This window comes from Mustela putorius, unplaced genomic scaffold, assembly GCF_011764305.1.
Source record: "Mustela putorius furo isolate JIRA1106 unplaced genomic scaffold, ASM1176430v1.1 tig00003853_pilon_pilon_pilon, whole genome shotgun sequence".
Lineage (NCBI taxonomy): Eukaryota > Metazoa > Chordata > Mammalia > Carnivora > Mustelidae > Mustela > Mustela putorius.
In genome coordinates, this window is record NW_025422005.1 from 81,088,078 (window position 1) to 81,232,256 (window position 144,179).

General features: G+C 37.4%; 1 long non-coding RNA gene across 4 annotated transcripts; it reads left to right on the forward strand.

The window, feature by feature from the left end:
• Positions 1-20,722: 20,722 nt before the first annotated feature.
• LOC101670521 lies at positions 20,723-97,822 on the forward strand. Of its 4 annotated transcripts, XR_001179394.2 has the most exons (7): positions 20,726-20,790; positions 29,413-29,542; positions 30,396-30,523; positions 45,681-45,732; positions 90,590-90,676; positions 95,354-95,400; positions 96,893-97,822. It is a non-coding gene; the product is annotated as an uncharacterized LOC101670521 (long non-coding RNA). The 4 variants fall into 4 exon arrangements; XR_001179396.2 differs by lacking the exon at positions 45,681-45,732; XR_001179393.2 differs by lacking the exons at positions 45,681-45,732; positions 90,590-90,676; positions 95,354-95,400; positions 96,893-97,822 and adding an exon at positions 38,816-39,462.
• The last annotated feature ends 46,357 nt before the right edge of the window (positions 97,823-144,179 follow it).

Below are 144,179 nucleotides of genomic sequence, written 5' to 3' on the forward strand. Positions count from 1 at the left end.
GTGAATATGCAATTTGACTTGGCTTGTCAGGTGGACCGATTCTGTGGCTCCACGGGAGGTACCCTTAGGGTCCCCAGAAGCCTATGGAGTCCGAGTGGGCCCTAACCTGTTTCCATGGTGACCTCATAAGGTCTAAGGCGAGCGCCTTTGGGGCACCAGTCCAGGGTTTATACAGACTTGCTATGGCTAAGAGGTAACCACGTGTCCTATGGGAGACTGGACAGGCGGGCATCTGACTGGTCTCTCCTCAGGAGGGACACGCACCCTTTGTCTGTCTCTATGCCACCGAACATGGGAAACACCACCTGGGATCAGGACAGAGCAAACCTACAGCCCTGGAGACCATGATCAAGAATGTCAAAAAGGTTTCTCAGGAGATTACAGAGTTAAGATGCACCCCACGAAGTCGAGAACCCTATGTGAGTTAGAGTGGCCGACTTTTGAGGTCAGATGGCCATCAGAAGGGACATTAGACGTCCCAACTATCCATTGTGTATGGCAAGTCGCCACAGGGGGTCCATGACACCCCGACCAATTCCCATACACCGATTCCTGGCTGGAAATTGCTCAGACTCTTCCCCCATGGTTGTGGTTCATTTGCAACAGGCAGGGACAAACTAGAGTCTTAGTCGTCTCATCTAAGGGGCCCAAAGGGAACCGACAGAAGTCCCAGCCTCCAAAGATCCTGGCCAGAGATCCTGAGGACAATCCAGTCCTGCCCCTCACCATATGTATCCTCAAGACTGTCTGCACCTGGCCCTCCAGTTTCAGACACTCCACCGCCATCAGTCTCTCCAAAGCCCTTGGATCCAGAGAATGCACTGACGCCCCAGGCCCAAGAGATCCACTTTCCCTGGGACCTGCAGCCAGACTGCACCCTAGGGCAGGCATTAAGCACCTTCCAGATGCCAGTGCAGGAAACACGGGAACCTGGAAGGCGCGATGAAGATGGAATGGTCCAACCCAGTTGGACCTATGATGTATTATCTATGATGTATTATCAGCCTTTCTCCACCACTGACCTCCTCAACTGGAAGCACAACACCCCATCTTACTCTGAAAAGCCACAAGCTATGGTAGACCTCATGGAGTCCCTTTTCCAAACCAACCAGCCAACCTGGGAGGACTGCCAGCAACTACTCCACACCCTGTTCAACACAGAGGAAAGAAGAAGAAGAAGAGGAGCAAGCCAGTATCTAGAAGAACACATGCCAGTGGGAGTTATCGATCCTGTTGCCTGGACTAGCACTGCAGCACCCGAGGAGTATCCCACATGGGACTTCACCACAGAGGAAGGACAGGCTCGCATCCACCAATACCAAGGGGCCCTCCTCCAGAGAATCCGAGCAGAAGTGAAGAAACCCATGAACATGACCAGTGTCCACAGTCACTCAACAGCCAGAGGAATCCCCCGGGGACTACTACCAAAGACTGTGCGAAGCCTATCAGGTGGATACTCCGTTTGACCCTGAGGCACAGAATAGCCAACAAATGGTAAATACCTCCTTTGTGGCTCAAGCCTCCCCAGACATCAGGAAGAAACTCAAGAAACTGGAGGGATTTGTAGAGATGAACATCACCCCTCTAATAGAGGTTGCTAATAAGGTCTACATGAATAGGGAGGTCACAGCCGAGGAAGGAAGGTGAAAAAAAAGGTCAGCCTCCTCACTGCCACACTGAGGGAAAGGATGATGCAAAGGCAGGAAAACCCCAACCACCAAAAGGGGGGAAGCCCAGAACTCCCTTGACAAGAGACCAAAGTGCCTACTGTAAGGAGAAAGGACACTGGAAAAATGAATGTCCCAACTGGGGAAAGGCTTCAAAGCCCAGTCGTTACAAGGAAGAACCACAAGGAAGGGACCTCATAGGCCTGGCAGAAGTAGATTCTGACGGAGGGGGACAGGGCTCACTCCTCCTTGGCCCCCATGAGCCCCTGTCAGAATGAAAGTAGGGGGCCAATCAATGACTTTTATGGTTGACACTGGACATCCAGATACAGAAAAATCCTTCAATCTCTTTGTACATGAGAAAGAAGATAGCACTCGGGGTACTCACCCAGACTGTTGAGCCCTGGCAACGGCCAGTGGCATATCTCTCAAAGAAAGAGGACCCGTGGCAGCAGGATGGCTACCATGTCTCAGGGCGCTAGCAGCCACAGTCCAAACAATCAAGGAAGCAGACAAGCTCCCTGGGACACGAACTTAATGTCAAAGTCCCTCATGCAGTTGCATCCCTCATGAACACACAGAGGCACCGCTTCCTTTCCAACTCCTGGTTAGCACAATACCAAGGGCTCCTCTGTAAAAACCCACGGGTCACCTTGAGACAGTAAGGACATTAAACCCAGCAACATTTTTCCCCACAGAAGAAGGGGAGACCATGACTGCTCCAAGGTAACTGATGAAGTTTATGCCAGCTGTCCAGATCCATGGGATCAAGCCATAAGGAATCCAGAGCTCATACTGTTCAGTGATGGGAACAGTTACCTATAAGAAAGTGCTTGGAGAGCAGGTTATGCAGTGACCACAACCACTGAAGTCCTAGAAGCGAAGGCATTACTAGCTGGATGGTCAGCACAACGGGGTGAACTATATGCCTTAGACCAAGCCCTCACCCTCAGTGAAGGCAAGCGAGTCAACATTTACACTGACTCTCAGTATGCTTTTGCTACTGTGCATGTACATGGGGCCATCTATATGGAAAGGGGCCTCCATACTGCCACAGGGAAAGCTATCAAAAACAAGGAGGAGATACTAAAACTGCTCAAAGCTGTCTGGCTTCCAAAGGAAGTAGCAGTCCTGCACTGTAAGGGACACTAGAAAGGAGATGACCCTATGGTGTAAGGAAATCATCTAGCAGATAAGGCAGCTAAGACTGTAGCCAGTAAGGACATGAACAAAGTCCTTTCCCTCAACATGGCCCTGACGCCTCTGGAAAAAGCCCCTCCTCCCACTTACACTGAAAAAGAAAGAAAATGGGCTATGGCTGACGGGGCCGCCCTGACTAAAAAGGGATGGTGGGTGATGCCAAATGGAGGGCATCTGGTTAAGGAGTACCACCAACTCACTCGTCTAGGAAAAACTGCAATAGATGCCCTCCAGCACTATGCCAAGCAACCAGTGAATGGTGCATAACATGGACTAAGAATAATGCTTGACCTGTACCACAGCCCCCACCAGGTGTCCAGAGGATAGAAGAAACTCCCTTTGAAGACCAAGAAATAGACTTCACAGATGTACAGCCAAGTAGGGGCTACAAATATCTCTCAGCGTGTACATACTCTGGTTCGGTTGAGGCCTTCCCAACCAGAACGGAAAGGAGCCGGGAAGTAACCAGAGCCTTCCTGTGAGAGACTGTGCCCTGGTTCAGTCTGCCATTAATAATCCACAGTGACAATGGACTTGCATTCATAGCAGATATTGTACAGGCCTTAGCCAAATCTCTCAACATCACCTAGAAGCTTCACACTGCCTACTGGCCTCAAAGCTCAGGGAAGGTAGAACGAATGAATCACACCCTCAAGGGAACCTTAGAAAAGTTTTGCCAGGAAACTAACCTTCCATGGCCAGTTCTGTTACCCCTAGCCCTCCTGCATGCTGATTGCATGCCTGGAGCTCTAGGCTTCTCCCCTTTTGAATTGGTATATGGACAGCCTCCCCCATGCTTAGGGAGCCTTCCAGGGAACTTACATCAGATTGGAGATAAGGACATAAGGGAACAGGTTCAGGCACTGGTTCAGGCACTGTCCTAAATAAGCTGAAGAAATTTACCTTCGAGAGAACTCTGATCTAGGATTGCAGGCACACTCATTCCAACCAGGGGACTCCATTTGGATCAAGGATTGGAAAAAGGATCCCCTCAAACTACAGTGGATGGGGCCTCACTTGGTTGTTTTAACCACCCCTACTGCCCTCAGAGTCACAGGTGTCACTCCGTGGGTCCATCACTCCAGAGTGAAGACAGCGTATCATTTGGATGAGAAGACGCACCAGTGGAAAGACCAGCCAGACCCCACAAACAGCTCCAGCTTCGCCTTTGACTGGACCCCTAATGGACATCTGCTCACTGTGGTCCCTAGCTCTCATCAGCGTGATATCCTTCATCTTAGGAGCTGGACTCTACACTGTTGCCCCTTCTGACTGGACTTTCCCCCAGACACTTGCTATTGTTACTGCTTATTGGGCCACCTTGGGAATCTTAGGATGAACTGCTATATGTACCTAATTATGGGTTTCCTCAACCTTGTCTCCCTCCCTGAATAGTTCCAGAGAGCCCCAATGTCCCTATGTAAAAACAAGCCAATGGACATCAGGTTCAGTGTCTATACTTACATGCCAGCCAAATACTATCAAAGGTCCACCATATATATATATATATATGTATATATATATATGAAAAAAATATTGGACTGGGCAAATAACTAATATCCAATGGGACTGCCAAACTAGGGGTAAACAAGGGCACCACTGTCTGCTGGGTGTATCTCATCTACTTTGGAATGTGAGATGGAGGAGGGGCCCAGGATCAGGCACTAAAAGAACAAAAAAAGGGGTGGGGGCAAGGGGGCCCTCTAGGCACTGGAAAGCCCCAAACCTGACTATTGTGGGATCAACCTCACCGGGCCCCAACAGTTAACCCAGGTCCTGGACCCCTCCCACCAGGCTGGCCAGGTCCTTACAGCAGCCTATGCACTAATCTGAAACTCGAGCATAAACATGCAAGCCTGCTGGTTATGTCTACCTCTAGTATGCAGAGCCTATATAGGGACCTCTGTAACTGCCTCTATTGGGAGCTGGACCTCTTTAACAAGACCCAGAACTCCACAATATTAATTGGTCCAGTGGCTTTCAATGTCCAGCTCCAGCCGAGCAGAGATAACATTACCTGTTTCATCTCTCCCGGAACAGGAAATACTAGCTATGGTTCAGTCCCAGCTCACCTATGTGCCAGGAATTGCACTACAAATCATTCAGAGATTTATTGTGCCCCTTCTGGAGTTTTTCTCTCATGTGGAAATTCATCTTATAGGCACCTCCAGGAAAACGGGATAGGTCATGTATGCCTGTTCTCCTTACCCCTCACATCTCTGTCCAATCTGATCAAGAGGTCGAGCAAGCTCTCGGCCCCTACCCAAGCAGACCAAAAAGGGCATCACAAGTCATGACACCGTTAGGTGCAGGGGTACTTTCAGGCTTGGGAACAGGCACGGCAGGCCTAGGTACATCATTCCAGTTCTATTACAAACTTTCCCAGGAACTAAATGAGGATATGGACAGGGTTGCAGACTCTCTACCCTCATTACAGAGCCAAATAAATTCCCTAGCTGCAGTGACCATGCAAAACTGACGGGCCCTAGATCTATTCACAGCTGAAAGAGGTGGGACATGTGTATTCCTAGGAGAAGGATGTTGGTATTATGTAAATGAGTCAGGAGTGGTGACCACAAAAATCAAAGAATTAAAGGAAAGAATATTAACCTGAAAAAAAGAATCAGAAACATGGGGAATCAACAGGCTCAGCCAATGGACTACCTGGTTGCTCTCTTTGGCTGGACCCCTGATCTCCATCCTCCGGCTCATCTCAGTTGGCCCCTGTGTAATAAACCCTCTCACTAGGTTTATAGAGAACACTGTTGCCAGGTGCACCACTGCCCAGATACTGGCCTTGCAAAACTACCAACTCATAGTAGATAATGATGATGACGCCCTCTACACCAGGTGTTTAAAGGGGCATCAAAGGCCGGGGGATGATATGGGAGAAACTGTACTCTAAGATGGCCAATCAAATCAAGGGAATTCCAGTCCCTGTCTCAAGGCCCTTCCGGGTTCTTCTTTCCCTACCCCGTTTCCCCACATGCGCCAAAAGTACCAAGTATGCGGAAGTGCAAGGGTATAAATTACCCTCCCTGCTTGTGCTCGCGGCCTCAGACCCTTGGAGAACGGTCTCCTCTGAGCCCACCAGTGTTACATAAACCTCTGATCCTCCAAAGTCTCTGTGTCCCGCTTGGTTCTTCCACCGGGATCCAGTCCAGGTTCGGTAACACATCCTCTAAAAAATCTCCTGACTCAGACACCTTGAAAAATAAGTTGTAAAGAAATTTACGCAGAACAAATAATGTTTTCTTCCACATTTTTTTCCAAAATGTAGTAAACTAATGCTGTCTAATTCATCTTATGAGATTAGTATAACACTGATTACACAGCAATGTGGAATAATTCAAACAGAGAAGAGTTCCATTTCACAGAAAAGCCACTGATGTAAAAATCCTAAACAAAACATTGGCTAACCAAATACAGTCATGCATTACCTAAGATCACATCAGACAGCCATGCAGTCCTGATGGAATAAGTGGTACCTAAATTACAAGCTCATCATAGCCAAGAAAGCCAGAAAAAGAAAAAAAAAAAATGAAACGTGGCCCTCTTTTCTGATTTAGCAACAGACAGCACAGCATACTCTCCCAGAAAGAAGATAAAGAAATGAAGCAAACCTTACTATTTCCTCTTCTTTCTTCCTGGGGGCACTTTCGAAACTATGATACAGGGAGAGGAAACCCAAGCAGAAAACACAGAAGAAAGATCAAAGTTAGAGGAGACTGAGGCAACTGGAAAAGGTATGTGTCTATATATCTCTAGGATTTCTACTTCTCTTAATGATGGAGGCACAAGGACTGAATTTATATGGCATCCTAAACAATGAAAACACTGAACAAACAATATGAAAAAAATATTCAGAGTTTCACAGAGAACTTATGAGATCTGCAGAGAAGTCCCTTCAAGTCTTGGACTGAGTACTCATGACTGTGTGGGATGAGCTCCACGATGCTGGGGAAAGAAACTCTGGAAAGCAAACCATCAGAGTTCACACAGTGCTGACAATGTTTGTGCTCCCATAGGCACAGTGAAGTTGTCTCAGGAAACATGGAGAATTATGCAGTTTTTGTTTTTAAAAATGGAGTGAAATTAGCCCTACAGCTCTGTTGGACTGATCCAGACTAACTTGAAAAAAAGGACTGCAAAGATTAAACTAATTCACACCAAACTAAATGCATCCAGAACACTTTCTAACATTTGTTTTAAAAAATCCAAATAAAATTAGCCATGTTTAGCATTTAAAATGCTATCAGGAATGCAAAAAGGCAAGAAAACTATGACCCACAAGGAGAAACACCCAACTGATGACAGAAATAATACAATTAGCAGGAAAAGATGCTAAAGCAGCTATCTTCATATGTACCATATAACAAAAATGTAATGAAAACATAACAAAGAGAGAAATAGAAGATATTAAAAAGACCTAATAGAATTTCTAAAGATGAAAAATACATTTTAAATGAAACATACATGTACAAATTTTGCTGGATTCTTAAGATTAAATAGTATTCAAAAATAAAAAAGAATGAATTACTTATATTCTCAAATCAAACTAAAAACATATTCATCAAAAGAAGGCATATACAAAAGTGAATGTAGTGTATGAACTAATTTATATGAAACTCTAAAAAGGCAAAACTAATCTATGGTAGCACAAGGCAGATTATTTACTTCTTGATTTTAAGGATTGGGATAAAATGAATGCAAAGGTATATATAAATAAAAATATAAATTTTTATTGGAGATGGAAATGATCCATGTCTTAACTGGGATGATAGTTTCAAGGTTATATATGTTTGCCAGAACTCATTGCACTATACACTTAAAATGAACTTACTTCATGGTATGTAATCTTCATACCAAAAAAAACTGATTTAAAGAGAAAAATACATCATATTCTAATGAAGTTTATTTTAAGAATGAAATGGTGGTAAATTTTAGATAATACATCCATTTCTGATTAAACTGATAAAACATTATTAAACCAGAAACAGAAGAGAATGTCCTTAACTTCATCGACTGATAAAGATGAATAAAACCCAAACTTGTGTGAAACTTGAAAGGTATTCCCACAAAGGCTAAGATCAAGACAAGGATGCCTACCATCATTGTTATTATTTAATACAATGATAAAGATCCTAGCCAATTTCCTAATTAGAAAAAAAAATTTAATAATTGGAAAGAGATAAACTGCCTTTATTTACAGATAATATATTTATCAATATTTTTAAAAAAACCCTCCACATACAATCAATATGCCAATTATTCTAACTAGAGAGTTCAGCAAATTTGCTATATAAACAAATTAATACTATTCCTCTATAGCATGGGTACAACAAAGTATTGCCTGCTGGACAAATCTGGCTATCACCTGTTCTGTAAATAATCCTTTATTGGAACATAACCACGCCCATTTGTTTCTACGTTATCTAGGGTTTTGTTCTTGCTACTATGGCAGAGCTGAATGTTACAATAGGGACTATCTGGCCCACAAAGCCAAAATTATTTACTATCTGGTATTCTACAGAAAAAGTTTACCAATCCCTGCTCTAAAACAGCAATAGTCAAATAGAAAATATAATAGAAAAATAAGATGCAATTTATAAAAACAACAAAAATGTATAAATTAACAATAATAATTAATGCATTTATTAAAGGACTTAAAAACAGATCTACCTAAGTGTGAATAGGTTCTGTATTTATGGATGGGGCAACTTATCATCATAAGAGATAAATTTCCCTTCAACTGATCTATAAACTCAAGGCAACCCCAGGAAAAATTGCATATGAATCTTAGGAACTTGGCAAACTCCTTTTAAATTTCATATGGAGAATAAAGATCCATAAAGAAGAGTATAGAGGGATAGTTTCCCTTCCACATATTTAGATGAACCTCAAAGCCATTTAGTGAAAATAATACAGTGTTCACAAAGAAATGAGAATTTCTAAGGAAAGTAACTCAGAGAGAGATCTATTTATATAAATTGTATTTATATAAATACAACACTACAAATGGATGTATGCAGTAGTTAGAAAAGTGTGTTTTGAAACTGCTTACTACTTATCAAAAAATAAATAAACCTGGATCACTAATTTGCCCTGCATACAAGAGTGCAGTTCTGATGCAACATATGGAAATGTAAAAGGTAAACTATAAAGCTATTGGAAGAAAAGAAGGAAGCATGGGTGGTGACAGTCTTCAGTAAAATTCCTCAAAGCATAATTCATGGTACCCCCCCCCAAAAAAACAAAACCTTGAAGGGATTTTGCTATATGTAATTTGCTATTGTTACATAATGGAGGATGCTGTAGCCTATAGTACATGGTACATACTATTCAATTATATAATATATATAATATACTGATACATAATGTATAATAATATGTATGTGACAGGAATTCTTACAAACACAACAAAAAATGATAAAAAAATAAATTCAGAACATGCAAAGGTTCTATATTTATGATTCATGGGAAAATAAGCTCAAACTGATCATAAGCATCCTAAAACTCATTAGTAATAGGGTAAATACCACAAAAATGAAATAATAATTTGCACCCATGAGATAAGCAAAAATTACAAACAAAACAAAATCTGTAGGGAATACGAGGGGATGGGGACACAGGCACTGCTGGCAAATTGAGGGTTATTTTAAACAACAGTCTGCAGCAATTATGAAATTAAGCACTTCCTCAAACAAACACTCTGTGCTGAGTGTATGTACCTCCTGAGTGTATACTCTAATGTATGTGGGTATCTTGACTATGCAGTTTCTGTTTATTCCCACCCACTCTGAACCCACCCTTAATGAGTATGTCCTCCTCCTTCCTAAGAATGTGCTCACCTCTAGATCCTTGCTGTGTATGGAAAGAGTATGGATTCATCCTAGTGCCGTGGGTTCATCCTTGCCAAGTATGTGTGCATACTCTCTGAGTGAGACTCAGGAAGCCCACTTTGGTAATATGTCCTAGAAAAATTCTTTCACAGATTCATAAGAGGACATACGAGAGTCTCCATCATGTTGCATAGCAGAGAACTGGAAGAAGTGCTCTAGTTGGGGACAATTAAGTAAATGGGAAAGATGTACACTTTAGAGAACGTGGCTGCAGTGAGAAGCTACAAACTAATGGTATCATAGATAAAGGGATGCATATAAAATTGTATTAAAGGATTAACATAGGAGGGGCACCTGGGTGGCTCAGTGGGTTAAAGCCTCTGCCTTGGGCTCAGGTCATTATCCCTGGGATCAAGCCCTGCATCAGGCTCTCAGCTCAGCAGGGAGCCTGCTTCCTCCCCTCTCTCTGCCGGCCTCTCTGCCTACTTGTGATCTCTGTCTGTCAAATAAATAAACACATAAAATCTTAAAAAAAAAAAAAAAGGATTAACATAGGAGAAAGCAATATTATTTATATTAGCTTAAAATATATACATAGGAAGCACTATTTTAAAAGGATACATGCACAAAGATGCAACTGAATATGATAAAATGGATACTTAGTGGGGTACAGGAAGAAAAATGGGGATCAGGATCTAGGAGGAAGGAGGAAGCGGATAAAAGCAGAGAGGGGCCTCACATCAGTACAATGGCTTGTGCTGGTATCTGCAAGTGTTCTGCATAGGCAGTAAGTTTATGAAGTGGTGTAGCCCTGATGATGAGGAGTACAACTAGCTCAACTTTTTGTAATTTACCCAAAGAGAGAATTGAAATCAAAGATGAATGAGAGAACTGAATTTATAACACATGGACATTCGCAAGTAGCACATATTTGGCATATTATAAAGCTTTCTGAAGGTATTTCAGCACATCTTCACCAAAAATTGTCTGAGATAATTCAGTCTATCCTGACTAAGTACTTTATTTTGTTTGTATTTAGTTAGAATGATCTCATCATAATTTTAATCCAATTTTAAATATATTTTTTCCAAATTGCAGTGAATACACTTTACAAAGTCATTGTTCCTAGATGGAATTAAATTACTTACCTTGGTAATGGAGAGTTACCAGAAGGATGTAAATGAGTTGTTAACATGGCACTTCATTGCCACAATAATTTAGAGCCACTAGCTAGCTTGATGTGTCTGCAATAAATGTTTTATTATTTAGGAAAAATACACTATACAAGTTGCAATGTGCCATGCTCATTCATGCTGTAAATCAACAAAGATCAGCAGACTGAATAGAAAAATGAAAAGCTTATTTAGAAACTGACATAAGCTTTCAGATGAGCAGGGATGGTTGAAGTTAACTGCATTCATTTTTCTTTGCTTGTCATAGTTGCCACTTGAATTTCACTGCTAAAGATAGAAGATAGTTTTGCTTTATGAAATTATATCCACAGAAACAGTGTTTGCATTTATATAGATATAGTCATAATAAAGTAGAATATAAAGAAGCCACACTAAAGTAATAGTAGCCCCAAATTTATGAAGTGTGGGATGGAATTTGCTACCTCACATCTCTAGACTCAGTGAAATCATTCTGTGGAGATCAAAGCTCATGTTAGAAGCCATGGCATGACTTTATGCCCTGGGACTGTATAGTAATGGCCAGACAATACAGAATAAAACACCACACATGTAGCATTGGTAAAGCACCTGGCTATTTTTTTCCTTATTTGCTTTATTATTATTTCGACAAGCTTGAAATCCCAGAAAAATTATCTCTCTGCTCACAAACCACATAGTGCCAGCCACAGTGGCAGGAGATCAGCATCAATTTCTGAAGCACGGTCCTCACCCTGACAACCCTCCCTGAAGTAACCTAGAAATTACCACAACTGACTGCAGGTGATGTCCTCTGTATCGAAACAGTGAAGAGCCAGCTTCTAGCTGTTGTCTCCCTTTCTGCCATGAGGAGACGGTGTCCCAGACTACCAAATGTTAAATTCTTTTGTGTGAAAGAGTCACATATCAATGACATCCACCTGTCTCAGAGTTACCTTCATAATATCATTAGTCATCGGTTAAGTTCATCAGCCTCACATGTTACTTATTAATACAATGGGGACCTTTCTCTATATAAAATTTGTAGGGTGACTGGTAACTTGCTGATTACCATATTAAAATGAACTCTTTTGGAGACAGGCTTGCCACAGATTTCAGGACCTGAAGCCTAAGTTAAAAAAAAAAAAATCTGTTATTTACTTATGATGGTGAATAGTAATGAGAATTCTAGAAGGAAATCATTTAAGTAATAAGGAAAATGTAGCTAGATGAGAAAGACCTCTTAGCAGTAAACAGCTGTGTGGTGAGTTCAGATGAGGCTCATCTTGTGGAAACCCAGGGAAAGGCCCCAAAGCTCATGAAAGGCATAGAGGCTATCAGGGAAATTCAAAAAGTGACAAGAGAATGCAGAAGCAGACTAAAGCTATATTTCTGGGAGAAGGTGGGTGTAATTTACACGTGGTAAGATACACAGTTCTTAAAAAGTATATACACTTGGGGTGCCTGAGTGGCCCAGTCAGTTAAGTGTTCCACTCCTAATATCAGCTCTGAGATTGATCTCAGGATCATGAGTTCAAGCCCCCTTTGGGCTCTGTGCCAGGCCTGGTGACTACTATAAAACAAAACAAAGCAAACAAACAAACAAAAAAAACAAACAGAAAGACAACCAGTATATGCCCTAGTCCCCCTTATCCTCAGGAGATACGTTCCAGGACTGCTAGTGGTGCCTGAAGCCATGGATAGTACCAAGCCTTATTTATACTATGTTTTCTTCTATACACATATACCTATGAAAAGTTTAATTTATACATTAGGCAAAAAAAAAAAATTATACATTAGGCACAGTAAGCAATCAATAATAACTAATAATAAAATAGAACAATTATAACAAATACTGTAATAAATCTTATATAAATATGATCTCTCTTTCAAAGTGTCTTGTACTCTATTCACCCTTCTTCTAGTGATGATGTGAGATGATAAAATGCCTACATGATGAGATGAAGTGAGGTGAATGGTGCAAGCACTGGGAGAGAGTGTTAGGCTGCTATGGACCTCCGACGATTCAATAGAAGAGACTGCAGTTGACTGATGGAAACTCAAGCTGTGGAAAGCAAAACTGCAGATAAGGGCAGACTACTATAGTTCAATGAATGTAGGCAGATATATATATATATATATATATATATATCCATCCAACTCATATCCCTAACAAAATCTAGAACGTGGCGATTACTGTGGGAAGTTCTTTGTATCTCTTTCCAAATAAAATCACTCCTTTCCATAGGCAACCAATAATTTTACTTTCTTTTTTTTTTTTTAAGATTTTATTTATTTATTTGATAGACAGAGATTACAAGTAGGCAGAGAGGCAGGCAGAGAGAGAGGAGGAAGCAGGCTCCCCTCTGAGCAGAGAGCCCGATGCGGAGTTGCATTCCAGGACCCTGAGACCATGACCTGAGCCAAAGGCAGAGCCTTTAACCCACTGAGCCACCCAGATGCCCCAATATTTTACTTTCTATCACCAAAGATTCCTTCTGTATGTTTTTAAACTTTATATCAATAGAAACATAGATTATGCATGCTCATAGTTTCTTTCATTCAAGTTAATCCATTTAAGATTCATCCCAGCTATTGGCAGTTTAACTGATCCATTCCTTTATATTCTGGGAAAGTACTGTATTGTGTATAGACACCAAAATTAGTTTACTCTTTCTCCAAAAGTTAATGAATTCTTAAATTGATTCAATTTTTTTGGCTATTATGAATAAAGTTACAGCAAACATTCTTAACACAGTTCTTTAGGGGGACATATGTTTTCTTTCTTTTGGGTTAAATACCTGAGTGGAATCGATGTACATGTACAAGTTTACTGCCAAACTATATTCCTAAATGTCCCCACCCGCAATGCATGAGAGTTCTGGTTGCTTCACATCCTCACCAATACTTGGTATTGTCAGTTAAAAACATAGAATTTAACCTAAAAACAACTAAGACAGAAGTAATTCAAAATTTAAAATTATTTATATTATTCACATCATATGGGTGGGCCTCAAAACATTTATTATAAGCTGTAAGTATAGAGTTATGCTTTACAAAATTAGTATTCATCCTACAATGAAATTTATTTCTGTGGCACTTATCCTTACCTTCCTTTGATAAGTCAGTGTATATATTCCCATTACCTCAATGAAATATCATGAACTGATATTAGCTTGCGAAGATGAATACCAACATCTTTAGGATGCTGAACTGTAAGTGTATTTAGAATTAATATAGAGCCTGGAAAAAAACCATCTTTGTCTAATATTTTTCTGTACTCAATGTCTTAGATCTTGCAAGAACTCTGGAGACATGGAACACTAAGAGGTAAGAATCTCTTTGATGTGGAATAATTGTGAAAGAATTTATCCTTACTGGATTCTAGTTTTCCTTTTTGAAACTAGAAATGATGTTTTTGTTTGTTGTTTGGTTGGTTTTAAGATTTTATGTATTTATTTGACAGACAAAGATCACAAGTAAGCAGAGAGGCAGGCAGAGAGAGAGGGAGGAAGCAGGCTTCCTGCTGAGCAGAGAGCCAGATGCGGGGCTCAATCCCAGGACCCTGAGATCATGACCTGAACCGAAGGCAGAGGCTTTAACCCACTGAGCCACCCAGATACCCCGAAACTAGAAATGATATTAAAGAGAGGATGAGAGAGAAGATGAGGGAGACATGCAGTGGGAGAGGAGATTCATGTGCCTGGGATGCATGGCACTTTAGGAAGTCTGTGTAGGGTGTCATAAAGTCTGTGGTCATTCTAAAATATTATGCAATATTTAGGGAGTTTAGTGCATCAGAATTTGTAAGGTGGGGGAAGGAGTGTGTGTTTGAAAAAGTTTATGAGCCAATGACTTAAAAGAGCTTTCTTCCATCTTGATACTTTCTAGATGGTTCTGCTATGAGAGGCTTCACATGCCCTCTGCAATTAACTCCTTTAACTGAGGGAGGCCAGCTGCTGTGAACCTCTGCTCCTAGAAATAGCTCTTGAACATGTAACCAGCAGGCTTCATTACTTCATATGATTTCCGTCAAAAGTTTTTGAAAATCTTTCCTTATGAACAGAGTAGACTTGAGTCTGGCAGTCTGAAGTGGATGAAGCTGTTGATATTTATTAGGAAGAAGAAAAATCATTGGGTTCTATTTCTACTTTGATAATAAAAGACAGTCTTCCTGCCACAACTATTTTGTGAAAATAAAGTTGAATGCCTAAACACATCAGAGAACACTCTCAGGTAAGGTTTATGAACCATGACTAACCTTGTCTCTGTATTTTAGTACATCTTCCCAAGATGACCCAATGTGCATGCTGCCCCAGTTTAATCTGAAATTAACCTTCACGATGCCATTTGCTGTGTGGCACCTGCCTTTGAGTGGTGTCGTTGTCACACAGTGATTTGGTTCACTAGTTCATGGTGTTCATTTGGACAAGTTACCACTAATGTGTCTATGCTTCAGTATACTCAACTGTGAAGGAGAAATGACCCTGTTAACTGCGTGCTTCCCTGAGGTGCTGTGATGGACAGCCAATACAATTATTGTGGAACATTTTACCTGATGCAAAAAAAAGGAGTTTTTATGGGAAAGTTATATGACCTTCTCCCTGCCATTACATAATGGTTCAGAGAGCTTGGTTATTGCTTTATGAAAACATTTATTTAGAAAATGCCTTGACAACCTTCAACAACCAGTGTTTTATAGTATAAAATATTAAGACTACTTTTATTACTTTTGCTGCCATCAATTATTATCGTTCTTATTACCACTGGAAAAATGTGAAAGAAGACCCACACTTGTGGACAGAGTAGAATGTTCGAAAGTATAATGAACCAGATGAGCCATAATACATTATTACAGCCCTCGCATTAGCTCAACCATCCTGAAATCTCCACAGGTCCTTATGATAGATGTGGGGATAATATCTAAGAATCTTCTTAACCACATAAGAATAAAAGACAATTAAATGAAAGTTATGATTTGATTTCAGCCTAAGATACATTAGATAGCTGGATTAGAGTCCGATACCCTATTGATAGAGTAATGTGATGCTACTGTCCAAAGTATAATGACTTTGATTAATTAGAAAACAACTGAAACTAGAACTTCAGTTAACTAGACTTCCCCAACCCCCTTTTAGAGCAGAAGTTCATTTAAAAAGTGATATCTATTATTTAGGGGAAAATTAAATAAATAAGTAAATCCAAGCTCTAGAGGTCCTAGAAAGAAAGCTTCATAATGATCATGATCGTGGTGGTAGTGGTGATAAACCGAGAGCACTTACCTTCCTTAGACATTGTGTTAGATCCTTTGTAGACATGATCTCTGATTTTTTTTTTAAGATTATTTATTTATGTATTTATTTGAGAGAGACTGAATGAGAACATGGGCAGGGGGTTGGATAAGACGGAGAGGGAGAAGCAGACTTCCCACTGAGCAGGGAACCTGATGTGGGACTCTATCCAAGGTTCCCAGGATCATGACCTGAGTCAAAGGCAGACACTTAACTGACTGAGCCACCCAGGTACCCTGTGATCTCTCATTCTTAAAAGAACACTTTTATGTTATAATGCTGACTCTATAGGGGAAAATACTGAAAATCAAGGAGATTAAAACTTATATATGGTCATTGTTAAGTCACCAAGTCAGGATTCAAATCTAATTCTGTCAGCCCCTTTGTGTGTGGGCCTTTCCACAACAGCAGCAGCATGCCCCGCTGGAATTCTAGTTTAGGAAGTTGACATAAATAAATTACAAAAACAACAACTTCTCTACTCAGGTATTTAAACAGGATCAATGATTTTTTGTGTGTGTGGTGGTTCTTTTTGGTACGATACTTCAGAATTTTAATAATATGCTTTATGACATTGTAGAGGTGGCTATAATAGGCAATATTATTCAAACATGATTATGGAACACTTATTTAGAGAAAAGAGAGGGACGTGATTACACAGGATCAGCATTCTATGGAACTCAACTAAGAAATATTTCACTACATCCTTCTCTACCTGCGTCTATAGATATGCTCAAAGTACTGAATCTCAGCATTGGAAGATTCAGTATTAATAAAAACAAAATTTAAATACACTCATTATGTTGTACTGAGTAAAGAAGGAATGACTCCTAGGTGTCTAAGAAAGATTTTTGATAAAACTCTAAATACTTTTTAGCTAATCAGAAAATACAGTTAACTAGAATGTATCATGCTTTGACTTACACTAATTTACATTGCTCTGAGCAAACTTGAGAGGCCCATTATATTAAGAATTATTCTGTTTTCTACTCAAAATTTAGTGTGAGATGGTGACAGTCACTCTTGATTGGACAACTCAGTAGCCATTCCCCATTGTCTCTGGCCTCGCCCCTTCCTACCACCATTCCTATTCACTTTCCCAGTCTCCCTTGAAACTGAAGATGGCTACACAGTGCACTCTGGACACTGAAGCATAACTTAAAACTTGAAAATGGATTCTGTGGAGGACTAACGGCATAAATAATAGCCTAAAGAATGCTTTTTTAAAAGACATGTGGTCAGTTTTTTAAAATTAAACTTATTAGGATATTATTTGTATACAATACATGTCATCAATTTAGGTGCACAATTTGATGAATTTTGAAAAAAATGTACATATTCACATGACCACTACCACACATGAGATAGAACCTTTACACCATTCCAAAAAACTCCCTTATGCTGAAATACCTCTTTCCTCATCTTTTGTTGTTACCAAAAACTGAGTTTTCTTTCATTGTACTTTGGCCTTTTCTAGAATTTCATGCAAATGGAATCATATAGTATATAGTATTTGGTCTAGCTTCTTATTTTTAGCATAATGCTTTTGAGATTCATCCATGTTTTATTGTGTACCCATAGTTCCTTTGTTTTCTTTCTTTCTCTGTGTGGACATACCACAATTATTTCATCCATTCACCAGTTGATGGACAGCAGATTGTTTGATTATTAAGAATAATGTGCTGTGACCATTCAAGAGTGCATCTTTGTGTAGATGTATATTTTTATTTCTTTTCAGTGAAATACCTAGTACTTGGATTATCTGGATCATTTTGATACTTTAAACAATACATTCAAACCCATATCACACTGAGGACTCTACACGGTGCCCTCAGGTTCACCAGTCTCTCTATTCTGGCTGGTAGGACTACAAATTATTTCCAGCTTTCTGTGAACTCTAGATGTATCTTGGTGTACTAGCTTCTGGTGGTTCTTTTCTCAGCTTGTATATTTTTCCACCTAAAGCACAGATCCTTATTCAGCAAAAGGTTGAAGGGATTTCTATGTGGTTCTCCAGAATAAACCTCAATGGACAGCTCCCTCCTTGCTAATATTCTGACCTGCCAATCTAAATGACCCAATCTAAGCATTCATGAATTCTGTATTCTCAATTCACCAAGACTGCCAGGTTGTGTGTGGGTCCACTCACTCTGTACTGTGGCCTACAGACTGCTTCTGGGCAGTCAACTGGTGTAGTTATGGAGCTCACTTTCTTTACTTTCTCTCAGGATCAAAGTCCTGTATTTCCTGCTGTCTGATGCCTTCCTGGTTACAATGAGTATATTTCTCTTGACAGTTAAGTCTTTATCACAGAAGTGTAAGTTCACATGTCGGTTTTTAATTAACTGTGATAATGGGGTAGAGAAATGACTCAGCATCGTATTTACTTCCTGATAATAATGTGGAATGCTGAGCGATTTTTAGGGAGAACAGTTTCCAAAGCATTTGGGGTAAGAGCTAAATCAAAGTGTCACAATTTAAAAATTGGTGATTTATACACACTAGTAATAGTCCATAATGTATATATCATAATAGTACCATATATTTTATATGCATTATCTTGACCAAGCCTCCTCACAATCTTAGCCTCCTCCCAATCTGGATCTTCACTTTGCAGATGTGGAGAGTGAGATTCAATGATATATACTGACCCAGGATCACAAAAGAGAAGACTGTGGAAACCGTTTACTTAATCAATTAACTCAACCCACAAATATTTGCTAAGCATCTAATCTGTGCTAAGCACTGGGTTGAGTTGAATATGTAAAGATTTATAAAATAATTTCTACTCTCAAGAAATCAAAATTTTGCAAAGAAACACTCAAAACAGCACACGGTGTTTATTAGTTCTTAGAGGACAGATACCTTAGAGGACAGACCTAGAGAGGAGGGTAAGAGAAAGTAATATCTACATAATTTAGGGGAATGAGATGAATCAGATTTTTTAAAAAAGAGAGAAAAGAGAAAAAGTGCTCCAATCTAAAGAAGTCCCATGCCATGGCTCCTTCTTAGCACTTTCCAATGTAGCTTCAAATTTGTCTCTCTCTTTGTTGCCATATTATTAAGAACAAGAAATTCTCCAGATTCTAATGACTTCCAACACTGAGCTAGTAATGCAAAAATTTGGTTCCTTATCCCTCCCCCCTGCCATCTTCTTAAAAATGAATAGTGTTCATTTTATTTGAATTTTAATACTTAAATGATGGTATGTCATTGTACTTTGCTAATAATTCTTCTTTCCCAGAAATAATGTTATGCTTTTTTCCAAGTCCCTGTCCAGGTTTAACAATTTTTATGATCCAATTTCATAAACATTCTTGAGTTCTCTTTTGATACCAGACATTGTGCTAAGTGCTTCAGGGGATACAAACATGATTAAAATACATTTCCTTTCCATAAAGTACTGAAAATCCAGAGGGTGACTTAAATAAGTACATGACTGGTTATACTACAAGTGCAGGCGAGTCTGTTAAGAAAAACACAGTGTTCAAAGGCAGTTCAAAGGAAGAAGATACTAAAACTGCTTGGGAAAGATCTGAAAAATCTTTACAGAGGAAGAGGCTTCATGAGCTTTGAAGAATGGGCAATCTTGATAGGGAGAAAGGGGGAGAATATTCTAAGCATGATAAAGTATGTAAATGGGGCACATATTATGAACTGAATGTGTCCCCCTTAAATTCATATATTGAAGCCCTAAGCCCCAATGTGATGATACTTGACAGGTGGGGCTTTGGGTAGATAATTTAGTTTAGATGACGTCATAAGGGTCAGGCTCCCCTCCTGGTGTCCTTATAAGAAGACTAAAAGAGCAATGTGGTAGACATAAGACCCTGAAACCTGGATGAAGAACTTAGCATGTATTTTGGTAGACAGTAGAAAAACACAAAGGATTTCTCAGAAGTGATGTGAAGAGAGTGGATCTCAGAAGGATCATTTTGGCTACAGGATGTATGATATATTGTAATTGGGAGATAATTAGAATATGAAGAAAGCTGGAAGGCTAAAGGGGAGTTAATACAGGGTCCTAAATGAAAAGTTAGTGTACAAGGATTGTGGTTGTAGGGATGAGAAGGAGGGCCAGGCAGCTATGAGGCATTTCCAACCAAGGGGATGTTTGACAACCAAGTGGTAACTACAGATTGTAATGCATAAGGAGAAGGAAGAAAAGAATAAAATGGTGATAGGTATATTGAATGAATGATGTTTCCATTCATGGGAACAAGAAAGTCTAGAGAAACTAGCCATTTGGGGCATAAAGTGTTGATAAGGCATCCAGGCGGAGAGGTATAACAAGTGCTTGGACATGTGGCACTGGAACCTCAGAGAAACACTGGGCATTGTGAAGAAAATATATAAAATATAAGATATGTATTATATATAATATGCATATATAAATATATATTTATATATATGTAATGGAGACCTTAATATATATATATTATATATATATATATATATATATATATATATAAAGTTCTTAGACACAAGGATTGAGAGAAATGAAAAGGCCAAAAAGCATTATGACTGTTTCACTGACAATGCCTAATGTTCTAGAATTTCTCAGCTTTCTGTAATCTAAAGCAACCATTTTCCCTACGTGACAAAAAATGCAAATGTAGGGGTGCCTGGGTGACTCATTAGGGTAAGTGTCTGACTCTTGATTTTGGCTCAGGTCAGGGTCTTAGGGTCATGACCTGGAGCCCCATGGGGGGTGTGGAGCCTGTTTAAGATTCTGTCCTCCCTCTGCCCCTCCCCCATCCTCTCTCTTACACTTTCTCTCCCTCTCTTAAAAAAAAGAAAAAAGATGTATGTATATGTAAACTCTCAGTCATTTATTTTAACTGATTGTTAGACCTTCCACATTAAAACTATTATTTGATATAGCCTACTGGGAAAAGTTAAAAAGGCTCTGACTCAGTCTTTATAAGTTGTAAAGGTTCTGAGCCTTCTAAGCCTGGCTTTTCATCTATCAAATGGAGTACTATACCTAGGATTTTGGGAATGACTGAATGAGCTAATGGTTGTAAAGGACGTAGCACATTGCCTGTAGCATGCAAGAGTTAGATAATTATAGTATTATCGGCAGTTGTATAGTAGTATGTGTTGAAAGATGGTAAACAAATATCCTTGATTCCCTGAGGCTGAGAAAAATAAGAAAATGCCTTAAATTCACTTGCTCTTAGATAAAGCAAATATGAAAAACCAGTCTAAACACCACAAAACAGCACACTCACAATAACCCAACAAATCTTAGTTGAGAGTAATATGAATTTTCTATTTTTTTAGAGTAGTATGAATTATTAACAAAAAATACTGCACAGTTTCCTTTCTAAATCTTTTTAAGGAATAGCATTGATAAGCAGCTGCTTGTATTATGTGTTAGACTTCCCAGGGGTTTCAGATACCCTATGCTTTCTATAAGTTTCATTTTTGTGGGTATTGTAATGACTTACTGACTTAGAATAATGAGATGATTTGGAACCTTTAGGTGATTATACCACAAATGAAGGTTAAATGTTTTACTACAATATTCCATCCATTTGGAAGATAAACCATTTGGAGAAATGATTTTAAAATGTAGGAGTGACTCCTTCATAACTGTTATGTCTTTAATTATGTGCTATTTATAAGACACTGCATATCTTGAGTAATAAGGTAAGTGTAAATGTATTTAAGAAGGTAGATAGGGAAGTACGTGTGTGTGTGTGTGTGTATTGGAGAGTGTGTAAATGTGTATACATGTATAAATGGGAAACCAAGCCTTAACTCACATACACAAAGCAATGCAAATGGCATTTTTCTGGAAGAAAATATCTTATCATACATTGTACTCTTGAGTGCTGCTATTGTTGTCACAGAAAATTACTGAACAAATATTAGTGCAGTCTGTGCTTGGGAGAATAAACATTAAATGTTCCTCCAAAGTATTTCTCAATTATCAATCAGTATATTTAAAACAAGGACATCATCTTTTATGCACACACACCCAGACACACACACACAAGTTCTGCTCAGAGGTTAAAAAAAATGACATATGTAACAACCAAAAGACAGGTTGCCTTCAAAAAGTGATTCATGACATTGGAGAATGTATAATTGATGTGTGTGGTTGTGTGGATGGTGAAATAACAATGCCATCCATTAGAGATGAGAGCTCTAACAACTCAGGCAGGGAGGCAGTATGTATTTTATAGGTCATCTGGGTTCCATTTGGATCTACAGGTTGCTATTCCTTCTCCATACTTGAAAGCATTTAATGGATTATTATAAAAAGAAAAAGATGGTATGCAATAATGGTTTAAATTGAAGCTCTGTGTGTATATCACCACTGTGTGACTCCTAAATGAGAGCTTCATTTTTAAAATTCTCATATGGCATGCTTGAAAGTTTGCCAGCGCATGAAGGAATCAAAACAATGAATTCAGCAGCAGGAAAGAAGGACATAGAAGTCTGGGGAGAAGTGGGGTTTCTTTCTTCCTGTCTTTCTCTCTTTTGGCATCCATGACTATAAATAGTGAAAGTTCATCAGAAAAGGAAATTGCAGAGATTTCTGAACTTCAGAGGAGCAGTAATTGGGCAGTGTTTTTAGAAAACACATTGATTCAGAAAATGGGGGATAAGGACAACGCTTTAAACCAGCACAAAACAGGCTGGGGGAAAAGATCTTGATAGTAATTGCGGGTGAAAATCAAATCAAACAGCAGCTCATCTGGAAAATACCTCCTCCTTTCTGAAATTGAGATAAGCTGCAGGGTGGAGACTCTTTTCTGCATTGTTAGCCATGAGTATAAAAGTTTATTTCTGCTTTTAATGAGTAGTATTTTAGAAATGTAATGGAAGATAATTTTACTGGATTTCCCCGAGGAAAAGCCTTCGCCCAATTACATAGGCAGTCCTACCCATTCTAGTGTAATGCACACGATATACATGCATAGAAACGAGTATTTCCCGTTAAAATCAAATGGAATGGAATCTGAATACTCCAAAGCCATGAAAGCACAGAAGGTGGGTCGGGAGTGATGAAGTATTATGAAGGTACTATCAGCTTACGATGATGTATGTTCTGAAATGAGGCTCTCTTCACGAGTCCAGAGGGACTGGCATTTCCAAGAACAAACTCAGCTCTCTGTGATTTGGAAGTGGACACTGGGGTGTAGGAAGGAGAGTGTAGTGTAATTAGCTATTTCTTTAGTTCATGTATCAAGCAGGCTCCCTGCAAAAGACCTTCTGTTAAACTATGGTGTTGGCACATGCTGCCTCTAGCAATTACAGACAGACTGGTAACTCAGGGCTTAACACCCAAACACGAAGGCCTGATTCTCAGTCTTTTAGGTAAGTGTGTGCCTTTCGTAGGTACAGTTAGTAGTTCTTGGATGATTTTTGGTAGAAAAGCTTATTAGTTTTTTCCTTGAGCGTGATATTCATGAATGATATTTTTTTCGAAAAGTACTTAATGATCTGGCATTCGGAACCAAGCTCTGTACCTGACACTGAGAATACAAAGATCACTGAAATCAGATTCCTGTCTTATCCTCAAGTTGTACAGAGCTAATGGAAGATAGACATGCTAAGTACAACATTCTGGGATAAATGATCTTGTGTCTAGGATGTTGTAGGGCAGAAAAGAGTGGCTCAGTCACTGTGCCGGTATCTTCTACAAAGGATGGGGAGTTTGGGGAGCTGAGTCTCGAAGGATGAGTAGGGAGTCACCAAGTGAAGTCATCTCAAGGATGAGTAGTGAACTCACCAAGTGAAGTCACCAAGTGAAGTCATCTTTCTCAGGATGGAGAAAGCCTAGGACACTCAAACATACCCAGTGTGAGAGAGCATGGGGTACACACGGAAAGGCAAGCCATTTAGAGTGTGGGGCCCGCAGACTGCTTTCGGGAGTGACAGCAAAGCAAGGGGCTTGAGAAGGACAGGGAGCTTGAGTGCTGAGGAGCTACGTGACTTGCTGAAACATCTGTCGGCAATGTAGATGCTGGTGAGGGGTCTAGGGAAATGATTCCGTTTTGTTTTACAGAAGTAACTTTTATATAGAGGTTTGCTATCAGAGGAATGCTGAAGAAGAAAACGGCAGGAATAGAGCAGGAAGAGGGAATGTATTGAAAAATATTAACTGAGTACTGAAGGGGAGAAAGGAATATCAGATGATTCACAGGTTTTTAGTTTTTGTTTTGCAGATTTTCCTGTGAAGTTCTGTTTGTAAAGGGTGGGTCAGCTCCAACTGGTAATTCTTAGCATGATAATGGTGTATAGAAATGCAACAGACAGCTCTGGAAAAAGAGCCCTGTCAACACCCCTCCCCAAGGACTTGCTTCTGGCCCTCCCTTCTGATGGGGGTGTACATTTACAGTTTTGTCATCTTGGTGGCCGCCTCACCATCCCTCTTGCCGAAACATCTGTAGCACCTCTGTTAAGTGTGATGATCAAGTAGTCTCCACAGCTCAAAGACAGAACTCTCCCATCCCACAGCACATCACGGCCAACCAACTCTCAGCTTAAATGAGGAGAAATCTGACATACACTACATGAGAGAGATGAGTTCTGAGGGGTGGATGAATCAGTGGCTCTTTCATGATTGCTTTGTCTTTGTGTGTTATTTTTATAACACACTCACTGGGGGGAAGTATTGCAGTTTAGAGGAAGTTGTCTAATTTCTTTATGTGGAATTTCTGTTTAAAGTAGGTACAGATTCACAGCCCCTTCTTTGAAATGTGTGGGACCAGATGCGTCTGGGATTTAATGGTTTTTTTTCCCCATGTTATGTTATATTACATCATACCCTGCACTAAGTTATGTAATATCCCAGCAGATTCTGAGATAGCATCTATTACTAAATGCATTAATATCTCTGGGGAGAAGCATATGAATATTTATGCTAAGAGGTATAGACAAAAACTATGAAAATCCTTTTGTCAATTAAGATCAGGCTTCAGTGATAAGATGTGAATCAAACTTAATTTAAGATCTTAGTTTTTAAGAATTTTGCAAGATTCAGGAATTACAGAAGAATTGTGGACTCTATTTCACTCTCCTATCTGGTTAGCCCGACAATTTTCTTTTTTTTTTTTTTTTCTTTTTTCAAGATTTTATTTATTTGACAGAGAGATAGTGAGAGAGGGAACACAAGTAGGGGGAGTGAGAGAGGGAGAAGCAGGCTTCCTGCCAAGCAGGAAGCCCGATGCAGGGCTCGATTCCAGGACTCTGGGATCATAACCAGAGCTGAAGGCAGAGGCTTAAAAACTGAGCCACCCAGACGCCCCTAGCCTGACAATTTTCGACTGGTGGAACAGAAAGATGTCAAAATCAGCCTAATTTCTGGAAACTCCTCTGAGTTGGAAATGTTGATGGAGGTATTAGAACTAAATAATCTGTGCAAAAGGTCTCATTACCAATGCCAAAAGTTTAGAGGTACATATACTGAAACCTGGGTGTGAATTCTATGTCTATAATCTTACCTAAGGAGTTATAACCAACTGCATATATAGGACATTTTGCTCTGTACTCAAATTTTCTGAAACGTTCCAGATCAGAGGGAAAATTATGGTGAAGTCACCCAAGCTTCTGGGTAAAACTGTCATGCAAGCTAAAGCAAGGTCAATGTTTATACAGGGAACAATTCAATGGAAAGAAAAGAGCAATGAGTATTGAAGAGATGCAAATAATAGCAATAAATAACTAAGGATAGAAATATTGGTATGAAATAAATTGATGACTCAAATAAGAATAAATCAAGGATCACATTAACTATATCTAATTTAATTTGGCGTTTGACATATTTGAGTGTATATGTTATGTGTGCAAGTGTGCGTGTGTGTGTGTGTGTGTGTGTGTGCATGCTCGCACAATTTTCCCAATTGCTACATATCAGAGTTGCTGGTTCTTAAATTAACTCAGTGCTCTTGAACTCCAGATTCCAAAGGGAATAACGAACGATATTCAGGATGAACTCAAGCTTCCTTGAAATACAATGTACACTGGCTGGTCACACTCTTTCTTTTCATGTATATGTAGACTTTGAGTCTACTCCTCTCAGGTTTCCTTTGAAATGAATGGGTGTACTGGGAACAAGACAGGCACTTACTAGATTATTCCATAAGATGGCATCCAATTGTCTCATTTTTTATTAGTCTAGCCTTACAGAAAACCATTTCTACAGAGGATTCTCTTCAGATCTGATACCAGTGGAATGTACTTTAACATAAATCTCTAAGACTTAGGGTTCCCCCACCACTATGATGCATTTGAAAGTAATACAGAGAAGGTTGAAATATGGCATCTCCCTTCAGAATACTCATGTGATCCTATCACTCCCCTCGCACAGGCTGGTGTCTATGTTCAGCAGGCACTGGTTAAAAGAAAACTGAGTTCTGTGTAATTTTAAAATATTCTTATCTCTAGATATTCCTGGAGATAGGTTGAACTGCAGAAAAGCTTTCACATTCTTCTTTCTCTGCAGTATTGAATGGATGGCAAGCAAAATGGAAATTTCCTCTTCATTTTTGGTTCAGTCCCCGCAATGAATTTAAACCAGGGATTCTTCTTATTCATCTGATTCTCAAAGCCAGCTTTAGCGTGGAAACCAGAACTCATGGAATTGTGGCAGTTGAAAGGGCAAAAGGGAGTTGTTTCCAGAACGTTCAGGAGAAAGCCTTTGCTGAGGAGGGGGCTCTTCCTTCTTGTTCCCTGTGCTCAGAATAGCTGCCTTATCAGACATCTGCTTTACTGATGATGCAGATGGCACTAAAGAACACGGGGACAGGATCTCCTTCTTTAAGGAGGCTGGCTATTAATTTCTGTTCTCCTGCAAGGTAGGAGAACAATGGATGGAATGACAGGAATAATTAAGAGATAGAGCATAAATTCAAATACTGCATAATGCAATCACTTAACATTGTTCAGCTAGCGATGGCTCCTTCCCTTGTTGCCTCTCCTATTTCCCAATATTATTCACTCCCATCATTTACTATGGTTGGACCTCCAGAATTATCAGTTTTCTCCATTATAATTTACAGAAGTTTTAGGTGCTTGTCTATTCTGTTTTTTGCTTGAACAAAATTGAGTAAAGTTACTGAGACTAATAATGGCATATAATTAGACCTTTTGCCCGAGACTTTCAGTGAGATTGCACATGTATTTTGATTACACATATATGTAACATACAACCAAATAACCACACAGTTTCTTTTCTGCTAGAAGAGTGTTTTTCAGATATGCCTACTTTAGTGTCTAAATGCTGTTTAATATATTTGAAAGTCATTCATATAAACATGGATTAATAACTGTATGTCTCATTATCACCCATAAAATGGAACATTTAGAAAACCTGCAGATAATCCCCAGTGATAGTTCATGCAATTTCAGGTTTCTCTTCCGCCAAGGCAAGCTGAGGTCAGAGTTTTTATTTTACCCCTTCCACATTCCCAGTGCCAGAAAAAGATTGGGTATGAATTTACTAAAAGAAAGTACTATTAATTTGGACCTTGGAAGATAAAAATCACAAAATCTTCCTGAACAGGCTTTGCGTGAAGAAGATACATAACAAATAAGGAGATAGCAATGCATTTAGCGGTAGAGATCAGTATTTTGACTCTGGGAAATTATTTTATGCGATTTCTTTGCCCAGGTATTTTCAGGCCAGTACATTATAAGGAATCCATACCAGGTGACTTCCTTTCCTCTGCACAGTGATAACTGAAAGTGGAATGGCTGGATTATATACAGACTCAATAGCAACAATGTCCACACTGAGGTATAGGAATTCTTTTCTGAGAGGTCTACATTTGTAGCTGCCTGAATTTTGTGTCAGAATATCGAATTTTTTTCACCTGTAAGGGTTAATACAGTGCTCAAAAAATGTGTACTGATTTGCACACATCAGGCAGAGCTACAGTTAGATCCCAAGACACATTTAAAATAATGATTCACAAACTTTAATGTACCTAAGAATAAGCTGGTTTGCTTGCTAAAAATGCCCCTCAGGCCCCACCTAGGCACAAACTAGGACCCCTGGCAGAAATTCTGATTCACTGGGTCTGCTGCCACTTAAAAATTTGCATTTTAATAGACATCTCCAGGTAATTCTCATGTAGCTTGTCCCTGGATAATATTCTGTGAAACACTGCTTTAGAGCTCACAGGCTACAAATAATCATTTGTTTCTTTATCCTTTCAAAAGAGTTTTTCATATTTGTATTTGAATGTCTATGCACATATGTGTATATAACAATTATAAACACATCCCCATACAATGGAGGTATGAGAGGGCTCTGGAACTGAAAGAAATAAATCAGTGTGACCCAAATGAGCATGTGCTACATCCAAGCCTAACGTGTTTTATGTGGGTTGCTTTTTTAAATTTTTGCTTTTTAAATGAATGACTATTCACCCTACCCTAGGGACGTTTAACTAATGTCACCACTTAGAGCAGGAGTCAGTGACCACTAAAAAGAGATACTGCATTGGTTTTGCATTACTTGGGGGACAAGCACTCCTCTTTCTTACTCTTTGCTTGGGGATGGGCAATAATTTCATCTGTGATTTAATAAGAACTGCCCTCAAATGAAAGCATTAGAGGATGTAATCATGCATTTTGTTTGATTCACTCATTAGTTTTTCGCCTGGGAGCCTCAGGTTCTGTCATTCCCAAGGTGAAAGAGCCATGTTTCTTTCTGCCTCTTCTGCCCTCCCTCAGCCCAGACAACTTGCAGTTTTATCAGTTCGGTGTGACTCACAAGGAAGATTTCCTGTAAGGTGTACTGCAAGAGTATCTTTCTAGCTTTGATATGTTCCTTAACCCTTACTCCCCTTCGCTATGCCTTTCTCTAACTACCCCCTTCCTTTCTTCCACCATCCTCACTATAGAAGCTGTATTTGAAAGAAATACAGAAAGAAAGATCAAAACAAAAGGTCCTGTAAATTCAACAATAGATTATTCACTTTCACGTGTCAGGAGTTTACACCAGATGGAGCCCAGTACCTTTGTGGATATTTCCTCTTTTTATCATGAGTAGAGATTTGCACATGCCTACCTTTGAGATGTGAAATACCAGTGAGCTTTTGCAGGCTTTCCTAGACAAATAAAGCAAACTACCCCCACCCACCCCCCCAAAAAAACCCAACAACAACAACAACAAAAATAACAAAAGCCTTCTTCACAGTGTAAACCAAAGGAGAATTATTTTAAAATAAATCAAAGGAGAATTCAAAGTGGGAGGGAAAGTGAGCCTATTAATTAATGACTGTTTTTTTCTAATTTTCAGCATTGATGTTAAAATTCAAAGATTCTCCACAAGAGATTGTATTACTATGATTTATATTTCCAGAGAAATATGAAGCTGAGAAAGGATGGAAGAGAGACAATTTCTAAACAATAGAATTTTTTATCACCAGGTGAACATACAACATTTTTTCTTTAAATTCAGCTGTTCTCTTTGTAATCACAAAGGTTTTGCATCCTAAAGAGAGGCTGCAATATTTCCCAAGTAGCCATGCTACACTGAAAACAAACTTGAAGTCATTAAATTTCTCCTGTATTTCGTTTTATTAATGGTACTTGGTCATGGATGCCCAGCTTGGGGTTATGTATTATTATTATTATTATTATTACGCCTTTGGTCTCTTAAAAAATGCCTGAAATCAAGCATTTCCCAGGAATAAGATCTAATGGCAATTAATAATACCGTTTTATGATTAAATTAAATTGTTTTCCAGGGACCTTAAAAAGTCCAGCATCACATTTCATTTTACTAAAACTCATGTGTTGCTACCCTTCTAAGTGGAATTAATCATTCTCAGCCCACTTTCCTATAATTCTCATGTAGTATTCAAAATAATTTTGTGCGGTAGTTCTCAACTACCTCATTAGAGGTATGAGGAAACTAAGGTTCAAAGAACTGCAGGGGAGGATAAACTCTTCCTCTACTTTCCTAGGTTCAGTTCTAGAGTGCTGCAAAATAAAATGACAAAATACAGAGTAACAAAAAGAAAAAGGACTTGACTTATACATGTGGGACATTTATTCACATGTAGGACAATGCAGTGATGAGTAACTCAGGTATGGTTAGAATTTGAGGCTTCTATACCATCTTAAAAAGTGAAGAGGAGGAAGAAGAAAGGCACATAGGGTAAACCAGAAGATGTTTTTGGCAGGATACACGGATTTTCAGGACAACAAACAGGAGATAAGATCGTTTGTGATCATGCTTATGTATACCGGTATGAGCAGTCTTTCCATCTCCTGCAGGGCCACGAAAGCCTTCTGGAGAAAAGAATGGTGGTGGGTGCTTGACACATTCTCCCTTCTGAGAGATCATCTGCCCTGAAGAGGAATTTATGGCGGTATTACTTCCTAGAGATTGCTGCTTTTTTCAGGTGAGGAAAGCTACAAAGTTTCTTTCTTTCTTTCTCCCATTCTCTCTTTTTTCTCCCTCCCCCTTCCCCTTTCCCTTCCTCTTCTTTCCCTCCGTCCCTCCCTTCCCTCTACCCTTCTTCGTTTTCTTTTTTGCTTCCTTGCTTGCAGTGGTTGAATCTCAAATATTTTCAGCTTAAAATAATCTGTGTGACAAAGTGGTATATTTTGGGGTGGCATATCCTGATGCCCTTCAGAAATAAGTGGTTTGAGACTAAAAAGCAAATTTATGATAAAATAAACCACAAATAGATCTACTGACGTCCAGTCTACAAATTTTTCCATATCCTAAACAGGCAAGGAAGAAAGGGATAAAGGGGAGAAAAAAAGACTGAAGGTGGCAGAAATTTTGCTAGCATAGTAACAACAGAATATTCTCATAAGAATAAAAATTTCAGGGGCGCCTGGGTGGCTCAGTGGGTTAAAGCCTCTGCTTTCGACTCAGGTCATGATTTTAGGGTCCTGGGATAGAGCCCCACATCGGGTTCTCTGCTCAGTGCGGAGCCTGCTTCCTCCTCTCTCTCTGTGCCTACCTCTCTGCTTACTTGCGATCTCTCTCTGTCAAATAAATAAATAAAATCTTAAAAAAAAAAAAAAGAATAAAAATTTCAGCGGTGCCTGGCTGGCTCAGTTGGAAGAGCTTGTGACTCTTGGTCTTGGGGTTGTGATTTCAAGCCCCATGTTGGGTGTAGAGATTACTTATAAACAAATAAACAAATTTCTTTAAAAAAAAAAGAATAAAAATTTTATTAATCTTCCAGTTTCACAAATGTAATTTTGAAAATTAATTTGAATATTGACCACTCAGAGTTGCAAAATAGACTCATGTTGTAAGGCAGTGTTCTATTCCCAGAGAGCCATAGTATATAATGTAATTATGATACTCTGCTTTAGGTAATCAGACAGGTAAAAATTTCCAAGCATTTCTGAATCTATGATACTGGTCTTCTGGTAGTTCTCTCATTGGATATGGAAAATCCAAAGAGGCTGTACCAGAAAAATTGGAGGATAGGCCCCATATTTAAACCTCTGCCCCCAGAGTCTGTCTTACCTGGACACATGAGTGAACAGACTTATAAAAACTGTTCAGAGTTTACTGTAAGACTCCTCACACATATGCAAATGTTGTTGGCTCTGCTCCCCACTGCTACAGAGAAACTGAGGACAAATGAAGACTTCAGGGAGGTTAGACAAATAAAGTGGCCTCTGCTGGTATTAAAGCTGGACTGAGTAGAGAAGCTCATAGAGTCCAGTTATCCACAGGCTACTGGAAGAGTACCACATGGCAAAGGACATGCTGTGTGAATAGTCAGTCACATTGCAAACACTCTCCCCGATGGTTATGTTGATGATAAGTACAAGCCAGAAAACAGCACCTTGCTGTAGATAAATATCATCATTGATCAACTGGTGAATGAAACATCGAATTTGATGTAGGAAGGATGACTTAGGGATGTTGCTTATTCTTCTGCCCCCTGGGCTCCAGCCTATTCCTGCCTTTGGGATCGGCCATTACTTCTACATAGAATGCTCTTCTCCCAAATATTCACTTGGATAATTACATCACATTTATCAAGGCTTGATTCAGCTCTAACCCTCTCAGTGAGGCTGACCTGACCACCCTCAGAAATTCTAATTCCTGCTCAGGTACCTCAGGACTCTCAGCCCACCTTACTTTCATCCAATTTTCTTTTTTCTATACTAACTGTCGGGTAACTAACTTACTTCCCCTCTTTCTATCTATCTATTATCTATCTATCATCTCCATCAATCCACATTTTTTAAGTGCCTTTTCTTAATGTCTGTATCTCCCTAGGAAATAAGCTAAATGAGATGGTTGCCTTTTACTGTTCCTTGCTGTATTTTAAGTACCATAAGTGCTCAATAAATATTTTGTTGCATTAATCAAACCATGAATAAAGAAGCTATGAATCTGGCAGTTTTATAAAAATCAAATATGTAAATAACTGAGATCACCTGTATATAATACACAACAATAATTTATGTTTATAATGCGGATCCTGAGGCATGTGAGTGCTTAATAGGTTTTGAAAGATTTTTTTTTTTTCATAAAATGGTTAACATTTTTTAAATTGGCATTTCAACTTATCTGGAAAAATAACTTCCATATTGTATTGGAGCATATCCTTTGGCAATGATATTAGCTTATAAAACCACATTGATAATGTGAAGCAATGGAATGGGAACTGAAATTGAAGACAGGACAGGGTTTAAATTTGTGCTCTATTACTTTCCAGATAACTTAAGTTGGACAAATATTTTTCTTTTTCTATCCCTTCTTCCTCCTTTCCTTTTACTTTCTAATTTATTTCATTTCTAAAAAACTTCATAGTTGCCTATAAAAACACATAAAATTCAATAAGATTATAGATTATTAGATCAATATAATAAATGATAAATCAACATAAAACTTTTTAAAAAAGCAATGGAAAAATAAAGTTAGGATAGCCCGGAAAGATAAAAAAGAAAGTCACAGAAAGCTAGGTTTTACAGCCTATTCTGACCAAGATGGGGGATTACAAAAAATTCAGTTTGAGTTGCCCAAAACTGAAGGCACAATCAGATATACATTTGATAAAAGCAATCCCAACTCTAACATTCGTGGATCCCAGGGCAAGACTACACATAGAAGCCCGTACATGTCCAAATAATTAAAAGTTAAAATCAATCCAGCATTTTAAGAAAATCATGCCCTTCTAATTTGACAAAAACACCTCCAAATAACCAAACTGAAAAATTTTAAGATGCTATACCTAGATAGATTAACACTGTGAAACTGTTCTTGCATATTGCACAACATGCAATAGTTGTGACTACCCTGCTACTTCATGCATTTCCCAAGAACCATGAACTGGAACATGAAGAGAAAAAAGAAAATGGATTCTTGGTACTACTGGGAAATGCTATTTTGCTATGCAAGAATCTATTGCCTATATTTAAGTATCAGAGCTCACTGTGCCAATGTTGAATTTAGATCAGGAGTGAGAGAGACACCAAGTATTCTCCAGAAATTAAACTTTTGTGTTGAGATACGAATGGCTCACTACAACATGGGGCCCAGGGCTCTAGCCTCTCTTGCTGAGTTTAATGACTATACTTGATTAAAGATATCAATATCTCAGGAGAGGAAAATCCAAAGTAGAAAGAAATTTCTACTTTAAGTCTTCAAAAGGACATCCTGAATGATACCATCTAGTGATTTCCAACATAATCATTCAAATAGCCTAGGAGATTCAAATTCCGTAGGTCTGGGATAGGGTTTAGAAATCTGTGGTTTTAAACCTCTTTAGAGATGATTTTGATAGTTGTAGATACAGTAGTGGACAACGTCCTCCATGATATTCCTGCATAATACCTTGGTAGACCCATTTATTTCTCATTCAGAAATTAGGGATGATAATGCTACTACTTATTTGGCAAGGTTTTAAATACTATGTTCACAAAAGAAGTGTGTACAACAAAGAGCAAGCATTCTACAAAAGTTAGTTAAGTGTGTATGTATGAAGCATGTGAATCTCATTAGAAATTAGGATATGGATTATTTATGCTTCACCTTTTCTTTTGGCGATTGACAAAAATTAGTTTTAGACCCTTGTTTACAACTCCTGCTTACAGGAAAATTTTCTTCTTTTGAAAAGTTGGGACAGAACATAAAAATCTAACTTAGACCACCTTTTATAGGTACGTCTTTTTTGAATTATTAATCCTAGTTACTCATTCCTAAACTCTGAATATCCATATAACTTCATAATTCAATCTTATTTTAACATGTTCGATAAAAATGTTTTTATTATAGATTGATATTTGTTGTAGAAACTTAGATGAAACAAATGATCAAATAGGAGAAAGGATATATCATGAATAATCTCACTCTTCAGAGATAATCACTGATATATTTGGATAAATCATTCACAATTCTTTTCTGTGAAATATTTATTACACAGACATGTTTATATTTTAAAGGAATCATAATATATACATTTTTTAAAAATGTTCTGTTTAACAGAACATTAGGCCATCTTTCTATGTGCATTCCATTTATATAGTTTGCATAATCATTTTTTTAATGGCTACATGACATTCAACTGTATAGATAGTCTAAAATGTATTCAACTAATACCAAACTTTTGGACATTTAGCTTTTTGCTTTTCTAAACAATGCTAGTTGAACATGTGTATATACATATACATGGCCTATTTTTCCAATTATTTTCATAAGCTAAGCAGCAAGAGAAATTGCTGCTACAGTATCCAAATGTTTTCAAAAAGTCATGTCTAGTTAAATTTGCAATATATGACTAACTGAGAATTCTTTTTTTTTTTTTTGTCTGATAAGCAACAGATATGTCTTAGATTTGCATTTCTTTATTGGTTAAGAAAGTAGTACTTTTCTTAATGTATCAATCATTCTTGTATTTTTTTTTGTGAACTAATTCAAATCTTTTGTTCAAAAAAAAGTTTATTGCTTTTTTAAATTATTTCTAAGACAGTTTTTTGTATATAAAAATGCCAAACTTTTTCAGCAAATGGTAAGCTCTAGGTAGAATATCAAGAGCCCAAGTGATATGCAGCCTAAGGGCTTTTTTTTTTTTTTTTTTGGAAAATTTATTTATTTGAGATAGAGAAAGAGAGAGAAAGAAAGAGAGCATGGGGAGGGGTAGAAGGAGAGGGAGCAAGCAGACTCCACACTGACCAGGGAGCTCAACCAGGGGCTCCACCCAGGACCCCAAGATCATGACCTAGCCGAAATCAAGAGTCGGACACTTAATAGACTAAGCCACTCAGGCACCCCTATTTAAAAGCCTAAGGGCTTTTAAAATACAGTTTCTATTTCATTGAAGCTTATGGTTATGGCTATCTAAATTTAGGAAACACAGCTTTAATCAGCTACTGTTCTTTTGTTATTTAGTTTAGTCCATTATTTCAGCTTCCCTTTTTCTTCTACCTTTGACATTCCTCTAGCTTATTCATCTGGTGGTGGTTCTGCTGACTCAGCACCACCCTCAGCAGTCCTTGCTGTCAATCACTGACACTTTCAAAGAAAAGCTGACTTGGTGGAAGATAAAAATGCTTCTTTAGGTGGTTAGATCTTACTACAGTATGGGGGTGAAGATTGAAATCAATTAGAACTTGTGCACAAAATAAGACAGAAGTAATGAAATTTGAACTGAGTCTTGGAATGACAAAATCTGCAGTCTGAAGAGAAGGAAAGTTAAGAGTTGAGGTATAATTGTTGAAAAGGAGGAAAACAACATAGAAAAAAATAGGATAATGAAAGGAACAAAAAAACCAGGAAAGAATCCAATGACAATACTATAATGTGGAAAGTGGGGGGTCTTTAGGGGTTTTTGCTGGGGGGGTACTAGGATTCACGAGGGTTGATATTTTTCTACATTGAGATAAAGTCATTGGAATACTTTGTTAAGTCAAAATAGCACCAAAAGGTTGTAACCTCTTTGATCAATAGAAAACCGGTTTTTCATAGTAAGTTTTTCATAAAACTGGTTTTCTATTGACTGGTGACATCATTCTCATTAATAAATAAGCAGGGTGTTTACTCAATGCGCATCAACATGCACTCACACTAGTTTATGTTTTGTCGTGGACACTCTCAGCCTGTGGGTAAAAAATGGAACAATGAAATACCTTCTCATTTGCTTCAGTGAGTTCCAGAGGAAGATAGTTGTCCAGAAAAGCCCCAGACTCTTGTTAGTGCTTAAAAGTACACATTAGTAATTGCAGTATAGAATAAACCTTGTTTCCAATTTGCTCCAGGATAATTCACACTTAGGTATAACAATAATCCCTACCCTTTGTGTCTGGGTTTTAATCCAGAAGGTGTGAACAATTTTACAGTAACTCATTGGATGCCATGTCTGGGCTCACTATTAAAATGATCTTTCACATAGTAAGTTTGTGCTTGTTCTTGGCTATGCCTCTTGGTAACTGATACTACATAGCGGGGTGTGGGGTGCGGAGAATGACAATCAATGACATGGACATTTGGTAAAATAACAATTATAATGATTTTTTGTAGAAAAAAGGGTGATACCACATACATGGCATTTACCATTTATTCAAACACAATGCACAGTCCTGCAAAGTTTTCCTTATGGCATCAGTCATCTAGAAATGTGGAACAAAAAGGAGATTACAAGTATCTTCTATGGGGCCCCTGTGTGGCTCAGTGGGTTAAAGCCTCTGCCTTCAGCTCAAGTCATGATCCCAGGGTCCTGGGATGGAGCCCCACATCAGGCTCTCTGATCAGCAGGGAGCCTGCTTCCCCCTCTCTCTCTGCCTGCCTCTCTGCCTACTTGTGATCTCTGTCTGTCAAATAAATAAATAAAATCTTAAAAAAAAAAGTATCTTATATATGTGTGCTCAAATGCTACATACTTTTTTCTTAAGTGGCAATTTATAATCGTTCTAAACTGGAAATTCCTCTGCTCTAGAATTACTTTAGATAGAGAAAGCCAATTGCCAAAGTCTCCTGCTGTGGGACTTAGACTCAAATGCTGCTGAATGTATTGCATGGAGCCAGTGCCTAGTGTTGGTAGCAAATATTTATTTGAAAATTTAATAATGCTTTGTGTATACCAATTTTTTTTTTTTTTTAACTTGGGAACTGTTGGAGGAGAAATGGCTCCTAAGCAGTTTTCTAGTACAACTTTAGATCCCAACAGTATTATGCAATGCTGCAGTATTTTTATGGGATTCATATCCAGTATCCTTATACCTTTTTCAACATCAGTATTTTTCATTTTTAATCCTTTGGGAATGCTAGTAAAATAGCCCCCAAAGTAAACAGCCCAGGGATTTTTGTTGTTAGTTAGTTAGTTATTTTTTAAGCATTTTATTTCAGTCTTTGGTAACAGAAAAATTTTCAACATAAAGTTGACCTAGATCTTTAAGGAACTCAGCTTCCTGAGAATTTAAATGGAGTAACCAAGCAGGGAGGTGGCCACCACTCCAGGATACAGGCAGCAGTAGAGAAGGAATTATTCACATTCACTAAATCCTAAATTGCCATCGCCTTCAGGTACATGGACCATTTACAAAGATTGGGGGTATGGTCCCAGCAATGTGTTACGTGGTCATGTATTACAAAGTTGCAAAAGTGAGGGTTTTTTGTATCCTTTTTCATTAAGAAGATTTACCCAAGTTGTATAAACTCCAAGCCTTGAAAGACCTGTATTTACCTATAGGCAGAAGGCAGTTGTTCTCCCTGTCCCCAGGAATGTTCGTTTGCTTATATAGGCTTATTAGTCAGAGTTCTTCAGAGAAACAAAATCAATAACATATAAAAGGTTATTTTTAAAAAGATTTTGTTTATTTGAGAGAGAGAGAGCACAAGCAAGCGAGTGACAGAGGGAGAGCAGGGAGCTCAATACGGGGCTCGATCCCCAAACTCTGGGATCATGACCTGAGCTGAAGGCAGCCCCTTAACCAACTGAGCCATCTAGGCGCCCAAAGGTTACTTGTTATGAGGAGCTGGCTCAGGAGCTGGTTGAGGAGTCCCATGATCTAGAAACCTAACAAAGCTGTTGGTATAAATCCAGTCTGAGTCCAAAGGCCTAAGAACCAGGACAGCTGAGGGAATAAATCCCAGCCTGATGGCAGAGGAAAACTGATGTTCTAGCTTCAGCAGGCAGGCAGGAAGGGAAAGAATCTGCCCTCCCTCGGGTTGTTGTTCTAATCAGGCCCTCCATAAACTGCACGAAGCCCATTCACAATGGGGAGGACAATGTACTGAGTGACCAGGAAACATCCTCCCAGACCTATGCAGAAGTAATGTTTAATCTGGACACCTCATGGCCCAGTCAAGTGGACACATAAAATTAATCATCACAATAATTCTAAGGGAAACAAACAAAAAAAATTCATATCACAGCTTAATAAACTTTCAAAAACATGAAGGTTGCTTCCAGAAGAATTTTCAAGCTTCTGGAATTGTCGTTTTAATGGTTTGCTGGGTTTTCTGTTTTTAACTTTTAGTTCCATTTCTTATTTTCTGTTTCTAAGCGATGATTTTTGACTTAATGGAAGTCGGTTTTGTTTATGCCTTAGTGACAGCCACATGCTTGAGTTGAGTCAATTTAGAAATTTAATTAATGATGAATTTGTACTAGATGTTTACTGTACCTTAATATCTGCAAATGGCAATACCTGCAAATAATACGGGAAATTCATGTGTCTACACTGGGGGCTAATAATCGAATTTTTTGTACTGCTAGGAATGTGTGATCAGAGAAGTTGAAACAATACCCACAAAAAACAAAGAAGTTGAAAGCTGTTGCCCTGCTGAATGAAGTCCAAGCATTTTGCCATGACAGGCCAGCCCTCCAGGCTCTGGCCTTCACTCTGGCCTCTTCAGTCTCATCTGTGCTCACTACATCTCTTAATAATCTATGTATCCAGGAGACTGAACTACGTGTGGTGACCTGAAAATGTCAATGAGGTTTCTACCTCCATTGCTTTCCCATGGTGTTTTTCTTTGCCTCAAATCCCCTTTGTTTTCTTTTTTGCCTGGTAATTTTGCATTCATTATTGAAAATAATGCTTTCTCGACATTTCTCTTATTTCTTGAGCCCTCAGGACAGAGTCCGTAACTTTTTTCTCTTCCTTCTCTCCTTCCAACACTGTCCTCCTAACACTGCCCATCTGAAATTATTTCTCTACGGAGGCACTGGTCGCCTGTAGACTGAAAACTCCTTGAGGGCAGGGCCAGTGTCACCATCACCTGAAACAGCCGGACACTTCAATCTGTGCTTACTGAATAGAACCGCTTGGATAAAGGTGTTTATAAAACAAAATCTCTTTCTTTTTGTCTCTTTGTTTCTTCATTTTAAAAACTAGAATCTGAAGCCCTCAGTGTCTCTATGTAGAATCGGCTGCGTTTTATTACCTTTGAGAGATGATCTACATTTAGAGATTACTAGGTTGAGTTCACAGAGATATCGTTGAGGATGTTTAGAGACCTTTCACCATCATCTAAATAACTAAATCAGAACTGCTGCTAATGTAAATTGGAGGCCTTTGTAATAAAGTGTTTGATTCCGTTTTGTTTTTTTTTTTTTTTTTAAACGTTTGACTGCTGAAAGCTTTGTTTAAGGCTCACTTCTCCCTTCTTTGCCTTTCTGCCCCATCTCTGGGCAAATGGGCTAGAGGCCAAGTGTCGCTCCTTTGGCACTGTGAAAAGTTCAAACCACGCCTGGAACCCCCCAGCCTGGCCACGCGTCCTAAACATCATAAAAACCCCAGTTCTGTCTCTTTCCCCTGCCCTATAAAGCCAGGGACTTGCTTAGACTTGCTTATGAATCACCCTGCTTTCTCCAAAGAGCCTCATTATGAGAGTAATGGAGTTTTTCATATCTTTGGATATCTGTGTGGTGTTATCCGTCTCGGCATTCAAACCGAATTTGGGGTGCGAATCCATCCTGATTCTGTGGGGCATCTACACAACAGAATGCCTCTACAGTAACAATAAATTTCAGGGACAAAGCCCCTGGTAAGTGAGACTTGCCAATTTTACATCTTACTTCCCATCATCCTTTTCATTTTCTTCATGTTTCTCTAGAGCAGGGTAATAGGGTTGTATGCTTTAGATGCAGTTCAAAACAATGACATGGAATATAGCAACTTCCTGTCTGTCAAGCAGGGTCACACAATTGACCATATGCTCTTGGATTAAGTCATGTGGTCATGTTGCAACACATTAAAACGTCCAATTACAGCTGTTAACTGTCTCTCCTAATCATCCTTATTTCCAAAGGGAAAAATATATTATCACTGAATAAGCCCCAGTAAATATTTTTATGCTTGAGTTGATTAGTCTCTATGAAATAATATAATTTTTGGTAAAATCATAACATTCTGGTATTTTATATTAAGCAAATCACTCTTTCCCCCACTCTTATGTTTTCAAAGGAGAGGAAAAAACACTTTGAATACTTTATGTACTATGTAAAATGTGTTTTTCCTGAGGTTAATTTTTCCCCCAAATTACAATTCTCTATTTCAATTTCTTGGATTTGATTCAAATCTCATTTACATTTATTGAGTACGCACCTTGTGCTGTGCTCTATCACACATGTGTTATTTTATTAATTTCCTTGTTTGAAATTGAATTCAATGTGATGTGGATATTAAGGAGTGATATTAATTAGTCTTCACATCCATCTCCAAAATGTCCTCTCCTTTCCACCTCACTTTCTTAGAGATACAAATCTATAGTGGGATTTCTCAATAACACATAATTTCCTTAGGAGGACAATCTTTTAAATTCAAATGATTCTTGTGGCTAGAATGAGATTTTCTTAAGGTCAGAGAGTACAGATAATTTGGAGGAAAAAAATGTAGCCAGGAAGCTAGATTTCACAGTCCAAATCTACAAAATATTCATGTGCCTTGTTTTAAATTAGGAGACAGTTCTGTTAGGTATGAGTTCCAACCAGGACCTGACATACAGCCAGAGCAGCGGAAATTGCTCTGAGCTTTCCAAGGAGAAAATTATAAACCAACAGCAGAGAGCAGTATGGAGCCATTTTTAAAACCAGAGAACCAGGACGCAGCACCAAAGAGCCCAGAAAGGGCTGGGGGAGGGGGGAGAAAAGGTTCAAAAGCTGTCCAAGGTCTTGATTATGTTTTTCTTTTTATACACGCTCTTTTCCTATTCAAATAGCAGGTTCATGTTTTGGGTGAAAACATACACACACACACACACATATATATGTATATGAAATATACATTAGAAAAATATATATATGTATATATGTGTGTATGTATTTATATATATATATATATATATATATATATATATATATGTATTTCCCCCCTTCTGCTCGTTTTTCTTCACTTATTTTTTTTTGAGGATACATATATATACACACGTGTGTGTGTATGTGTGTGTGTGTGATGATTTTTCTAACTAGTCTTCAGCCCTGTTTAGGAAGAATGAATATTGAACTAAGTTGTGTTGGCTGCGGTGCAATTCCACGCAGGATATATTAATCTATATTTCATATGCAGCCTGGATATCCACAGCTTTCTCATTCTTAGATAAGCTTATAGATACAGTGTATCTACATGCTGATTTCCTCTAATGTTTTCTCTTCAATTCCCCTTGGTAACTCTTTGAGTTAGAGGATGTTATTATATTGTTGATCTCAGTTTGGTTAAATTTCTATCCAATTTAAGTCTGGATCAAATGCAGTGTTTGGAGAGCAAGCAGCGTATGTGAACACAGAAAGCAGTCTCTCTGGCCTGGTCATATTGTCCGTAGATGAGTGTGCCTTCATTTAATTAAATGTTCTTTTTTTATATATAGAAACAGAAACATTTATTTATGCCAGTGCCCTGCAAATGACACAATCTGCTGCTCTTGCTTCCCTGCCATCATCATAAAATGCCAACCTTTGAGTCACATTAGCCTTGGGCATCCGATATAGGTGATCTTTTCAAAAAGCCAGGGCCTTTCTTTCCTGTTTTCAAAGTCTGTCTGGGTGATTGCCTCTGTGCGCTCTGTGTGTGCGTAGAACAGAGAGGGTTCTTGTCCAAAACATGGGGCTCTAAGCAACTAGAGTAAGCATTTTCATAATGTAGCACTCCTGTTTGCTGTTCACTTTATTACTTTCTTGATTACTGGGCATTGTCTGGTAAGGGATGGGCTGAAAGAGTTGCTGGGCTTGTCATTTCCACTGGGGAATTTTATAAAACAGCCCGAATTTCTCAGTGATGGGAGTGAATTCAAAGGTTTTGCCACTCCTTCAGGCCACCTTCTGACCATGTAAGCACCGGACAGCTTTTCCAACAACAAGTGTATTTTGAGAACAAAAACAGATCATCTCTTCAGGCACATACACTTGGATTATAAAGAAAGATGCCATGGCATTTTTCCATCAAGAAGGTTAAACTCACAGGATTGGATGAAAACTCTCATTTTACCCCTGCTAACCTGTAAAGATTCCATTTTGCTTCATTTATCTTCTCTCTTACCCTATGCTAAACCATCCCTGGCTTCGATGAAAGAATCATGTCTCCATTCATTTCCTATCTTGCTGAATTGCCTTCACATTTCCTATCATCTGCACATAATCCTATTCTCTCCATTATTGTCTTAATACCAAGAACAGCACAAGATAATGGATAGGCACTGTAATAACAGCGTGGCCTGTAGGAGCCCCTCGAGGGAAATATCTTTGATGCTGGTGGAATATTAATGCATCCGAGGTCCCTGATCTTCCTCTTTCACTTCATCTTCTGTTTTCTAAACTACATAATGACTTTCATATACATGACAAAAGCATTAGAACAGAAAAAGCCTCACAGATGAGCAGCAGGGCTGTGTGATATTAAGAAGTCCTATTCTTACTTCTTTGTACAATTTTTGACCACCATCTGAGACTGTATGTGCAGGTAATTTCTGATTTGAAAAGATACTGGTGGAAAGAAGCGTAATCATATTGTGTTAATGCAAATGCCCTTCAAAAGCACTGCATGAAGATAAATTAAAATATAATTCTTCAATAATGCATTTGTCCATAGGATGATTTTGGACAGATTAAAAACAAACACCTTGATATCACTTAGACAAGGAGTGGATTGTTTCCCGGGAGGCTAATCGTCCGCAGATTATGAATGGGCCAGTAAATCAAAGCCGCCTACATTAAACCTTGTAGATTAGGTTATAGGTACAATTTGTTGGACATAATTTTTCAATAAAAGGAAAGAATTGATTTTTTCTGAGCATAAATAATACAGCCTAGCAAAATTCAGTAGCAAATAACAAGGAACAGAAGGTCAGAGGAAAACAACTTGGTAGCCGAGTGGCAAAAGCCTTCGATTGTTTTGAGTGAAGTTAAGCATCCTCAACAACTCGCATGAAACACTTAACTTTCTAAACTCTACATTTCTTCCCCCATTTGTTTACCCCTCTCCCTTTGTGCTAGCAGTCCTTGTATATCCACTAAAAATGTTTATGAGTAAGTTGAGAAGCTTATAAAAAGTGTATGCATCCAAGCTATTTTGAAAAGGGCTAAATAAAAAAAATGCCCCTGACATTTCCTGGAGCCTTCAAAGGAAAGTTCACAAGTTTTCTGTATGAAGAAAATGAAGAAAGTTGTTTGTAGAGGCTTCTTCTTTTGTAGATGTTGTTCCTTCTATTTAAATGACATAAGAAGGGATGAGATCTGAACTTCTGTCTGTTGAACATACTATTTTTAGTAATTCCATAAAAAGCCCCTGAGTAGGGTTGTGGTTTTGGGGTTGGTGTGTGTGTGTGTAGGTAAACATTTATTATACATTATTTTGTTCCAGGCACACTGTTAGGCAGCTGGTTACAAAGATGATCAATCCGGACATGTTTCTCCTGCACTTAGGCAGCTCATAGCCTAGACTCTAATGGCTAAATGCTACATTCATTCATTTAGTGGACAAGAAATCTACCATGTGGCAGGAATTGTGTTAGACACAGTGAAGGACACGGAGTGAAGCAAGACCTGATTTCCCCTCCTAAGGCATTTCCAGTTGATAAAAGAGGCGCTTGTGTACCTCTATAGTCTTAGTTGAGGTTAAGCGTAAAAAGTGTTATAAAGAGAGGTACAAGTAAAACACTAGGAGATTCAGAGGAGATGAGAATAACTCCAAGCCTGAGGAATTAGTGACAAGGATAGGACTATGGGAAAAAGGAGGCACTAAGTATCTATAGGATTTAAACCAAAGGCATTTAGGTGAAGGAAACAGCATGAACAGAAACATGAAATTCATATTTCAGAAATTCATCTAAATGGATAAGAAGGTAGAAGATAATGGGAGATATAATTATTTGACGCCAGATGATAGAACAGCAAAGATTTGGTATATTTCCAGTCAGCAAAGGGGAATTATTGAAGGATTTTGTCCACTGGAGTGTGATTAGCAAATGATTGATGTGATAGTGTTGTGTAGCTTACAGAAAATAAAGGAGAGACTTGAGATGGGTTAACCAGTTAGGAAGCCTGCAAAATAATACAGGTAAGAAACCCAAAAAGCTCAAATAGCAATGATCTACTAGAAGAGTTAACTGTAATTATGCCAAGAGCAGAGCAGTAAAAAAAAAAAAAAAAAATACTTCACTATTTTGTAATGAAAATGTGAGTAAGAGCAAGGTCAACCAGGACTCCAAGAAAATAATACTAAAGGCAGTAGTTCTGGAATTTCTGTGAGGGTCGTTCTTGAAAGAGTGAAAAATCAGCATTGGGGTGAATAGGGTTTATGCCCTCAGAGAGCACTGTGGTATATCTTCTCATCAGTGGGTGTAAATCTCTTAGCAAAAGGGAGACTTTCCTTGTTTCTTTTCCTAGGAGTGCTGGTCTCAAAACAGCTGTGTCTTAATTCGGTTTGCAGAGTTTCATCCAAAGCCAGATTGGTAGCCATGAAAGGGGTTCTATCTCCAGGGAATAGAACAGAATTACTCTACAATGATCAACTCCAAGAAGAAAACTAGTGCCTATGCGAACCTATCACATAGCTCTCTGAGCGTTTTAACTTCATTTAAAAAGAGCGCAACACTTGTTGTTCAGTACATTTCAGATTATGGAAGAGTTTAATGATGGACTGAGATAGTGTGGCTTCTTTAAAACCCATCTTAAAGAAGAAAAATGATTTAACATGCAACTTCACGGCACTGAACTCTGGAAACTGGAGTCCATTGCTTTAAAACCCATTAGGGACAACATTATTGCATTTACTTGATATTTTTCCGTTTACAAGTCTGGACTTGTGACCTAGACACATCATTTGTAACATGGGTAATAATGGAACTAAATGCTCAAGAATGTGCATGGTGTTTTCAACCAGGCTTGATGGCTAAATGTTTCAAATGGTTTCATTTTCAATGCTAAGTGCTTTGGGTTTTGGATAGCTTGGCTTCTCCCGCTTCCACAGACTCAGTGATAAGAAGGGCTGACCTCTCCTTTTTGAGGAGAGAGGACACCAGCCTATTTGCCCCCTTTTTTCTCCCTTTCCTTCCTGCCTTGAGCCTGGAGAAGGCATTGCCTCCAACCTGCTCCTTGTGAAAGAAGGCCCATTCTTTCTTCTTTTCTCCCTCTCTCTCTTCTTTAGAGACCCCTCTTCTTCCACCTGGCAGCTGGCTCTGGAGGACCCATTGCTCAAGGTTTGTGTACTAATCCTCAATCTTCATCATAAACTTACGAGTTATACTTATTATTATCATCATCCTTATTTTTTCTAAAGATTTTATTTATTTATTTGACACACCATGAGTGCCAGAGAGCACAAGCAAGGGTGGGGGAGCACGAGCAGGGGGAGGGGCAGAGGAAAAGGGAGAGGCAGGTTCCCCCCTGAGTAGGAAGCCAGAGGAGGGGCTGGATCCCAGGACCCTGGGATCATGATCTGAGCCAAATGCAGACGCTTAACTGATTGAGCCACCCAGGTGCCCCATCACCATCCTTATTTTAAAGACGAGGAACCTGAGATAAGAAGAGGTAAAGTTACCCAAGTGACTGAATTTGCATGATCCAGAATTTCTGGCTCCAGTGACTGTACTCTGAACTATCTCCTCAAATTGAACCATGTATTTATTTAATGAATCACTCTAGGGTTGTGACCCACAGTTTGAAAAATAATGAACTAGAATATACTCAGGGGAAGGTGAAGTTGATGAATGAGATGATTAGAATCCACATCATTGGATAATGACTAAAGGAATGGGAAGCATTAACTCATGAGTGATTTACAGCTTACTTCGTATGTTTGAAGACTTGTCTGGGAGTGAGAAGAGAAGTTTAGAATAATTCTTTGTGACGTAGAAGGTAGGATCAGTTCTGCAGGGAGGAAAGGTCCATAGAAGGCAACAAGTTTTGACTCAGTATTACAGAATTTTCTAATCATTAGACCTGTCTTAAAGGACAATGGGGTCACTTATGAGGTTATGAGTTCTCCTTTCATTTAATCAGTAATTACTGAACATTAAACCAGATATAAGGCACTTTTCTAGGATAGAGCCATGAGTGAACAGAGCCAGCAAATCCTATGTTCTCATGCATTTCCATTCTAGTGGAGTAAGACAGATCATAAATATAATTAGGTAGATGTGTGTGTATAAGATATATAAATAAATATATAACATAATTATAAATAAATGTGTCATATATTTACATAAAATATATAATAATAAATATTTATTATGACTTATCTTATGAAATATATATATTTATGTATAAATTATAAATGTATCTATTATAAATGAGTATGTAACATAAATATATAATATGTAAGTATGATATATACAATTATATATAAAGAATATAAATCAATAAATAATACTGCTACTCTGTGCTAAAGGCCATGAAAGAAAGCAAAGAAACATAAGGTGATAGAGAGTGGTTTAGGGTGAGTGCTAATTTATGGAGAATTTAATAAAAACTTCTTGTAAAGGTGACATTTGAGTAGAATCTCTGTTAAAGTGAGAAACAGAATCCTGTGTTATTAGGGAGGGCAGTACTACAGGCAAAACAAACAGCAAGTCCAAAGGCCTTGAACTCCATGCACTTCTTGGACTTGAAGAATATGAAGGGGCCAGTAGCTGGGTTGGAGTGATCAAGAGGGAAAGTAGTAGCAGATAAAATTGTACAGTTGCTGGGAGGAGGCAAGGTAGATTACGTAGGACCTTCTAGATTAGGCTTTAGGATTACGTGAGTAAGAAGGGAAGGAGTTGGGGCAGAGGAATGACTTGATTTACCTTAATTTTTAAAAGAATCATCCTGCCTGTTGTGTAGGAAACTGTGGAGCAGTAGATTAATTAGGACATCACTGTGCCACTACATTTGTAAGCAAGACAGCCCTAGGTCATTACTTATTCGGGACATGGTCAAGGAGATTCATTGCTTTATATCTTAGAAATTAGACTAGAGCACCTCTAAATTCTCTTCTGAGTTTAGGATTTGTGATCCTGTACTTCATCTTACATTGCAAATTCTTTCCAGTGTTAAAAGGTCAAGTCCTTAACATCTAATGATTATTAAAAAAATAAAAATAAAGGTAGCTTTAACAAAAGGAAGACTCTCAAAAATAAGTTTTGTACCTTGTAATCCAATTGTAACTGGAATCAAAACGGACTCGAGATGATTGATCACTACCACATAATTCAAAAGTGGCCAAATCTCAAAGCACTTAGCTCCATCTCCTTAGTCACGATGACTGAGGCCGTGCCCCTACCCTCTATTGAATAAGAAAAAAAGTTAAATGTTTTTGAGATTCTGTATAGTTTAAAGTATGTTTTGTTTGTTTGATTGATTTTTGGTTTTGCTTTATTTTGTTTTCAGAGAGAGAGCAGAGGGAGGAAGGGCAGGGAGAGAGGGAGAATCTTAAGCAGGCTCTATGCCCAGTGGGGGGCCTCACATGGGGATTGATCTCACAATTCTGAGATCATGACCCGAGACAAAATCAAGAGTCAGACACAGTCAACTGACCTACCGAGGCACTCCTAAAAATATGTTTTCACTGAAAATATTTTCTAGAGTTTTTAGTAGAAACATCAAATTGTTAAACTCTGATTTGGTCTTTGTTGAACTTTATGTCTTTAAGACATTATTCTTTCATTTCTAGAACACCATATACAAAAGTCTATATCTATCTGAAGGAACAAGAATTCAGTAAGTTTTATAAGTGACATGATGCCAAAAATATTTGCATATGTGTAGTTTATAACTTTACATTTTCAATTAATTTCATGTTTATTTGCTCTTCAGAGCAATATCATAAGTTAGGTAGGGTAGCTCACAGTATTCCCATTTTTAGGAGAGGATTTGGATATTCTATCTTAAAATAATTTTTAAATTACTTCCCATATGCTTGTTTGCCTTATGAAAGTATGAGCTCCTTCACATCACGGTTCATATCCAAATTTAATTTCCATGCCTGTTCAGAGCTAGAGAGAAGGTACTAGGCACTTAATAAATACTATTTGATAGAAGCCTAGGAAGACTGAATTTCTCTCCTGGTGCCATCCTATTTTCCCATGATATTAGAAACTCATGACCCTACACTTTTTACTCAGTACTCTATAATTTCCAGGCTGAGACTCCTAGTAACTGACAGTAAATGTGTAAAGAAGAAAGAATAATCAGTCTTTTTCTACCTGAGGAAGTACTGAGCAGAGTTGGGTAGGGGGGAACCTCCCAGGTCACAGAGGATTTCACTAGAATAAAGGGTGATTTCCTTATTCTAATAGTTGTGTGGATTCAACTGGGCATTCAAAGGGCACTGGTAAATAGAACTCATTCATTTATTCTTTTATTTTTCAATGCACAGTGGTAAGAAAACCAAAATAAGTCCATGATATAGTTTCTTTCTACAAAGCTTATACATACAAGATGGGGACACAAACTATGAGTATGTGAAAGATGTGAACACTCTACATTAGTAGAGGCTGGGAGAAAGAAGCCAGTACAGTCATGAGTCTTGTAAGGGTTGATAACTCGCCCAAGATCATTTGACAGTAAACGAATGACCAAGAAAACTTTCAAGTCACAAAGTTACATATTAGTTTTCTCAAGACTGGTGATGCACATCTCAGAAGCAGATGGAAAACAATGGGGAGACATTGGAGAAGAATATGAATACAGCAGCAAAAGAACGCCGAAACTGGAAAGAACTTAGATTTACATGATGCCTTGCAGAAAAGGAGAGGTATGTTTTCTTCTGAGAAGAGAAAATGGGCTACTTCCTCTTCTCAGAAGAAGATAGACACGCATCTTCCTTTTCCCCAATGAAAACTCTCCCTTACCCCTTGAAAATACTGTGACTTCATAATATACGAAAGGTACTCATTCCTTTGTCTTGCATATTCTCTTAAGGCTTTAAAGAACTTCTAATTTGACAGCAAAACAATTCTGTTTACAACCCATACTTCTCATATATTTTATCTTACCAAAAAAATCGGTATTAATAGGCAAATCTGCTATTTGACTCTTCAGTGGTTAGTAGAGTCTCTTGCATGTTTACTGAACTTCAAAAATAAACGTGAACCCTGTAGATGGTTTCAACACATCCAAGTGTGATTTGGTTGGGGCAGATGGGCTGAGAGGGAAAATACTCACAAGATAAAAGGTTACTTCTCACTCCTATTTCCCTTCATCATTTTTCATCCCTTAATGAATCCACAGAACCCCTGCTGCAGTCAGGAAAACTTTTTAAAAATGCCATATGCTTCTGATAACCCTACTAAACTTCTTAGTACTTTTAGCATATTTTCCTTGTAACGATCACGGCAACATTTGAAGTTCATTGGTGTGCTATTTAGCCGATGCCTCCACTGTCTGCATCACAACAACAATATCAGAGCTCAACCTCAATGAAGAACCTTACGAACAAACACAATCTCATTGACGGAATCAGTTTATCAGAGATAGGAAAGAAGCTAATTTTGGAGTACATTTTTTCTCCCAGTATACACATATATCGTTAGAATTAACAAGAAAAGACAAAAAGGCAAGAAAAAGGGTAAGTTTATATGTATGCCAGCTACACAGGAATGTGGCTTGAAAGTTCTCCACCTTTTCCAGGCTGTCTTAAAATGACTTTCTTCTATTTCCGTAGGTAGGTCACACATTAACTCATTTTACTTTCAGATGTGTAAGAAAATTATGCATGAACAAGTCTTCTAGGTTATAGATAACGCAACATAACAATTGGGAGATTTTCAACTGATAATGAAAGTCTTTCTTTTCGAACAAACTCTTCGGCCATCCAGTTTCACACCACTGACGGAGGACGATTCTAGAGAATATTCGAGTAAGTGAATAAGCTTTTTTTTTTTTGGCCTCCAGTATTTTTCCAGCGAATACTTAGTCCATCAAAAAGTGTTTTTTAAAATATCTAGTTATCACCCTGCACTGTGCTAGGTAACAGGAAATACATCTAAAGCACTTAAAATCTAACCAAGAAGGCTACTGAATAATTCAAAGTGGTACCTACCCAAGTAGTCAGTGAGTGACACAAAAATCATAGATTTTCTAGAGTTTAACAGTTTTCTACTACCTCCCCCCTTGAATTGGGGAAGAAGAAACTAAAGTTCCATGAGGTGATATGACATCCCCGCAGTCACATCTTATTGGGGGGTGAGCATGGAACTAGAACCTATCAATTTTTAACCCACTGTACAGTACTTATCACTAAAATGCTAAGAAAGAAAATGTAGGTGTTGTCTGGGTTAGCTGGAAATAGACATAAAAGGAGCTGAAAGCTGAAATCAAATACTTGTATTGAATACTTGAAACTGGAAATGGTATTTTATTCATGAATGCTTTCCAAATTTTGATAACTGCATGATGCAAGCTATTGACAACTAATGAATTTATCATATATGCTGTGTTCGTAATTGATGTCTTAATGCACTTGCAGTTTTTCACCTGAATTTATATGAAAATGAGTGAGAAAGCACTTCTGTTGCTTTACAGTGCTTTCACTTATCATCTTATAAATTTATCTCTGCGTTTCTGTTTCTCTCAACTTTTGGAAAAATGATCTTTCATACCAGTTATCTATGTTCTAAGGAAATTTGTTCTCCTTTGGTTATTTTGTCCTTTCATTTCTATGGAGCCTATTCAACTTCAGAGTGATCAGATATTTCTCTGATAAAAGTCTTGCAATTTCTAATGCTTGGTTTTAAAATTTCATATGGGAGTATAATTCTAAAATTATTTTCATGTAAAATGCTGTCTTTTGAATTATTACATGTTTAATTTAACAACCACCTTGAAAGATTTTTTTTTAAATTCATTTATTTGACAGAGAGAGAAATCACAAGTAGGCAGAAGTAGGCAGAGAGGCAGGCGAAGAGAGAGGGAGAAGGAGGTTCCCTGCTGAGCAGAGAGCCCGATGCGGGGCTCGATCCCAGGACCCTGGGATCATGACCTGAGCTGAAGGCAGAGGCTTTAACCCACTGAGCCACCCAGGGGCCCCCCCACCTTTAAATACAAAATACTTTCTACTACATGTTCTTTACCCTTTCTCTGTCAGAGTTCTAAATTAACACTTTGATTCATTTACTTTAAATCATAAGAGATCGGAATTTGTTTAGCACGGTAAATATATATTTGGATTTATTATTGTCTGCTTTGTTAAAACACATTGAATGATCCTCCTTATAAAGCCTTTCATGCTCAGTCCTATACCACATTATTGTATAATACCTAAACTATAAACATACCCATAAACACATAAGATTTGGTGATTCCATTTTATTGTTCATTGGAATATTCCATAAGTATTTTTTTCATGTAATGTCTTTCAGACTCAGAACTTCATTTAAATCATTCCAGAAATATTTCTATATGAATTAGTTACTAGGCTAATATCCATTTCACTTAATTATTTCAGTTTTTTTCTCAGATTTCATGTATACATTCAGTTTTAATGTCTTTGCGGTTTATTTGAAAATCAGGATATAGAACTAGTATTAGCAGGAGATGTTTCAAGTCATTACACTTTCTGTTGTTCCATATAGATCAAGTGGACCTTCAATACTGGTTCATTCATTGGTCTTGACCTTGGTTCTGAACCCCTTCTCTAAAGTCATTGTATGACACTTCTCTGCTCCTCCAGCTTCTAACCTTGTGATTAAATTTACCTTTTAAGACATTGACTTTTTCTCTGAAACTTGTTTCTCTCCCTAAGTATGCTTTCAATTCTCCCTTGAAAATCCTATCCAATTCAATTAGATGTTGTTCCCTCCGGTAGGGTTTGCCCACACCAAAAGAGGAGGGAATGAGACTCATTTAAAGTAAACTTTAAACCTCAGGGTCTGACTGTGGTATCATGTTAGTGTCACTGAATGAGATATTGGGATTGTTATTTTCTTTGGCCTCTATTTTGTTTTCCTCATATAGAGAAGAAAAATTCCAGTCATGCCAAAGGCTATATGTGGTACTGAAATTATCCTCTGGGAGGATATGGCGTTTGAAGTCAGCGATTGCTTTGCGTAGGTCTTGCCTGAGTTCCCCGAAGATCTTGAATTATGACATTTTCTACTTCTTCTATCACCCCCAGAAAAGTAACTTATAAATAAAACGTGCTTCGTAACTATCATTCCTATTTGTTGACACAGCTTTGTGCAAAAGAGAAAATTATTTTGCAAATATCACCAAAAGTTCTGACAATATTTTCCAACAGTAGCTAGAAAAAGAGGTTGTTCAAATATCAAAGTAATGCACAAGGGCTTTAACTTCTCTAAAGAGCACAGTCCACCTGAAGAACACACATAAAAGCCACTGTAACCAGTTTCTCTTCTCCCCAGATGTTGAACATCTGCATTAACTACTTCCAGACGCCACGGAAGAATCTTAAGACACAGGTGGAAATGTCTCTAAACCTTACATGACTGGCTAGGCCTTTCAGCAGTTGAAGTCAATTTATTAATATCTTGCTATAGATTATCAGGGCTGAGCACACAGGCCCTGTTTGTTTTGGCAAACCTCCGGTGAGTCATGCTCGAGCTCCATGATTCCCACACAGATTTGTCTCGTGAAGCTTCTCTCAGTGACTCGGGTCCCATCAAATTCTACGTGTAAGGAACCAGAGTATTCATAAGACTAGAAAAATAAATAAATAAACACTGTACACTTATATCTCAATTAAGTATTTTCACTTATTTTTGAAGAGAAAAATACAAAAGTTGAGCAAAAACATTACTATTTAGAGACCGCTACTAGGATTGAGGGCTTCGTTAACATTTGGAAAGGGAACTGGGATTCTAAAAAATTTCAAGCAGGCAAAAGTGCAGAAGTTGTTTTCCAAAAAGCTAAACATTATGTACTGAACACTCCTCCTAAAAACCCCAAGTCTCATTTCCTTATTTGGCGCCCTGCTGTTTGAGGCCTTACAGCCTCTTGTAAACCTATACTTGGGAGTTTCATCTTCAAACCCTTCAAACCTTGTTACTATTTATTCTCTTCTTGCACAAACTTTTCTCCTGCTTCCTCCCTAAATGTCCTCTTATCTAAAAAGGAATTTTTCTCTGCCTCAGAGAAGTACTAGCATTGAGGAGGATTCAAATCTTAATCTTTTCCCACAGCATTTCATCAAAATCTTTTTCAGTTTATCATAAGCTTCTCTTTTCCTTTATAGAATAAAACACAGCAGAGGAGCACTTGTTATTGACTCCTCTAGACAGTGGTTACAGTATTATTATTTTTAAAAGGAAAAGAAAATGACACAAAATTTGTCTGATATATTGGTTTAAAATAACAGGAAATCACTTCAATTCATATATGGTTTATTCCATATTCTGTGTTTCAAATTCATCTTATTTGAGTATTAGTTGAACACTTTCTTTTTATTTATTAATTTTTAGCATGTATTGAATAAAAATAATTTTTAAATATTAAAAGAACATTCCTCTTGCAATTAGCTTGGATCTTACACCTCTAAATTGTGCAACTGTAAAAACAAACTGATAAAAAGAATACTATACTGTAAGACAGAAAACAAACTATAGATCTATAAAGTGAATTACAAGGTAAGCTTTCTGCATTCCCAAAGGCTAATGATGCTGGAAAATTTTTTTCAGATCGAAATTACCCTTAAATAATTCACATTATCTGCTTTTAGGGGATTTCAGTTCAGGTATAAAGTATTAATTTTTGATGCTTCAAACTGTATTTCTATGTATCATATTGTGACAAAATATTTTCTATCGTACGTGGAGGATTCATACTGTTTTTAAATATTGGCTTAAATGGAGAAATTTCTTTAGTGATTTTTCACATTATAATAATAAAATAGAATTTCATCACAGGCAATGAAACACCTATACCCTGAAATTTGTGTTACCATCCCCACGTTACTTGACTTTTAAAATAACCACTTATGCCCTTCCTCTGGGTTAGATAGTGACCTTTATCGCTTTCTTTTAAGAATATGTTTAAGAGACAGCATAGCAGTATAGAAAAATCATTGAACAAAGCATCAGAAAACCTAGTTTCTATTCTAGACTCTTCTGCTCGTTCAAAAATTCAAAAGCAAGTTATTTAGCATGCTTCCTTCTTCATTTTATCATCTAAGGGAAGTGGGTCAGCAATTCCTAAATACTGTTTTAAATTTTAAAATAACATGGCTCTAGGGGAGCCTGGGTGGCTCAGTGGGTTAAAGCCTCTGCCTTCGGCTCAGGTCATGACCTCAGGGTCCTGGGATTGAGCCCCGCATCAGGCTCTCTGCTCAGCAGGGAGCCTGCTTCCTCTTCTCTCTCTGCCTGCCTCTCTGCCTACTTGGGATCTCTGTCTGTCAAATAAATAAATAAAATCTAAATAAATAAATAAATAAACAAACATGGCTCTAAGAGTATTACCCATTTTGCTATACCTAAAAATGCAGCGAAATCATCTCAACCAGCTTTTCTATCATTTAATTTGTCACCACTCATATCCACTTAACCTCTGGATCCTAAAATATTTTCCTAAGTATCATGTATCAAATGTTGACAACCCCCAAATTTCTTTTGCCAGATTTTTCTCCTGCTGCCAAATCTTTCTTCAAAGAGGCAGAGGGTTGGACTTTGGACCAAATACTAACTGCTTTCCAGGGAATATGATTAATTTCAATTTTGTGATTAATCCAAACATGCATCTTATGACTAACATTCAATTCAATTAAGTACAAATTTCATTAGCTCTTTCCATGAATATGACACTGCTCTTTAAATTTACATCACCCTTCATTTTACATCAATGTCATGTGCATTTTGTTGTATTCGGATATTTACTTTCTTCCATGATGAAACTTCACAAATCCAGAGGGCTTGGACTTGTGGAGGGTGGTGGCCTATATCCTTCAAATGTAGAAAGGTATGGGTTGTCGAATACTGTCATTTTCCAGTAGTTCTAGGATCAAAAAGAGAGTACTGGGAAATTGGCTCTTTTCCAAGTAATCAAAGAGAAACAGTCAGCATTAAGCAGAAGACTCATAAACCACAGGAGCATTCTTGTCCATTCTTCCAGTGAGAAATTGCTTCCAGCAACTAAGGAAGATGCCCATTTGGTCTGCTTACATTGCAGGTCCTTGTAATCGGCTTTATTGAGGTATAATTTTAAAACAATAAAATGCATCCATTTTAATTGTATAGTTTGAGGAGTTCGGCAAATACGTACCCTCCTATATCTAGCACACACTCAAGATAAAGGTCATTTTCATCACTCCACCAAATTCATTTATGCCTCTACCCAGTCAGCCCCTTTTCTCCACATCCTGACCCAGGCAATCTGCCTTCCATATAACAATTGCAATTTGTCTTTCTTGGGTTTCTTCTATAAAAAGAATCATGGTTTGTTCCTTTTTGTGTGCCTAGATTCTTTTGCTCTCCATAATGCTTTGAGATTCATACATATTTTTGTGTTTATTGCACTTCCTTCCTTTCAATGCTACGTAGCATTCCACTGTATGGATGTACCACAACGTGTTTAGCCATTCTCCAATTGATGGGCACAGGAGTTGTTTCCAATGTTTATACTGATTGTGAATAAAACTCCTATAAATATTCATGCACAAGTCTTTGTGTGAATATGTTTTCATTTCTCTTGGGTAAATAAGGGTAGAATTACTAGATCATATGTAAGTACTCTCTTAACTTTATAAGAAAATGCCAAACTGTTTTCCAAAAAAAGTAGTACCAGTATATACCCACAAGCAATATGTAAAAGTTCTTTCAGTTACCAAGATAGTAGTGCTGAAGACTCTAATTATGTTCCACTGCTATTTATAATCTAACTTATTTGTATTTGCAAATGACTGCAATATACTGTTATGGTGAAGACCACAGACTTAGAAGACAAACTAGCTAATTTGAGTGTTTGGAGTAGAAAATATTAAAACAAAGGAAACTATTAAAAAGTTATAATGACACTACTCTTTATTTGCCAGGAAAAAACAAGACAGTATATAGCACATATCCTCTTCCTACAGGTGTGTTTTGAAAACAAAAACTTTTCCCATTAAGTAATCAATAAATTACATGTAGCTTCTTAAGATGTGCTTTATAGACACTACAAAGATTCTTCTCATTTTAGTATTTTAGAGATAAGAGATAACTATTTTTAATAAGCTTGACTAATAGAAGTGTAAAAATCTTCCTCCTTAAGTAGCAAAAAATAGTACAAATAAAGGATTCTACTCCCACACTCGCTTGTGAACACCTCAGGTCAATATCCCTATATAACTCCTCTTTTATTCTCTTTGGGATAAGATGTGGGACAGGAAACAAATGTTCATTAAATGAATTAATAACAAATGAACAGATGAATAGGCTCCTCTTGTACCCTGTACCACTTTCTACTTTGTGTATCTCATCTCTCTTCCTGGATTAACAAATATTTCAGGATGAGAACAATGTGATCCATTTTTACATCCCTTACCCCAACCCACTTTAACACTTAAACTTTTTAACTAAATGAGTAAACCTCTTTTAGAATTCTTTTTTTAATTCTACCTAGGTTTTTGTGGAAATGAGAAGTATCAAATAGGGAATACTCACTAATTCATTATCAAAATATTCTACAAGCATGTCAGACCTTAGGGTATACCTGGGTCCTTTATAATTCCCCACAAAAAAAGGTGACAGGAGCATTGTATCTATAAAAATGCATGTGCCGCAGGAAGGAGCATTGGTTGCTGTGTTCGCTGCTTTTTCCTTAGCATCTGAACACTTGATATATATCTCTTAAATAAATGTATCCAAAGATCAGTTTTCCAACACTTGTTTAACAGTCTTTTAATGAATATTTTATCTGCAATGATATGCCAACTGTTATTCTAGGCACTGAGGAAACATTGATATATACGTTTTCTGCCCTCATGAAACTTATATTCTACTAATGGAAATACATAAAAAATATTCTAGTATGGGGACAATTAATGAAACAGAACGTGGTTAAGTGCTTTAGAAAAACTAAGTTAACATGAAGAGAGCATCAAGCAGTAGGCAAGGAGATTAAAACACAGTCTGATCAGAGAAGGTCTCTCTTTTAATGATTGCAACATCTGAGCAGAGAGTGGGAGAAAAAAGGGAGATATTCATGATTTTGCTCAAGAAGGAGCCCTCTAGGCAGAGGAACAACACATGAACAGGCCCTGATGTAAAGGTGCACTTGGCAGATTCCAGAAATGGCAAGGGGGCCTGTGTGGCTGAGTCCAGTGAAAGGAAATGAGTAGGAGAGGAATAAGGGCATTTTTTTAGCCTTCATTTGACTTTTCTCACTCTGAGTGAGACAGAAATCCATTAGAGAGTTTTGAGCAGAAGAGGGAAATGATCTGAAAATATCACAAAAAGTTACAACCATATGACTACACTTCTCAGACTTGGACCTTTTTCATGGCCTTGTAAATGACCTGTTTCAGTAAAGGGACCCTGATGCTTAAGCTTCATTAGTGCCCTATAAATCCTGCCTCTGGATCTCCCTCATTTTAACAGGCTCCCTCCCTGTTTGTTCTAAAAATAATTTATAGGAAAGTCAAGGGTAGAGGCATGAAATCCTGCTAGACTATTGCAGTTTAGGCAAGGGATGATGGTGACTCAAACCAGGTAAGTGTGGTAGCAGTAGGTATGGGGAGAAATGGTTGTATGCTTGGATATATGTGAAAAAATAGAGTTAATAGAATTTGCTGATAGATTGCTTATAGGCTTTGGGAGAAAAAAAAAAGTCAAGGATGACAACAGGTTTGGAACTGAGTAACCAGAAAATGGAGGTGCTGTTTACTTAGCAGTAGAGTAAAAAAGCCTATAGTGCAGTAGGACTGCCAGGTACCACTAAAAATTCATTTGATGTTGAAAATAATGTATTCTAAGTAAGACTATATAATATAATTATGTGTTTGTTTCCTCTCCATCCCCCCCCCCCCAGTAATATTCAGTTTCCCTTAGTGTATGCTCAGAATTGGCAAAGACCTTCATTTAACCAGGTTTGGGATCTTTCTGGAGAGAGGAATAAAAGGGTTGAGGGTTTACACAAAGCTCTTCTAATGACAATCCAGGGGACATAAGCTTGCAAAGGAGGGAAGCAAATACTGGAGGGAGGAGGAGGAGACACTGAAAAGGTGGTAAGGTACATGGATTGGATTGGCAGTTCCAGAGAAAACAATAAATGCTGGAGTACATGCACGAGAGAGGTAAAGCTGGAAACACAGGACATGGTAGTTGGGGAGTGGTTAGATTTTTAGAATTTAAATCATGGAGGACGTACATTTATTGGTGATGCAAGGCTCATGGCCATAGCTAATGCATGTGCCTACACTATGTTTAGAATGGTGGTACATTTAGGGTTGAGAATTAGGGTACTTATTAGAGAAGATGTCAAGGAAATAAAAAACCTGGTCATGCCACCCTTAAAAGTGTAACTTCAATCATTTGAGTACAGATTCTCCCTAGGTATAGCCTATGTCTATAAAGATAGAACTAACCAAGTACCTGGTAATAATCACACATATTTTTTGCTTTGTTTTTGCATAAAAGAGGAAGAACTGTGGTAGCTAACTTGTAGTGGTTATTTGTGGAAAATAGCAAAAAGGGAAAATAATTTACAATTGCATTAATAATTTGAACACATTTTTGGAGAAAGGAAAGACTTGGGAATTTAACTGGAACATTTTAAGTACAGGGAGATGACCTGGGTCCAGACTCTATGCATTTTTTTCCCTCCAAATTATCACATGGAATTTTAATGAGGCATTTATTAATTAGTAACTTATTAACATGATATGTAGTTCTACTTCTGCAAAATGGAAATATATTAAAATAGTCTATAAGGAACAAGAAGCAAAAGAGTGATTAGAGGATTTACTTGATTTGGAAAGTTATTATTATTATTTTTAAAGATTTTGTTCATTTATTTATTTGAGGGAGACAGAGCATGAGCAGTGTAGGAGCAGGGGGAGAAGGACAAGCAGACTCCATGCTGAATGCAGAGCCCAATACGGGCTTATCTCAGGACCCTTAGACATGAACTGAGCTGAAATCAAGAGTTGAATGTTTAATTGACTGAGCCATCCAAGCAACCAAATTTTGGAAAATTATTTTACTGTTCTCAAATTTTGTTATGAGTTTCTTTTTTTTCTCTCTCTCTTTTTTAAAATTCTCATCACCTATTTCACCCATCTTATCTCCCCTGTGGTAACCATCAGTTTGTTCTCTATAGTTAAGAATTTCTTGTTTTGTTTCTCTTTCTGTCCTTCCTTTTCCTTTTCTCATTTGTTTTGTTTCTTAGAATCCACATATGAGTGGATTCTTTCACTTAGGGGATAACATCAAGTTCTATCCATGTTGTTGTAAATGGCAAGATTTCATTCTTTTTATGGCTGAATAATATTCTATTGTATATAGATACCACATCTTCTTTATCCATTCATCTATTAAAGGATACTCTAGCTGCTTCCATACTTTGGATTTTGGAAATAATGCTGCAATAAACATAAGGGTGCATGTATCCCTTTGAATTAGTGTTTTTGTATTTTGGGGGGTAAATATCCAGTAGTGCAATTACTGGGTCATAGGGTAGTTCTACTTTTAACTTCTCGAGGAACCTCTATACTGGTTTCCACAGTGGCTACACCAGTTTACATTCCCACCAATAGGGCAGAGAGGGTTCCTTTTTCTCCACATCCTTGCTAAAACTTGTTTCCTATGCTTTTGATTTTAGCCATTCTGACAGGTGTGAGGTAATATCGCACTATAATTTTGAAAAAAACTCATTGTGGTTTTGACTTTCATTTCCTTGATGATAAGTGATGTTCATTTCCTGATGATGAGGCTGTTTTCATGTGTCTGAGTATTTCTGCATGATTTGCCTTCAATAAATCTTAGTTTATTTTCATGGATGATATTCTCTAAAGCTGGAGTGGTCTGGAGGATTTGATGCACGGCAATTCCACACAAGCAGTTGTCAGCATACTGGACACTGGAATTGACCATTCATTCTAACAGTATGTGAATTGAGCACCTACTATGTGCCATTGATTTTATTATGCCTTATGCACATATAGATCCTGTCCTTGAGAAATTCTGGGCCATGAGAAGGGAGAGATCCTTTAACTCATACTTCCAAATTAATATAATGGCTGCTGTGATGGAATTATGTAGATAGTTCTCTAGAGATCCAAAAGAGGGTGTGACTAAGGCATCCCAGAGGGCAGGAAGTCACCCTTAGGGAAAAGGGCATTTTCACTGTATCTTAAAGGGCTAGTTATGGCAGTTTTGCAGTCATAGAACACGAGGGATAAGAACTCCCAAAGAGAACAGCAGCAGCAAGTTCAAAGGCATGGGAACATTAAAAAGCCTGGCAATGGAGGAGAAAGATGCAGAATTGCCAGACATTGAGAAAGTAAATACAACTGAGAGGAGAAAGGGGTCAGCAGAAGAGGCTGAAAAGGTGTAGAGGGCCCTGATCCGATTGTGATGCATCCGCAGGATCATCCTCAGGACAGATTTTTTTTTTTTTTTAAGATTTATTCATTTGTTTGAGAGAGAGGGCACAGTGGGAGGGGCAGAGGGAGAGGGAGAGAGAGAATTTCAAGCAGATTCCCTGCTGAGGGCAGAGCCAGGCACAGGGCTTGATCCCAAGACCCTGGGATCTTGACCTGAGCTGAAATCAAGTCAGACACACAACCGACTGAGCCACCCAGGCTCCCCAGGGATGGATTTTATTCAGTAGCCAAAGAGTATGATTTCTAAGTATGTGTTCAGTGTGGAAGAAACAAAGAAAATAAATAGAAATAGGTCCTTGCAACCCCCCAACCGTCTTTTCATTTTAATTTCCCACCCCCTTCATTTAAGATTGAAACTTTGTTTAAAGCTAAAATGCGAACAATGCCTCCTCTCAGATTGTTCATTGAGAAAGAGACTCGGTCTTTCTTTCCTCCATGCCTGGTATTTGGTAACACTGATGTCCCCTGCCATGGCCCACACTGTCTGGTCAGTATTTGTTGGGCATGATGGGAAATATTCATATTTCAAGCTCATGCAGCAGAAGGTAGCTATGAACAATGAAAAATTGTGGAGGCAGTGCTGATTGGGACAGCCATGCATTTCTCTGAATACTTTACTGTCACCGTTTCCCAGAACTGGAGATGTGTCTTTAGAGTGAGAGTCTTTGAGAGCTCACCAGTTTTTTAAGAGTCATTGCTGTGTATGCATTTATTTTAGTCAGGGTAAGAGCTTGCTTCTGAGGCCTTGGGAAGTGTTTCTTACACTCTCTGGTAGGTCCTAAGCTACCCTGAACTTCATATATTATTCTTCAGTAACAGCTTTCCATCTCACGAGTGTGGAACGCAGGAAGGCTCACTAGAATCAATGACCAGGTAATTGAACCGTCAGGAGCTCTGTTTTGCATGATGCTCTGGCTTTGAGAATACTTGAGAGTTAGCAAATTTGCTTTTTCTAAAGGAAACCAAAGTGATTCATAAAATGAAATTCAGAAGGGTCATGCATAGAGGCCAAAGTGGTTCTGATTCTGTTTTCCCTCTCCCAAGTATATTAGCAAAGATTGTTGACAAAAATGAACACTTAAACCAAAAAGAAAATTTAATATGAAGCTGTCTTAGATGCAAAGGGACAATAGCTGAATAATATATTGTGCAGCCATAGGTCTTTTAATGCAGTCCTCTTTATCGAAAAAAATAAAATATTTTTCTCTAAGAATGTTTGTGTGGCACAAACGCTGTATTTTGTGGTGCATTTAGGTCACACCAGAAATTACTGTTTTATTCTGAAAATGAAAACCGAATGAATCTCAGCTGGCCATTTGTGTAAGAAGAAAACAAAGCACCATTTTTTTTTTTTTATAGTGGAGAGCGCCCCACCGTCAATTTGTCTGCAGAATATATGAAATAGTTTATTACTTGTATGCTTCTGAGAGCAGATGAGAGAAAAGTAAGATTTGATAACTCAACTTTATGAGAACCAATCTGCCTTGCCTAGACAGAAGGAAGCAGAGTTTTATAGGATTTTCCATGGGCTGCTACCAACTGGAGTCACTCAGGAGTGCTTTCTGACCTGTAATAATTCATGAAATTTATTGCTACTTAAGCTTGCCTGGACAAGTTTTGGCCGTTAGAAGAGTAAATAATTTATTTGCAGATTATATCAAGGTCATCTTAAATACTTCATCAGAAGAAGGAGATGTGATTGCATCATCTCTCCGACCAAACAGCACACCCCCCTTAGGTGAAACTGGGGGCTTATCCAGAAAGGGGCTGCAGGACTGTAACAGATTAGCATAAGTGACGCAGTCTGAGTTGAGGAGACCAGGTTATGCCATTAACTCGGTGATTATCAGTGCTGTTGCTAGAACACAGTCTTCCTCTGCCAGGTAGTATTAGCTTGAAACTATCTGTGGGGGAGAAATTAGACTTAGTCTGAGCCTCCCCGCTTCCGCCACAAGGCTCAAGACTGAGCCTCCCCCTAGCTTTGCTAAGGGCAAACTTACAGCATGTACCGTGAAGGAAACGCCTGGAAATGAAGGGAACAAAGGGAAATCCATAGCAAACTGGTGGGAGTTTCTTTCTGACAGGCAGAAAACAAACCTAGTCTCAGAATCAAGGTTTCTGTCAGCGGGGAAGTGAAACAGGAACTGCTCTGGAGATCCTGAGGCCTGATAGGGACTGGCCTCTTTATCATGAAAAGTGGAAAGCAGTAATTGTGGAGGCAGCTGCAGTCTTTAGCAACCCCCCAGACCCCACAAGCAATTATAAGATGGTTTCAGCAACTATTGGTGGTGGTAGCCTTTATTTCTTTTGAAGGTAACTGCATCTTTTGACATATCTTAAATCATGAGAGGGGTTTATGTCCTATCACTTTTTGTATATCTCAGCAGTTCCCATACTGGGCTCTTGATACAAAAACACGGATGCTCAGTAAATGCATGATTTACTTTTGGTAATAGGTGAGGATTATTCTCCTGGTTCATAGTCAAATTTAATAGTTTCTCTTTGAACTTTTCTCTTTTTTGCTTTTATTAGTTATATGCTGTTATAATTTTCATCAAGTTATTCACAACCTTTTCTTACACTGCATTTAACATAATATCACAATTCTTAAGGAATGGAAATTCAGAAATTATAAAAATCATTTAATTTGAATCTAATTTCACTGCTGTATATATTGACAGTATATCAAGGTTTAGTTTTATTTTAAACTGAAATCAGTAGTTTTATCTCTGGGTTCTGCCAATAATTTGTTAAAGGTTAAAAGGAATATTTTCAAGAAATACTGGGACAGGGGCGCCTGGGTGTCTCACTTGTTAAGTGTCTGCCTTCAGCTCAGGTCATGGCCCCAGAGTCTTGGGATCAGGCTCCCTGCTAGGAGGGACATCTGCCTTTCCCTCTTTCACACCCTCTGCTTGTGTTCCCTCTCTCGCTGTGTCTCTGTCAAATAAATAAAAATAAAATCTTTAAAAAAAATTAAAAAAAGAAAGAAATCCTGGCACAAAGAATCAGTTAATCCTCTCTGAAACTCTATCACTTAACATTATAATTAAATTCATATTCATTTTAATTCATTTATTCAACAAGCATTTATTAAACCCCTATTGTGTGCTTGTTACTCTGCTGGCACTGAAATTTTTTAAGAAATTATACATAATAATCCCATCAAGAAACTTATAGTTTATTAGAGGGTTATAAGACATGAGCATAATTAATTTGAGACATAGTAGAAAGTGATGTGTTATAACCAAGTATAAGTAAATGGCAATGGGAATCCAGACAGAGAACATCTGCAGCCAGAGAAAGCTTCCTAAGAGATGTAATTTTGAGTTGGACTTTAAAGGATGGATGAGGGCGAAGTCAACTCCAGATAAAGGGATAAACATGAACAAAGGCACAGAGATGGGAAGTTGCAAGTTGTGTTCATTGCTAGGGTAGAAGGTAAGACAGATGTTACACACACACTGTCTTTTTTTTTTTTTATTAAAGATTTTATTTATTTATTTGACAGAGAGAGAGAGAGAGATCACAAGTAGGCAGAGAGGCAGGCAGAGGAAGGGGGGAAGTAGGTTCCCTGCTGAGCAGAGAGCCCAACGTGGGGCCCGATCCCAGGACCCTGAGACCATGACCCGAGCCAAAGGCAAGAGGCTTAACCCACTGAGCCACCCAGGTGCCCCACGCATACACTATCTTCATGGATGAATTTCTTCAGCTCCTGGCAAATTCTATTTTGCAATTTAGAGGTAAGACTTAAGATGGGGATCATATGCTAAATTAATTTCTCATTAAGATATTAATTACTGCAACTAGATCCTCTCCTGTGGAACTTTGGTTTTGCAAAGAGTCTTTGGGTATAGAAAGTAGAAATAGCAGAGTCACCATGAGGGGATGGAATAGCACCTAAAAATTATAGAGAAGAAAGGTGTGATAGCACAAACAATGCACAGAGATTATCTTTGCCTTTTCCTTTGTGATATCTAGAAAAACACATATGTTTTAAATGCAAATTTCGTTCTGTTCTAGTACTGACACTTCGTATTAATGTGTTATATTATCTTAGGTGATCCTGTCTATGTAGAATTTTAATTTGTCTTTTCAGCTCGGTAACTTCAAACTTTACTGAGGCTTTCAAGGTTCAGAGTCAAAAAGACTCTGAGGGGGAAAAACCCCCTCCATTTGAACCAAGAAATAAATTTTGCTAGGAAAAGTGAGAACTCAGACTGATTCTCATATTTGATTTTCTTTAAAAGCACATTCTTCTTTTCATAGGTCTCAGGCAGTTAGGATAATGATGGCTTGCATAAATTAACTAGCTCTTGGGTAAGTTGGCCAAATCAGAGATAACCTGGTATCGAATTACTAAAGATCTTATTACCTATGAATTTCATAGTAAAGGATTTCTTGGACAATAACATTTTGTATAACAAGAACTACCACCACCCCAACAGCAAATGCTGCTTAAACAAATTGAAGCTATAATCATGTATATTTCTAGCAGAAAGCCAAAAATGGCCACTGAAAAAAATCCTTAAAGATAGGTTAGTTATATAAAATATGAACAATAACTAGACAGTATCCAATTAAAATGCATTTTAAAACCAAAGGAAAATCAGACTGCCTAAAATGAGGAAATGGAATTAAATACTCCACCAGCCGAATCTCACAGAAGAGCCTCAAAGAAAGATGTTTGTGTAATATTAATATAATTCTGGGCATTAACTAGCAATAAAGTTCACATCACTGTTTTTGGTTATTCAAAAAGTTCCTAAGTTTAGTCACTGAAGTTGACAGGCTTGTCTATGTGATTCCAGCTTATGTTAGGAAATGTGGTTTTGATTTTCTCTCCCATTTCTGTGACTTTTCTCTTACAAATATCTTTCTGTTCCTCTGTCTTCCCTCCCCTTCTTTAACATTCAAATGCATTTTCCTAGGTCTTCACTCTCACAGAAGAAATTAGTTGAAAATGTTCATTTAATGTGTCTTAGTACTTTTTCTAGGAAGGCTTTGTATGTATAATAATAAAACTATCTGGACACAGATATAGATACATATGCATATACTAATCTGTTTTGAAATGTCTGCCATTAATGATGGTAGAGAGTCTTCATAGGTAGTCTTCCCTATGCTTTCAGACCATCCCCACAGGCAGTGACTTGCCCATTTGATGGATGAGGCCAATTGTTCTTGTGTGTGGCAATCATTTTGAGGAAGACAGGTGAGCACAGATAAAATATCAATCAAGTAGTTGTTCTTCAACATCATCTACTAAGAAAATTCTGGATTCCCATAGAAAAAAGGCACTATCCATCCTATGCCCTATTCCCTTGAGGCTTCCATCAATAGCAACTTTCTCTGGGAAAACACAAACTAGAGTAATCTAATCCCCAAACTGCACCATCAAACCAGCTTTATAAACTCCAAAGGCAAGGACCTGTTGCTGGGAGCAGTTTCTCAGGGGGCAACTGTTTCAGCAGGCATGTGGAGTGGCTGCTGGTGGTGACACAATAGAGCAGCCCAGTGTACTTCCACCTGTCACCCCTGCTTCAGTTCAAGGGTTATTTGATAAAATTGCTTATTGACATCTATGGGAATACTTGTGAGAATTACTGTTTATAACATTAAAATTCTGGCATTAGGCTCAGTTAAAATGTATAGAACGCTTAGTTTATAGAAGAGCAAAGAGAAGTAGAATAGGAAGGGAATGGATCTGGCTCTCTAGGCTGGACAGTTGTGTCTGGCTAGCAGTAAAAGTGAGGTAATATAAGGGTTATGAACAGGGACCTTGGTATTAAGGGGTTAGTTCTTATCCGCACTTCTTAGCTGTTGACATTCAGTAAGCAGTGCTGCCGTGAGGATAAAATTAGGTAACACAATTATGCATTACAATATCTGGCACATGAAAGGCGTTCAATAAATGGCACTCTATTGCAATGTTCTTTTACATTTTGTAAGTTGCTTTTAATTGAACATTTCTTAATATATTTTGGAAAAGAACCCCCTTTGACATTCTGATGAAAATGCTGAACTCTTACTTCTCAAAAATGGCTGTGTATTCTAAATTTGATATTTTTCAGTGTTTTTATGAACTTTCCTAAATATAGTCAATGTGGTGTTTAATTGTATATGTTAACTTGGCTAGGCTATGGTACCCAGGTGTTTGGTCAAACATTAGTTTATGTAGTGCTGTGAAGGTGTTTTTCAGATGTGATTAATATTAAGTCAGGAGACTGCAAGTACATCAGATTAACCTCTATAACGTGTGTGGGTCTCATCCAATCAGTTGGAAGTCTTAAGACAAAAGACTAAGGTCTCCTGAAGAGGAGGAAATTTTGCCTCCAGACTACCTTCAGACACAAGACTGTAAGAATGACTTCTACAGGAATTTCCAGCCTGCCAGACTGTCCAAAATCCATGGATTGTGGACCAGCCAGGTCCCAACAAGCCTATGAGCCAATTCCTTAAAATACCATTCTCTCTCTCTCTACCTCTCTCTCTCTGTCTCAGCAGACAGGTAGACAGAGAGATAGATGGAAATAGTGGTAGAGAAACACTCAGATCTATTCATCTATCTCTCTACATCCTATTAGTTCTGTGTCTCTGGAGAACTCTAATATACCTAAGGACTCACTAGGGAGTTCAGACAAACACACACACACACCCCACTTGGAATTCTCTGGAGAAGACATTCAGAAAACAACTTGATCCAATTGTCTCATTATTAAACCATGCATTTCTCACAGAATGGTTCTATCCTTCTCCTAGTGGTAGTTAATTAGGAGATAGGGAACTATTCAGTGTTAAAGTACAAAGTGAACACTTCTGGTAGGTATTGAATAAATGCTTCCCACTTTACTCTTTTAATTCCGAAGGTGATTACAAAAGTGATTACAAAAGTCAGTCATGCTTTTGGAAGCACCTAATGACAAGGATCAAAACCCCTTCACCTGGCGTTTGGGACAAGGCTCCCTTAGTGCTGCTGTGTGAGGCCCACTATTTTCTGGAGGACTATTATACTAACTTTAACTATCTCAGGCGTGCTGGTGAGAAGATTTTAATAGATTCTTGGAAGAAGCCTAAGTGAAGGAAATATAAAAATAAAAAGCATTTTTCCATCATTTTTCCACACATTTTAAGGATTGTTTGAGTTTTTCATTTTTCTGAAGGGCTGTGTGAAATTTTATAAAAATCAGGATGAAATGTTTGGAAAAACTTAGAAGCAACAATCCAAGTGAACCCCTAAAAGCTTCAATAATAAAGAATAAGAAGAGTAGAAAAATTGGGAATTAATTATAGATAAAATTTCTGGGCATCATCACCTACAAGTTTAATTAATACTTTCTTTGATGATCTGTACTAAGAGTCTGTGAGACCCATATAGTCTCCAGTGCAGGAAACTTACTCAAAGGGAACTGTTGTCATCACATGAGATATATGATAAATGGATAACTAAGTCATTAGTAAGACTACTTTTACAGTTCTTTGGAAGGACAAATCCACTAAACTATTCAGAAAAGAACAATGTTACTGACAGTGTATTGGTCAAAGAGAAGAGCATCTTCTTCACATGCCCTATTCTTTCACCCTTTGTCCAGTATTGCCTCTGACATACTTCATGACCAATTTGTGACAGGTTTTATCTGTGAAGTGGAAATAATATCTGGTTTTCTCACAGAAACATTGTGAGGATAAATGAGATAAATCATTTGAAGTGTTTTGGGCTTCACTGATGATGAGTTCTATATTTCAAAGCATTATTATTTACTTCACAAGTGACTTGTCACCATTCCTAATCTGTGTAAAGCACTTTGAAATCCTTAGAGAAAACTTGCTATTGAGTGAAATTTTAATACGAGTGGATAATATGCAATACCTAGAATCTATTCTGTTAAAGACCCCATTACTACTGTGTGGGGGAAAATAATGCATGCTGTAGCATGGTAGATAAGAAAAAATGTCAAGGCATACTTAACCTTTTAAACTTATTTTCTGATCAGTCCTCCCAATCTAACCTAAGAAACTTGGGTTAGAGACAGAGCATATAAGTATATACTCAGTCAGTGTCACAGTGGCCCTTAAAACTCCCCATCTTACTTTAGTAGTCCACCTAAATATTAATTGACATACCCAGTATTTACTGAGCATTTACTGCTTGCCACTGACTAGATTCTAGTGATTAAAAAAAAAATAGTCAAAGTAAGAAAAAAGCCTGGTGGACAATGAAATAAATCATATTAAGAAAATTGGGGCAAGCAATCTAATCAGTTAAATTAGAAACACCAGTGTGACATCCTGACCTTAAAAGACCCTTTTTTTTTTTTTTAAGATTTTATTTTTTTATTTGACAGAGATCACAAGTAGGCAGAGAGTCAGGCAGAGAGAGAGGAGGAAGCAGGCTCCCTGCTGAGCAGAGAGCCCGATGTGGGACTCGATCCCAGGACCCTGAGATCATGACCTGAGCCGAAGGCAGCAGCTTAACCCACTGAGCCACCCAGGAGCCCCTTAAAAGACCTTTTAAAAAAAGTTTAATACTATTAAAACTTTCCCAACAGAGGAGGAAGTAGCCGTAGTTCTAGAATTTACCCACTGCCAATCGTTAAGGGCAACCCTAATATCGAGATTTTCACTCCACTATAAAATACCAGGATGGCTTAGGGGAGAGCTACTTCCACGCTTTATATCTGGATAAAATGGGCTTGGATATTTTGTTTTTGCCATTAATTGAGAATATTTATAAGGGTTAGAAATGGTGCTATAAAGGACAAAAGAACAAAATTGAAAGGAGCTCCAGATGGCCATGTTGAAATAGTTTGATTATATAAGAAAAGTTATAATAATACTACAGTTAATTGGAACAAATTGAATTTGTGAAAGGACAGGAATTCTTACTGATATTCAAATTTAAATGCATTGTACTTAAATACAGTCCTTCATTCAACCTGTATTTATTTAGTGCCTACTACGAGGCCATCTTCTGGAGCTCAAATTCTAGTGAAGAGAGAAAGACAAGCAAATAAGATTAACAAATAAATAAGCAAAATACCATACATCAATGGTGATGAGTACTATGGAAAGAAATAAATCAGAAAGAGGCTAAGAAATGGCAGAGAGGAGAAGCTGCAAAGAAAGGGCAGAGAACCAGGAGGTTATCCATGGAAAGAGTCTAGGCAGAGTAAAGTTTTGGAGGTGAAGTCAGAGATGTCCACAAAATATCCAGAGATGGCTCATGTAGAGTCTCATAGACCACTAGAAAGAGTTTGGCTCTTCCCTGAGTGAAATGGGCAGTGATCTGTGGCTAAGTGGTTAATGGACTGTGGGTGGGGCAAGAGCAAGAGTGAAACACCACCTGGGAGGTTATGCAATCATCAATCATGTTGGCTTGAAAAGTCATCAGAGTCTATATTTCCGAGTCAACACTAACAGGATTTTCTAAAGGATCTGATGTGGGCTACGAGACACAAAAATGTGTTAATAGCAGTGTCATAACAGTGGCTTCAAGACCTGGAAGAATGGAGCTGGCCATTTACAAGGTTGGGGAAAAGGTTTAGGGAGGAACACGGAGATATGGTACTGAGTTTATTTGGTTTGAGATGCCTACTAGGCATGCAAGAGATGTAGAGTAGGTATGAATATGTGAGGCTGGCAGTCTGGGAGGACTGAGCTGATGAATTTGTCATCTGTGTGTGTGTGTGTGTCTGTTCAGGTATGCACGTGTACACTGGGGCATGTGCACAGATTGATGAAATGAGGAGGAAAAGAAGAAGCTGGCAGAACAGATTAGGAAAGACAATTAGGGAGACCCATGAAAGTGTTATCTTGGATTCAAGCAAACACAGTGCTTCAGAGGTTAACTGTAACAATAAAGAAAGGTGAAAAACAAAAAAAAAAAAGAGAAAAAAAAGAAAGGTGAAAAACAATAAGGCGTATAATTTTTAAGGATGTTAATAAATAAATTTTGATATATTATTTTGATTTTTAAATTATATCATTATTGATAAAGTTTCTCTGAGTATAATTCAGTCATCCTGGAAAATGTAGGAGTACTCTGAGAATAGAAAGGGTTGATAAATGATGATGGTTACTTATAGCAACAAGATAAAAACTGGCTCCAACTATTCATGTGTGTCTACAAAATCCAAGTGGAAAGAAGGTTCCAAAGTATTAAAAATGATTTATTAGCTAAAAATCTAAGGAGAGGAGCTAACAATGCAGCCTCAGTCATTCCCTCATCTCCTCTGGATTGCTTTTGAATTAAAATAAGATATTAATGAGAATTTCATTAATATATCAGAATAGATCAGAACATATATATCATTAAGATATCAGAACTGGTTACTGTAATGCAAAGACATTTCAATGAGTTAAGTATTGCAGGCTATTTGAAACTTAATGTATTGGAAAGACAAGAACTTACAGAAATAAAAATATACAATAGTATATTAGGGAGTGAAGAGAAGAAGGGAGATAAGGAGAGAGAGAGAGACACCAAATACCGAACAAGTGAACATTACTATTAAAAGAGATTCAGCTGAGCCACTTGGGTGGCTCCGTCAGTTAAGAGGTGGACTTCTGATTTTGGCTCAGGTCATGATCTCAGGGACCTGGGATTGAGCCCCAAGCTGGGTTCCATGTTCAGTGGGGAGTCTGCTTCAGGATTCTCTCTCTCCTTCTGCCCTTCTCCCATTTGTGTACACACACACACACTCTCTCAAATATATAAATCTTTGGGGGAGAAAAAAAGGAATTCAGCCAAGTAAATATTTCACTAGAGTTTAATTCCCCTGAATGGCAAGATCAGAGAAGGTCCTCAGTAACTGATTGATAACCGAGATCCTGCAACATTTGCTGTTCTGAGGAAGATGATCTGTACAGAGCAATAAAATTCCAGAGAAGAATCAATATAATGCTTTCTAAAACCACAGGAAAATATCAAAACAAGGATTAAAATAACCTAGGAAGGTATAAAATCTGGTACAGAAATAAAAATAACTGAAGTAAATCTGTGGTGTTGATTTTTTTAGACTAGAAGTTAAATGTGAATGTCACAATAAATTTTGTAATTATTGCATTTAGTTTATATTTTATCTGTTCTTTAAGGCATTTGTAAATGTGTTACTACTATATAAGTTATTGAAGAGAGATTAAAACTGTAATTGATGTTTACATGTTTAAGAAAATTTAATTTTCATAGTTTTATCTTTAGGTATGAGTTCAATACTTTAACTATTAACTTATAAAGGGAGGTAAGCATCCTCTTCCCCATAAAAGCTCCTTGGATACTGAAGAATCAAACACAAAGCTGCATGAAAAAGAGACCAGTCTTCAGGGATATAAGTGCAGGATTGTAGAGACAGATTGACACATATTTACAAGGCTGTGTGGTACATAAAACTGAGGCATGAATTAGGGAAATGATTCTTGAAATTTTTGATCTCAAAACCCTTTTATACTCTTAAAATTACTGAGGATCTGAACAGATTTCATTTATGTGTATTAAGTCTATCAATATTTACTGTAATAAAAGTTAAAAAATAAGATATTTAAAAATACTTATTAATTCATATGAAAATAATAAACCTTTTACATGTTAACCTATTTTTATGACATATAATGATATGCTCTAAAATACAAATTTTGGGGGCACCTGGGTAGCTAGAGTTGGTTAACTATCTGCTTTTGGCTCAGGTCATGATCCCAGTGTCCTGGGATCAAGTACTGCATTGGCTTCCCTGCTCAGTGAGGAGTCTGCTTCTCCCTCTCCCTCTGCCCTTCACCCCTGTTTGTCCTGGTCTCTTGCACGTGTGTGCTCTCTCTCTTAAATTCATAAATAAAATCTTTTAAAAAATAAAAATAAAATACAAATTTTAGTGACAATAGCATTGTATTGCATTTTTGAAAATCTACTTAATGTCTAGTTTAGGAGGATCTCTATATGTGTCTGAAATAATCTGTAGCAATATGTTGTTTTGTTTGGTATATAAAGTATATACAGCCTCCCACTTGTATGTAGTTGGAAAAAGGAAGAGAATTTTAATAGTCTCTTAAGATCATTCTTTTATATTACGCCAAAACTCAACAAGCAGTTTCTTAAAGCTTAGTGTTAAAGTGGAATCTGAAATAATATAAACTTTTCATGTTCTATGTAAATATTCATTCATTTATCTTTCATATGAATGGGATTTTTAATCCATTAAAGTTTTATAACATCATCATTGATCATGTGGAAAATATTGATTCACTAAGTTATATAAATTCTACAAAAGTTGACACATCTCATTATATAATATCAAAAAATCACATTTGTTAACATCACTGATCTCAAGAAAAGATTTTATGTATTAGGAGAGATAGCAAGCTCATACGCTGATAAGAGCTTTCCAAAAAATAATTTTCATTTAAAATCTCAAATTTTATAACTATAAGGACTATTAGTTATTTTTCTTGAAGTGACAGATTCCACTTATTTTCAGGAAAATGTCTGCCAAATCTGGTCTAAATAAACATAATTTCCAGTTTTCTTTCAAGTAAAAATAGTACTACATTTAAAAAGCAACTAATTGAGCTTGTAGCAAATGTGCTTTATGTGTGCTTTCCATATCATTACTCAAAATATTGGAAAGATATATTCTCAAGGATCAAGATTAAATAAAATTAAATTTTCATTGCTTTATTGAAAAGTTCTTAGCTGGCCTTTTTCCCCCCTTTCCAAATGTGTGACTGTAAAACATAATAACTCCTAGTACAGTTGGGTGTGCCTGCTTCAGTTTGTGGTAAGGTGCTGGCAGTCAAACCCCCTATTGCTTTTGTAACATTTGTTCAAATGTCAACACAATGAACAAGGCACATGTTATCTTCATTATTATTGTGAAAATAGTTTTGAATTCACAGCCCCCCAAAAGGTTTTGAAAACCTCAAAACTCTGTGAAGCACACTTTGACAACCACTGTATTAAGCTGTCAAGGGAGCACAGTGAAGTAGCACCCACCCCAAGCAGGGTATTAGAAATTAGAGACGGAGCGCTTCTTAGAGAAAAGAGACATGAGCTGGGCCTAAGGGAGAATTAATTAGTATGTAGCTGCGAGAAAACACAAATAAAGGCGGGAAGGCAAGGCACAGCATGATGTAGGCAGAAACCTCAGGAAGTTAATGATGCTGCAGTAGCAGAACCACAGCCAGATAGGAAGTGTCAGATAAAACTGGAAAGCTAGGAAAGTGCTGGATCAAAGAAAGAGAAATATACCACATTAAAGATCCTAGGTTTTTATCCTTTAGTCAAAAGAATGTAGGTTGTAAGAAGAATGGAATTGTCACATTCACTGTAGAAAGATCACTTACATGAAGCATAGATTTGAGAGCAAAACTGGAAGCAGGGAGACAAAGTTCAGAGGATATTCTTCTTGCAGTGGACTAAATGTTTGTCTCCTCCCCAAATTCACATGCTGAGAACATAACCCCCAATATGATAGTCTTTGGAGGCCTTTGGTCATGTGGTAGAGTCCTCGCGGATGAGGTTAGTACGCATATAAAAGAGAACCATCCTGAGAGGATACAAGAAGACAAGCCATCTATGAACCAAGAAGAGGGTCATTTTCAGATGCATCTGCCAGCACCTTGATTTTGAACTTCCCAGTCTCCAGAACTGGGTTTCTGTTGTTCTGTTGTTTAAGCCTCTCAGTGCATCATATTCTGTTATGGCAGTCTGAATGGACTAAAAGGCTGCTCCTTTTTTTTTTTTTAAGCCTTATTATTTATTTGAGAGAGAGAGCACACGAGGGGGAAGGGCAGAGGGAGAAGGACAGAATCTAAAGCAGATTCGGCACTGATCACAGAGCCTGATGTGGGGCTCAGTCTCATGACCCTGAGATCATGACCTGAGCCGAAACCAAGAGTTGGATGCTTAACCTACTGCACCACCCAGGCACTGCCTCCTCTTCCTTCTTATCTGTCCTTCTCCTCCTCCTCTTTCTGCTCCTCCTCCTACTTCTTCCTTTTCTTCCTCTTCTCCTGCTCTCCCTCTCCTTCTTCATTTCTATTTGGTAATTCCAAGACACAAACATATGTTTGTTATAAAAAGTAAAATAAAATAGAAAACAATATGGAAAAACAAAGCTGATCTTCCTGTCTGCCTTCACCCCCAAGATCCCGAATAACCAGTTACAGCATGGTTTGCGTCCTTCAGAGGATAGATCATTCTTACAGTTTCTCTGATTTTGAAGTAGTTGGATATGAGACTGAAGCATGTAGAAAGGTTAGATCAGACACGTGGAATGTTATCATATGAGGAGTGGTTAAAGCCATGAGTGTGGGTGATCACCGTCTTGGGATGTCACACCAAGAGAAGATGAGTGCACTGCAGAATGACATGTGGGGATCACCAAGGGAAGACATGTGCAACAGCCCACAAGTCCAGGGAAGGATGATGGGCTTTAGTGGGAAAATCCTGAAAATAACTTTAGTTTAAAACATTGAGGATGTGCCTTCACAATAAGAGTATGCTGAATAAGTGTTCTGAAGAAGGTTAGTGGGTTTTAATAGAAATGGAAAAGGGAGGCTTTTTGAGACTATAATAATTTTCCTATGGTTTTGTGCACATTATTTACGTATAAGGTAACTTGTCTTCAGTCAGGACTTCAGGAAGGCTCTCAGGAAATCAGCACCCTGAGAAACAAGCGAAGGATGGGATTTATTATGTACTTAACATCAAACAAATGGGTAGACATTTGTATGTCCTACTAGGGAAAAAAAAGGAAATACTGATCCATTCTTGAAATATTAGGGAAACTGAAAAATTTCCGGGAAATATTAGAAAAAGGAAGACAGAGAAAGCAGTTACTTCAGTTTATGAAGTGGTGAGAAAAATCTCCCATAAAAAAGTAAGAGCTTGGAAGATGAGAAGGATAGATATGTGGTGACTTTCTAATGGTTAACCTGCTGAAATAGTATATATATATACACACACACACACACACACACACACACACACACACACACTTTTTAAAGTAATGTATATTTTGGCACTTATAAGTATTGCTTTACCTTAGTTTTATTCAAGTGGAAATAAATAGCATTCTGGAGCCCTCAGAATGAGATCAGAATGGGTGCACATGTGAAATCGGCAAGCACTTACTATTGTCACAATGAATGGATATTGACATATTTTCCTATGCAATTATCTGTACTCATTACAGCACATCTGACAAAATTTAATTTTTCTAACATCTATATATAAGACACTCTGGTAGGTACTAGGGATATGCTGATGATGAAATACTGTTTTTCTCTTAAAGAATTTGCATTCTCCCTAACACATCATTGACGTAAACCACCAACAATGAATATATCATGATAAATATGGTGCAGGGATTGCCATTCAACAAGTCTAGTAAAATCAGTTCTACTATACCTTCTTATATGGTAGAAAAGTGTTTAAGTCTTTTATCTCTTTTCTGTTCCCCAAGTGCAAGCCTTTGACAAGAGAAAATCACCTTCTTACATCTGATCTAAATATCTGTTGATAGGAAGTGTTGTAAAATGATGTAGTACAGTTGAGCACCCTATGTCCTTCTACCCCATAAAATGGAGTCACAATTTAGCTAAATGGGGTGACATGTAAAGAGATGTACTAATTGTTACGTGGCTAGACCAGAGTACTCTGCAGTAGGTGGACTGCACAGACTGGGTTTATTTGAAATGCTAATTATCTTAGAACAGATTTTTTTCCCTCTCTGGATGTGTTATATTTTGGGATACATGGTTTGTACAGTTTGTTGAAATCCATGTAGTGATGAGCCATTTAGTGGTGAGAGTACTATTTGTGTAACATACAATGTTTTTCACACAAATCTACTAGGTCTAACAAACTGACACTTGCTTTCCTTAGAGATAAATCCTCTACAGAGGACTAACTCATCAAACTAGGTCTAATTAGAACAAGATCTGGGTATCCTTACTGTTAGTTTTATTCAAAGAGTAATATGACCAAATGGGTGACTAAATTGGGCTTAGGCAAAAAATCTACCAGAATGTAGAAATAGTCCTACATTCATGAGGTCTGGGTACTTTTAAAAACATCCTTAGCCTTAGCCTTCTTTTTTTTTCAGCCCCCTCCCCCAAATAAAAGCACTAAGACATTTTCAGAATCATGTACACAAAACTATAAAACTAGAATTTAATACAGGAGAAAATCCAGAGGACTTGGGTCCAATGACTTTTTAAAAATATATATTTTATTTATTTTTTTAAACTTTACATCCAATATGAAGTTTGAACTCAAAACTCCAAGATCAAGAAGTCTCATGCTCCACCACCTAAGCCAGGCAGGCACCCCTTGGCAGGCACTTTTTAGATGCAACAGTAAGGGCATAATACTTGAAAGAACAAATTGATAATTTGCATTTCATTAAAATTAAAAGAATCTTCTCTGTGAAAGATGCTATTAAGAAAATGAGAGGACAGAACACAGACTGGGAGAAAATATTTGCAAAGGAGATATATGATAAAAGATTGTTATCTAAAATAGACAAAGAACTCTTATTGTATTGACAAGAGAAAATGACCTTCTTACATCTGATCTAAATATCTCTTGATAGGATGGGACCCCTGAGTGCCTCAGTCAATTAAGCATCTGCCTTTGGCTCAGGTCCTGATCCCAGGCTCCTGGGATGGAGCCCTGCTCAGTGGGGAGCCTGTTCCTCCCTCTGCCACACACATATCCCACCCCGGGCTTTTGCGTGCTCTCTCTCTCTCTCTCTAATAAAAAACCTTTAAAAAGTAAATCTTTTTTTTTTTTTTAAGATTTTTATTTATTTATTTGACAGAGATCACAAGTAGGCAGAGAGGCAGACAGAGAGAGAAAGAAGAGGAAGCAGGCTCCCCGCTGAACAGAGACCCCAATGTGGGGCTCGATCCCAGAACCCTGAGATCATGACCTGAGTTGAAGGCAGAGGCTTAAACCACTGAGCCACCCAGGCGCCCCTAAAAAGTAAATCTTAAAAAATAATTAATAGCAGGGGCATCTGGGTGGCTCAGTGGGTTAAGCCTCTACCTTCAGCCCAGGTCATGATCTCAGGGTCCTGGGATGGAGCCCCGCATCGGACTCTCTGCTCAGCAGGGAGCCTGCTTCCCCACCCCGCCTTCTCTGCCTGCCTCTCTGCCTACTTATGATATTTCTCTCTCTCTGTAAAAAAAAAAAAAAAGAGAGAGAGAGAGAGAAATCAATAGTAAAAAAACAAATGAGCAGAAACTTGAATAGATACCTCACCAAAAAAGATAAGCTGGTAATAAATAAACATAGGAAAAGATGTTCCACATCACATGTCACCAGGGAAATGTAAATTAGAACAATGAGATCCTACTACACACCTATTAGAATGGCCCAGATCCAGAACATTAACTACTACAAGGGTTGGCAAAGACATGGAACAAACAGGATTTTCATTCACTGCTAGTGGGAATGCAAAATGGTACAGCCAACTTTGGGAGACAGTTTGCTGGTTTTTTACCAAACAAAACATACGCTTTCCATACAGTCCAATGAACTGTACTCCTTGATATTTATCCACAGGAGTTTAAAAATTTAAATCCACACAAAAATCTAGACACAGATGTCTAGAGAACTTTTATTCATAACAATTCAAAGTTGGAAGCAACAAGATGGCTTTCAGTAGGTGAATGGATAGATAAATAGACTGTGGTATAGTCAGACAATGGAATATTATTAAACAATAAAAAGAAATGAGCTACCAAACCATGAAGAGACAGTCAGGGAAAGAAACCAATTTGAGAAGGCTGACTACAGTATGATTTCAACCATATGATATTTTAGAGATGCAAAACTACGGAGGCATATAATGATCAGTGGTTGCCAGGGGTTAGGTGGAGGAAAGGATGAATAGGCAGAGTACAGAGAATTTTTAGGGCAATGAAACTATTCTGCATGATACTATAATGGTAGATACATACCACTATACATTTGTCAAAACCTATAGAATGTACCTCACTGAGAGTGAACCCTAATGTAGACTATGTACTCTGGGTGATGATAATGTGTTAGTGTAGGTTCATTGATTATAACAAATGTACTACTCTGGTTCCAGATACTGATGGTGAAACAGGCTGTGCATGGGTGGGGGTAAGGGTTATATAGAAACCCTGTGTACTTCCTACTCAATTTTGCTATAAACCTAAAACTGCTTTAAAAATTAAAATGTTTTAGGGCGCCTGGGTGGCTCAGTGGGTTAAGCCTCTGCCTTTGGCTCAGGTCATAATCCCAGGGTCCTGGGATCAAACCCTGCATCAGGCTTTCTGCTCAGCGGGGAGCCTGTTTGCCCCTCTCTCTCTGCCTGCCTCTCTGCCTACTTGTGATCTCTGTCTGTCAAATAAATAAATCTTCAAAAAAAAATTAAAATGTTTTTAGGTGAGTTGTTTGGGAAGATCATCATCATGTTACTATAAAGAGTCAAATTTTAAGGTACTTATGAAAGGCATAAGATCTATCATAATGCTCTATTCATACAAAATCTAGTTTCCTTGGTTTGCAATGAGGAATCCAGGAGGTAGAAAACAATACTCATTAAAGAGGAATCCAATGAGTCAAAATGTGTTTTGCAGCCACCATGGTAGGTGTTTATAGCCTTCAGAGGTCACAACTAATTTTCTCTATTAACAACTAGTTATTTTCATAGTGACCCAGCAGAATACCTTTAAAATCCCATTATTTAAATTTTTAGAAGATATTTAAGAAATGGAGAAATTGTCTGTGTTAATGAAACTTTATAAAATACAGAAAAAGATTGACTTAGGGTTTAAACTTTCACATATACTTGCCCAAAAAGTCTTGACAGCTCTCCTAGTAAGCCTGAGGAAGGGTTACAGGTGTGCATGGCAAACGTCCCCTTATTCCTTTAGTTGGTTCCTGCTTTGCCTATCTTCAGAGTATGTGCAAGCCCTTGCCTTTCCTTTAGTAACTTTGCTAAGGGTGTCAGCACGGAGAGTTCCTTATTTTGGGAATGGGTGTTTATGATTTTAGATTTTTTCTCTATTCTGTTCCAGCAGTGAACAGACTCTTAACAAATCTCCAAAATAAACTCATTTACCAAGGCTTTCTCATATTTGTCATTTTGAGAGACCGAACAAACATCAGTAAAAGAAGCAATCCAAGTTCTCATGCCAAATATGTGTATGTCCAAGATCAGGATTTCTTCATGTTTAAATGTGGATTTGGAGCCTCAAGTGCTAGGTATTTTTAATTTTCTTTCTAACTTATTTTTGTTTCTCCTCCTTCACTTGCTCCATTTTTGATGGACTTTAAAGGTAGGGCTGCTTGCCACTTACAAAAAGATGGGCTCTAGCAGACGGAAGGCTGAGTTACCTTCTATTTTATATGGAAGAACACTTGATTTCAGGCCAATGAATTACTAATTGTGGCTCAGAGAATGCTTTCCAGATGACTGGAGTTTGGTCCAAAACACAAAAGGACCCAACTGGTCTGAAGTCTGAATGACAGTCCCAGAGAGAATTGGACAAAGGTTGGAAGGGATTATTTTTGTTGCTGGAAACACATCAATAGTATCTGCAGAAGTAGGCTAAACTGGGCAAGAAGAGAGGACAGAGTCCATCTTTGGTTCTTTCTCCATTTTTTCCACTTTTTTTTTTTTTTAAGGGGAAGTAATATAAGAATTTGAACTCAATTGTTCTCCCTGTAACTTTCTGTTAGTGGAGATACATGGTTGGCTGTCAAGTTCAGGCCTGCTTCCCCACCATCCTCTTCTCTATCTGCATTTCATTATTTCTTACTCCTCTCCCCATTTTTCGGACTTCCTAATTTCTTTCTATCCCTATTGCTCGCTCATTCTAACCTTTAATGTCATTTTCTTTGTATAAAACCCAAACACTTTCAGAGGCCAGACAAGCCTTCTAAATATGTTAAGTGACAAGGCAGTGAGTGCATCAAAGAGTTGTGGAGACTCAACAAACTGAAATTCATGAGCTATCCAAATGTGGTCAAATTCTAACGTGAATTTATTGACTAATAAACAAAATCCAAGTGCCAGGTCCCCCCAGTCATCACTTTGCAACTGCTGCTCTATTTCATTCATAGCTCCCTTCTTTTCCTTCATCTTTCTAAAAAATTTCAGGGTTAGGGTGGATCTTAATAATCTTCAAATTCTGGTTCTGTCTTACTTTGCCAATCACAAACTTATTTATAATTATTTATTTATAAATTGTGCATAAGTATTTATAATTGATTGATCAAATGTATCAATCCAAATTAATCTCCCTGTCCCTCAGGTTTCTTATCTGAAAAATGGGATGATAATGGTATTTACTCAGAGTTATTATGAGATTACATGAATGAGTACTTATAAAGCACTAAAGAATAGTCCCTCGGTAGGACACAGTTACACTATATAAATGTTTTAAAAATAAATATTAGATTTTATTATGGCTAGGAAATCTGCCCAAATCTGAATTTCACTTTTCTGCCTGCCTGCCTCCCTTCGCTCCCTCACCTCTGTGTTCCTGAGGAAACATGCTTACAAATCAACAAGGAGATAAGACACAGATTATGATTTGATTGATTCACCAATGATTGGCTATTTGGTTGAAACACGCTGCTTCAGCCTGACACCTAAACAATTTCCTCACTACCCTTAAGTATGAGTTTAAAAATTGTAGCTTATTAGCAGAATCAGATGTTAGAGCTTCAAAGAAATCAGCATGATCTTTGTCCTGCATTTTCGCACAATTTGCAAAAGTATGAAACTTTAACTACAATTTGTTCTTTTCCTTACTGACTCCCTGCTCCCCAACCCCTTCCCTCAACACATTTCCCCACACATCGAGAGGCATTCCTATGCCTGTGGGCATTTGGGGGGATCTGACTACAGAAAAATTGAAGGAACATTTAATTTGAATTTCTGGGGTTATATCTACGAGGTTTATAGTCACTCCTTGTATAGTTCAATTACAGCTAACTGTCCCAGGGTAAAAAAGGCTTCTAAGAATGTTTCTCATGCTTTTCAATTCAGCTTTCAAATGTTTGCAAGAATGTTTGAGATTAGCTACTACACCAGAACACGTAAAACGTCCTGAAGTCTTATAGCCCATTTATGAAAGAATTTGAAGGAGATTTTTAAAAAATCAACAACAATGCTAAGAACATGTATGATATTATAAACAACTCATCATAAATATAATATATTATAATGTAAACTTCCCTTTTTTAAAAAAATATTTTATTTATTTATTTGAGAGAGAGAGAGAGAATGAGCAAGAGAAAGAACATGAGCAGAAGGGACTGGCAGAGGAAGAGGGAGAAGCAGGCTCCCCGCTGAGCAGGAGCCCCAGGATCTTGACCTGAGCAGAAGGCAGCTGCTTAATTGACAGAGCCACCTAGGTGTCCTAAACTTTTTCTTAAAATGAACATGAATCCTTTTTTCTCTTTCAGGACCCAACTTAATTACAGAAAAATACTGTTATTAATTTTGTTGCTCAAGTTGTACTGCTTTGCATTTAGCTGTACTGTCTCCCTAGTGTCCTCTGGTCTGTGACAATTTCTTGCCTTTCCTCATTTTTCATGACCAGGACAGTTTCGAGGGATACTAGTTCGGTATTCTGATGTGTGATTTTTTCAAACACCACACCATGAACTCAATTCTGACACTATCTACCTGAAGATAGCATCAGATCCCATAGGTTAAAAGCTCCGTCTGACAAGACTCTCCCCATCCTCTTATCCCACTTTGGATGCCAACTGAAGTTCTAGTTGTCACCTGTGCTTCTAACCCAAGAGCTATAAAACAGAGGTTACGACAACCCCCTCCTTTAGTCTGATTACTTTGCTAGAGCAGCTCACAAAACTCCGAGAAACCTTTTACTTTCTAGGATGCGATTTTATTATAAAAGGACATAATTCAGGAAGAGCCAGATGGAAGAGATGCATATAGCAAGGTGTGGAGAAAGGGCCCAGAATTTCCATGCTCTCTAGGCAAGTCATCTTCTCTGCATCCTCTTGTGTTCACCAACCTGGAAGCTCTGGAATTTCATGCTTTTGGCTTTTGTGGAGGCTTCATTATGTAGGCATGAGTGATTAAGTCATTGGTCATTCGCAACTGATTCAACTTCCAGTCCCCCTCCACTCTTCAGGGATCAAGGAGGTGGGTCTGAAAGTCCCAACCCTCTAATCTCTGGGTCGGTCTGGTAAAGCTGCATCCCAAGTCTGTCTAAGGCCCCACCCTAATTTACCTCATTAGCATAAATCAGTTGTGCTTGAAAAGGACACCTAATGAAAGACCAAAAGACATTCTTATCACTTAGAAAACTCCAAGGATTTGGGGAGTCCTCTGCCAGAAATTGAGGACAAAGACCAAATATATTTCTCACCATACCTCAGTTTTGGTTTTTCTTTTTCTTTTTTCTTTTTTTTTTCATGATTAGACTAGGGTTATGGGTTTTTGTATGAATACTGAAGAGGTGAAGTGTCCTTATCATACATATTCATAGGAGATTGTTGTGCCCAACACCACCAGTTAACTTTCATCACTTGGTTGAGGTAGTGTTTATCATGGTGTTTTGTTTTGTTGTTGTTAAATGCACTAATCTTCTGGAAGTGAGTCACTAAGTCTAACCCATTCTCAAAAGGAAGAAGGAGTGTTGGGAAATTAAGCTCCACTTCTGGAAAGAGCTTAGTTATTTATAATTGTCATGTAAGGAACATAAGCCTTCATTTATTTGAATCAGTATGGACTCTTGAATATTTATTTTATATTATATTATATTATTTACTTTGTTGTTCAAATTGTTCCAGCTTTAGCTATTGGGAGTTCTTTCAGTTGGCATCTGTGTCCCTTTGACTTTTTTTTTTCTTTTAACCACTCCCTTACTTTCTGCCACCCTAACATATTTCAGACTCATCCTGTATTTTTCCTGCCCCAGCACCAGAATCAATTATTTCTCCAAAGATTCTTGGTTACTTTGATTAAAATGGTATTTAGAAACCAAGATCTTGGTGTATGTGCGCTTATCATTAGTGGGGTATTGTTGTTTCTAAGACCTCTCCACAAACAGAACTAAGTAATAGATACATGTATATATACTAACTTACATATATATATGTTACATATATATACATATATACATATGTCTAGGATTGTTTCTACATCTACTAACACACACACACACACACACACACACACACAATTGTTTATATATCTACCATCTGTACTACTATTAAGTTAAACATGGGTTCACACTAATGTCTCCCAACTGTGATCCACTACCATGGAATTTATTCTAATTGTCCTCTCTAGTTTGTCTGTAAGTTCTTTCTCCAACAGTAAGAAACCTATCACCCACTATCCGCCTTTCTTTTACTTTTTATTCAACCTCAATACAGATGTAAAGTCTCTCATAATTACTAACTGTACTTCCATGAAAAACGACTGCCACTAGAGTAGTGTTTATGTAAAATTCCTTTCTGTTTTTAGTTTTATAGTTTTTTAATTTTTGTCTTTAAAGTTTAACTTTATAGCCAAAACACTATTTTTCAAAGTTACATAAATCATCTCTTCTTCCTCTTATCTTCTTCAGTGCTGATATGTTATACATTTATAACAGTTTAATCCATTTGCCCTTCAACATCCTGGTTGGTGCTTTCTTTTAGTTTGCATTCATTAAAGTTTACTCCTTTTAATATACAATTCCGTGGGGTTTGGCAAATACATGGAGTCATGCATGTACCACTCAGTTCAACTCCTTTTTGCACCCAGTAAGGTTAAGTTCAGGTCCTGACCTGCCATTAGAGAACACCTCATTAATGCCTTAATGTGACCCCTCTTTGTTCTCCAAAGAACACTGGATTCTTCCTTTTTCTCCATATACTCCAACTATAGAGCTTTTGAGTGGTTGTGCTACCTGAAACAAAGGCCTGAAACTTTGAAGAAGCCTGCAAAATACAGAATATTACATCTATGTCTAAAATATTCTCTTGAGGGGCACCCGGTGGCTCAGTGGGTTAAACCTCTTGCCTTTAGCTCAGGTCATGATCCCAGGGTCCTGGGATTGAGCCCCGCATTGGGCTCTCAGCTCAGCAGTGAGCCTGCTTCCCCCTCCCTCTCTGCCTGCCTCTCTGCCTACTTGTGATCTCTCTCTCCGTCAAATAAATAAATAAAATCTTTACATAAAAGAATAAAATATTTCCTTGAGTATAATATTTTTAAAAAGGACTAATCTTAACATTTAATATTTTGTGTGTTTTTCCTTCTTTATTTTCTCTCTTTTCCTATTTATCAATGTGTTTTTCAGATTAGGATCAATAATAGATTCCAAATTGCTTCCACAATTATAATCTAGGTTTTTATCATTTATAACCAATTTAATTCTTAAAGTTTGCAAATTCAGAAGCATTTCATTTCACAGAAAATACATCATGAATAACATGTCTCATTATCATCTATTTAAACCACATAAACAATTTCAGTAGTAATGTCTTGACTAATCTTTTAGTATATAATTCCTTTGTTGTTAATCCAGCATATTTTTTTGCTAAAATATTTTTCTAATTGTTTAATTTTTTCTTGGTTTCTTTAACAGATTTTGAATCTGAATAATTAACACCTTTCATTTAATTTTTTCTTTTGGAGATGTAGAATACATAGTTGTAACACCTTATAAATATCTTTTTCAATTGACAAATTTATCTTTTCCTGGATTTCTATGGACATTAATAGGAGATGCTTGAAACCGTATTTGTTGAAAGCTGACCTGGAACACAGAACTCTCAGATCTGTACATTTAAGTATTTTTCTTTGGATTCAAGGTTGTCAACATGATGTGTGGGCTTCTGCTTTTGCAATTATTTTAAATGTGATTGTTAAGTCCCTTTGGGAAATTGTTCTCCAGTTCTTGCATTTTTTTGTGTACCCTCCTTTTATTTAGTCAAGGTATTAAAGTATGTTTCTTCTTTTGAGAAACATTGTTTTCATTAAGAAGTGAAAAGAGATGGGGCGTGGAGGGAGGCTGGCAGAGGACAGAAAATTTTACTCAGAGAAAAGAGAAACTATTATTGTTAGTCTGAATTTCAATTTTTAAATGAAAACCTGAAGGTCAGAAGAAAGAAACTAGTATTTCATTCAAAAGTAGAATTTAAGGTAAGCCCAACTTTAACTCAGAAAAAATATCCAGTCATTTATTTGCATAATTATTTTCTAGTTTCTAGTTTCAAAATAAAACTGAAGTAATCATTTACAAATTGTGTTATTAGAAGATGGAACTGCTATGAAATTTAATAACTCCAATTGAGTATCTTCTGAGTGAAACAGAATATGTGCATTTTTATTCTTGTCAAATTTAGGGTAATCAACAATACGATTAAAGGCTTTTAATTGAGTTGTCACCAAAGACATAAGCCAAAGATGGCAAATAGCTAGCAAAAACAGCACCATTCTAGACACTCCAAGGCAGACATCAATAATCAATCACAGTGATTTTCCATTATGTCAAGACAAGATCCCAAATCCTTCTTACCACAGCTCTACTAGTCATCCAGTGCTAAGTATGTAAAGGACAAACGAAAAATTAAATTTATTTGCCATTAACCAAATAACTATAAACTTCTCACCTCCCTGAGATATCAAATGCATGACAAAGGATTCTCCTTACTTGCAGGTTGTATAAGTTGTATAAGTTGCACTATTTCTTGAATGACCCAAATAAAAGTCTTTTTAATGCCATGCAATTTTCTCAGACTTATTCTAGCATATTTTATTTCCATATACACAATATTGCAAAGTAACAAAAGACTCTTACTCAAGAATATGAAAATTTTTCAAAAGATCTGTTATAGATATATTCTTTCCATATACAGGATGTGCTTACTGAAACGGACATGGAGATTAAGTGATAAAGTCACTTAACAAAATAGTCAAATATGTAACGTCTATTTTAATGAAACTCAGAGAATATGAGGATTATGAGTGGAATTAATACAGTAAAATAATGAGCAGGATTTACATTTACTGGAAGCTACATAAAAAACAACAAATCAATCTGCACTAAGTTCATTTAGCCTCAGTTTTACATCTCCTAGGACAGGAATTGTGTAGCCTACAAAACAATTTATATTTTATCTGTACCATCTAATTAATTAAATGGCCCCAGAGTACCAGACTCACAAATCTCGTTAATAGCTGAATACTGAAATAAAGGCTGTTCACCCCTACTAGAATAATATTTGCATATCCCCACCTGTGATGGGTAATAAGTACCTGCCACAAATCAGAATTATGAATTTTGTACGCCTAACAAAACCGCAGGGGAAATTATACCTCAGACATTCCATAATAATTGCAGCTAAGCTGTTTAGTGCCATCCACTTATTCTGCCTGAAGTGTTTAAAGCAGCAACAGTTGTAAATGAATTCAGGCACATATTCAAGGGAATGTTTTTTTTTTTTTTTTCAAAAAGTTTTTCTGTCTTGCCATATGTAATTATCTTTACGGAAGTATTCAACTGCAAGTTATAATGCATTCACATTTAAAAAAGCAAATTAGAAAAAAATAAAGAGAGTTCCTTCCATCAGCCCATTAGGTGTGTATTAGACATCTGTTATTGAAACTCTCGAGTAGCTCAAGATGGGTTTCAAGGTATTGACATTCTGAACTTAAGTAGGCTAGATGGGTTGGGATTCTCATTGTACAATCTGTAAATTGGTAAAGTGACATTCAGAGTAGATATCCAGGAAATAGTGATAGTATGATGAAGCAAATGCTGGACAAGTAGTCCCAAGTTTCAAGATTGCATAAGGTGGCCCATCTCTAAAATGGCTTCTCTGAGCTCCAGAATTGGTCTGTGGAGTCTACAAGCTCCTAGGAGGAATCTAGCCTAAGACCACCACAGTCCTGGACCATTACCTGGGAACAGTGAGAGTTGCGAAGGGCATACATATCTCTTCTCAGTGTTAATTAAGCTCCTACATGGGAAGCGCCATTGTAGTATTCAGCACAGAGAATCACACCGGAAGAAATAACAAATACCTTAGTATTCGCTGTTAAATACCAGTGACCATGTTATGGTGAGCTGAACTATCTGATTACTTGTCAAACATTTTGGGGAATTAGTAACTGCAATAGGAGCAAGACATGACCTGTTTAGGAAGTATGGAAGCGGTTTAACAATGTAAACAGCAGTGAGGTATACCAGAGAGATAAGTTAACTAAATATTGGAGGAACCAGTTTCAACTCTTGCCAGGAATTAACCTTGAGATCTTGACCAAGTTAGTTTCTCGGAGTTTCTCTTCCCTCATCTATAAGATGTTAACAAAAATTGTTTCATCTATCTAGCAACGCACTGACCAAATTAAACTGCTTAGGATGGCTGTGTGCCCCACAGCCACACTGTACACACCTTAACATCTCACTGTAAGTGGCTGTCACTATTTATTTTCCCCATTAGGGATTTGGCTGATTGGCTGTCTGCCTTCTAAAGCAAGTTTTTCTACCTAAGAGGCTTGACTGAAAATGGGAAGGAGGGGCACTGGAGAGAATATATGAATATAATCCAATCCTTTGGAGACAAAGGGTCTCTTACTATTTTTTCTGTGTATGCTTAGCTTGAGTACAAGAAATCAACCTCATTTTCTAGAAAAGGGCCCTAAAAATAATTAGGATTTATATATTTTCAAAAGAGTGGGCAGGGCACAATGAGTCACTAAGAGGTGATTAAATAAGGTTGTTTGAGGTTCCCTAAGGTGACAAGATGGTCTGTAGGCTTTAGAAAGGAAGCGTATATAGCCTATTACCATGATGAAGTGAAATTTAAAATTACATTTTATATTTGTAAAGGACTAACAGGCAAGGTCCCTATAGATTGTCAAATACTACATAAAACGCTATAAAAACCAGGCCATAATCTCTCACTAACTTACACATTAGCCCGAGGCAGTAAAGATGGTTTTTATTGGAACTAGATTTTGTGAGGGGAGAAAGAAAGTTACGCACAGTTTATCCTGGCTTTTCAGGCGCTTTGCTTCTTCCTTGAGTTAACATGACGTATTCCAAGTGATTAAATAAACTTGTCTAGCAACTCTTCTCATGCACTTGAAAGGAGGCAAAGTAAAGAAGGATTTACTCTGAAGAGAGGTCTTAATTCTACCACTGAAAAGTGTCCCTATTCTAATCATCACTACAGCAACCAAGAAAGGCAAGAAAAATTAAGTCTTCTAAAATAGCTGATTTCAGAGACCCACTTATACTCCATGTACTAGTTCACTTACCACATTATACCTTTGCATATCTAAAATGTGTGGGAAGAATTCAGAAGATGGAGGAGGGATCATTGTTAGCACATGACCCCAGTGAGGCGATAGTTCGAATTATCACTGAAGTGCTGGGAAAGGCTTGTCAAACATTTTGGAGAATTAGTAATTTTTTTTGTCTTCAAGAGTTACTGTGAACAGCTTAAAGTCAGATTTACAGTATGTGGCAGATTTATCAATGATCTCCAGATTCAAGCAGTCGACCAATATGCATACTGGTGTCTTCTGTTTCATTCACCTTTCAAGGGCTGGGGATTTGCAGTATCCTCGAAGCTAGGACTAAGCTTTTATGAGGGGACAAACTGCTAGCTATTTAAATTTGTCTCTTTTACCTCTTAATTTAATATCTATAAATTTGGACTATTTCCAGGACTAGCTTAAGCAGAAATACAAAATTCTGGCCTCCCCTAATATTTAGACTGTGCCAATTGAGGATTAACCTTCCATAATTTAGAGACGTAAAATGTAGGGGGTGGTGGGTAGTGAGCCTGAATCCTGAAAATCTCAAGTAAAAGACCCATGTTTAATCTCATGCCTTATGAGCTCCTGAAAAGTTGGTGTGGTAGAAAGCATGTATGAACTTTGCTGTCAGAATGTCCTCTGTCCTAATCCCCACCCTATCATTCCATACCTCTATGACTTTGGGTAGCTAAATTACCTTCTCTGAGCTTCAGTTTTGTTTTGTTTTGTTTTCCCTCATTAGCAAAATAGGAACAATGACAACTGTCTCAAAATATTGCTGGGAAGATTAAATAAGATCTCATATAAGCCTCAGGTTAAGTCTTCTTACTGGAACTGGATTTAGGGTTTCAGCCAAGGAGCCCTCAGAGTCTGGGACATAGTGACCAAAGAAAGAAAATGCTCTAAAAAGAAAGAAGAGATTAATGTTCACTGCTATGGAAAGATCTAATAAAACACAACCTAAAACAATCCCTTCTCCTTTTACCTTTCCAACCGCTGTTTCATTTCTGTCCTTTGCTAGCATCTTCCTTCACCTTAAACTTTATCATCAAGAGGACCTATGAATTCCTGTTGCTAAACCCAAAACTCACTTTGGTCCTCGTTTTATTAGGGTAAAACTGGTACAGTTTGGAGACTTAGAAAGGAAGAATTGTAGGTGCAAAGAGCTTGCCTGGATTCAGAGTGAGAGCCTGAATGGCAAATTGTCATTTTAGTAAATGTGTCAACTTGAGCAAGATATCTGACTATTCTGAGCTTGTTTTCCTCCTCTATTCCTAGAAAAAAAGAAACTTACTTACAAGTTCTGATAAAGAAGAAGAGCAGATAACAATACACAGAAATATATAGTACCCTGCTTGGAATGTGGTAAGTGCCCACTAAAAGTTTTGCTTTTCCCTTTCTCCTGACATAAATGGTACCACATAGCAGCCGTCTTTTTCTTCTACCCTTTGTCATGCAAAGTCCTCCAGGTTAGGAAACTTATTTTAATTATCTGTACATCCATAATGCCCAGCACACTATTTGAAACATTAGAGCATGTTCAGTAAATTCTTAACTGATTGAATGAAAATGGAATATAGGCATGAGTAAGTACACAGGGGAGTTCCTACAGAAGAAATGTCTCATGGTGCTTACACCAGTTTCCTGGTGGAAGTTTCTTCTAGAGGGTCTATTGAGAGATCAAGTATAATGAAAAGACTACAAATAATTATCAGTAACATTTTATAAGAATTCATTACGTGGACCTTCGATTAAGTGTGTTTACGTAGTATCTTAGTCATCACGCAATCTGTAAGAAAACTGCTCAGTGTCCATTTTACAGAAGAAATATTTGCTTACACATTTAGGTCACTACATCAGCTAAGAGGGGATCTGGGTTTTGAAACTAGAGCTGCATGTAGAGTCTATGTTCTTAAGCATTATGCTATGTTCCTGACTCCCTACCACATGTATGTTGTGAATTCATGATCGACAAGGCCCTCCGTGAGGTGGCTGCTGCCCCCCTGTCCAAATTTCACATTTTCGTCCCTGCTTTCTTTTCCAGGCCTATTTTCCTTTTTAAACATCCTATGAACTTTCTCACCATCAGGCCTTTCACAAAGGTTCCTCATCTCCTTTCATTAAGTCACCTCTACTGTCACTGTCTTGTGTGTGTTTCTTCTCCCTGCCACTAAACTATCCTTGACTTTAAACATTTTGAAGCGTCACAGTGATTGAAATGGAGCATGAGCTTGAAGCCAGATGAAGCCTGGTTACAATATGTATGACTCTGATCGACTTGGCCTTTTGAGTGAGGCAACAACCATATGCACTTCACAGGATGTTCTAAGGACTAAACGAGAAAACGCGTGCAAAGCACCTGCTATAGTAAGCACTTCATAAATGGCATCTATTATTAAGATGATGAATACTTTCATTCTAGTCTTAAGATTCCTCACACTGAAGTCATGGTCTAAAAGTTTTTTAAACATTTTAATGTTCATTTCAGTTGTACCTAAAATAAATACTTATTAATTTATTTCCTTACATATTACATCTTCAAGATAGAAGTAAGACTTGAGTATCAGTAATTGAGCTTGGTATGTGAATGAAGGGAATTTTTTCAGGGGCTTCTGGGGAAAGGGATTCACATGCAACATTATGTATTTGCTTTTGCATAAGACCAGAAAGCTATGATAATTAATTTTTGAAATTAAAATCAATATAGATATTAAATTATAATTGAGCATGATTTTGCCCTGGACTGAAATGATTGTACTTAACTGTTCCAGTTTTAATTTAGGGCTAATTCAAATTAGGTAATACAGTTCTCTCATTGCTATTTAAATTAGAGACAGATTACATGTATTTTATATATTTGTACATACATACCATGTGTGCTATTAAGCTTTGGAGAATATTATGAATTCACAATGAAGATTATTTTAAAACTACAATAAAAATACTGTATTTAGTCCCAAAACTATATTCTACAGTTCATAAAATATGACTGTTTTAATAAATACAGGAGTTCTCCCATAATTCTCTTGGGTAATTTATTTACCAAAGGTTTTCACGTGCTTATGACTATATCAGGAATTACTGAAACCATGATATATTTAAACAAAATCTTCACAACCAACTGGGTTATTCATTGTCTATTTAGATGTCTTTGATTTCTCAACACGGATGCAGATGCATATTCTCCAAGCTATGCTAAAGGCTGGTCAAAGCTATATTTAAAAAGCATGTGAAAGGCAATTTTTATGTCTATGTGCTAGGCAGACCTTGGTTTGTTTGCTTTTAAATCTGTTTTTACATCTCTACAAAATATATCTTTTGTTCTCCTTTCTCCATTTCCCAAAATTCATTCTGAATAATGTCATTTCTATTTTCAAAGATCTTTAGTGTCTCTTTAAGATTTACCAAATGAAGGTAATTAGTACAACTTTCTTATCTTGGCATTTAAGAACACCCAGATACCCAGATTACTCTACAAGTTATCACAGAAACAAAAATGGGAGTAGGGGAAACAAAAAAAGAAACAAAAATGGGAATGGACATTTAAGAGACATTTATCCTTGGCTATGAGGATCATCCCCTTGACATATCACATTGCATAAATAATTTCACCTTTTCTGAACCTTTGCTATCTCAATTGTAGGATGAAAAAGTTAAACTATGGTTTCCTAAATTTTTTTTTTAAAGATTTTATTTATTTATTTGAGGGAGAATGAGTGAGAGAGAGCATGAGAAAGGAGGAGGTCAGAGGGAGAAGCAGACTCCCCAAGGAGCTGGGAGCCCGATGTGGGACTCGATCCTGGAAGTCCAGCATCATGACCTGAGCCGAAGGCAGTTGCTCAACCAACTGAGCCACCCAGGCGCCCCTGGTTTCCTAAATTTTGCTATAGGTCTAGAAGTCCGTGTGTCTCCAACTTAATCCTTGCAGACATATTTTTTATGAGGTCCTTAAATGTTTCATTAGTTTCAGCTAAACCACACTACATACTGATTCATGCACATACCCATCTACTTTTTGGCTTCTATTCTCTTCGTATTACTGACTTCTTTCAAAAAGAAGTTCTCTTCATTTCTGTCAGTTCAAGTTCTCACAGTACTTCAAGATTTCCTTTCAGATTACCCTCTCCATCAAACCTTCCCTAACATCTTCCAACTCATGGTGTTATGATCTCTGAAATTTTGTTTGAAACTCTTCAATATATGCCACACACAGATTTTTATTATACAGTAGTCTCCCCTTACTCATGGTTTCACTTTTCGCCATTTCAGTTACCCGCAGTGAACTGCAGTCTGAAAGCAAATGGTCCTCCTTCTGACATTTTGCCAGAAGGTCAAAAGCACCCTAAACCTAGGTCACAATGCCTACATCATTCCCCTCACTTCATCTAAACACTTGGGCATTTTATCATCTCACACCATCACAAGAAGAAAGGTGAATACAGTATATTTTGAGAGACCACATTCACACAGCTTTTATTAGAACATATTGTTATAGTTGCTCTATTTTATTCTCGTTGTTAATTTCTTACTGTGCCTAATTTATAAATTAAATTTTATCACAGTTGTATATATATATAGGAAAAACATAATAGGGTTCAGTACTAATTGTGATTCAGACCTCCACTAAGGGTGTTGAAATGTACCCCTGCAGATAATGTAGGGATGCTACTATATTGTTTCTTATTTGGTCTTCTCTGTTAGACTTGGAACAAAGGCATTCTCTTACTGACTTCTGCATATTTCTGGAGCACCCAACAGTGCATGGCACATGATAGGCTCTCAATAAAATCCCTGTGGAATAAAAAGTCTGGTGAACCATTCTGATACACTGTAAATGGTAAAATTATCTCCTGTTGCAGAAAGCGCTGTTAGCCTTTTATTTGAATTCCATTTTGTATGTTGTTTTTGATTGTTCAAAGATGCAGTTTAATACTGTTTTTTATTATACCATATGAGTATTAGCGTTCCCCTGACACTAAGACAGGCAGAAAGATGATGCAGTTTGGCTCTTTCTTTTCTCCAAGCCATTATGCAGAGAATAAGCTCAGTGTGATGAGGTCATACCCCTGAGTCTAACAAAGAAACAGGTTGCTTCTCAGAGTTACACATCTCAGACTATTTCCTGTAATCAGTTAACAATTTCAGCTTGATTAAAATGTGTACAATTTTCCATTTGCTTAATTTTTTTTAATTTAAATTTTGGATCAAACTAAGAAATTCTCTATGTCCCCTCTCTCCTTCAAAAACATTTTTCCACCATAAATGAAGCTGTAATTGGAACTTAAAGGTCATTCCCCAGTGATAAATGCTATGTGGATGTTAAAGCAAAGACAGCTCATGTTTCCTACTATCCTTTCACCCTTGTTATTATGATGGAGGCTGCATAGATCCAGTGGAATTTGGCAGGTAAAGGGATCCGGTTGAATCATCTCAAAGCCTGGGAGTTTTGAGGCCTCTGGCTATTATGGCTGAGTAGCTGCGAGTATGCAGAAATTGTTGCTTTGTTTGCCCTGAATCCCTGAGCCATCTGTACCACACAGAAAAGCACTGTGAACTCAGTCATTCAAAATGAATATTTAAGAGTTCACTTTTGACATGCTTTTTTGCTTTTTTTTTTTTAATTTATTTTTTATTTTGTGTTTGTTGCCTCTTAAATTTCTTGATCCCAGCTGTCCTGTCTTTCCCTGCACTGGCATCATTCTGTATTCCGCGTAGTAGGAACAGAGATTGCAGATAATCAAAGAGAAGCCATCTTTTAACCCTTGAATTATTTGCATGGTAAACAATCAGGACGGTCTCATATTCCATCAAGATTTTGCTCATTTGTGCTCACTAAAAAATACAAACACACAGGAGGTATTTTATGCTGCCTTCTTCTTGTTGATTTTGTTAGTTTTGTATGTTTTAAACCATTCTCTTTTTCAGAACATCGTACCCATGTGATGAATTAAAATTAATGTCCTTTCATAGATTGTTTACTGAATGTCTATAACAATTCTAAGCAACTCCCAAAGTGATAGTATATATGAACTTTTTCCATAGGTATTCCAGATTGGAGATATTTGTGGCGATGCAATGATTATACTGTGGTATGTAATACCTATAAGCATTTTTTACTAAGGTCAAGCGTTGTTACTGGTCTCAAGGTTGAGAAATTCTAAGGAACTAGTTTTCATAGCAAAAAAAAAAATTGTTTTTTCAGTTTTACACATTAAAATGCAGAATTTAGAGCCTTAAGCCTCTGAAAATTGGTAAAAGGCCAATAGGAAAGATGTCAGAGAGAGATCTGTTCACACTTTTGAATACCATATGTGACTTTTTAGGATCTGGTCCTGCTCAATAATAAAAAGCCTAATCTTCTACCTACAACCTGTTGAAATCCTACTTTCGTCCAGGATTTCTCCACCTTACTATACTGATATTTAGTGCTGGATAATTTCACTGTGTGGCCCGTGTCTTGTGCATTGTAGGATATTTAACAGCATCCTTGACCTCCACTCATTAGATGCCAGACACTACTAGCAACATCCTCCTGATTTATGACCAAAGGGGTGGGGGGGGGAGACGTCTCCACACATTGCCAAATGCTCCCCAGGGAGTGATGTTGCCTCCCTACCTCCATTTGAGAACCTCACGTGACCTTTTATAATCCCAACATACCATGCCCATGGATCAGAATTTAGTGTCGTTTCTAGATATTTTAACAAGGAACTCAGTGTTTTCAACAGGAGTCAGGACTAAAGGAGAGAAATTCAGGAGAACCCCATCAGACTGCAGGATTTTAAGGGTGTGCTACTTGACCTGTGGGTCAGATTAAGGAAGCAGCTTCTATCCCTGCCTCACCACAGCTGCCTCTCACACCCACTAAGCCTCTGACTAGATTCAGAAAATCAGCCTGTATTTCTTGCCACCTAACTACAAGGACAAAGAGAAGCAACAATATGCCCAATCACCTTTATCCTTTTAAAGCTCCCATGCCTATATTATCATTCATTGATTGAACCTAATTCATAAACAGACTTCTAGCTTCAAGGAAGTTTGGAAAGTATCCTTTATCCTTTTCTGGCTCTTACAATACACGTAGAAAGTAAAATCTGCTGTGGCTAAAATATCACATCCAGCGTGTCATACTGTGGAACACCTGCTTGTTTTGGAGTCATTGTGCCCTCTGTAGAGATATGCTTTACTCTTTGTTCATTCATTCATTCATTCATTCACTCATTCACCCATTCAACCCTCAGCCAATTTTTCAACAAGTTTTTATTGAATAATGTGCTGGGAATTTCCCTGGTGCCAATAGCTTGAATTAGTTTATTGAGACATGTTAGTGGAGAAGACAAGAACTTGAGAGGGTATTGAGGAGACAGACCAGGACTTACAAATGCCTTTGAGACTGTCTCTCTCTCCTCTCTTTTTCCATCCCTCTCTTTCAACATCCTTTTCCTAGAATGGGCTTCTTCATGAGGCACTGAACTGAATTACTAGAAGTTCCAGATTCACTCCCTAAGAGCTTCCTCACCATATAATCATTTTTTTCAACAAATATCAATCAAGAACCCACCAAACATTTATCTCTGTTAGGTGCGCTGAATGGGGGCTGTGAGAATCTGAACAGAGAGGCTTTCTTCTTCCAAATAAAGTTGAAAAAGAATAAATGAGCAACAAAGAAGAATCCTAGTTTTTGCAGCATCAGTCATACGCTTCTTCTTGAACCAAGCTGTGGATAAGATATTAGGATTGATCCAACAGGAGTACAGTGTTGATGCACTTGGATCATTTAGCTAAGGGAGAAGTAGATGGTGGAAGTTAAAGTAGGAGGATTGCATGGCTTGACTACCAGAGGAATCTCGGAGGAGAAACCTGCCGTACTCCTTCATGTCAACGACAACTGCCTGCTGTGTACTGGGTACTAGGCCCAGTATCGAGAATAATGAAGGGAACAAGACAAATTTCCCTGGAAAGGCTCTTCTGTGAAACCTGATCCTGTCAACACCCACTCATGACCAGCAGGGCTAACCACTACCTCTTCTGGGCTACTAGTCATTTGCAGATATTATTAAGTTGCTGTTATTTGTATCTGTTTTCCTCAGGAGGCCATAACACCTTTGAAATGGAAGCCGCTGGCATCTTACCTTAATACTGTGCCTGGCATGCAGATGTGATTCCATGAATGTTTGGTTATCGGCTAAAGGTTGAAAGAGTGAAAGAACAAATGACTGATTGTTTAAATAAATGAATGAATGCCTTCCCCTCATACTGAGACAACTGTAGGTGGGGGCCTTTCTCCTTTCCTAAAGCAACCCCACTGGAGAGGCGAATTTGGCTCACTGGAAAAGTGATGGAAGGGCATCTGATCTACTCTGACATGTTTCAATTTAAGCTTATCCTTCTCTTGCTCCTTTGCTGTAAGTCTATCTTTTGGGCTATGAGATTTTTATTGAATTTTTGATGTGTGAATGAATCACCATGTAAAATGTAAGCTCTTTCTTGAATAAAATTACACAAACAAAATACTCCTGGAAAAATGAGGCAAATAAGTCTCTTCGGAGGTGGTTATTTATTAAGAATGCCCTCCACATTTAAAATGCTCTCATTTCAATAGCCTTAAGTGTCTCTAGTTGGAATTTTAGTAAGAAAGACATATGATCTGTGAGAAATGGCACTTTATCATGGCCGGCTATAAAAGCATTAAAAAGTTTTAATGACTAAAAGTATTTTAAGTTGCCATATAAAATGTTTTCAGATTTCTTTTATCTTTTTATGGGGGGGGGCAGGGAGAGTGAGGTGGCTATGACTATGATTAAAATCAATGAAGACCCATTGCTGGTTTTAACACTTGATGACAATATTGTATACCACTGTGGCACATAAAATGATATCACCCATAAATCCCTTGCCCTTTCTGATGCTTCTAAGAAAACACATGAAATCATTTTGACTGATTAACAAGGCTATGCTCTGCAGGCACTACTGACCCTGAAGTTATTGGTATTACCTAAAGTATCTGAAGCTATAAATCAGGGGCAGTTTGCATTATTAGCAGCAGGAAGATGTTTCCTAGGAAGAAAGAAGAAGGCAACAATTATTTAGAGTTATTTGTGATGTATTTCCAGTGTATTATGCTTTGGGTAATATTAAAAAATGTATGATATTCAATTCTTGCAACTAGGGTTACTAAAAATTAAAGGAGGCATCTCAGATTCAGAGGAAGGCAAGCAACTCCCCACAGTAGATTTTACCTTTTGGAAGTGCTGTTTGTAGTTACTTAGTTGGAACAGACATGACCAAATGGGGCCACTGATTTTCTCTATCTCCTATCCTCACTCACAGTTGCCTATCTCACTCTTCATCTTCCAGTGAAAATAGTCAAGCTGCTCATGGGTTTGTGGTTATAGTGCAGTGCTGGGAGAGAATGGAGGAACACTGAATAACTTCTGATTTAAACATAGAAAAAATAAAATAGTGGTACATTTGTCAAAATATAATGCCTAGATGCACCTGGGTTGTGCACTTGGTTAAGTGTCCTCTTCTTGGTTTCTGCTCAGGTCATGACCCCAGGGTCATGAGATTGAGCCCCGAGTTGGGCTCCACTGTCAGCATGGAGTCTGCCTAAGACTCTCTCTTCTGCACCTCCATCCCACTCATTCTCTCTCCCTCTCAAATAGATACATAAGTCTTAATAAAATAAGATAAAATAAAACAAAATGCCTAAAGCCCAGCAAATATTCTACACATTAGATGGTATCTGTTGTTTAAAATCACAAAATAACCAACAGGCTGTGCTATATTAATTGGAGGGTACAGAGGCCTATTCTCACCACCAGTCATATATGGACCTCTCCAAAGTGTTTCTCATTCCTCTATCAAAACCTCCTGAGACAGACAAACACCAGCTAGGCTTGTGGGTGATGTGATTTATGTGATGTTTAGTGCTACTGAAGTATTATACTGGCATCATCCTGGATACAATCTGTAGTTGAGAAACATGTTAATAAATATTAGATGCAAGTTTACCAAGAAACTGTTCACCAGGTCTACTGGGTATTATTATCATAAATTCTTTTGGTTGCAAACAATGGCAATGAACTCCAATTAATTTAATTACAATATTGGATTTTTAGCTTCATCTGAATTGGACTCAAGGATATATATCATTCTTTCCCTTATATATCTGTATTCTTTAGTTTTAATTTATTTCTCAAGCCAGCTGATTTGATGTGATAGAGAGAACAAGGGACAATTTTGTACCATATTAGTCATGTGGTTACTGGTATTTAAAGTATCCATTTATTCATCTGTACAGTAAAGTTAATAATATCTGTATCTCCTGGGATTCCTGAAAATAAAATAGTGGTATGAAAGCACTTTGTAAACTGTAGGACACTGAACAACTATAAGATATCTATGTATCCTCACTTTTAATGTCATAGTCTGAATAACTGCAATCTAGAACCTCCTCCCCCACCCCCACAAAAATGTAAGATTTTTTTTCAGAAGATACTAGTTGAGCTCAGAGAATCAAAGGAAAAAGAACAACCTCACATCAGGAAGTAGATAGATCACAGTGGCTGTGGGGACCTAAGCTCTAAAAAATATATGGCACTATCTTCCCCATATATAATTTAAAACTTATAAAGTTTTACTCCATATGTATAAACATATATATATATAGGCTTATATATGTAGTTATATATAGTAAACTCTTTTATTGACAGGGATCTATATATTGATTGACCAATAGATCCTTATCAGTAACATAGTTTAGAGAAGCTCCATAAAGTTCTCATTTTTCTTGTTACTACCTTAATTTTTGGAAATATAAAAATTTCAAATATTTAATATTTTGATTGACTTTGATGTGCAATATCACACATTTTTCCATTTTTCACTACCTCTGCTTTGCTGGTACTTTAAGCAGATGCTTAGTCTGTCACTTGGCACTGCCATTAATATGATTCAATCCCAATGACTTTCAAGTTCTATTTCTCTGCCTTCTTGTTTCAAATACACCATAGAGAGAATCCAAATAGCTCACCTTGGGTCAGTGATCTATTCTTGTATATCAGAGAGTACAGGAACAAGTAGTGTAGGCATGGCTACTGAGGATCCACTCTTTTCACCAAGGCCATTTCCATAGAAGACAGATCACTATAAGCTGGAAATTCATCCCCTTCCTCCCTCTGCCCCATCTCCTTTGTGTTTTATCTATGAGTTGAGGCTGTCCATGTCCTTATCTCCATCTACCCAGTCCCTCAGTATTTAAAAGTTCCTATTTAAAACTGAAATTACTTGGGGTGCTTGGATGGCTCAATCTGTTCAGCATCAATTCTTGGTTTCAGTTCAGGTCATGATCTTAGATTGAGTCCCATGTCAGGCTCCACACTCAGTGCAGAGTCTGCTTGAGATTCTCTCCATCCCCTTATGCTGCTGCTCCTTGTATTCACCCCCCCACTCTCTAAAATAAATAAATAAATAAATAAACAAATAAAATCTTTAAAAAATAAAAACAAAACTGAAATTATAAACTATGTAATAATATAAAAAATAATTTAAAAACTGATTAGATATTCATTCTGCTACATGGCCAATGTAAAAGTTTATTTAAAATAAATCGCAAATGGGAGAAAGAAAAATCTTCACTCAGGAGATACAAGGTACAGAGAATTCCTCATCTCTATAATGGTTGTGACCTCAATTTCATTTGTAATTCAGACCTCAGTTCCCACAAGTAGGAATCTTGAGATGATACTTCTTTGAATCTACTCAAAAGTGAGTCGTCAGGTTTTTTGGGGACAATCTGCCATTTTCTTCCCTTTGTTTTCTGGAACAGCTCTTGTGTTGCCTATTGTCAATGCCTTTGATATAGCAAGAGCATTTAGATTCTTCATTTCTTGTTCTAATAATCACACATTAGTTTTATTTGTTATGTACTATCTCCCACTGGAACCTGACAATCCTACTCTACCTCAAGAAATCGTTATTGCTAATGCTGTGAGCATTCTTGAAAGATCAAAGGTGACAGAGACCTCTATGGATCCCTCAATGCCCAGATGCCCAGGTGGCTATTCTGTGTACAAAGAAAAAAATGTTTCTTTCTCCTTATTAATATGCATATTCCCAAATATATATGAGAACAGGGTTGCTTGTCTCATAACCTTCTCACTCATACTCTGACACCTGCCCTTTCCATTTTTCTTATTCATGAATGTTGAAAGGCTGGATTAAGAGACTAAATGTGCTGCATAACAAAGAGCTCATCTTCCACTGGCCATTGTCATATCTTCATGTGATGACAGAAACTTGTCCCCATGAGGAAAGATAAACTCATATGCTGAGGAAAACAGACTGGAAAGATGGAAATAACCTGAGTTTTTAAAGACATTAACGATGTACAGAATCCACCAAGCCTGGAAACGTTTTACTCATAGCCTTCTTGGTTTTTGAGCTATTACATAGCCTTTGTTTGTTTTTTAAGGCCACTAAAATGTCTTATTTTCTTACATAAACCTAAAAGACCATAACTCATGATCTTATAGCAAAAATGCACAATAAAGACAGTAATTAGAAAATTTCATTTACTAATTTGTCTTTCTCTTCCATGTTTCCATCTCAGCAGATTCAGTTTGTCACTGGATAATTTATCAGCCTCTAATGGTCTCTAGCTCTTTGATACAATATTAATTTTAGTTAAGAAATAAATATATACTTGATTTAGGATGACATCACTATCTCCATCTAAGTGTTTCTTTAAAGCTTTTCATAAGGTACATTTCATAAGGTGTATTTTCCATGTCTAGTACATTAAAATAGTTCTTAAATGGAAAGAGAGAAACAAATTTCATTTTGTTTCCCATAGGTATAACAAACGGATGAAACTGTTTTTATATACCATAAGTTCTTTAGTTAGAAAGGTCTCTGAAGGACTTTTTCTCCTTACTTTTCCATGAAAAGTAACATATGACTATACCATTATAACCAAGATGTAACTATATTGTTACAATCGATTTTATTATTTAATAAAGAGGAATTTTAAAAACAAGAAGGCTTTTTCAAGATAGTAGAGTAAATACATGTTTCTCTTCCTTCTCTCTACTAACATGACTTCAAATAAAACAAAAGGGATACATAAAGGCATAAACCAAGAAATAATGGGAGTGAAGGAAGTATGCATCAATCTAGTTGTTCATAGAACTATTTCTTCTGGAAAAACAAACAACAACAACATATAAACATATTGAGGATTGGTGACCAATAAGGCAAAATGAGAAGGATAAAGTCAAGGAGACTTTATAAAATGTTCAGTTAAGGATGAAACAGATTTTCTCTACAGAAACTCAGTAGGCCTTGCAAGTTGTAAACACTGTATCTAAAAGACTAGGAATAGGATACAATTAAAAGTCTGTAGAAGAAACAGTTGCTCTTCCTATCTTTCTCCTACATCTGCACGCAGCTGGCATGAAGGATTTAATTTACATGGAGAAAAAAAATGTCAAAATATTCAAGGAATGCTCTTCAAATAAACTAAACCATCTTTTGCAATGAGAACTAAGGTGACTAGTGTGAGAGACAGCATTCCAGGTTTAAGTGATGCATATTCTGTCATTTAGGGATCTAGAAACTTTAACTGCCAGGTCTTTGCCCACTCATAATAAGTGCAGTCTGCCAAGCCCCACGGTGTTCACAGTCAGATTTGCTGCCGTCTCTTAATTAAATGAAGAATAAGCATCTCTATACATTAGGGGAAATCTTATGCAAAGAATAAAAACTCGAATACTTCTTTAGAGACAGAGAGAGAAGGGAAATCCTCTCGATGGGAAAAAGAGGTATTTTGAGGCACAGAAAATACTTAGAAGGTATTCTAATTAGTGTTCTTAGTGGTATCTGGAAGATGCTGCCTTAATAAAATGAGAGCAGCCTTACTTGAAAAGGAAGAAATACCAAACACATACAGGAAAGCATACTGGAACTTGAATATATATTCCAACAAACCTAGCGTATTTAATGTCAAACTGTTAAATATCCAGAAAAAGCACTAAAAACTCTAGAATTATAGCTTAACTACTAAACTAGAAAGCTGACAGGAGTGGAAGGATTAGGAAAAATTAATTGGATGTATCATATATAATAAGAGAGAAATTGAAAATATGGTAGAATTTTGTGGAGCATAAAAGCCCATGGAACTTAACTCTAGAAATATTCTTCATCAGTGGAAAAGTGGATGGAATACTACATCATGGGAAAAGAAAACCCTAGCACATAACTCGGTCTTCTGTAATAATAGTTATGTAGCCATATAATACAAGTGCAATTTATTGGTTTTAACTTTTAGAAGCCATTTATAAACAAACTGTGTAAGATTTCCATGAGCTCTCAAAACATATTAGATCTTTCAACTTCGTTATAGAAATCTGTAGCACACCTGCCATGTTACTCCTGCCATAATAAATTAAAACAGAAACCAAAAATTATCTGTTTTTAACACATTGGACAACTGTGGACATAAAGAAGCCTAAAGGAATTACATCTTAAGGAATAGATATGTCTAAATAAACAGGAATCATCTGCCACTTTCCTCTTTGGATGGTCTGCCAAGTCTGGGTATAGGTAAGCTAAAAATCATGACTGCCAAAGGCAGAGGCCTCTTCCTGAGATTTAATAACATTGTGTCCTGGCTGACATATTAGATCTACAGGATCCCCAAACATGAAGCAGAGAGATCTGCTTGCAGATTTTTTTCCCCACAGGACTTTTGTTGAGTGTTTGGCTGTGGCATCACAGAAGACAAGAGTTTTGGCTAGAAAGCCAAAAAGCTCTCACAGTTCTTAGATCTTGCAAGAGGGAAGAGATTGTAATGTATACAGAAAGAGCTCACCCTGAAAATATTTGAAATAAGAGGTGAGTAGAAACTAAACAAAGCTGTAACCTAGCCCTAAAACTACTTCAACTACTGTTTGGATTGAAGTGATCATTTTCTTATACCAGTCCCTAAGTTTCCATCTGAGCAGCAGCATTGTCTTCAGTTTATAAGGTTTAAAAAATATTAAGTTGGTATACAATAAACAAATAAGAGCTATGCAAAGAAACAAGAGAAAGTAAATGTTAGTCAACAGAAAAAAATGGTCATAGAAATAGACTTGGATGTTGGAATTAGTAGACAGAAATACTAAAGTATCTATCACAAATACGTTAGAAGAACACATGAATAGTGTACAAAGAGATGGAGAATTTAAACACAGTAACTGATTCTACAAAAGGGAGCACAATGGACATTTTGGAACTAAAAGATATGAAACTTGAAATTAAAAATTAATTGGATGGTTAAACTTCTGGGAAAATGGAGTAGGTGTACTTTTACATATTCTTCTCACTGAATACAATTTAAAATCCTGGACATTACGTAAAAGGAGACTAGGAATGGTAGAGAAAAGAGGGCAGACCAGCTAAGACCTCAGGACTCAAGAATAAAATACGAGTGAATTTCTTGGGTTTTCTTTGTGTCTCCTATGTCTTAGACTTGGGGTTGAAGAAGCCAACAACCTAGAAATACCAGCAGGTATGTATAGACAAAAAAGCCACAACAAAGCATATTTTCCCTAGCCAAAGAACCAGGAAAGTGAGAGCCTACCAAAACAGTAACCACCCCCTCCAATCAAAGAGCAGAGAAAATACAGGGGCCCAAATCCAGCCATGCCAACAAAGCTGAATGGGGGCTGAGGCCGCAATGTGGCATCCTCTGAGAGTGGTTTTAGAGAAGGTAAAACATGGAGACTGGATTTTCACCTGGACCAGGCAGTAATGAGGATTCCCCCCACAACTTGGGTGGTGTCAAAGGAAGCCTGTGGTTGAATCAGGCTGTTCACTACATCAGGTGGTAATGAGGCAACACAGGGATCTCAACTTTCCACAACTGCCTAGTACTAACAAGGAACCTCCCACCTTCAGGAGTGTCAGCCAAGGTTCAGTGTAGAATGCAGACCTCAGGTCCTCTGGGTAGTAATGAGGCAGTGTTACTCCCACCTCCAACCCCCACTTGGATGTTAGAAAAATCCATGTAAAACAGAAGGTTTTGATAAGATCTAGAATCTCAGAACACAGTGCAAAATTGTACAGATGTCAATCAAATATCATTCATACCAAACACCAAACACATCTCAAACTGAATGAAAAAGACAAACAATTGATGCCAGCAGTGAAATAATAGGTTGTTAGAACTATCTGGCAATGATTTTAAGGCAGTCATGAGTAAAAACAAAAACAAAATCAATAAAAACCCACAAAACTTCAGTGAGCTTTTATAAATACATATGAAACAAGTAAAAAAATTCAAAGCCTCAACAAAGAAAATCCAACAAGAAAATGAAAGATATAAAGAAGGACCAAAAGGAAAATTTGAAACTGACAAATACAATAATTGAAATAAAAAACTCAAAGGATGGGCTCAACATTAGGTTAAAGGGGACAGAGGGAAAAAAATGTAGAACATAGAATTTACCCAAGTAAACAAAGAGAAAAAAAAAAACTGCACACACACACACACACACAACAACAACAACAACAACAACAACAACACACCTTCAAGGATCTGTGAGATTATAGCAAAAGATATAAATTTTGTGTCATTGGAGTACTGGGAGGAGAAAAGTAAGAGGATGAGGTTGAAAAAATATTTGACAAAATAATGGCTGAAAAACTGTGCATTTGGCAAAAGACACAGACATAAAGATTCAAGAAGCTGAGAGAACCCCCAACAGGATGAATTCAAAGATACCCATGATAAGACACATCATCAAATTTTGAAAATTAAAGACAAAGAAAACATTTTGAAAGAAGCCAGAGAAAAATGACACCTGTAGGTAATACAGGGTAAAAGCAATTTGAACAACTGAGGATTCCTCTCAGAAACCACAGAAGCCAGAAGACAGTGGCACAATATTTTTTCAACTTCTGAAAGAAAAGCCCATCAGCCCAGAATCTTTATACCCATCAAATATGTTCTTTAAAAGTGAAAGGAAAATCAACAATTCTCAGATGGAGGAAAACTAAGAGAATCTGTCGCCAGTATATCTATCCTAAAATAATGGTTAAAAGAAGTTCTCAAAAGAGAAAGGAAGCAGTGAAAGAGGAACCTTGCAATGTCAGGAAGAAGACATAGCACTAGAAGCAAAATACGAGTGAATACTTTAGTTTTTCCTTCTCTCCTAAATTTTCTAAATTAGGCTTGATGTTTAAAGCAAACAATCATAACACTGTCTAATGTGACTCTGAATGGATTTAGAGGAATTATTTCAGACAACTACATTATGAACAGAGAAGGATAAAAGAATGTAAAGGGAGGTAAGTTTTCTATATTTCACTCAAACTGGTACAGTGAAAACACCTGTAGACTGTGATACGTTATGTAATATAATGTAGAACAAACACTAAGAAAGCTTAAAAAAGAGGTACACTCAAAAAAGCACTATCGGTAAAGAATTCTAAAAAAATATACAGGTAACCCATAGGAAGGCAAGAATTACAGATTAACATGTCTTTACTTGGGAATTTTATCAACGTTTAAAAAAGAAATATTCTCCCCCTTGCAAAATTCTTTGCAAAAGAGGCCAACATAAACCAAATACCAAACCCCAAAAAAGAAATTACAAGAAAAGTATAGAACAATATCCTTCATGAACATAGAAACAAAAAATCACAAATATATTAGCCAGTAAATTTCAGTTCTGCAAAAAATGGAAAAATCAATCTGACCAAGATAGACTTCTTATGAATGTAACATAAGAAGCCTTTGCTGGGTCATAAGGTAGCTCTATTTTTAATTTTTTGAGAAATCGCCACACGGTTGACCAAAGTGGCTCCACCAACTTGCATTCCCACCAACAGTGCAAGAAGGTTCCCCTTTCTCCACATCCTCTCCAACATTTGTTGTTTACTGCCTTATTAATATTTGTCATTCTAACTGGTGTAAGGTGGTATCTCAATGTGGTTTTGATTTGAATTTTCTTGATGACTGATGATGAACACTCTTTCAGGTGTCTGCTAGCCATTTGTATATCTTCATTAGAGAAGTGTCTGTTCATGTCTTCTACCCATTTTTTGACTTATCTGTTTTTTGGGTGTTGAGTTTCAGAAGTTCTTTATGGATCTTGGATATCAGCCCTTTGTCTGTAGTGTCATTTGCGAATATTTTCTCCCATTCCGTGGGCTGCCCCTTTGTTTTACTGACTGTTTCTTTTGCTGTGCAGAAGCTTTTGATCTTGATGAAGTCCCCAAAGTTCATTTTTGCTTTTGTTTCCTTGCCTTTGAAGATGTGGCTTGAAAGAAGTTGCTGAGAAAAAAGAAAAAAAAAAAAGAAAGAAAGAAAAGTTGCTGAGGCTGATGTTGAAGGTGTTACTGCCTATGTTCTCCTCTAGGATTTTGATGGATTCCTGTCTCATGTTGAGGCAATTGCACCACTGGGTATTTACACCAAAGATACAGACATAGTGAAAAGAAGAGCCATATGTACCCCAATGTTGATAGCAGCAATGTCCACAACAGCCAAACTGAGGAAAGATCTGAGACGCCCTTTAACAGACGAATGGATAAAGAAGATGTGGTCCATACATACAATGCAATATTACTCAGCCATCAGAAAAGATAAATACCCAACTTCTGCATCAACATAGATGGAATTGGAGGAGATTATGCTGAGTAAAATAAATCAAGCTGAGAAAGTCAATTATCATATGGTTTCACTTACTTGTGGAACATTAAGAAATAACATGGAGGATATTAGAGAAGGAATGGAAAAGTGGAGTGGGGGTAATCAGAGGGGGAGATGAACCGTGAGAGACTATGGACTCCGAGAAACAAATTGAGGGTTTTAAGGGGGTAGGGGATGGGTGAGCCTGGTGATGGGTATTAAGGAGGGCATGTATTGCATGGAGCTCTGGGTGTTATATGTAAACAATGAATCTTAGAACACTACATCAAAAACTAATGATGAATTGTATGGTGACTAGCATAACATGATAAAAAGAAAAAAAGATGAGCCTTTAAAAAATGAGTAAGTATAATTCACCAAAGATAAAAGAAAAAATATAAATGTCTCAATTGATACAGGAAAAAGTAACATTCAAATCCACTTAAATAAAGGAGATTGTTTTTTCAATTTCAGCTTTATAATATTTACTAAAATCCTGCAACCAATAGTATATTTAATGATAAAATATTGAGAGTACTCTGCCTAAGATCATAAACACAACAAATATTTCTGCTATCACCACTGCTACTCACCATTATATTGGAGGTCCTAGTCAGTGTGTTAAAGTAAGAAAAAGAAGTAAAATATATGAACATAAGAAAGGAAGAAGTAGAAGTGTTTTTATTTGTAGATGATATGATATATACATAGAGAATTCAAGGAAATCTACAAACAAGGAGAAATTCACAGGTTCACAAGTTCAAGATTAATTTATGAAAGTCATTTGTCCTTTATGCTAGCAGTAAACAATTAGAAAATAAAATAAATAAATCCTACACTAGCACAAAAATTATTCAATTCCTGGGGCACCTGGATGGCACAGTCAGTTAGGCATCTGGCTCTTGGTTTCAGCTCAGGTCCTGAGATGGAGCCCTGAACTCAGCAAGGAGTTGGCTTCAGGTTCCTTCTCCCTCTCCCTCTAACCCTCCTATTCATGTTTCCTGTCTCAAATAAATAAATCTTTTTAAAAATTACTCAATTCCTAAGACTATTTCAAAAAGTATGTATCTTTATCCCGAGTCCAAAAAACACTGTTGAGAAAATTAATCTACAGAGTCAAAGAAACCCAGTGTGCTTTATTTGTGGAAATTGAAATGATGCTTCTAAAATTTATATGCAAAATAACTAGAAAAAAAAATAAGCAAACAAAACCCAGAATGGTAGTATTACTAACTTTGACAATATAAAAGTCGAAGTACTTTTGATAGACATAACAAAAATGCGGGGCGCCTGGGTGGCTCAGTGGGTTGGGCCTCTACCTTCGGCTCAGGTCATGATCCCAGAGGCCTGGGATCGAGTCCCGCATGGGGCTCTCTGCTCAGCAGGGAGCCTGCTTCTCCTCATCTCTCTCTCTGTCTGTCTCCCTGCCTATTTGTGATCTCTCTCTCTGTCAAATAAATAAATAAAATCTTTAAAAAAAAATAAAAACAAAAACAAAAAAACAAAAATGGAAGTGGTAAAAAAAAAAAAAGGAAGTGTATAAGAGGAGGAAGAAGAGAATTCTACTTTTGGAATCATACCAAGTGTGTGTGAACACTGACCAAGACTGAAGAACAAATAAACTTTGAATTATGTTGTTTTGGAGAAAAGATATGACCAGTGGATATACTAATAATGATGATAAAAACTATACAGATTGGTCATAAATTAGGGAAGGAGGAAGTAATATATATGAACTATTTTCTCATCTGTTTTGAAAGTAAATCAATAGACATGTCTAAAACTAGGGAAAAAAGGTGGGGTGGGGGGTTGAATAAGAAAGGAAATCCCAAATAATGAAAGTTAAGAGGAATTGCTCTGGGTACCAGGACTAAAAGTGAGGAGAAGTGAGATGGGAGATGGCTGCTTTTTATTATATTATTTAAATCCTTTGTCTATCTTCCTATAATATAACTTTTATAAAAATATAAATTGATAAATTAAAAAGCAAACTTCTTAAATTCAAAATATGATAACCTGGTGGAGAATGTGCATTAAGATGAGCTCTATCATGAATTCAAAGTAGGTAATGGCCAATTAAGTCAGCTTGGGTTATAGAAAGCAAGGGACTTTATTACAGAGGTGCTAGTGAATGGCTCTATAGATTTTTTACATGATTTTTCCTTTTTTTCAAGAGAATGACTATTTTGCTTAATAAACAATATATTGTTTACTGTTTTGTTACCAAAAGCCCAATAGAAAATTACAGAAGAAAAAAGTAAAAATTTTCTTCTAATTTTTTCTCTATTACAGGCATGATCCCAGGCAACGACTCTATGAGCTATAGCTATAGGTTGGATGGATGATTGGTGAGGTAGACAAAGAGGCAACTATTTCAAAATAGCATCAAACTACTATTCTAAACAAAATAATTACATTGCTATGTACTTGAGTTTAACAAAGAAAATTTTCATAAGAGATAAAGGATAGCTAAACTTCAAAAAAATATTTGTTTTGAAAGACAGTATTTCATAATAGAGTTCTTTAATACTAAGAAACTGAGAAAAATAAGCATTGAAGTTGCCATCTCTACCTACATGTTTCAACTTTGGTCAGTATCAATTCTTTGGCTATGAGAGATAAAGGTATTAGCTATATACTTGCTCCCAGCTTCTCTCCATCTCTCAAATTTTTTTATTAGTCATATTTTATAATACTTAATACCTATTAAATTGCATATTATGTTTTTATTATTAAGTATATGTTTACCTTTATAACTATAATTACTATTGATTTTATTCAAATGATTCCTATTCCAGTTCTTTTATGGTGGCTTCTCCATTCTGAGGTGTTGAGTTGAGTTTAACTCTTGAGGTCTGAGTAGCTTACATAAGAAGTGTTCATCAGATCTCTGCAGAGAATATAGGACTTCTGATTTTGTTTTTCATTATAGAAGAAATACAGAATCATGTTTAAGAATAGTTTTGGTTGCCACTTCACTTGACTTATATATTGTCTGGGTCTAATATTTTGGGCCACACACTCTCTCAGAACCTTACAGAAATGGCTCCCTTTTTTTTCTGACATTGAATGTGGCTTTGAAGAAGTCTGAAGTCAACTTAAACTCTTTTCTGCTTGAATTTAATGTGTCATTTTCAACCAGAATTACAGAAGACTGCCTCCTTTTAGGATTTCTACTTATGATAATCAGAATTTGTCTCATGGATGGTTCTTTGTGTAAGACTTGTCTTTGCAGAACAGGTCATTTCTGCTGTATTTCCATGAGAGTTTCTCTCCACCCTCCCCCACGCCCATTTATTTTATTCTCTTCCGTCAAAATTAGACCATGCATATGTACAAACTTTTTGGAAGATTGTCCTTTGTACTACTAATCACAAAAAAAGGCAGGAGCAGAGGTGTACTGATCCTTCCTATGGAAATAAATGTTAGCACAGAATTGTGCAAAGACAGCACAATAGAACGTTACTTTTAGTAAACACCATACATTTAGAAATAAACACATAAGTCAGCGGCTGCTTTCATCTATAGCAGCCTCTTAAAAGCAAAACTTGTGAGACATTGTATCTGGGATACACAGGGGCTTGCCTAATTTTGAGATATACTGTTGCCCTCTGACTATCATCTAGCAGTCAGGGGAATTTCAATAGTGAATTAAGGCTAATCTGTTCAGATTTCTTAAGGAGAAAAAATACAAGTGTTTCACAATGTACTGAACGAATAGTTTATTTAACCATTTGCTTAAACCATTGAAATTAATGGGGCTGGTCTTTTGTTTAAGAAAATTTCTTTAATGTTTATGATTTAATATCCTATCCTACATTGACCAGGCATTTGCTGACATAAATTTAGTGCAAAATTGCCAGTTATTTTAATTTATGAATTGCTAGTACTAGCAGAATGTGTAGCACAGCTGTTACTCAATATTAGAAGGACATTTTTAACATAATTTTTCTACATGATTAAAGACTATTGTACACACAGAAGCTTAAAGCTCCCTTCCACAAGCGATTTTGTATTCTCATTGTTACACTATGATATTTGAAAAAAGGCGATCTGAAAGTGTAGGATGTGTGTTGGTCACTAATATCCCTATTTTAAAAGCAATATTGCATTCTAAAATGCTAGGAACGTTGTTTACCTTTTTCTTTTTGGAAGACCTGTTGCAGATTCAGTGCAACAACAAAAATATATTACACACACTGCTCTGGAACTAGACTGGACACTAGTATCACAGGTAACTGTCATCTTGGAATTCATTTGTATGGAAGAAGAAAACAGTTGATTTTTAAGGGATTTCGTGAAATAACAGAAAATATTTAGACAAGAAAGGTGAATCTAATACAAGCTCCTTATTTTACAAAATGGGAGTATTTTTCTCCATACTATGGAAAGCCTGATACAAGTTTTTAACATAGGGCAAAAGCAATGATTCACAGAGTCCTTTCTTCAATAAATAGAAAACAAAAGTTAATTGGGCTTGCAACAGTATAGTAACCTAGCTCTTTATCCCAGTTTCTTTTTACTTTATGCTTAAGTTTTTATGTCTGTAGCTTATAATGGAGTTTATCGGAAGCTTGGTGCAACTGATGTTTTAGCAAGTAATCCTAATGCTGTTCCCTGTAGGACAAACTAAGAATAGCAACCACTGATTTTATGTAATGTATTATATCAGAAAACTTGTCATCAACTCTTACAGGTTCATTAAGAGGCCAGATTTCAGCTTGGTTTCTTCATTTATTGGGTTTTTTTTTTTTTTTTTTTTTAGGACCGTCTGCCCCAGTAACAAGTCAAGGAAATAATTTCCCACTGTTGTGTTATTTTATGTTTGTTTTGTTTAAAAGAGAAAGAGAGAGTATATACTTGCTAGGATTCTGAAACGACTAAAATGTGAGAGTTTCCTCTAAGCTCTCAATTCTGTATTTTGTAGTTTGAGTGGAAAAAAAAGGAGGGGGGTCTTGGCTATGCCTTTGGAAAGTGTGTGTGTATATATATATATATATATACACACATATATGTATATATAGTTGCTACATGAAATTGGCCTGTTGCCATATAAGCATAAGTAGATAATTTCATTTGAATTGCAAACTGCTCCCTTTGTAAGGAGTGGGAAGAGAATCCCAACTTTGCAAGACAGTCAAGTGATGGTTAAAGATGATAAGCATTTGGCAAAACACCAAATTTGACAAGATCTTAGAACCATGTTTTCCACAATCTCTTTCACATGTTTCCAGGATAAAGAAATCATTTTGTTCAGATGTATCATTGTCCATAAAGTCCCTGGACCCCATTTCTAGGACAGCACAAATTCTAAATTTTTCTTCAAAAGGAGATACGAGCTATTTATTTTAATCCCCTTCCCCCTACCTTTCAAGGTTGCACTCCCAAGATAATAATCTCTACTATTAACTTGGAGAATATAGGAGGAGTTAACAATGTACATTCATCCATTCATTCTTTGTTCTTTCAACAAATATTTATTGAATGCCCACTACTGACCAAGTACATTCAACAGAAATGAATTAGAACATCTTACTTGCACTCGAGTAGTTCATAGTCTAGCCTCAATGGGATATATGTAATTAACTCCAAGAAACAGGCACCAAGAAAACACTCTTCAAAGTACTCTTTATCTTGACTTTGTATGATCTTTACACTATATAAAGACCCTTTTACAGTATGGTGACAACTTTTGAATAAGAGGAGAATATGAGTGATTGCTCAGTCTTTCAAATCCTCTAAGGTAATGGACAGTTAGTTTACAGTTTTGATATGTTCTGAATGAAGAATGTGGATGTGCAGAAGTTATTGCAGCTTCCAGTATTGTCCAACTGGTTCACATGTGAATGAGGCTCACACAGTGAGAGGTACCTATGAAATGAGGTTCACAGCAAAAAATCCTATGCAACTCCTCAATTTCAAGCTTGCCTTAAGAGTCAAGAACTGAGTTACCTTGGTCAGTGCTTCAGGTACTGTGCTTTGGCAGAAACTCAGAAGATGGGTTCAGCAACTTAATGAAGCCCTCCCAGGAAAAAACTAGGCCATTTCTGGATGGTGAGATTTCCTTCCCTGTTGGATTCTAACTCACCTCAATGTCTTAGGCGACTTCAGTAGCAGGAAGATGAAAATTTGGTACTTTTGGTTCCCATTTAAGTGTTTGAAGCAGACAACAAAGTGAGGTAGCTATTTTTTAAAAAATCAGTCCCAGAATACACAAGAGAGAAATCGTCATTTCTCAAAAGTCTAAAAGGAAGTCTGCTAACACTGAGTTTTTGAGAAAGAAAGAAACAAAATCAATGAGGAGAAAAAATTCCAAGATTACTGTTTGAGTGAAATGTTCTGATTAACACTAAAAATGTAATCTCTATACAGTAACATTTCAGACTGAAGGGTGATTTCACCAGAGATGTTTCTAAAGCACAGAGTGAGTAAGGCAATCAATTTTTTTTTTAATTCTCCAAATATGAAAAGAAATTTTAATCTGGAAGTTTATTCTCTCTCTCAAATTTCACAACACAACAGCAGCATACTTCTGCCTCAGACTGCTGAGATGCAGTTACAATGTCAGGGAAATTTCCTAGTCTCCCAGACTCCGCATGCGCCCTTCGCCCTTCGACATCTTTAATTCAAACCAGCCCACATTTGCATGTAGCTCCTTAATTTAGCAATTCCAGTGCTGGTCTTGGTTTTGTTTTGCTGTCAAGCATTCTACTATGGTGTCTTCTTCACTGAAGTATTTCCCCATTACATTGCCCAGGACAGAGCTATTTTGTATGCGCAGGAATTCACTTCAGGACTTTAAACTATTTTCTATTCGACAGTGGTTAATTTTTCATTTATGTAGCACCTTACTGAAGAGTAGTCAACACAGTTAACAATACATTGTTCAATAATAAATATTTTACTGGGTATATAATCTTCACAATTGAAAAGTTTTATTTTCTATGTGGTCCTGTATAAAGCTAGAATTGTTAACATTTTATAAATGCACATTTTTAATAATATGCTCTATAATCACTATTAAACAAATGACCTGCACTTTAATAGGCACTCCAGACATTAGCCGCAATTTCTGCTAAACTCAGTAAACTCTAATAAAGGTATTTTATGGGCAGAAGGTTTATTTTTTTTTAAAGAAGATATATTACATAGATTTCATCAGCACATAAAAATGTTATCCTGGGAACACTGGATGATTCATCTATTTCTAAATTATAGCACATTCCTGTCACTTTCACATGAGATCATTCTAATTTTGAAAAAACTATATAATAGTTTGGATTGGGTCATGTTTCACACTTTATTCCATTTGAATTAATGATGTTATTTACTTGGAACTTGATTGTGTACTTGTCTCACTTTCTACGAGGTAGTTCATAAGAGGCAGCCAACATAATAAAGAAGGAAAATGTTATTTACTCCCTTTCTCAATTCTCAGGAGCTTGGTGTAAATTCTACCCAATAAAATGTGTTTAGTTTGTTTCTGTATTCCTTTAAGGCTCAATATACAGAAGCAGGCAGCAGGAGTGCTCAGAGTCACAGCCTTTGTAGGATTTTACTCCTGAGCACCTGCAGTGCTTGCCCTTGATCTGGGAAACAAACGTATTCTCAGCTCTGGAACTCCTTGATCCACGAAACAAAACTGTCTCCTGCCATGGAGCTTCAGGAGTTCAGCTTTTGCCTCCCTAACCCCCAGGAGGCCAACAATACCATATCACATAGCAAGAACTCAAGTGAGTTGGGCACAATAAATATTTTCTCTGAGCAGCTATATGCATTACGTGCGGAGTATGTACCAAACAAAAATCCCCCTATTTCTGGAAATAATTTGGTGTTCATCAAGTAAATCTAAACCTAGATCTGAGCCTGGTCCAAGGCCAGGGGGCCCACATTTTTGGTGGGAGTGGCCATATAATCCAAGGCATCATGAGGGAAAACAACTCCTAGCAGCAGAGCATGAAGGGAAGAAGGAAGAGTCAGGCTCCTGTTGGTATGCATTTCAGCCTTAAGAGATCCCTACTATACTTTCATCATCAAAGGAAACTGTGGAGTTGAGCAACAAGGCCAGCATGTCAGGCACCTCAGGCCATGGTTATTTAAAATGTTCATAAGCTTGTGGATCTGTGGTGGTTATGACTCACGGGTTTGAAGGAAGAAGGCATTTCAGCGCCCTCTGGCTTTGCCTCAGTTCTGGGGCCCAAATAGCATTTTAAGGTAGCATTTCAAGCTAGTATTTCAAGTACCTGTGAGCGACATGCAGACAGCTATACTCCTGAGGCTGCAAATGACCAGCGTGAGGTTAAAATCAGCTGCTTATAATGGAGAAAAGCCATGAGAATCAGCAAACCTGAATTGTGCTGGGCAATCCTAGGCAACCCACTGGAACAATTTCAGTCTCAATTTCTCCATTTTATACAATCCAGATGCAACCAGAAATACCCTGACCTTTAAGATTCAAATGAGATATGGTCAAATTGGGTTTGTTAGAGTCTGAATGCTTGTGTTCCCCTAAATTCATTTGCTGAAATCCTAATGCCAAAGGGAAGGATACTGGGAAATGTGACCTTCTGGAAGTGATGAGAGAATGAAGATAGAGCCCTCATGAATGGAGTTAGTGCCATTATGAAGAAGTCCCAGAATTTCAACTCCTCCCATCCACCATGAAACGATGAGACATGTAGTCTGCAACCCAGAAGAGGGCCCTCATAAGACCCTCACTGTCACCCTGTCCTTGGACTTCCCAACCTCCAGAACTGTGAGAAATAAATTTCTGTTGCCTGTAAGCTACCTAGTCTATGGTATTTTGTTATAGAACCAAATGGATTATGAAGGGCTCCACTAAGCTATTGGCTATTATTCTTTCTTGATATTTTGGGGAGGATAAAGTAGCTTACATTGTCCTTTAAATCCTGTTTACCTGCTTATCTGTAATTATCTACCAGTCTTTCTGAACTGTCACTGTTCTACAATGAACCAGACATGAAATTCAGTCCATTTGTCTTTTTATCACAAAATAACCATAATTACAGTCCAAAAACAAACTTACACAATTACCCACCCCCAAAGAAGACCAACAAATAAATGCAAAAAAAAAAAGAAAAAGAAAAAGAAAAGATCTTGTTGTGTAGAGCAGAATTTAGTGAATACATTGAAAGAGAAGAGAGGATTTAGGTTTCAACAACACACCACTTATGATTGATTATTGGGCCTTCCTGTTCTTAAGAAGTCCTTCAGCAGCCATTTATGCCCATTTATTTATTTCTATAATGACTTGATTTTAAATGTTCTCCCACTCTTTTCCTGTCACATGTAATATAAGAATCTGATACTGAATTATTTTTAAGGTTTCTACCAGAAATCAATGAAATATCTCAACATTGTATAGTTTTGAAATACTTGAGAATGGGCTGAATCTTTATGCTCATGATGTAGAGACAGCGATAGCTCCACATGCTAACAGAAGATTGGCTGAAGGATAATGAAGATTTGAAGTGAGTATGTTGATATGCTGTGGGCAGGGAGAAGGTCAAGAGGCCCATTTTATGCTGGCGTTTAAAGATTAGGAATAGAGTGCATAGTTGGTGGGACTGGTCCTCTGTATTTCTCCACTGATGAGTGAAATATGTTTTCCCTTGGTTATAGAGATCAAATTAGGTGTTGCAATGCACAAAGAGGTGCCACTGGGGGATAACCCAAGAGGACCTTCACACTGTCATTATTTTGCTAAATTTGTATGATTCATAAGAGTATGATAATCACTTTTGTAGGTCTACGGCTAAAAATACTCAGGATGGAATAACCAATTCACTAAGAACACTGAAGTATAACCTCAAGTACAAGTTTGTGAATTTACAATGGAAATCATTCTGTCTTTAGATGCCACATGGGTCTTTGGTCTGAACTATAATGTGTTGGTTTTAAAGTCTCATTCTCAGAAGCAACATTATTTTTCCTATTTACAGTTGCTTCAGGGTCATCTTAATGTAGCATACAACTTATAAAAGAAAAAAAAATGAAGATCAAAGAGGTGTGATAGGGTCAGATTTGAATTAGGTGTGTTGATACCAAATTCAGCTCCCTTTTCACTATGCCAAACTGCAAACTTTTTTTTTTTTTAACTGCAATAGTTTAAACACAGCAAATAAATATAAAATTTCTTGCACTGTAACATTCTATTAAGAATATGTTCTTGGGGGGCACCTGGGTGGCTCAGTAGGTTAAATCCTCTGCCTTCAGCTCAGGTCATGATCCAGGGTCCTGGGGTGGAGCCCCACATCAGGCTCTCTGCTCAGCAGGGAGTCTGCTTCCTCTACTCTCTGTCTGCCTGACTCTCTGCCTACTTGTGATCTCTGTCCAATAAATAAAATCTTTAGGAAAAAAAAAAAAGAATATGTTCTTGAAATTATTTTGTTCTCCCTGTTGTGAAAAACAGGATAGATGTCTAAAAATAGTTTTAGATATGATAAAATTTAAATACCAGTCTTTTGTATTTTTCTTTAGGATATAATTTGTAAGGCAACCACTTTGGCATTGTAATGCTTGCACTTTGAAATTACGTTAGCATTTGGTTACATAATGTAGTCCATTCAACATCAGTGAAACCATTGGAACTGAGTGTTGTAAATAAGAATGATAATTGAAGACAACCTGATATCTGACAGGTCATTCCATAAAACCTTTAAAAATTTAGGATTTGACCATGAAAAGGACCAACTATGACAGTAAGGATTTATTTTATGTCATCAGGTCTGTCTCCCCGATTTTGCCTGATTTTTTCTTATAATAAACTGCTAAGTTTATTATGTGTCTTAGGCTGGATATAGAGAAAATCATTTATTTGGGGCCTTATGTTATGTACTTTCCCTTTATGTAAAATTGATACGTTCCTGGTAAATTGTGTACAAACCCAATGGTTATACATTAAATGGTATTTTAAATTCAGCTGCTCTTTAAAGAGTTTTGTTTTGTTTCATTTTTGTTTTTGTAAAGCCAAACAAAATTTTCTTTTTCTGTGTGTGGAGGGGAGAGGATGGAAGACCCTCTTTATTTAAGTATTTGGGAAACCAGATGTGGTCAAGATCATTGGAAAACATTCATGATTCATCACAATATCTAACATTTGTAGAGTTTGCAAAGCATTTACACTTTTTCTCATTTTCCTTTCTCAACCCTACATGAGATATGTAATACTATTTCCTTTATATGAACAAGAAAACCATATTTTAGAGTTTCATGGCATTCCTTTGGATGATACAGGGGCAATGGCAGAAACAGATCTTACAAAGGTGCTTTGCTTCCAAATTTAGCAATTTTTAAAATAGAAAGCATAGTGTGTAAGATTTGGGAAAAGAATTTGGGGTAACTCAGAACTGTGTGGAGTCTTGGTTCTTCCACTAACTCTGACTACCATGAGAAAATTGAAAACCTTTGTGAACCTGATTTTTTTCATTTGAAAATGGATTGGATATTCTATTCTTCCAAGACAGAATATGTTAGAAAAGATAACCAATGAAAAATTTATCTAAATAGGTAAAGTACACATCACTGATCCTTCCTCTCTTATTTTCATTGCCCACTGCAATGAATATATAAAATTAGATTTCCAGAAGTTAGTTATGACTGTCTTCTAAGGTCTCAATAACCATGTCTAACAGAGAGGTTTTTGCAGTACAATATACATCTCCAATGTCCCATGAGCTATTGCTAGGTGTTCCTTAAAAGAATGAGGCATAGTTACAAGAAATACCTTTATTATTGTCTATTCCATCATCTGATGTTTTTGAAATTAAAGAATAATAACAAATATATGAACTAAATTTTACTCGGCAAAATCATTGGTAGTCTAAAATAATATTTATTACACTAAGAGATAGTTACACCAAGACTTTCCTGGGGTAATCGGGCATGAATTGCTTTAAGTAGTTCTCCCACTTTACAGAAGGAAGGCAGAGCCCACATTCATTCTAAATGGCAGTGTGGTACATTGCCACGGAACACAAAATCTCCCAGAGCCCCCCAAGATGAGATATATGGATGTACTGGTTAGGGGATGTCCCCTCAAAAGAACTCAAGGAACCTTAAATTAATAGCACTTCCTATAGTTTCCTTGGCATATGATGGCCCATATTGGGGTGCTCTGAATTCATAACAATATAGATTAATGACATTTAGTCTTATCAACATAACAGGAATGTTTTACAGAAAATGCTGAACTTTATCAGAGCCTTGGAATTCTAGAAAACAGCTATGGTGAAAGAAATCTGCCTTCCTCTGTGTTCTGGGAAACAGTTTACTGCCAAGAATTGCTCTTTCACATATGACTTAGATAACTGTTATGGATAATCCCTTTGTTTTCCTAGCATGAGTCAGAAACAGACCCTCCAAATTTCCATTCTTTGCCTCACAAACGACTGTCTGAACTTTTTGTCCTCTCGAAACCATCAGAATAAAATGATTATTAACCTAACCTGACCAAACTTCTATAGTTTAACTTCTCTTCTCCACATTGGACCTTGAACTTTGACCCACCCTCAGCTTGAGCCAGTATCAGAATAAAGAACAGCTTCTTGTAATGACTCCTCCCCCAACTGATCACAAAGGGCAATATTCCCTGATCAACTGTCCAATTCAGGTTCTTTCTAGCCTGGTTTATTCCTCCCTGTGAAATAAAAGCCCTTTTCTGCCTGACCCTAAAGACACTTGCTGGATCTTGTGTTCTGAACATTCTTATAATTGTAATAGTCTTTTCAAATAGTTTATCCTTCTGTAAGTCTGGATTTGCCTGTATTTTAGAATATATTAAATAAAACATAAAATTTTATAAGATTTCTGTCAGACTTGGTGATCTTTATTTAATTATATACTTAATATATATTTTATCAACTTGTATTAAGAAATATTTATTCCAGTTACAATGAATTCTCACTATCAAGAAATGAACTTATTTAAACTTATAATAAAAAAATTTTCATGTCAGCTTAAATTGTGCAAGAGGGTACACAGTGTTTCAAAAATTATTGTAGGAGTTACATGAAGAAAAGAATTTGAGGGCTTCTGCTCTAATAAATGGAATCCGGAGAAGAAAATCATTGAGAAGATACAGTTATATTTCAAGTTTGCTTCCTGAAATCCACAGATTCATTACTTCTCCCTCTCAGCACTGAAAAGAACATTTGTATTCACACCTTTTCAATAGATGTTTTTAAAAAGGTTATTCGAATTTCTCTTCTGGGTGAGTGTGTGTGTGTGTGTGTGTGTGTGTATGTAAGGGGTGGGATCTTGCAAGTTGGCAGTCAGCGTTCTGGTAGCTAAGACTGGGCAGTGGGGAGGAGAGTACTATAGCTTCAGAAGACAGAGGAAAGCAGAACTCAAAACAGACCTGCACTAAAGTGGTTTGGGGAAGCCTCAAAGCAGCCTAAAGAGAAAAGAATGTGCAATCTCATGACAGAGATGATAAAACAGAGATATTGACAGAACCAGGAGGAAGGGTTTGGTCCCTAGGGAGCAGCCATTTTTTGGTGGAAATCTTGCCCAAGAGTGTTGCCCAAGGACAGAGAGGGGTTTGAACTGATTGGGGTATGCCTGTGACCAAACTTTAGAGTGAAATATTTAGACGGACTTTACATCTTAGCTCATACATAACAGTGACTCTTCTTGCTTATCCATGGCCTGCAGCTTCATTTTACCAGATATAAATTTTAAAAGGTTGTTACTGCTACTTTCCAGGGGTTTTGTTTCAGTTTTGCTTCCCAATTAACCTCCCCAATAAATATTTCGCAGCATATTAGTTTAAAATGCATTTAGTTAATGTAGACTTCCTCCTTAGCTCTCTAAATTTTACTTTTGCTAAAACACTGGTATCCTTAAGAGGTCTCTCTCATATTAGCCGGAGTCAGATGTGAGTGAACGACTACCTATTGAACAAGTATGGGCAAGGTAAGGGAACAAATAAAGAATGCCAGGTGCAAGAAACTAACAGCAGCAAGAAGCCATCACCACCCCTAAGTATGAGAGGATCAGGGCTGGGGAGAGCAAGACCAACACCCAGTGAGAGGGAAGAAGACATAATGGAGGGGCTGTGAGACTGGAGAATAGGATTCTGAAGCTGTGAGAGGCACAGGATCTACCAGAGATACAGCCACGAAACACACGGGGGCAGTAACAAGAAGACATTATGGCCTCTCTCACTTGGCTTTCTGACTTCCTGATGGTTCCTCCCATTGGCCCCACAAACGAGAAGCCAAAAGGTAAGGGGGCCCAGAGGAAGCAATCCATAAGACCCTGACCACCTATTCACAGAAAGAGCAGAGAAGAGTGCAGAATGTCCGGGGAGGGAGACAAAGGGAACCTAACCATCACAGTACTTCTTAAGGTTGGATGCCTCATGTATAGTACTAACTTATTTTTTTTGATGTATGTAATTATGAGAACAATTCCCTTTTAAAAATCCCTCTTTCACTGAACACGATTTGAATATTCTCCTCATCTTGCTTCTCTTTTATGCAGCAAGCTTTCATGTATATCAATTTTTGTTAATTTGGTGAGACATAATGCTGAATATAAATAATAATTATGACAAAATATCAACATTTTTATTAAAATAAACATAGAAATTGATTTGGTAAAGATACTCATCTATTAATCTTTTAGCTTTATTAAATAATCGAAAATTCTGGCATTGATTTGTTTTTTAAAAATTGTATTTATTACTTCTGATTGAATTAACTTATTGATATTTTAATTTTTAAAAAAATGATAAATTCCAGAATTGATTTTGTTTACTCCATGAAATTAAGCACTGGCCTTTTCTGTTTTCTATCTCTCCTTTCATATCTTTACTCTACAATCTTTTCAAAAACATTTTTTGTTGTTCAAGGTGATTATAGTTAACTAAATTTTTATACATATTTAGATTTGTAAGCATGTCTTTTCTTAACATTTTAATAAATATTTTTTCATATTCATTATCTTCAAATAATGTTGATCCATTGCAGATAAAATTGAAACATGAATTTAGTATCTCATTATGTATTTATGTAACAACTATCAACTAAACATTCACACTGTAAAAGATATTAATGGCTGATACTTACTGGGTATTTAACATGTGCTAGTGAATTAAAGGGATTATTTCACTTGACCTTCATAATAACTCTCTGGAGCAGGTTTCATTATTGTCATAATGAAATTGTCATGAAAACCATGAGAAAAACCATCAGGTACAGAGCAGTTAAATGACTTGCTCACAGTCCCAAAGCTAGTGAGTAATAGCTGGCATTTTAATTCAAAGTCAAATAGAGAGGCCATATTTTAAATATTATTATGTACCTGATACTGTTTACAAAGAATTGTAAAGCACAGTTTTACAATGAGTTTAGACTACTGGCATAGATCAGGGATCAAGAGTCTATAAACTTATGGTCCAAATCTGACCTGCTATGTAGTTTCATAAATAAGGTTTTATTTGTATACAGCCACTTGCTCATGTAGTCTCTGGTTGTTTTTGTGCTACAAAGGCAGAGTTGAGTAGTTATGACAAAGACTGCATATATTTATGCATATAAGACCGATAATATTTACACTCTGGCCCTCTACAGAAAATTTGCTGACCCTTGGCATGGATGTCTACAAAACTAACTAGAATGTAGGCAGTATTTTTTTAAGTATTATTTAGCTTTAAAAGTGCAGTTGGACTTCACTAAGCAAGTGCATTAATTGCAGCTTGAAAATATGAGGAATGGGACATTTTTATGAAAATGGTATTATGGCCTAATCATTGAAAAGTGAGTAGACTACTAACCCAGTGCTCTAAAGCAGAGACCAGATACTGTGAATCTCCTCCTTATCTTAAGAAGATTGAGGCAGCTCTATTTTCATTTCGTCCCTATCACCACCCTTGCCAGATCAATAGTCCCAAAGTCTCTTCCAGACTAGGAAATTCTACCAATACAATGTCACATTGTCTTCACTAAAGTGTCCCAGAGATGGGCAGGCAAATAGCGCTCTTCTCCCTCCACTGAAGATCCCAGTACTACCAACATGAAAGTGAAACAACCCTTCTGTTCCCAGGGTTATGTTTTAGTCCAAGTCTACATCACTGATTGTACTTCTAGGACATACACATGTTCTGTTTTGGTCTATGCTGCAGACTGGTACTCTGCTGGGAGCTTAGTCTCAAAATGATCTTGCCCATTCTCATGAGAATTAGTTACAGTCCAGTTGTTTTTGGTTAACTGGAAAGTGCTTTCAAAACTCAAATTGTTTCTCTCTCTCTCTCTCTCTCTCTCTTTTTTTTTTTTTTAAACTCAGAATGTTTCTTAAGGAATAGATCTCTTTGGAAATTTTCAAACATTTATGAACATACAAGGCAAGATAAAGTGAGTAGTGGGTACACTCAGAAAAGTCATTACCAGAGTTACTCCTGCTTACTCATATGAAAGGCTAAGAGAGTCAGATGTCAGAATAAGAAGGCAATAAAGTGCGAAACTGTCACAGAAACCAGAAAAGGGACACATCTCTGTAATCCTCCTAAAATCTTACTTGGAGTGCTTACTTGCTCAGAGTGTGTACTTAGTGATGCAACCTTGCCCTCTTTCATTTGTTTTACTACCTGTGTGTTTCCAGTTCATCGGAGGTTACTGAATATGCATCATAGCCCTGATTTCCTAAAAGGAGTTATTACTTGCACTATTACTATGTGAAATTGAAAATGAAATACTTTGTTGAGAAGGAATGAGAATTAAAGGAACTAGAAGGTGAAGGAGAAAGCTGAATTGTCAGCAGGGGGGTAGATTTGGCTCTAAGTCCAATCAAATCCTATTTCTCTGGAAACAAACGTACAGTTGCCACAGCAGCAGTTTCAATTAGGGAGAAAGCATTAAAAGAGTGTGGTATGAACTTGGATTCCTGCCGTAACACAAAAAAATTTGGGGAATCAAAGCACATTTTCTTGACTTACATATATTCATCCATAAATGGAGTAAATCTAAGCAACTGATTGGCACTATGGAAATGTAAATACTACTGTAATTCTAGCATTTTTTATTTGTTAGTTCTTGCTATAGGCTTAGTTTTAATCCTTAGCCATTAATTATATACAAATCAATGAAAGATGATTTTTATTATAGCCATAAGAGTTTAAAACAAAGAAGAATAAAAGAGAAAGTACTACATGCCTGATAAGTGGGGCTGAGACTATAAGAACCAAGACTAGACCTCAAAGTGAAGGACCCAAACTTTCTCCTCTGACTTCCACTGTCACCTCTGAAAGAATAGTGGATAGTGAAATAGATTAGTTTACCTCTGTTGTCCTTCTATCTCATCTTCTTTTTTCCCTACCACCTTCTAAAAAAATTCTGGACAATCTGGGAAAAGAGAGAAAGCAGAAGCCTTGATCATCCCCAAATGTGGGAGCCCAAATTTGTGTTTCCATTTATAACTGCTATGTTTTGCTGAATTTTTTAAATAAAGTTATGCTTACAGCAAATGCTTTCCTATAATGTGATTCCCTATACTCATGGAAACTCTCAGTTGTCTATCAAATTTTATGTCCTCCATCTTCTATGGCAGTAGACTTGTAGCTGGGCACTTAGTTGCCCAAGGAGGGATTGCATTTCCTAGGCCCACCCCTGACTGCAGGGGTGTCTACAGGACTAAGCTTCTGCCAGTGGAGTGTGAACACAACTGATATACACTTCTACTCTTTGCCTTTCTAGCTAGCTACAATGGTGATGACTGGAGAAACATGGCCACCATGCTCTGAAGTTGGCAAAGATGCTGTCAGCCTGAGTTTAGGAAGGACTGCTTAGCCACATTCTAACATGGAACATTCAGCTCAGTCTGTTAGGGGAGAAAGAATAAGCAACTGTGTTCTTATGCCAGCTCAGTCTAGGTCTTATGGCAGCAAGTTAAGCCTTTACCCCAAATTATGCTATATCCATTCACATTTAATGAAGAAAAAGTAAAACTCTTTTTTTATAATACATATTTTAACATACATGATATATTTACTATATGTAAACATATTTTTAAAATATTCTTCTCTCTTTTTAAAAAATATTTTATTTATTCATTTGACAGAGAGAGAGAGATCACAAGTAGGCAGAGAGGCAGGCGGGGTGGGGGCGGGGAAGCAGGCTCCCTGTCTGCTGAGCAGAGTGTCTGATGAAGGGCTTGCTCCCAGGACCCCAAGATCAGGACCTGAGCTGAAGGCAGAAGCTTAACCCACTGAGCCACCCAGGCGCCCCAATGTTTTTTCTCTTAACTGAAAAATGTCAGTTATTACTGAGTGAAACAGATACCTTCAGCAGAAATGTATTTTCTTTCTCAGCCTTTCCAAAGCCTAAATCTGACACTTAGCTTTTAATAATGATTTTCAAGTATCATTTCCAAGTTTAATCCAAGTTTAACATGGACTCAAAACTTCTATAACCTCTGTCTCCCTAGGCCTCCTGTGTGAGGATCCATTGGAATAACCATAGCTTCCTATGGCTGTACTTCCTACTGACCCACACGGTCCTCAACGTCCCCAGTCACTGTCCCTAGAAGTCTCTAACTATTATTCATCTTGTGAAAGAGCACTACCTCCTCTTTCCCCTTATTATTAAATTCTTAACAGTAGAAATAGATTGCTTTTTTACAAAAGTAAAAAAAAATTTTTTTTTACAAGTGTTTCATTTTCATAGTTGAAGTGGATTACAGAAATAACAAAGACTGCAACTTTTATCAGCAGCATTGGTATACGAAATAACCACAGAAAACTATTCCCTTTATTTATTTGTCTTGCATGATAAGCTACCTGAAGTCAAGGACTAGGTCTTTCTTGTTCATCATTTATTCTCAGGAACCTAGCATAGATATTAGCCATTATAGATACTGACTAAATGTTTATTAAATGAATAAATAAATGCTGACTTTTTTTCCCCTCAACAACAAGACACAGTAGCCACTTTTATTAATGCTTTGTCCTTGAGAAGGTGTTCAGTACATATTTCTTTGTCCTGGCATTAGATAACTGGCATGTGACCGGGGATGTGATATGAATAGAGACTGTGCTTTGGACTGTTTATACATAAATGCTCATGATTGATTACTACTTCCACAGGTTGCTACCTGAGACACAGTGAGAACCACAGGTGAGAATCCAACCAACACATTCTGAATTTTTTTTAGGTACTAGTTATGTTACTTATGTTGCTTTAGTGTCTGTTACCTGCCCAGTTGCAGTCAACTCAATCTGCAGGCTTAGCACAGATGGTTAGCATATCTAAAGGAAGTTCACAGATAGGATGAGCATCTCTTCAAAGTTGTTGATTTCCCCACCTCTCCAACACTGCCAAAATGAGGTCCAGTGATTGACCTGAACATTGTGTTCCATAGGAAATTGGCTGGTGATAAAACTGGTAGTAAACTCTATTTTAACTGGCATCAGAATAAAAATAGCTCCAATGAATTCAGCTCCTTTAAAAATAAAATAAAATAAAAAAGACTGTCTCAAATTGTTTCTGCCTAGTTAGGATCTATGGTTTGCATTTTGCTTTTTATCTCTACCTTTCCTTTGGCTCTCAAAGAGTGAAGTTAAAGGTCTATAAAATGAAAATAAAAATTAAAAAAAATAGAAAAAAAAATAGAGTTGTGATAGAAGACTCACCCATAAAGCAAGGACCAGGCTAGGGTACTAACTGGCAAGACGAGACCACACTGACAATGCCAGTCTGGTGGGCTTGGATTTACCCACCCTTTCCCTGCAACTACACTGATGCCTGCCATCAACCAGAAACACAATTGTATTTGTAGTGTGTGATTCACATCCCCCCATCATCTTCGATCTCTCTGCTACAACACCATGTCCAAGGCAAAGGACTGTGCACTAAGGAAGTTCTATCATACCAAATCCTATTAAGAGAGAAAAACTGATGGAGAAGCAAATGGGACTCTTTGGAAATCAAAAGTTATAGATCCTTAAGTTTGTGCTGAAACATCTTTATCAAGAGGGAACAAGTATTGGAGTTTCCCCTAGCTCATTTCTAGAAAATAAATATTAAGAGTGGCTCAGCAGTCTTGTAGTTCGAAAGTTCTTTAACCTTCCCCTTCCTAAATTCATATTGCCATCACTTTGCCCTAACACTGGGGATATCACTTCCTACCTAGAGGGGATGACCCACAAAGGCTTTAAAACAGGATAAGTCATATGGCAAATCATCAGTAAATGTTGGCTATTATCATAAGTACTGTTATTAATTTTAGCCAGGTATCACCAACCTGTACAGAGAGGAACCAGTTTTGGGCTGAAATCCAAATACCAACTCTGACAATTACCAAACACAAAATATTATGCTAGCCTTTGTACAGGACACCCTTTAAAAGGAATTGAGCCTTTCTTATATGTCTGTTGTCTTATCTCTAGCAAATAGTTCAATTTCTCTGTGGCCAACTTGGGAGAAAATTATAATTAAAAACACAAGAACTACATGTGTCCATTTAATAATGTAAAAGTGCATGTTCTCCAAAAGTTTGGTGGTATTCAGATACATTTGGGGATTTTATCTTTCATCTACATTTTCTTAGAATTTGTCTTCCTAAAGTCAGATAACTCAGAAACTGTACGGAAGAAAAAAAGGGAGAAAGAAAAATAACTGTAAGTGTGTACAAGTAGACATTCAACTCATTAGCAAGTAATATCCAGAAAAGACAGTTACCATATGGACTGCTGTTACTGAAAAACTTCTTGCTTCCATCAAGAAGCTCAGGGGTAGTTGTTAGAATGAAACCTCACGTTTATTGCTTCTCTCCTGAGCAAGTTTTTATCCCCTCGGCTGACAAAGGCTGCTGCCTTTAAGGCTTCATTTTCTTCGTGAGCCTTTTTGAACGTTAATGTCTTTGCGACTCATTAACCTGGGGTAGTTGTTTTGCACTCTGAGCACCAAGACATCTCATCAGGATGAACTGGGGCAAGGCAGCCTCCAGAAACACACCTGGGTCTCTGGGCAGTCATCTGCAGGTGATTGCCTCCAGGTGTTTGCCAGTGGGAACCTATTGAAAGTCAATGCAATTTAGAGCAATTTCTCTGGCAGTGGAAATTAACCTGCAGGAATCTGCCTGCAACAGGTGTATTTTAGGGCATTCATACCAGCGTCCTGCACTGAGAAGACAGGACCTTGACTACCAGGTGTAGTGCAGGAGGCTGCATAATTGGCGGAGGCAGGAAATCAGTGCAGAGAAGATGGCCAAATTGCCAGTCCATATGGGTTGTTTATAATTACTGTTAACCCTCTCCTGCCTGTTAACTAAAAACTGTGTGCTTGAGGAGCCAGGAAATCTTTACTGATGGGAAGAGAGTTATCACTCACTGCTCAAACAGGCTGAATTTTTTGATAACCGAGGTTTTCTGCAAATTGTCGTTAGTTTAGTCTCCAGTACTTGGGATAATGATTACTAGGAGGAAGGCATAAGAAGTGAATTTTGAGCGTGTGAAAGCCTCCTTCCTCAGAAATGAACTTAATTTTACTAGTGTGTTTGGCTCTTTCTACCTCTTTTGAAAAGTATGAGGACTATATGGATGTAGGAAAAGCCATTCATGCTCTCTACCTTTGCTGCTTCTGGGTTTGTATCTCTACCTGTATCTTCCCCTTATGATCCTAATTTTGAGACTCCTTGGTATAATTCTCTTTTCCTAGGTTAATGCCTATTGTCTTCCATAAAACTTAATTGTTTTAAATAGAAATACAATTAAGTAAAGCCAAAACTATGAACTAGTCAAATTTCTAACCACAGCATGACTGTTCACCCACATCTTAATACTGATGTAATAACCATGTCATACACCAGTGGAATTTATGTGATAAAGGCTTAGTTTTCTGATACAACACTTATGCCATTTTTAAAAAGATTTTATTTATTTGAGAGAGAGAGTGAGAGAGAGCATGAGAGGAGAGAAGGTCAGAGGGAGAAGCAGACTCCCCACGGAGCTGGGAGCCCAATGCGGGACTGGATCTAGGAACTCTAGGACCATGACCTGAGCGAAGGCAGTGGCTTAACCAACTGAGCCACCCAGGAGCCCCTTATGCCATTTTTTAAATTTTTTTTTCCTAGATTTTATTTATTTGTTTGATAGACAGAAATCACAACTAGGCAGAGAGGCAGACAGAGAGAGAAGGGGGGAAGCAGGCTCCCTGCTGAGCAGAAAGCCCAATGCAGGGCTCAATCCCAGGACCCTGGGATCATGACCTGAGCTGAAGGCAGGGGCTTTAATCCACTGAGCCACCCAGGCACGCTTGTTTTTTTTTTTTTTTAATAATTTTTTTTTTCCTTATGCCATTTTTAAGAATGAAGTAGAAATGTACATTTATAATTGCCAAAGAAATGTGTTGCCATAATTAGTGATTATTGTGAAAGTAACTGACTTTATTACAAAAATAATTATTTGGCATTTTCAGAAAATCAAATAGATAAACTGTTGGTTCTTATGAATACTAATAAAGTGTTAGATAACTTTAGGAGAAACATATCCTTTTTCAACAAAATTTAAAGACTAAAAGGCAGAATATTTGAGATTAATTTTAATCTTTGTAAAACTGTTTGACATAATAATATTTACAGCATTATATAAAATTATACTTAGGTATTGTATTTAGTATTCAGCTAACTAATTCTACTAATGCCAACATACCCTTCATGAAAAATTCTTATTATTTTTCATGATTTTTGAGGCTGAATTGAATGTGGATATCAACTTTGCCACCTCAAAATTTTCATGAGGAGGAAAGCTTCCCAAATAATTTCAACAATAGCAAGTATTAGTAAATATTTGATGCAAACAAAATAAAGAAAAATGACACGAAGGTAATAAATTACTCTACACATTTTGTTCTTACAAATCAAACTTTAAAGCAACAGACATTGCAAAAAAACTTAAAGTAAATTACTTGTAATTTTGAGTCTTTAGAGGTTGAATATGGTGTTTGGATTTTGTCAAACTGAATGTTCCTGTCCAGTATTTCTCAAAGTGTTGTCCCTGAATCAGCAGGCCAGCATTATCTGTGAGTATGGGGCCCACAGTGGGTTTTCTTAGGAAACTTCCAATGATCCAGGGTTTCAGCAAGTATGAGAATCACTGTTCTAGACTGCAAACCCTTTTTAGTAGTTGAAAAGGAGGAGTTTTTGAAAGACACCCAAGCTCTACATCGGAGCCACACAGTTTCTTCTAGAAAAGAAATTACTGAAAATCATGTGTCTGAGTTTCTGCTGAAAGTAAAAAGGTTGTTAGTATTACTAAATGTACTCATTCAAAGCAAGCATATTTTAGCATCACAAATATAAAATGTAGTGATGGTGAATATAATCTAGCAGCTGATAGTTCTTGAAATTACTGTTCTTGCACAGTTTCAAACTGTTAAGACTATCGGAAGTTTTAATAATAAAATTTGCACTCATAATAAAAATTTTGGTATAATTAAATCTTATTCTTTCTTCCATGAGTTATCTTCATGATGGTGACATTTACCTTCAATTGACTATTAGTGTTAACAATGACAATTCTCCATTGGACCAAAAAGTGTATTTGGTTTACCTAAAGTGTGAAATTATAGTTGCTTCAGAAATCTAATTGGGAAGATACTCTTTTGGGTTTTTTTCCATTCATTTATGTAGACTTCTTTGTTTCTCTGTCTTGCCTCTTGTTTCCATGATTGCACATTTTGTAATTTAAAATTATTTTATTTATTCATTGACTTAATGGACTGTTTCTTTCTTTTACTTGACTAGCAACCACATAAAGCAGAGACATATTTGATGTTTTATCTCTAATGTCTATAACAGTACCAGATTCAAAGTCAGCACTCAATATTTGTTGAATAAATGAATTCATACACAAATGCATTAGTATATTCAATTAGAATGTACTGAATGCTTGATATATGAACCATGTGTCAAAATACATGGTAAATGCCCAAGAAATGCTCCTTAGTTATAATTACTTTCTAGTTCTTCAATATGAAAAATAGGAAAGGGGTTAAAGTAGTTCTAAAATTTATAGATTGAAGGATTCTCCCATGTAGTTCTCCAGGTTTGCATTTAATATAAGATTATTATGACTGAAGATGACACAAACAAAAAGAAAGATACTCTGTACTTGTGGGTTAGAAGAACTAATACTGCTAAAATATTTGTACTACCTATAGCAATCTACAGATTTAATTCAAGCCCTATCAAAATACCAACGTTTTTCACAGAACTAGAACAAATAATCCCAAAATGTGTATAAACCACAAAAGATTGCAAATAGCCAAAGAAATCTTGTGAAAGAAGGAGGTAGTACATACCAGATTTCAAGATACACTACAAAGTTGTAGTAATCAAAACAGTATGGTACCAGCACAAATACAGAAACATAGGTCAATGGAACAGAATAGAAACAGAATAAATAAATCCAGAAATAAACCCATTATTTTATGGTCAATTAATCTATGACCGGGGCATCTGGTCGATTTGGTAGAGAAGAATGAGATGCTAGATCTTTGGGTTATGTGTTCAAGCCCCACTTTGAGTGTAGAGATTACTTAAAAAAAATTTTTTTTTAATTAAAAATATATGACAAAGGAGCAAGCAGATAAAATGAGAAAAACACAGTCTCCTCAACAAATGGTGTTGAGAAATTGGACAGCTACATCCAAAAAATGAAACTGGTCTACTCTCTTACCCCATACACAAAAATAAGCTAAAAATGGATTAAAGACCTAAATATGAGATCTGAAACCATAAAATCTCTAGAAGAAAACATAGACAGTAATTTCTTTGACATTGGCTATAGAAACATTTTTCTAGATATGTCACCTCTGGCAAGGGAAATGAAGGCAAAATTAAACTATTGGAATTACACCAAAAGAAAAATCTTTTGCATGGTGAAGGAAAACAACAACAAAATGAAAAGGCAACCCAGTGAATAGGAGAAGATACTTGCAAATAATATATCCAATAAGGGGTTAATATCCAAAATATATGAAGAACTTATACAACCCAACACTAAAAAACCTCAAATAATCCAATTAAAAATGGACAGCAGACTTGAAAAAACATTTTTTTTCCAAAGAAGACACAGATGGCAAACGCACACATAAAAAGATCCTTGACATCACTCATCATCAGGAAAATGAAAATGAAAACCACAATTAGATAAAGTACTCATGAAAGAAATTGAGGAAGACACAAAGAAATAGAAAAATGTTCCATGCTCCTGGATTGGAATAATAAATATTGTGAAAATGTCTATGCTACCTAAAGCAATCTACACATTTAATGCAATTCCTATCAAAGTACCATCCATCTTTTTCAAAGAAATGGAACAAACAATCCTAAAATTTATATGGAACCAGAAAAGACCTCGAATAGCCAAAGGAATATTGAAAAAGAAAGCCGATGTTGGTGGCATCACAATTCCGGACTTCAAGCTCTATTACAAAGCTGTCATCATCAAGACAGCATGGTACTGGCACAAAAACAGACACAGAGATCAATGGAACAGAATAGAGAGCCCAGAAATAGACCCTCAACTCTATGGTCAATGTGAGAAAGGAATCCATCAAAATCCTTGAGGAGAACACAGGCAGCAACCTCTTCGACCTCAGCTGCAGCAACATCTTCCTAGGAACATCGTCAAAGGCAAGGGAAGCAGGGCAAAAATGAACTATTGGGATTTCATCAAGATCAAAAGCTTTTGCACAGCAAAGGAAACAGTTAACAAAACCAAAAGACAACTGACAGAATGGGAGAAGATATTTGCAAACAACATATCAGATAAAGGGCTAGTATCCAAAATCTATAAAGAACTTAGCAAACTCAACATCCAAAGAACAAATGATCCAATCAAGAAATGGGCAGAGGACATGAACAGATATTTCTGCAAAGAAGACATCCAGATGGCCAACAGACACATGAAAAAGTGCTCCATATCACTCAGCATCAGGGAAATACAAATCAAAACCACAATGAGATACCACCTCACACCAGTCAGAATGGCTAAAATCAACAAGTCAGGAAATGACAGATGCTGGCAAGGATGTGGAGAAAGGGGAACCCTCCTACACTGTTGGTGGGAATGCAAGCTGTTGCAACCACTCTGGAAAACAGCTTGGAGGTTCCTCAAAATGTTGAAAATAGAACTACCCTATGACCCAGCAATTGCACTACTGGGTATTTACCCTAAAGATACAAACTCAGTGATCCAAAGGGGCATGTGCACCCGAATGTTTATAGCAGCAATGTCCACAATAGCCAAACTATGGAAAGAACCTAGATGTCCATCAACAGATGAATGGATCAAGAAGATGTAGTATATATACACAATGGAATACTATGCAGCCATCAAAAGACATGAAATCTTGCTATTTGCGACAACGTGGATGGAACTAGAGGGTATCATGCTTAGTGAAATAAGTCAAGCAGAGAAAGACAACTATCATATGATCTCCCTGATATGAGGAAGTGGAGATGCAACATGGGGGGTTGAGGGGGTAGGAGAAGAATAAATGACACAAGATGGGATTGGGAGGGAGACAAACCATAAGTGACTCTTAATCTCACAAAACAAACTGAGGGTTGCTGGGAGGAGGGGGGTTATGAGAAGGGGGGAGGGGGTTGGGAGAAGGGGGGTGGGGTTATGGACATTGGGGAGGGTATGTGCTATGGTGAGTGCTGTGAAGTGTGTAAACCTGGTGATTCACAGACCTGTACCCCTGGGGATAAAAATATATGTTTATGAAAAATAAAAAATTAAAAAAAAACACAATTAGGTATCTCTTTACACAGTCAGAATGGCTAAAACCAAAAACATAAGAAATTACAAGTGTTGGAGAGGATGTAGAAATAAAGGAACATTTGTGCACTGTTGATGGGAATGTGAATTAGTACAGCCACTGTGGAATATAGTATGGAGGGTCCTCAAAAAAATTAAAAATAGAATTACCCTATGATCTAGTAATTCTACTACTGAGGATTTACCCAAAGAATACAAAAACACTAATTCAAAAAGATATAGGCACTCTTGTGATTATTGAAGCATTATTTACAACAGCCAAGATATGAAAGCAATACAAGTGTTTATTAATAGATGCATGGATAAAGAATGGATATAGGGGTGCGTGGGTGGCTCAGTGGGTTAAAGCCTCTGCCTTTGGCTCAGGACATGATCCCAGGGTCCTGGGATCAAGCCCGGCATCTGGATCTCTGCTCAGCAAGGAGCCTGTTTCCTATCTCTCTCTGCCAGCCTCTCTGCCTGCTTGTGATATATGTCGAATAAATAAATAAAATTTTTAAAAAAGAATAAAAAGAATAAAAAATAGAATAAAAAAAGATAATGAAATCTTGCCATCAACAAGATGGATCATGAGGGCATAATGCTAAGTGAAATAAATCAGAGAAAGACAAATACCATACGATTTCATTCATATGTAGAATTTAAGAAACAAAACAAAGAGAAAAGAGACAAACTGAAAAACAGACTCAAATATATAGAACAAACAGGTGGTTACTAGAAGGGAGGGGGGTGGGGGATAGGTATAGTAAAGGGGAATAAGAATACAATTATTTTATAAGCACTGAAAGATGTATAGAATTGTTGAATCATTATATCATACACCTGAAATTAACATAACACTATGTTAATTATACATCAATAAAAATATATGATTATTCTAATTCTTATTACAACTGTCACCTCTTTCATTACCTTGACATGATACACACTCCTTTACCCTAAAAAAAACTCTGTTTATACCCTTTCTGAGCAAGTATATAATATAGCTGATGAGCCATTTTTCTCTCCCTCTTAAATTAAAAGTTCCCTGAGAGCAAAATAAGTGTTATTTTATTGATTTTGCGTCCTCTGTTGTTTGGTATATTGTCATGCTGTATACACAGAGAGGAAGAATCAAAGACAGTAGCTTCAAGGATCCAAGCTTTCCTTTCTCCTTTGCCTTTAATCTCATTGTTGTTGGCTGTGGTGAGCAGAGTAAATTATACAGCAAAGATAGGGGCCTGTGAAGAACTGGTATTCTGAGACCTGGGAGAGACATGGCTAAAGAGGGGGCTTCAGAATCCCCATTCACAAAAGGAATCAATGAAGTCCATGTCGGTAAACTAATAAGGGAGCCTCTTTCAAGATCAGGGAAAAGTCCGATTAAGGCTGCCAGCCTTGTCTTTCAAAAACATCCTTGTAAATCTAAAAGCTTGCTAGGCACCACGAAAAGACTGGGGGCCCACCCCCCCACCTTGGTATGTTCTCTTTCATGATTTGATCGGAGGGCACGGAGAGGCAAGGCCCTAGCCTGGTCACACTCATTAGCTATGAGACTTTAGTCAATATGATTTAGACTCATGAATTGAAGATCCTTAGATAGCATGCTCCCAGTGTCTTCATTTGACTTTTCTTTTCCCCCTTTTTGTCTTCTTTTTTCTTTTTTTTCCATTTGACTTTCTCAGGGCTTATTTATTCTGAAGGGTTTACTCTAGGTTTACTTTCTTTTATTCATTTCACAAACTTTTTTGAACCTCTATGAAAGACATCATCGCCCAGTACAGTGGTTAAGAGTATGCGCTCTGGTGTCAGACTGCATGGATTCATATCTTGACTCTGCCTTTATTAATTATGTAAATTGAACAATTTATTTCCTATACTTCAGGCCTGGAAACTGGGCTTAACAAAAGCCCCTGTGGCTTAAATGAGGATTAAAAAGTTGGATCATCCAAAGTATGTAAAATCATGTCTGGAACATAGTAAGAGATGAGTAAATGTCACCTACCATTACATATATGGGAGAAACGCCCGAAGTATGTGTCCTATAGCTTCAATCAGAACAGAAACAAGATACAACACAGCACCTATCCCGAAAGTTTAAGCTCACACATGGCAGAGAGCTCAAGCAAGACAACTAATGATTACACTTCAGGTAACAGTGCTACACACGAGGTCTCAAAAGAGCTCAGGAAAGGGCACCAGATTTTACATTATAAAGATCAACAATTTTTTCTATAAGGAGCAGCCACTTAGCTCTTTCTTGAAGGACACACTGGTGTAATCCTGCCATGAGGGAGGGAAGGTAATTACTGACAGAGGGACCAACTACAATAAAGAAGACCTGCAGGTTTTGCAAGTCATTCTGCCTTTAGTGTAACTATCCTAAAGTTGTTTGGTATGAATCTCTGTGCTGTAATCCCCAACTGCTACAAAGGACTTCATAATCCTTTACTATCATTTATCATCATTGGGATTTCTTAAATATTAGTGAGAAAAGTATTTAGAAATGATAATGATGTAATATATATTTTTAGAACAAATAGGAATTTGGTAACTAGACAAGTCTGGGTTCAAATTATGACTCTATGTCAATGAGTTTGAGCGGGTTATCTTACCTTCCAGGGCCTTTCACCTTTGATAAAATTAGACACAGTCACATCTACCTCAGGAGTTAAGGAGGCTCACCTGTAAGCAAGTACATGGCACATAGTGGCAGCTCCTTATTCACTGCCTTTATTCCTCTCTACTGTGAGCTTTCAAAAGCAAGATTACTTGAACTGTGAAAGAGTTACAAAGATTGCTTATCAATTAAAATCATTTATCTCATCTTCATAATAACTACTTGCAAATATGGTTCCCATAGACCTTTTTGTAGAATTTCAATCACAGAGGTTAAACTTCAACAGTAAATAAGATAAAGAAGGAGAAGGAACAGGGACCTGGGTGGCACAGTTGGTTAGGGACTGGACTCTTGGGTATTTGCTCAGGCCATGAACTCAGGGTCCTGGGATCGAGCCCCGTGTTGGGTTTTACTTACGCTCAGCACAGAGTCTGCTTGAGATCTCTCTCCCTCTCCCCCACACACTCTTGCTCAATCATTCCCTCAAATAAATAAATCTTTATTTTTTTTTTTTTAAAGGAAGAGAAGGAAGAGGCGAGGGAGAGGAGGAGTCAGACATATTCTAAATCAACATGTCTTGTTTAACTCCTGCTTAGGTAATAACTTTTCCTGACATTTCATCACATTATAGTGATAATATCATAAACAATGTTCAGTTTTTGAGGGTTTCCCAAATCTACATTGACCCCAGTCAAGATAGATCCTTTTCCATTTTGATCACTTCCTCCTTATTTTCAGAAACCCCCAAAACCAAGCATCTGCCAGAAGCAAGCCTAGAGCGTTTGGACAAATACACATTTCCATTAAAAAGAAGAGACAACGTAAACTGAGAGAAGCTGCAAACCACATTACATTTAGTCCAGTGGCTCTGCCCTATTTTCCTGGTGCCCTGATGCATAGTATCTACCAGGCCCTTCTATAGTTCTCTGGGATACTGAAGCAGGGCACAATTCTCTGCGTCCCTTCAAGTACAGAATTATTCCCATTACAATGAATTTAATTGCTGAAATAGAAGTGGTAGACAGCCCAGCTGTAATCTGCTATCTTGCTAAAGAAAGCCAGTTTCAGGAATATCTCTCAATGGCTTAAGCATTATATTTCATTTCTCTCCTCCTATCCAGTCCATAGACAGTCTTTCTCCTAAGCTATGCCAAGAGACATTTGTATCACAAGATAGCAGACTCAGCCGCAGGAACTTGCTACAATACCTACATTTTTATCATAGCAGTGATTTTTCAGCCCCTCTTCTTTTCCTAGAAGTGCATGCACATTCTCAGTGTTGTGCTTAGCTAAAAATAATTGTGGAATGAGCTCAAAGCAAAGTGGAAGGTGTGATTTGCATGCACAGAATTCTTCTTAGAAGCATCAAAACTTGTAGAGGAAGACTGTGCTCCCTCTATCAAGTGTTTCTTGTCATACTAGTTCAATAAATTAGAAAATGCAGTCGTCTTACTTTCAAAAATAATGAGAGTGACAATGATGTATTTTTAAAAAACAAAACAAAAGCCCCGGCTCAGTCTCTCTCTTTGGCTACTTCTGTCAGTTTTCTGACTAGCCTCAGTGGCAGACAATTAGCACAAAGCACCTTCTATTCGGATGAGATATTGCTGTGATGGAAAACATGAGGAAATGTGAAAAGCGTTAAGACAGTGTTGGGCGAGTAGGGTGAACTGCTGCAGAGAGAGCAGCCCAGGCAGCTTGTTATTATGAAATGTCCCCGGATGCGATAGAACAGTCAAACAAAGGGTATTCCTTTTCTTTGTTAATTAACAACTTGAAGATAAATAATTTTCCTCTTAAGCTCAAATTGGGATCAAGCAAAAACCGCTGTGTCCTTTGACTTCCCAAAGCTGCTGTGTGGAGCATCACAGACAGCCATTTTTTTTAACCTCCTTCTGATTTATTAACTTAAGATAAATGGCTTTGCTATCATAACCTGTCAGTGCCATGCAATGAAAAGGAAATCAGTGGTGGTAGCCATGAGCGGAGCTGCTCAGCATTGCCAGCCTTAGACACTGGAGTCCAACTTTCCATAACTCCGCCTCCCCCTACAGGAAACAGCCCACCAGCACGTTCCTCATTCATTAACTTTCTAAAGACATCTGTCTTTGCAGAATCTCTGAGGCAGCCGAACATGATGTATGAAATAAAGAATCCTGCCCACCTCATGCACAAAGAGAGAGGAAAAAAAAGCAGTGCTTGGTGGAAACAGTAGTATTGTGAATGGCAGCTTCAGCAGACTAGCTGGTAAAGATGTCCCTCAGGAAGATTCAAGGAAAGGGGTTTCTCTCTGTTTTTCAATTCTTTGAATTTGGCTCATTTCCCTTGAGTATGAGTCACTTCTGGAGGCAGACAATGATCCACAATTTATTAGTAATAAGCAATAATAAAAAATAAGGAAATCACATCCCCCCAATATAACAAATACTCTCTGTCAAGCCTCATCCTCTTCTGTCAATAAGTTTGCAACATATTTATGTAAAATGACTCATCACAACACACCTGCTAGTCTCCTTTTGGATATAGCAAAACAACAACAACAACAACAACAAAAACCCCCCAAAAACCAAAAAAACAAACACCACCACCAACAACCACCCCCTCCCAAAACTCCGTCAGAATCCAGCATGGTACTTGGACAAAAATGGATGATTTTGTTGGGATTTTCATTCAGATGGTAGATCATTCTATAAGCCCTTGGGCGCCATTTGCAATATTTACAACAACATTTATAGTAATACAATCTCAACATATGTGGAGTTTTTTTTTCACCTACCATGGAATTTGGTCTTTCTCTTATCTGTCATAACTGGGTATTATGAAATGTTATCTATAAAAGTGAACTGTCAGACTGTGCATAACATTTTTTCTTTTATCACCTACAGTTTCTGAGGTCTTCCCAGCAGGAGGTTAGCCAGAGGCTTTAAGCTTGCCCAAGATAGCATGGAAGGGGGAAACTTGTTCCCTTTTAAGAAAGGTATTCCTTCTAAAGAGATATGGCTGCCATCTATAGTCAATGGCTTCATAGTGAGGGTTTCATTGTCTGCTCACCTCTGGCGATAGCTAAAATTTGTTACCAAAATGACACAGAAGGTGAACTCAGAGAGAAACAACTCACTCTGGCTTGTCTGACCTCTCTGATAGTCTATCAACATGATTGACCCTATCTCAGTTTCTTGGTTTTTTTTTGTTTGTTTGTTTTTCTGTTTTGTTCTGTTTTAGAGAGAGAGAGAATGGTGAGTGGGGAGGGCAGAAGGAGAGAGAGCGAATCTTAAGCAGGCTCCTAGCCCAGTGCAAAGCTCCATCTCACAACCCTGAGATCATGACCTGAGCCAAAATCAAAAAGTTGGACTTAACTGACTTTGCCACCCGAGCGCCCCGACCTTATCTCAGTCTTACCGATGCTACTCCTCACATCAAAAAAATACTGATTGTCAAATGCAGCATTTGTTCTAAGGCCATAAAAGCAGGAAAGACCAAGTTTTACCTGCAGCCCTGGTTTTCAGAGATGCCATAACTTTTATTAATGTTGATTACAATGATGTTTCCTAGGTTTGTGATGAGATTTCAATGCTAACATAATCTCTGTCTTGGGCCCCTATTTGAATCATTAGCATAATGTCCACTTGATGACAAGAGTAGTAAAAAAGAAGTTAGAAGCCCTCAATAGTCACTTGCTTTTTTCCCGAGTCTGTCCCCTTTAGTAGTGTAATTAATGACAAGTTACGTGACTCATCTGAGGTCTATATTCTTCTTCTGTTAAACACAGGAAGTGTTTGTGTGGATTGAATGAAGCAGTGTGTGCAAAAATATTTCAGATGCTACACAATGCCTTATGAATGACAGGCATTATAAACGTTTATTTGAGAAAATTAATTAATGCGTTCCTTAGAATTAAGCCAACCACAATACTGATTAATATGCTGAAAATAGCATAATGATAAGCCTCAAGTTAGGAGTGCTGACTCTAGGGTCCGTCTCCCTGGGTTTAAATATAGGCTCCTTCAGTTCAAATAGGTGACAATGGACAATTTCTTATATCTCATTCTTCTCAGCTATAAGGTGATGCTAATTAAAGCATCTGTCTTAAAGGGCAATTTAGAGGACTTAATAGTGGATATATCTGAAGTGGTTAGAATATTTTCTGGTATAGAGTAGGTGCTCATTGAAAGTTAGCTATTAACCTCATCATTGTCATCATCTGAGGTGATATTTGAAGGATGATTACGAATGATGAAGTTATTTATAGGAGAGCATTGATCTCCCCTTGAGGTTTATTCCTCTATGCTTTCTGGAACAGAGTAGCTTCATGTATTATTACATTACCACTACGTTTGTTAACTATTGTTATCCCCACATGAGACACTTGAGGCTTAGACAAGAATGTTGTTAATTGCAACATCCAGAATATCTTTCTTCTAATAATGTAAATCTGTTTTCTTTTCAAAATTAACTAGCTAAAATATGAGCCTCTATAACCCTATGTTCCCTAGTCAAATTCTGTAATTCAGCAAGACGAATTTACAAAAAATTGAGCTATATGGAATCTCAACCTATGACCATGAAATCTATGGTTAAAACAATGTAACTTGTTCTGGCATTATAGCCTTGTTATTGTTCAGTAAATATATTTTCTAAATAATTACCATCCAGTTTCTTTCAATAACTATAGCTACCCAATTTGGGAATAAGTTAGGACTTCTCCTTAGCCCAAGCTGAACCTAACCTGACCAAAACCATGAGCATTTTTTCTTCACTTCTTGACTTTATTCAAATCAAGACATACTTTGGGGAAGCTATCTGACATATGTTTACAATCCTCCTGGTATAAGAAGATTAAAAAAAAAAAAACTTAAACTGACTTTAAAATCTTTTATATCATCTTCTGAGATGATATAAAACTCTAAGATACTCATGATATGGCATGGGATGAAAAAAATCACGTAAAATAATATTTTAATATTGTAAAAATTATTTTAATCGAAAAAATACTTACGATAGACATTAAAATGATAATGGTGATCAACTGAGTTCCAAGGTCTGAACCATTTTTATTATTTTCCTTACACATGAGAATAATTTCAAAATTTCCCTTAAAAGATATGAATTACTATTATCATCTGAAACAGAAAACACACATATGACAAGTACCATAATAAAATATTTTTCCAGTTTAGCTGTAAAAAGTAAAGAAAAAAAATGAAAACTCCACAGGTGAAAAGAGGGTTCTGAAGAGGGGAAGATTTCCAAAGGTCTATTCCTGGGGAAAGTGCCATTTGGGATTTGAAGGAGGTTTTGGGTATTACTTGAATCAGGAAGAGGAAAACATTTAAAAGGAGAAATGGAGACTTGGATAAGAAAGGAAAGTTACAAGGGTGTACAAATACCCAGAGACAAACTTGGCCCACCTCAATCTTCTATCTTTTCCTCTTCTTACATTCTCTAACCATGCATAATACTACCACGCTTTGCCAAACAAGATTCTTCACTGCCCAGGCTATACGACCTGTCTCTTTGCCTTTAACCTCTAGGACTGGGCCCTGGTTCTGGGTTCCACTTTGCCAGACCTACCTTAGCTCTTCCTTTGGATATACAAAGGGCCATCTGAGTTCACTAGCTCTTCAAAGGCAGAAAAATCTTTATCTTTCTCACTCACTGCTGGGTTCTCCCAGGTATCCTGAGTATTGGAGAGATTCAGTTAATAAAAATGCTGAGCCACAGTTGGTGGACTGTACCTCTAGAAGCAAAGATGTAATAAGAACAATGTGAAAGAGAAGGAAGGAAAACAATGCCATTTCATTAATCCTTCATTAATCGGATTGTTTGAGCCCCCACCAGGTACAAAAGCACTGCAGTAAATGGTAGGGGGAATATAAGAGGGATAAGGGCCGATCTGTCTTGGTAAGGCAAAGTAAGCTCCTAGAGGATCCATCATCTCATAGATAACAACTATAAACTGAAAAAAAGTTGCAAAAGCCAACTATGTGAAGGCACTGGAAACTGAACAAAAGCAACAGATTTTGGGGAGGGAGCCAAAACTAAAAATGATACCACATAGGGTACTTTTTCTCATTTCTGTGGTTTTCCACCCAAGTGTGGTCTATAGTCCTGGTGTAATATGGGTGCATGGGCTGACGTTCCAACAGAAACTGGCCATCTTTCTGATCTGAAGAGAGCAGAGCCTAGGGCAACTCCTGCTGCTGGCAATTGAGAGTGTATCCTTTAAAGGAGAGAACTGGAGCAGGAGAAACCCTGATTCTGTGTATAAAACTTGCCGCAGCCCCTGACTGAATCCTGGGCCCTGCATGTACAAAGTGGACCACAGACAGCCCAAGAAAGGGAAAAATTTTAAAGGGCCTCAATTTGAGCTCCTAGCCACATCAGGCAAGACAAAATTAGCAGGTGGAGGAACTGGGCTGCAGCTTTTCCTTTCCCATCTCAGTGCAGGCAGGGATGGAGGATGTTCCCTCTCCAAGAGAGGGGATGCCTTCCAAGAGATACAGTCCCAGGGACTGTGAGGCAGCAGACCATCTTAAGGGAGAATAAATACCTCATCTCTCAGCTGAATGTCTGCTTATATAATGGATTTCCTAATCACACTTCTATGCATATTTGAGCAAGGGAGAAGAAACTGGAGAGAAAAGACCAGCAGTGTGAGGGGGCAGTGTGGGAAGGCTGTGCTCTCTGTGTTTGGCATGAACACACAGATGAGTTGGGTGAATACATTTCCTAAGGATCACTAGTCAGGCTTGAGCTGTTTTGCTGGTACCAGGCCCATGAATGC